Consider the following 109256-nt stretch of genomic DNA (forward strand, 5'->3'; position numbering starts at 1 on the left):
AATGAGAATTCCTGCATATTTAAATTATTGATATGTAAAGTTATTCATAGAGGTTTGATGTGAAATGCTTAATTCTGGAGAAACTTACCAAGTCAGACTGGCTCACAGTGGTGACAGGAATCAGACAACTGAAGCATTTACTCGAAGTTACCTCACAAAGTTATTACACAAAATGGCTAAAAATGTGCTGCCTTATGTCTGAAATATTGTTTTATAATTCTTTGGAGATCAAGTTTTGGCATGAAACCTATTTGTAAAAAGTCATTCATGGCAGAGAGCTACATACAGGCAAATATTTGTGAGATCCCCAAAGAAAACATTTTTTTGGTTTTACCATTATTTTACCCTTATCCACATTAAATCTAAAAACCCAGGTTGGGGCCCAAAAGAAAAAATGAAACTCCCCAAGAGCAAATCATATAATTAAAGCACTCCTGATTTGAAAAATGCGTTCTATCACATTGCAATTTCAATATAAAAATGATTACTTGTTTAGCCCCTTGCTCTGTTTTAAGAGCTTTCATTAATAGAACTTCTCATAAATGCTGTTAAAAGTTTGGAGATAAAGCCAGAGAGGCCAGGTTGAGATGGTTTGGACATGTGTTGAGGAGGAATAGTGGATATATTGGTCAAAGAATGTTAGAGATGGAGCTGCCGGGTAGAACGAGAAGAGGTAGACCTCAGAGAAGGTTTATGGATGTAGTGAAGGTGGATATGGAGATGGTTGGTGTAAAAGTAGAGGAGGCAATGGATAGGGCAAGATGGAGGCAGATGATCTGCTGTGGCGACCCCTAAAGGGAGCAGCCGAAAGAAGAAAAAGATAAATGCTGTTAAAAAAAATAGTCCAGGGTTCCTTGTATACCTTTGACTTGTGTTTAAAGTTTGATCTTCACACAATACAGTGTATAAGGAGTGGCTGATCTATAAAAAGAAGTGTGACTAACTAGCCAGGAATGGACTCCATACAACTTCCTTTTGAAATTCAGTTTCTTGTGAACCCTTAAGAAAAACGATTCACATAAATTTTGCCATGGCACAACTGTGGGTGGCACAAGAATGAGAATGACTATTGCTGGGAACCATTTTAAAGCCATCAAACTATTAAAAATCATCAGACGTTTTAAATGTCTACCCATCACGTCAGTTTGTGTGTGTGTGTGTATCTATTAATATTCTTGATGTTTTTCTTTTTTGGGAAACATTCCAAATAATCAAAGTTCACATTTATTTTTGCTCCCTAACTCATGTTCAGACATATAATTTATGCTTATTAAAATGTATTTGTAACCATGTAAATTTTGCCATGCTCAATATTTGCATATGAAATGGAATATTTGACTGAGTTTATTAGATTATCATTGAACTGATTTGTATTTTTTAGGGGGAATTCTACCATGTTTTTGCTCCATTTGCTCACAGTGGTGGGGATGGGAACCAGACCAGCCTGAAGAATTTAATGTCTGAAAGTTACCACACATTCATTTTGAGAAAATCTGTATTTTTTAAAAATGCATTCATAGTGGAGTAGTATATGTAGGGTGTTGTAGGGCAAAATAGAACCCCTATTTTCCTCATTAACATATGTAAAAACTCAGACCACCTGTTAAGGTTCACTGGTCATTTTAGATAGTAAATAAAATGTCAACAATGACATCAAAACATGGCAACCTCTTGTTTCCTTCAGCACTGCTACAAATTGGTGAAATTTCAAAGAACAGAAATAAAGTTGAACTTTTAAAACTTAATTCAGGCTCATTAGTAAGATCCTAGTTGCAAGATTACTTCCTTAAATGGCACTTGGTTAACAATCAAATGTATCTTATCGTATATAAAACAAGCACTTTATCCTGTAATAATAGTGCCACCAAGAGGCTTATACTGTGCCTCCAATGAAGACATTTCAAACTTATCATAGCAGTAAGAAAAACCTTGAACAGGCAGATAAAAAATACACTGTAATTTTTAATCATTATAACTTCAGTCAAAAGCTAAATAATTACCTAAGCAGAGCATAAAACAGCATTCAGAATACATTATCTCCATTGTAAAAAAGTCAACATTATATAATATGAGCAACAGGTAATTGGTGTCTGAAATGAATTCAATATACCTTGGCCTGCTTTATCTTGCCTCTCGAGTTATCTTTCTCCTTGCTAAATTACACTGCTCAAAAAAATAAAGGGAACACAAACAACACAATATAACTCCAAGTAAATCAAACTTCTGTGAAATCAAACTGTCCACGTAGGAAGCAACACTGATTGACAATCAATTTCATAAGCTGTTGTGCAAATGGAACAGACAACAGGTGGAAATTATTGGCAATTAGCAAGACACACTCAATAAAGGAGTGGTTCTGCAGGTGGGGACCACAGACCACTTCTCAGTACCTTTCTGCTTTCTGGCTGATGTTTTGGCCACTTTTGAATGTTAGTGGTGCTTTCACACTCCTGGTAGCATGAGACAGACTCTACAACCCACACAAGTGGCTCAGGTAGTGCAGCTCATCCAGGATGGCACATCAATGCGAGCTGTGGCAAGAGGGTTTGCTGTGTCTGTCAGCGTAGTGTCCAGAGGCTGGAGGCGCTACCAGGAGACAGGCCAGTACACCAGGAGATGTGGAGGAGACAACCCAGCAGCAGGACCGCTACCTCGGCCTTTGTGCAAGGAGGAACAGGAGGAGCACTCCCAGAGCCCTGCAAAATGACCTCCAGCAGGCCACAAATGTGCATGTGTCTGCACAAATGGTTAGAAACCGTTAGAAACCTCCATGAGGATGGTATGAGGGCCCGACGTCCACAGATGGGGGTTGTGCTCACAGCCCAACACCATGCAGGACGCTTGGCATTTCCCAGAGAACACCAGGATTGGCAGATTCGCCACTGGTGCCCTGTGCTCTTCACAGATGAAAGCAGGTTCACACAGAGCACATGTGACAGACAGGACAGAGTCTGGAGACGCCGTGGAGAGCGATCTGCTGCCTGCAACATCCTTCAGCATGACCGGTTTGGCAGTGTGTCATAAATGGTGTGGGGTGGCATTTCTTTGGAGGGCCGCACAGCCCTCCATGTGCTCGCCAGAGGTAGCCTGACTGCCATTAGGTACTGAGATGAGATCCTCAGACCCCTTGTGAGACCACATGCTGGTGCGGTTGGCCCTGGGTTCCTCCTAATGCAGGACAATGCTAGACCTCATGTGGCTGGAGTGTGTCAGCAGTTCCTGCAAGATGAAGGTATTGAAGCTATGGACTGACCCACCCATTCCCCAGACTTGAGTCCGATTGAGCACATCTGGGACATCATGTCTCGCTCCATCCAACCAACGCCAATGTGCACCACAGACTGTCCAGGAGATGGCGGATGCTTTAGTCCAGGTCTGGGAGGAGATCCCTCAGGAGACCATCCGCCACCTCATCAGGAGCATGCCCAGGCGTTGTAGGGAGGTCATACCTGCACGTGGAGGCCACACACAACACTGAACCTCATTTTGACTTGTATTAAGGACATTACACCAAAGTTGGATCAGCCTGTAGTGCGTTTTTCCACTTTTTGTGTGTGACTCCAAATCCAGGCCTCCATTGGTTAATAAATTTGATTTCCATTGATGATTTTTGTGTGATTTTGTTGTCAGCACATTCAACTTTGTACAGAACAAAGCATTCAATGAGAATATTTCATTCATTCAGATCTAGGATGTGTTATTTGAGTGTTCCCTTTATTCTTCAGAAAAACCTCTGTATTTAGAGCAAATGTGTCAGAAAAGATACCTAAAGGTCAGAGGGGCACAGGCAGATGCCTCTGATGTACACTAAAGCAAACATTTTGACAATTCTGAGACTGTGTGCTAAAGATTGTTTCCTTTTTTTCTTCTTCATTTACAGGATTACAGCCCCTAACAGGAATCACTGCAACAGACTTGACATTAAATGCTCTCTTTCACAGAAACCCCTCTTCTCAATTGTCCAAGGAGTTATATAAATGTAAACACATTTTACAATGGATTTCTATACAGTAGATGAAAGGCAGTCTCACAGATGTAATTATGGAATTATTAATAATAATAAAAGAAAATCATGTATGCCCTTGCTGTGTGAAAATATCACCAGCCATTTAGCTGCACAAAGAATACCTACAATTCCAATGACAGTGGTCCAGTTGTGATGTACCTCTATGGGCCATCAGCCTCCACAGCCATGCTTTTCAATTGTCTGCTCTGCCGCCACTGGCAAAATGAGATGGGAGATTCTACTCCAAAGTCCACTCAGTTTGTCTACATCCATCTGATTAAACATGGCTGTCCTTTCAGTGGAAACAAACTTATCCTTCAGATGCTCATGCACTTTCTCCTCCACTGCATTCAGATTTAGTTTAGAGTCTAGTTCATCCACCGGAAGCAGCACAGTGAACACTAAGAAGACATTCTTGTAAGCGGCGTTCTCGTGGTCACAGTAGCGGTAGAAGATCAAAGTGGACCCAGGAGGAAGTTCCTCAAAGCGGTGGATTACAGCAGCTTGCTTACCACCATCAAAGGCCTCTCTCAGCGCTATATCAATGTCCAGCTTCACTTGATCACTGTTGTGAGCCATTTTGCTGGCCCCGTCAATGTCGACCATAGAGGTGTTGAGGGCAGCAGAAAAGGCTGCTGCTAAACGTTGTGCTAAGCAGCCTAACGTTTTCTCAGCCTTTAGACCAGCAGTCAAGATCATACTTACAGGTTGACTAGGGTCATTCAGTTTAAGGTGTTGTTTTAGATGGATCTCACTTCTTTTCCACAGCTCTGAATGCTGACTTGGAAAAAGAGGCTTTAATGCAGCTAACTGGGAGTCAAAATTTGCACTGGACACCATTTTGTCTTGGTGCTGTGTTGTTTTGGTGGGAAAGGATGCAGCTGGAAGGTGCTGATAACCCAGTAAGCCTAAAGTGAGCGAGGCCAGCAAGAAAAGAGCCCACTGAAGAGACCCGCACACATACCATACATACCCTGTGGAGAAAAAATGATGTTACTATAATATTATCAATCAATTATCAATCTCAGTCTGAAGAAAACTAAATAATTCTGCTGGAATGAAGGAAAGTACCTCTTGAGTAGCTTGCTGATGCTGCTTTTGTGGTGACTGGTTTCTTTAATTCTTCAGGAGATGAAAGATAAAGATGTTAAATAGAAAAGAAAAAATACTACCCCTTCCTTTTGTCCATTTCAAAATTCTCATTCCACCATATATGGGACAGATGGCACAAAAACATTTTGTTTACTGCTAAATAATTTTACAAGTATTTGAGCAAGATGAATAATTTCAATAAAAACAACTGGCAACAAATGAAAATGTAGAGTAATGCACACTTCAGCCAAAAGCAGAGTGAGTGTAAACTTAACCCACAGGTCAGGCTTAACTGTAACAGATGCTAAAAAGTCTGGTTAATTGATGCAAACACAATTAATTCAATATGGTTCTACATTGTTTGAACTAGACAAGCTTTGCAATGTAAATATATGAAATGTATAAATATGATCAGTGAAAAGAAGCTCAATATGGCAAATTTACTTCTGATTGAGAGAGCTTATATCTAAGTGATTCAATTTGAGTTTTACATCTGTTGATGACTCTACGAATAAAAAGTTTAAAATTTTGAATTTACATGGGGCGACTTCCAGAAGCATTTATCATCATCCCACATCGCACAAAACCTTTAGCTTGATGCCACATCTTTTCATACTTGACGCAAGACCAAAGAACACCATAGCTCTGAATGTGTAGACTAGAGTGGTAACTGCCACATTCTGAGAACATGTGCTAACAGATGTCCTTTGTTTCAGCTACCATCTCTCTGAGCTGGCGGGGAAAGAAACCACAGCACTTTTGAATTTCTGGCCATGGACGTGGCTTTGCTGGATATATAATGAAGTCTTGGCAAAATAATGCAACACTGCTGACTGTAAAAATCCCATGTCCGAATCTATCCATTCTTTAAATCTGTAGCACTATCCCCTTATATCAAGGCAAGAGTTAATTTCATATTCACATTTATAGCATTTGACCGATGGCCTTAACCAGAGCGACTTACAGTTTAATAATATTACAGTGATAGATGATTGTGGTGTTAGGGGTCTTATCATTACAGCTTGCTATGTTTTTCCAAGCAGGGAATCAAACCTCACTCTGTCACATGGAGGGCACTACACTATACCAACCACAACATTTCCTACAATGTTTATTTAGCACACAGAACAAAAGAGATGAGACGACTACCTGTATTTCTGTGTTGCAGGGGTTGTTTTTTAGCAGGAAAGATATTTGTCTGGGGAATGCGTTTTGTAGGACCTTCTGAGTAAGGATACCTGTCCCAGTTCTGAAGGCCAGCACTAGAAACATCTAAAATAAAAGAGCAACGATGCTGGTGATACAAATTAAACCAAAATGTTAAAGACACATAAAAAGAAATCACTAAGACTACAAATGACAGGCTACAGAACTTTTGCAAAGCCTAACCTTTGGCTTTTTCCTCCATTTTGTTATGGTACTGTCTTATGCTGCTCCTCGCTCTCAAAAACTCCTGCCTGTTCTCCAGTGGTCTAAGAAGGGTAGAAGCAGGGTTTGTTCTAGAGGGCTCTACAGAGAAAACAGAATGACCATGAAAAAATAAATACTCCATTTAACGGAGCATGGTAAACAGCCTTTGCAATAGGCCCACAGTCCACAAGTAACACTGTAAAAAAATCACAAACCTATATTTTAGAAACTCATGTTAGCAAACCTTTAGACGTAGTCTGAGAACCAGAAGCCGTGTCTGGTCCCCCTATGACTTTGGGCGGCTTTTGGCGATGCTCTTGCATCCTTTGGCTCCGCAAGAACGTCTTCATTTCTTCCGTTTCCAAATTGCCAACACGTACAGTTCTGATGATACTTTTCTCCTCAATGACAGGCTCTACTGGGAAACATACAAATGTTTGAGTAACTGAATCCGTGGCTCTCTAACAGATGTTTCTGACAAAATTAATTCACTTTCACTATAAAACGGTGACATCTTACTCCTCACGGTCGCCTCACAACTTTCCCTTTCATCCTCTGAGTTCATGTCTTGTTCCTGGTCAGGATGTCCAGCTGCATCCATTTCCACTGTCATACTTTCATCCCCATTTTCATGTCCATTTTCTGCACCCTCTCCCACCTGTAGCCTTGAAATCTTACCTGTTGATCCTGTATCTGCAATAAAAAAGAAAATGGTTTAAATAATTAAATATAAATAAATAAATAAATATTAAAATAACAAGGATGAACAAACTCCAATGCATTCCAAGGTATTTAATCACTGCTCCACAGCCTAATGCAGGGGGACTTACTTATACTCTCTCACTGGCACTTGGCATTGGGCATAATGACCCTAATGCTAATGTACATCCGATTCTATAATCAATGCTTTTCTATGAAAAGTACACAAGATGTGTCTGCACAACTGAACACCTGTGTCAGGAATGGGTGCACCTTAAAAGACTTGAATTCATTCTCTAGAAGGGATATCTGGACATACGACTGGTTTAGAAAGTCAGGTGCTAAACCAATAATTCAATCTTTCCACACAGATCTACCTTCATCTTCAGCATCGCTGTCCTTTTCTTCAGATCCTCTGACCGCGTCCTTCTCTACCGCTCGCTTCCGCTTCAGAGCGCTTCTGGCTCTCACATCAGCACCAAACACAACTAACGGAACAAGGAAAACTTTGTGAAATTTATTTTTACATTTATCTCAAACAATATTGTCGAATAACACATGATGGAGTAAAATACTATGAGATTTGGTTTGGTTATATATTCTGAAACCACCCTCATATCTGAAGATCACGGAGCAAAAACGAAACTAACTTCAGTAGCTAGAAATCTGAACAACTTCAGCCAAACCACCACCACCACCGAGCCCATTCGAACTGCTTTTTACGACGGACTGAAACGAGTTCTGTTAATACAGTGAGGTTAAATCTATAAAGTCTGGTTATTTTGTTCCAGTTAACCTAGTTAACTATTTGAAATGACCTGCGAAGTTCAGCAATGAACGCACTAAAGCTGTAAGCTAACTAGCTAGCCAACTTAGCTTAGCTAGCTGAAGTCAAACACAGTTATAAACTTTGTGGAAACAAACCGTTTTTATGCGCCTGTCTGGTGCTTCTCCTTAGTGCTTTCAAATAATCTCCTTTAAAATCGTCAGAATCCATTTGTTAATATCATATCAGAACAAACTGAATGAAACTTAAACTCCTTCCGCCTCCACTAACGGAAAAAGGAAACGAAAGAATGTTGTCCGACGGACACATTTGCGTGAACACCACTGTCCGGAAACAACACGGGACAAAGATATTTAAAGAGCGTTTACGACCGAGAGGTTCTACTTAATGACCATTTGTTCAGTCAGCGATGTTTTGATTTGGAACGGTCGGTTTGGATCAAGGGCGGCACGGTGGCATGGTGGCATGGTGGGTAGCGCTGTCGCCTCACAGCGAGGTGGGCCTGGGTTCGATTCCCCGGCCGGGTGACCAGGGTCCTCTCTGTGTGGAGTTTGCATGTTCTCCCCGTGTCTGCGTGGGTTTCCTCCGGGTTCTCCGGTTTCCTCCCACAGTCCAAAGACATGCAGTCAGGCCAATTGGACATGCTAAATTGCCCCTAGGTGTGAGTGTGTGAGTGGCTGTGTGTGTCTGCCCTGTGATGGACTGGCGACCTGTCCAGGGTGTATCGTGCCTTTCGCCCGAAGACTGCTGGGATAGGCTCCAGCACCCCCCCGCGACCCTGACGGAGAAGCGGCTTGGAAAATGGATGGATGGATGGATGGGGTTTGGATCAAAGAGACTGGAACAACATGGTGTCCGTGCTCCAAATCAGGGATTTCACCTCAAAACGCTTTCAGTGAATAGTCTCCACGGAACAGTCTTTGCAGTTGATTGATAGATAGAGCAGCAACTTACTGTTCAAAATGTGGAGTAACAGTCACAAATCAGATGCAAGTTTATTATGGTGTAAAATTAGGTTTAACAGTCACACTTCTCTCATTCAAAATGAAAATATTCTTGTGTTTCTGAACAATTTCTATCAATAGAACTGGGATTTTATGTGCAGCATTCTCCACTCAAGTGCACATGTATATAATTCATGGGAAAATATTATGGATGTACATTGATATCAAAATCAGTACCAAAAGATTATCAGAAGTGGACAGATGTTTAGATATGATCAATATTTTAAACCTATAATTGAAGCATTACCGTACTCCAGAATAGCACAACCTTTAGACAACACTGGGCTAATGTGCAAACATGGCTGGATTTTAATTACTGTACACTTTTCTAAATATAAATATAAGCATCTTACAGATATTTGGGTGGTTTCTGACTTGTGACCTGTAATCTGCTTTCTTAACTTGACCTTTGTCCAGAATAAACCAGAACTGTGTATGACCACACACTAAAACACAGGCCAATTTTCTAATAAAGTACTTAAACCATATAAATAATATTCTGAAAATGGCTTTCAGATAATAATTCCATTGTTGAACTATTAGTTAATTAGATATCAAATCTTGGAATAAAGCTTAGGGACACCTTAACACACACACACACACACACACACACAGGACAGAAAGAAACCGTGCTTGTAAACATGCTCAATTAGTGAATTAATATGAAACAATATCTTAAGAACAAATTTGTAACTTTATTAATAAATAATTTATTAGAGATTTTTAATAGCTGGGACATACATATTATATTACAAGAGACTACTGTAACCAAGGTTAGTTTTTGCTTCTGGCAGTAATCTCATGTTACATAATTGTAAAAGTCTTGCCACATACTCAATGTAATGCATCCAGGATCCCACCCCATGTTACTAATAAAACAGAAGCCAATCCCACTTCATGTTTCTTTTATAGACAAATATTTAACAGACATGGTAATAAAATGTTCTGCATGCATTTAAGGCACATAATGTTGTACCTACAAAGCTGCATTCGTTAATTTGCCTCACAAATGTGGAATCAACATTATTAAACAAGCATCCAGTGGAATCAGCATTAGATAATCAACTAGCTTTAATTTGGTTTCATAAACCCTAATCAAGGCTAAGTTTACATTATAAAAAGGTTATGTTAAAAATTTGTTTTATTTCAAAAGTACTTATACCAGTTTGTCACTCTACATGTACTTTAAGTGACTGTAGGCTGATTTTCTGTACACAGACCAAGTCTACCGCTGCTATATTAAAATGTTCAATGTGAGTATCAGTTTACATTTTGATTTAACCGCACATAAAGCTTAATTTGTCAAGTGAGGTGCACATAAGTTTGTGATATTGCATATCTTCATGAATAAATTCAAAAGCCGCCCCCCCCTTCTCTCTCTCACGCACACACACAGATTGTATTACCCAGACAAGAACTGCAAAGTATTGAAAGAGAAAGGTAAAAGTAGGTTCCTTGACCGCTTTCACCAAAACTATGGAATTGGTTGCTTAACTGTGTGCAAATCAAGTCACCCTAATCCTCCACAGCCATGCAGTTCAACCTTCTGCTCTGCAGCCACTGGCAGGATGAGATGGGAGATTCTACTCCAAAGCCCACTCAGTTTGTCTACATCCATCTGATTAAACATGGTTGTTCTGTGAGAGGAAACAAACTTCTCTTTTAAATACTCCTGAACCATCTCCTCCACCATCCCCAGGCTAACATTAGGTAGCACTTCCAGCTCTTCCGCCAGCAGTACAGTGAAAGCCAAGAAGATATTCTTATAAGCGGCGTTCTCGTGGTCACAGTAGCGGTAGAAGATCAACGTGGACCCAGGAGGAAGTTCCTCAAAGCGGTGGATAACAGCAGCTTGCTTGCCAGCATCAAAGGCCTCTCTCAGCGCTCTATCAATGTCCAGCTTCACCTGGTCACTGTCTTCAGCCGTTTTGCTGGCTCCATCAATGTCCAGGGCAGAGGCGTTCAAAGATGTGGAAAAGGCTGCAGCCAATCGCTGAGCCAAACAGCCAAGTGTCTTCTCAGCCCCACGTCCAGAGGTCAAGATGAGGCTCACTGGCTCGTTGGGACGGCTCATCTGGAGGTGCCTCAGGAGGTGGATTTTGCTTCTTCTCCATAGTTCTTTGTGCTGGTTGGGGAAGCTGGACTGAACTTTGTCCATTTCATGACGGAACACATCCAACAGGTTAAACTCTTTTTGCACAGGTGGGGCCTCACCTCTCATAAACCATAATACTGTGACAGCAAGCACAGCACCAAATAAGGCATAGATCAGGATGAATTCTGTGTGAGAGAAAAATAATGAGTCTGTTGTACTTCTGAAACGAAGTTCTGTGCAAATGTCAGAGACTACAATTTCATAATTTTGGCATAATTCAAATGTTTAAGATACAAACAAAGTCATTCAGTGTTTTGCTGGGAAATTGTGCTTTGTAGAGAAAGTTTCTAACTCTTACATTTACCGTTCTCTTCACAGTGGTAGTGATAAGAACAAATAGTCAATTTTATTATCCAAAATTACAGTTTTACATGCAACATTGATAATGGTAAAACAGTGGTAAATCTGAAAAAGGGTATTTTTTTCATATAAGTGTATGTACTTGCACCACGAATACACTTCAGCATGAAGGCTTCTCAAAACAATTAAATACCATCGCAGACATCAGGCAACATTGTTTTAGTGTAATTCACACATTAAAAGTTACATCACACAAAGTTAGAGACAGTAAACACTACAATGTCTGGTTCCTACCACTGTGAATAATTCTGACTCTGAGTTTCTCTAGAATGAAGCATTTTGCATTACACTGCTCTGTGTGACTTCGCTTACATTTTAACACTAATTAAACAGACATTCTGACATCTGTGAAATTTTACTTTGAAAAGCAAAAACAGAAAAGCAGAACAGAGCAAAACAGTCCAAGTCATGTCTGTTTTTCAGGATATTCTTTTAGCACAGAAGTACAGCACTGAGGATCATTAACTTTATTAATGCAAAATTAAATACAACATTGATTCTGTGACACATTAGGGAAAAATACTGTGAATCTTTGTCAATATGGGTCAGCAGTGTGCAAAATACCCCCTGGTATTTGGGGAGTCCTATCTTGGCTGGCTACCTGAGCACTGGCTAGCAGCTAACACACTTGCTGTAGCAGTGCTGATGGTAGTTTCAATGGCAACAAAATGGTTTTGTTGGTTCAACAATTTCTCTTTTTTGGAGAGACTCTTTTCTAGAATGAAAAGCAGTCTTCCACACAGTAATTGAGTTCTTACACACCTCCTTCTCTGTCTTCAGTTTGGGAGATGAATAACTATTCACTTTTCCCCCAGTCTGTTGTGAAATCGGAAGTTTTCAGATTTACAAATATGCTACGGCGTGCTGTAAAGCTTTTCAGAGGCATCCCAGGCATAGTTACAAATGCTTAGTTATGAAGGACAAACTGGGGGAACCAATGTGCAACAGCATCACCCTAAGGCAGACCAATGCTGCACTCTACTTGGTTAAGAACACCAAAGACAGAAGCTGACTGACGGTGTGTGAAACAGCTAAACAATGACCTCTCCCTGAATTTGACCGTTTTTCCCTAGTGGACAGCAAAATGACATAAGTTTCTTTTAGGGACACCCTAGAATATCGATTTTGAGACATTTAGGGGATCCAAGAGATTAATCGTATTTCGCACCCTGTCACTCAGCACTACTTACTGTATGTGACAAGGTCAGAGACCATACTTACTGGAGCTTTTAGTGTCTTGAGTCTTTACAGAGCGTTCCTTTTTCTCATGGCAAGGAGAGTCCCCTTCACCACTATGTTCTTCTGCAGACCTTTTATGTTCTTCCTTTTTTAATGAGCATCTCCTTTCTGAGTTTTCATCATTGGTGACATCTAAAACAGCAAAGTTTACCGTTTCTTTTACAGACCAAAACTCAGATTTAAGCGTAATTCCACAAAACATTATCAGCCCTATATAAGCATCCATTATGACTGATAAAGACCTCTGGTCTACTTTATAAATTAAAAAGAGAAGAGAGTAAAAATTGATTGATACTGATTCATGCAAGTATTACCTTTAGACTTTAATGAGACAAGGTCTTCTGGATTTTCTAAAATAAAATAAAAAAAAAAAGTTTAATTCAAATCTTAAGCCATCATAACCAAAAAGGTTATGAAAAATAATGCACTGTACAAAATGATAATCACCTCTTATACTTTCTTCTGGTGGGCTCTTCACCGGTGGGGTTACTTGTGACAAAGTGAGGCCAGATATACAGTGTGCTCCCTCCTCATTCTTGCCTTTGATGTGGTGGACGTAATGATGCAGAGGAAGAATTTTAATTTATTTTTTTCTTTGTTGCTTTCATTTAATCTTTTCCTATGTATATTCACTTCAATATTAATGCAACTCTAACTAAAAAAAACAAAAGGTATACTTACATTTAAAAGGGAAATTAAAATGATTTGTCAAAATGACTATAATTCAATTGTTGCGATTTAAACACAGCCATTCAGGGTGTTTGATGAGAAATCGTACACTGTACAGAAACATATTGCTTGGATTTCTTTATAATGGTGGTGGTAGGAACCAGGGTTTGCAATGTATACTATCCAAATATTGATATTTTATTTACCATCCACAATAACCAGTAAACTAATATATAAAAACTCAGAATACATATAATGTTAACAAGGGCAAAACAGTGGTAAATTAATTTTCCCTACACCACCATAGGCCAAAACCTTCTCAAAACTAGCATAAAACAATGCCCCAGATATCAGGCAGCTTATTTGTAACCATTTCATGTAAAACCTTTCTGTGGTGTACCTTTTAGATGCATTAAACTATTCAGATTTATGCTTCTCATCACCACCACTCTCTAGAATGGAGGATTTCACACCAGACCAATGTGAATGACTTTGTTTATATCTTAACAATAAAATGAAAAGGAATCCAAGTATGTAATCACTATTTGCCATTATATGTTTTCATAAAACCTTTGCAGTTTGTTTTTGGGATGGTATGTGGAATAAAAAAAAAAGGCAAATGGAACTCACTTTTTGAAATTTCACTATTTTCAGGGCTCTCGTTTATCTCAAGTTCCCCTCCTTCTCCATCTAATTGAGGGCCTCCAGCTCCATCTGTCAATTAAAAGACTTTTTTCTTTAGGTTTAGTATTGTTATTGTTTATGTTTTTGGAAGGTAAGCGAGTGCGTGATGGACTTCTATAAAGCCAAATGGAATAGTTGAAATCATTTGATACCAAAATCTGTGCAATCTTCAATGTTAAATTATGTTAGATACCTCCTTTGCCCTCCCTCTGCATGTTTCCCATTCCTTCATCATTGTGTATAGGCTGCTTAGTGTCCTCTCCTGTGTCAAGGGTATGACATCACAAATTAAAAGAGATGTTTATGCAAAAGACATTACATTCATAATGTTGAGTGGAAGACAAAGTCAAGGATTTTTATTCCAAACTCAACTTGAGCTTAAATTTAAATCTTTCTCTATGCAGCATTGTGTTATGGCAGAGATATATGTCCAGTAAGACAATACACTAAACGATAGTCACCTTTTGTAATTTCCTCTTGTAGACTTTCCATTTCTGGGTTTACTTGTGATGAAATGAAGCTTTCCATGGGATGCATAACCTCATCCTGACCTTCTTCATCCTCACCTTTGAAGTAGTAGACAACAGCATTTAAGTGCAGATTCAAAAAAGATGGTACTGTTCATTTTTGATTCATGTACAGTGTGGTACATTACAGTTTTTCATTTTACACATTTTCATCACAAATAGTATCAACATAACAGCTTGAGAGAAAAGTAGAATATATGAATGTTTATATGTATATATTGTAAATGTGGTGGAAAATGTGTTAATCTTAGAGGTTTGACAACGTGTTACTTCCAATGTTTTCCAGTCTAAATACTTAAAGTACTTCTAGCTATAATAAAAGCTGTTTAAATCATTCCTCCATAATGAAATCATTGAGATGTAAACAAAGTCAGTGTGTTTTTAGTGAAATAGAGAATTGTACAGAAACATACTGACTTGGATCTCATTGTTGGTGACAGAAACCAAAGCTTGCAATGTCTACAAAAACATGCAAGCACAGCCAATTTATTTACTATCCAAAACCATCAGTAAACCTACATGCGTCTTCTGAGTTTTATGCAACGTTGATATTCGTAAAATGGCGGGAAATCTGAAAATAAAAATTTATTTGAGGACTGTTTTGCCTTACAAAACCCTGCATTGTCATTTTCCACCATGCATAGATGTTTTAGGCCAAAACTTTGCCACAAAACTAGTGTAGAATTATTTCTCAGGTATGCCATTCCTAACCATTATAAGAAGTAGCTGTGAGTGAGGCAGCTTTTACAATTCTGAACTCTGAAGTTTCTCTAGAACAAAATATATCACACTGTAAATGAATGTTTACATATTAAGAATCTGATAAAGCAGAAATCAATTAAAAATGAAATAGCCCTTTAAATCACAAAACTGCTACTGGTTGTGGGAAGGTGTGGTGGAGTGGAAGAACACTTTTTATAATGGCCTCATTTGGGTGGACTTTGTCACCTTCCACGGTGGATGTAACACTGTCTCCCCCTTGTTGGATAGATGATGACAACAAATTGCTAATGACGGTTGTTGGAAAGGGAGATGCTATTACAGTCTAGAGAAGGTAAATAGCCAAAATCTGTTAATCTCACCATTTATAATACATTAGTCATCGGTTTTCAACAATACATTTTACTGACACAATATACCTTCACTTTCCTTCGGTAGGTTTTTAACAGCTACGTCATCACGTTCAGTCTGCTTAATATCCTCTCCTACGTCACAGGTATGAACTGAAGCCAAAAGAATAAACAGTCACATAAATTAAGCCTATACTGACAAAGTAACTGCATGGTGACAGTGAATACCATTCTACACCATACCGTTCATTTCCTCGACGCTGCCCACCTGTCTTGGAGAGTAGACGATTTGGTGTAAACCTCTAAAGCTAGTTCATTGGAGACATATCTGTACATGAAAACAAATATTTAACAGCATATACACAGGCATGAACGGCAGTATAAAGCAGGGGTTCTCAAACTGGTCCTCAGGGCAACCAAGACAGTCCACATTTTTGCTCAAACCCAACTCCCAACATGAAGCAAGAGAAAAATGTGGACCAGACTGAGAGACACTGGTGATCAGTGTAAAGGGTCATTCCTTGTATACAGTGCCTAGACTTTAGACTGCCAGCCTTTCAGAAAACTAAACATTGTTTTAATAGTCTCTTCATATTTTATCATAAAAGGGACAAGTTCAACTTTTAAAAAGTCAGATCAAACCAAATTTGGCGTGCAAATTACAGCACTTACAAACATCTTTTATGCATGGTTTACCTTCCATTCATCTTATTTCTCACCAAAATATAATCTGCCTTTATTTTTTTTTCATATAAAAGTGCACAATATGGTGGACAACAGTAACAGGCTGAACACACAACAGACTAATAATAATGTGGTTAAAAGTTATTTAAACATTTTTAGATTATTTTCTTAGTAGCTAAACTTCACAAAGAGGTAATAAAAAGCGCGAGAAATAAGTGGAACTAAAGGGCAAAAGCATTCAGTGTGAGGAGCTGCCTTCCAGCATAACACTGAAAATATCCAGACGCATCATGTCAGCAAGGCGATGACACAGAACCTGGTGCAGCTACTGCTACGTGTAGTGTAGCATCAGCATTGAGTTTTGTGAATAAAACGTCCTTCTGAGCCCCGTGTCCACTTATAAAAACACATCAACAAAACCAAATGAGGTCCAGGGCTAAACTAGCCATCTGTACTGACAGGTGACTCTCAGTCAGGCTTTCACACACACACACGGAAGATACTATACTACTACAGCTAGAAAGCCAGCACACAAACCGAATTAAACATAGAATTACTCACCAAAGCCATTTGCTTCGTGATCAGTAACACTTTGTACGATTCGCTTTCGTTTTTCAACCTCAATACCAAAGATTATCCACACGACCGAGAGGATTCACTATTATGATTTACGACGATGTACTTGACGCGTTTCCGTTTAGCAATAACGCGGCGCAAAACTGGACTTTCACTATGAATCAAACTTGATTATAGCTAGTTTGTTATAGTTTACTAGAGTGTGTAACGCTTTCATTTAGTAAGAGAAACCACAAGTGTCGCTATTGCACAGCACTGTTCCCAAATATGTTGGAACTTTCTTATTTGGGCCGCTGTTTCCTCAGTACGTTCACTCAGACGGATAATTCCTTTCGGCTCTGCTTTCGTCACGTCAGTTCAGAGCCCCGCCAGAGCCGGTTTATGAGGAGCCCGGCCTCTTCCTGCTGCTGCTGCTCCTGCTGCTGCTCCTCCTCCTCCTCCTCCCTCCGTCATACTAAGCAGTTTTAACACGTTTTATGCTATTCTGTGTTCAGGAAATGATTGCATTATTTTACATTAGAATGTTTAAGTGTTTATAAATGATGGTTTTACTCAAATGCCCCATATTAACCTGTTCATTTTGGACTCACTCAGGAGCGCCCTCTAGCGTTGAAGAAACCCGGCGGACATTACTGAGAGCCAACTCTCCTCTCTGTAAGTTTTCTGGCCCCACTTCCTCTTAAGAATGGGTGATTATGAAGACAATTTTGTGCAAAAAGTTTTACATAACATTCTCACACACAAATTTTCCAAACCGCACATTCTGAAAAGAACCGATTCACTGGAGAAGACCATCATATTAGAACACGACCTGCAACAAGGATGGCCACAGAGGAAGTCCGCAATAAGAAACCACAAAATCTATCACACCTGCTCCAGCTATTTGACCTCTTCCCCAGTCCCCGATTGGCTAGACAGATGTATTGGAGTTAAGTAAGAGGGCTGGGCAGCTTATGAAACTAAAATCTGCAGGAAAGTCGATCTCCAGGCAGGCTGGTGACCACTGCTTTACTCTAAACTCTATAATAAAAGACAGAAGTGTCAAATTGCACAAACTGATTGAAGAGAGACAACATATTTGCTGTTTGTAACATGTAAATTTATTTTCATGTGACAATTTTTTAGTAGACATGTGCAAGAAACTGATAATCAATGACCAGACATTCAATAAGTGTATAGTGTTATACTGATAGGCAGTGGATCATAAAACTCCTCCTCTGACCAAATGTCAAAATGTAACCTTAACAGAAGATGAAATTAATTTGCTTCAACACCGATGTGCTAAGATTCTGGGGTAAAAACACTAAGCCCATCTTTACTGCAGCTTGTAAATTGTGGAGTTAGTACATTTAGGCACTTGCTAGTGACATGGCTCAGCTAGATCAAACCTATTTCAAGGTACTTGAAACAAGAGTCTTCAGATTTCCAGAACTACCATTGAACACTGCTGGTTGAGGTGGACTAAACCTCAAATGAGCTTTACTGTAGATCTGCAGGAACATCACACTGACGCAGGGATTGCTATAGCTTCATTTAATCATTTAGAAGAGGCTCTCTACATCCCCCATTTCCACAACAACAGTTTTCAGCTGAGAGTAGTACTCTATGGTCACCACCCCATTCTCTCTGCCAAAACCTGGAGAAGGTAAAAAAAAATAATGTTATTAATTGCTGTGGCTTCATGGATAATTAAGTAATATTTAGGGCATATTTCTGTATACAAAATGAAAAATGTTTCAGTGAAGATCTATTTACTGTCGAGCACTATTTTTTCATTCAATTATTCCTTAAACTTAATGTAACTCCAGCTATACCTGACATTTTGTAGCCTCCAAATGGGACCTCCACTGGACTGACATTGTAGTTATTGATAAAGCAGGTTCCTGCTTGAAGATTTTCAGCCACTCTGTGGGCCCGAGCTATATCCCTGCACAGAAATGGGACAATAAGTTAGAATTTATAAAGTGCTACAATGAAAAGCTATTACATTGTTAATGGTAACATCTGATAATAGTGATGTTAGATATTGTACCTGGTGAAGACTCCAGACGCCAGGCCAAAAGTTGTGTTGTTAGCTCTTTGCAGAACCTCCTCCTCTGTGTCAAAGGGCAAAATAGACATCACGGGTCCAAAGATCTCCTCTTTGACACAGGTCATATCATCCCTGCAGTTATCTGTGTGTGATGAAAGAGTATATATATATATATATATATATATATATATATATATATATATATATTACTGAATATTGTGAAACTGTACCTTTGAACTATTTTTTTGATCAGACAGCTACTGGGTAAGGGTTGTGTGACAATTTCTTGAACAGCATGTTCAATAAATTATTCTGCTCAAACACTCAAACACTATTTCCATCCTTAGTCTGACTTAAATATCAAAATCACTAACGTGTTGTAGCAACTAGAAATGCACAGATCATGAATTTTTATAGACAATTTCTTTACAGCCAAATTGATTTTAACCTGAAGCACATTTCCGGTACTTTCTATTAGCCGAAGTTGCAAAACAAAATCATGTGCCCATTCAATGGCTCAAACTGGCATTTTAGATCCTTAAATAAAAATACATGAGCCAAATAGAATACAAGGTAAACAGCATCTGGTGATTTACCACAATAAACCATGCATAAATTATGTTACAACATTTTCGTATAGTTGCAGCAGCACTCAAATACAACACAAGTGCATGTACTTGCTTTACATTATTTACATCATCAAACCGCAACTGCAAACTGTGTTTGAGATTGTGAGGAGCAAAGAAATACAACAGATTTCTAAGACTGAACCTTGGAGGTTTATAAAAAATATCCCTGCAGATTTATTTGAAATCCTGAAAGTTGCTTAAGTAGAATGAAAGCCGTAATGCAAAAACTGTACACACAAAATGCTTTAATATTTTATATTATATTTAATTGCTGATGCTCCTGTGTAATGTTCCATTAAATATCTTTTCTGCTTTTTTCTCCTGTTGCAGTAAAAATGAATACGTTGTGCTGAATGGCTGTTTTGTCTGGAAATGTAAAAAGACTGGTCTCTGATGCACAGTGCTGTAGACCAGCCAAAATGAAGTTTATTAATTGACTGGTTGCTGACTGCTCTTTTGGAGAAACAACTCGGAGAATCAACCAGCCTTGTCTTAAAGCACTATTTCATTCACCATAAGGTTACCATTTTTAAACTACATCAAAGCATTTACTTACCCAGCACACAAGGGGACACATAGTAGCCTCCTTTTAGTTTGGGGTCACTAGGAACATACGGCTCTCCTCCACAAAGAACCTTGGCCCCCTAAAACAAAATGGCATGCAAGGTTTAATTCAATAATGTGAAGGGACAACACCATTTCAAAGGTAATACCATTATAATACAAAGCACTTAAGAGCCACCTGTGGAAAATAAAGAACTGAGGCTGAGTTAATGAGTGTCAAGCATGTATAGCAGTACCTGTTGCTGAGCTTGACTAATAAAGCCCAACACTTTCTCCATGTGGGGTTTGCTGATCAGGGCACCCATCCGTGTCCCCTCCAGCAAAGGATCACCAATAACAATGGCCTTGGTCCTCTTCACCACCTCCTCCACAAATGGCTTCATAATCTCTCTCTGCACAAACACTCGTGTCCCATTGCAACACACCTGCATCAAGCAGAGCATGGTTACCACCATGTCTAGACCTTTATATTATGTGTTGAAAGCAGTTTCAATGCTCCTATTTAAAATGTTTACTTCCTCTTCGGCACTCACAGTAACAAAGTATTCCCAACATAGATAATATGTTTTAAAATAGTACTAAAACATGCAATTAAACTACAAAATATAACCAAACCACACAATATGAATAACAGATGGTATCCACTATAATACAACAATAATATACAGGTAAAATGGCTTCAATGCATACATATCAGCAGAAAATAATACCACTGGAAAAAAATACTACTGAAAATACAGTAGTATGGAAACTTGCTTAGCAACCTAATAATGAACTAATGCAAAACTGATGCTGCTTTAACTATATGCAGATGAATACCAAATCAGACATCATTACAACACATGCTGTGATGTATGAATGATGTTAACTTAAACATTTTAAAGCAAGTAAATCTTGATTGCAAACCTCCCCCTGGGTGAGAAAGTTAGCCATGAGTGCCCCTTTGACTGCATTCTCCAGCTCACAGTCCTTAAAGATGATAAGTGGCGATTTTCCTCCCAGCTCCAGAGTCACCTGCTTCACACTTTTGGCTGACATCTCCATCACCTTACAGGGAGAGTACACATATCAATATTATACAATGGACAACTAGATAGAAAAATGTTCTAAAAGTATTTAATAATTAATTATACCATTATGTGTTGTACAATTGTACAATTCAGTTATTTATGTAAAACATGGAAACAGCAGCACATGACTGAATTTGAATTAATATAAAATGTGCAGCATGTTAAGATGTGCATCAAATTGAATATAACAAACTGAAGTGTTATATTCTTTCCATACATATACATACACACATACATACATACATACATACATAGACACACACACAGGCCCAGAAATATTTTAACATTGACACAATCTTCATGATTTGGGCTCTGCATGCCACCACATTGGATTTGAAATGAAACAACTGAGATGCAATTGAAGTGTAGACTTTCAGGTTTAATTCAAGGAGTTGAACAAAAATATCCTATGAAATGTTTAGGAACTGCAACCATTTTTCTACAAAGTCTCATTTCAATGTGTCAAAAGTAATTGGACAAATGAACTTTACCATAAATAAAATGTTTATTTTTAATACTTTGTTGAGAATCCTTTGCAGGAAATGACTGCCTGAAGTCTGGAACCCATGGATATCACCAAACGCTGTTTCGTCCTTTGTGATGCTTTGTCAGGCCTTTACTGCAGCGGTCTTCAGTTGCTTGTTTGTGGGTCTTTCTGCCTTAAGTTTTGTCTTAAGCAAGTGAAATGCATGCTCGATCAGGTTAAGATCTGGTGATTGACTCAGCCATTGCAGAATATTCCACTTCTTTGCCTTAAAAAAACTCCTGGGTTTTGGGTCATTGTCCATCTGTACTGTGATGCGACGTCCAATCAACTTTGCTGCATTTGGTTGAATCTGAGCAGAAAGTATATCGCTGTACACGTCAGAATTCTTCCGGCTGCTTCTGTCTTCTGTCACATCAATAAACACTAGTGACCCAGTGCCACCAGAAGCCATGCATGCCCATGCCATCACACTGTCACCACGTTTTACAGACGATGTGGTCTGCTTTGGATCATGAGCCGTTCCAAGCCTTCTCCATACTTTCTTCTTCCCATCATTCTGGTACAGGTTGATCTTAGTTTCATCTGTCCAAAGAACGCTGTTCCAGAAGTTCCAGGCTTCTTTAGGTGTTTTTTTGGCAAAATCTAATCTGGCCTTTCTATTTTTGAGGCTGATTAATGGTTTGCACCTTGTGGTGAACCATCTGTATTTGCTCTCATGAAGTCTTCTATTATAGTAGACTTAGATACTGATACACCTACTTCCTGGAGAGTTTTCTTAGCTTGGGTGGATGTTGTGAAGGGTTTTCTTCACCATGGAAAGGATTCTGCAATCATCCACCACTGTTGTCTTCTGTGGATGTCCATGCCTTTTTTAGTTCCTGAGCTCACCAGAGTGCTCTTTTTTTTTTTCTCAGAATGTACCAAACTATTCATTTAGCCACTCCTAACATTCCTGCTATCTCTCTGATGGATTTCTTCTTTTTTTCAGCCTAATGATGGTCTGTTTCACTTCCACTGAGAGCTCCTTTGACCGCATGTTGTGGGTTCACAGCGACAGCTTCCAAATGCAAATGCCACACCTGTAATCAACTTCAGACCTTTTACCTGCTTAATTGATGATGGATTAACAAGGGGAATAGCCAGTGCAGCCCATGAAATAGTTTTTGAGATAATTGTCCAATTACCTTTGGTCCCTTGAAAAAGAAGCAGCTACATATTAAAGAGCTGTAATTCCTAAACCCTTCCTCCAATTTGGATGTGAATACCCTGAAATTAAAACTACTGGTCTGCACTTTAAGCTCATGGTGATTATGCAACTGTATCTTGAATATGTTTTGGTACACAGCTAAAATGCCAAAACTTGTGTCACTGTCCAAATATTTCTGGGCCTAACTGTGTGTGTGTGTGTGTGTGTGTGTGTGTGTATATATATAAAAAATGTTCCACCTTTTCTGGAAGTGAGATTTGTGTGTATATAATATATATATATATATATATATATATATATATATACATACATACACACAAATCTCACTTCCAGAAAAGGTGCAACATTTTGCAAAATGCAATTAAAAATAAGAATATATAATTTGTTAATTTTCTTGAATCTTTATTTAACTGACAAAAATACAAAGAAAAAGAAAAGACTTAATGTTTTGGCAGACCAACTTGATTGTAATTTGTTAATATAAATAATTTGAATTTGACACCTGCTACACACAAAAAAGTTGAGGCAGGGGCAAGTAAAAAAATTAATAGAAAATTTAAGACACACTGTTTTGAAACTCTGAACAATAAGTAGGTGCATTGGGAACAGGTGACTGTATCGTGGCTGGGTATAAAAAGAACACCCCCTAAAACACTGCAAGTAAAGACAGGTTGTGGCTCATCATTCTTGAGCTTCATGAAAGAATTGTCAAATAGTTCAAAACAAACATTTCTCAATGCAAAACTGCAATTAATTAAGACCTTTCATCATAAAATTGTGAAACCAGAGAAATCTCAGTCAGTGTAGGGCAAGCACTGTTGAATGTGCAAGACTTCCGAGCCCTCAGATGAAAATGCACAAGAAATCATCATGCTACCATGTTACATATAGACGTGGGAGTACTTTGGAAAACCAGTGTCACTTAACACAGTCTGCCATCAAGGAGTGCAGCTAAAGCCATACATTAATTCTATCCAGAAATGTCAGATTTTTTGGGCACAAACTCTCCATGCCAAAGACAAAAGGGGACCATCTAGACTTTCATCAGCGAAAGGTGCAATAGCCAACATCTGTCATCATATGGAGGTGCATCAGTGCCCAAAGTACTGATGACATGCATATGTGCGAAAGTACCTTTGATGAAAGTTTTCATTTATGAAATTTCCTAACTTCTCCAGTAATGGGGTTTGTTTCCCAATGTGGCCAGTGTATGACATTTACAACAGATGATCTTTCAAAGAAATTCAAAAATTATAAATTTGTCTGAAAATTATGTTTTCTTTAAAAAGGTTTAAATGTTTAGAAAAAAGGGATTTACTCAAGTATGTTGATGCAGACAAAATGTAATTGCCCAGTGTTTGGATTCTATAGACTTTGGTTTTACATGGTTAACACATGTTCACTTATAATTACTAGTATATCTTCTAATACACCAAAACAGCACTCAAGGACTAAACCTTTGAATTTTGCCCATTTACCTTCTTGCCAGTAGGCACGCTGCCAGTGAAGGACACTTTGGCAACCATAGGATGGTGACACAGCAGCGTTCCAGTCTCAGCTCCTCCCTGCACCACATTAAACAGCCCATCAGGTACTCCAGCCTCCTTATAGATCTCAGCCAAAATGACTGCTGTCAGTGGAGTCATGGGAGAAGGCTTAAACACCATGGCATTACCTAAAACAGAGGAGACATTGAGAGATAAAGGGAGCTAGCCCAAATTCCAGAGCGCAACAAAGACACCATTACTTCTGGCAAGCACTTTGGTGTCTTGCATAACCTAGTGCAGCTGCAGCAGAATTAATGCAATCCAGCCATAAATCACACTGCTCACATACCACAGGCAAATGCTGGGGCTGACTTCCATGCAGCAATCTGGAAAGGGTAGTTCCAGGCTCCAATTCCTACACACACTCCCAACGGTTCCCTGCGAGTGTAGGCAAAAGAGCCTCCAGGCAGCTGGATGTGCTGGCCTGAAGACAAAAAGGAAACCACAATCAACCATGCAGAGACAAATTTTGCATGTATATTCAAAATCCAGGAAATGAATAAGCAAGATGGAGGCAGATTTATAAAAAAAACAAAAGAAAACACATTTTACTAAGTGGGTAAACACTCTAGTACTGCCAATTAGATTGAGCCTACCTGCTAGAGTGGGAGCAATGCCAGCATAGTATTCAATACACTGCCAGGCTACATCAATGTCCACCTCTGCTTCAGTGATGGACTTGCCATTGTTGATCACTTCCAGTCTAGCTATGCCATCTCTGCGCTCCTGTGAATGATTTTTAAAATAAATTTTTAGTAACATCTTCCCATATAAAAGGGAATTCCACTAAATGAAAAAAATATATACACATAATTACATTCATTATAGTACTACTACTACCACCACCAATAACAATAATAATAATAATAATTATAATAGTAAGTTTTATTTATGCCAGTGGCAGCTCACTAAAAAATAGTTAAACAAAAAATTATAAGTATTAATTTAGAATTCTAAGAAAATGACAAAGATCAAATTAAAAGATAAATACCATGAGACATAGTTTTAATTAAATCAGTAAATTAAGCTTGACTGTCTAATAAAAGGTAGAATTGAGCTCCTCAGTTTAGAAGCATAACAACTGAATGAGGCCTCTCTATGGTTTCTATATTACAGAAGGTATTTGTAGAAGGCCACTATATGCAGATCTAAGACCACATGCTGGAACATAAACAGACAGACACTCTGTGATTTAAACAGTTGTTAGGTCATTTAGAGCCTTAAAAACTAGCAGCAGAATTTTAAAATCCATTCTGAACGATACAGGTAGCCAGTGCAGTTCACAGAAGTGAAATGATCTCTTTTTTTGTTTTTGTTGGGATGTGTTCTGCTGCATTTTATGACATAAAATAAATTGTTTACAGTGGTTTGGTGTGAAATTCTCAGTTCTAAAGAGACTTTGTAAGTCAGAATTGTTCACAGTGGGGTGACATATAGAACTAATCGTCTGAAGTGTTCAATGCGTCTAAAATCTCTCACAGAAATTTACAATATGAAATGGTTACAGATACATTGTATAATGGATAATTTGGACAGTAAATAAAATGGTTATATTTATGAGGCCACTAGTTCTTATTAGCATTACTGTAAAAAAAATACTAAAATAAAGGACAAGGTTCCGTACTGCAAACCATTTCACATCAAATCCTCTGAATGACTATGTACACCTCAAGGACAGAATTATGCAGAAATGTTTAAAAACCTGGGGAATTTCACCAAATTCGTGTTACACTAAGGTAAGTCTGTAAATGTTTTCATGTACATTCTTATTAGGGTAAGGTAAGTCTTAATGTTTTTCATGTCGTTTTTGATTTATATAATCTGTGTACTGTTGTTGAACCAATAATTTTAGAGCTAATGAAAACAAAATGCAATATTTTGCAATTATATCTTATTACTGCAACACACTGACAGTCATTGAGTTTTTTCTATTTACTTGTGCCACATAACAGTTGTTTTGCTTCACTTGCTTAAGTAAAGAAATTCAACAGTTAAAAGCATTATTTATTAATTATTATTTTTTTCAAATTACACTTGTGTGAGCATTATGCATGAGAAAGCATGAGAATTATGGTAACATAAGATAAATGAATGAACTTTTTGGCCCATCATAAAGAACTTGACTTGACATACTAAATTATATTATGCTACATAGTATATTAGAGACTATCATTTGTGGATCTGTGTGATGATTATGATACTTAAAAACTTGAGGCTATTTTGTAATAATCAGAATGAGCACCTTTCTAATGAAAACAAAACACTGGTCATCACAAACCAGTTGTCATGTTTCTACACATTACAGATAGTCATTTGAGAATATTCACCTGTAAAATAATTGTGATATCACATGTTTAACATGGCTATATATTACATAACTCCTCCTCTCAGCTAAAAGGGTACCTCTGAAAACACAACAGCTGATTTTTTTGTGTCTGTTTGCCTAATTCTCTTTACATCCAATGAATACTTGAAAATAAAGTGCTAAAACTGGTGCCTTTGACTCCATACATAGCTTGAATATGCATTCAAATATGCTTTTTGACATTGGTGATCCCTGTTTGTCATGAATCCCTTTTAATTCCATTGTGTCTGCCTTTACCCTAATGATACGAGCAGCCTCCAGCATGATCCGAGCTCTCTCCAAACCAGACAATTTACTCCATTTCAGGTACGCAGAGTGTGCACTCTTTATGGCCTCGTCTACCTCCACCTCCCCACAGGGAATCATGTCACACAGCACACGGCCTAGTGAAAGCAAAATTTTATTCATGTACATAATCACTAGACCAGGGGTGAGCAACTCTGTCAAGGCGCTTGATAAATTACCTACTCTAACTAAATCTGACAGTTGAGTGTAGTCAGATGAGTGTAGTCAGATGTGTTTGAGCAGGTAAATCCCTTAACTGTACTGAACACCAACCCTCCAGGTCTAGAGTTGTGCAAGCCTGCACTACACAAAAAGTTTGAATTCTAATGTGTTTATGGAATTGATTCAGCATTTTTGAAGCTATTTGGTTTGCAAGAACACATTCATTGCACATTACCTAGATATCAGTTAATCATTGACAATCTTGATAGACTGATAAAAGACTTACCCGTTGCAGGTTCGTAAACTGGCTCAGCATTCTTTGTGTCTTTGGGCTGCACTCTTGCCCCACCCCAAAAATTCAAGGCCTCTTTGACTACCAGGCTTCCAGTGGAAACGTTGTGAAACTCAGGAAGCGAAAGGATGGGTTGCTGAGCCATGATAAACTGCTTATCTTCATGGATAAAATAAATGCACTTGGTTAAACTGACAGAAAACGAAGCATTCATTATGCTCATTTCACCTGTTGCTTAGTCAATGCATGCCAAAGAAAGCTTTAACCTCTTATTCTCCAGTGTGTGTGTGTGTGTGTGTGTGTGTGTGTGTATATGTGTATATATATGTAGCGTATTATATATATATATATATATATATATATATATATATATATATATATATTTTTTTTTTTTTTTTTTTTTTTTTTTTTATTCAGCAACTGCATGAAATAAATGCAAAATTTAGAAAATAGAAAACGTGATTTATGATCATACACATATTGCATACACAACTTACTGCTGAAAACCAAAAATCTTAGATGCTTACCGTATTATTTTATAAAAATAAATTTTACAGAGCATATCACTGAAGAGACACCATGTGTTTACAGTTTATAGCCCAGATTTGTGGAAAATGGATCAACTTTCAGTAGACAAAAAATTGTGAGTTCAGCTTCTTCTATTATAAGCGTTTCAAATTACATTAGCCACCAACAAATTACATAACTCTCCCCACCCTGACCCGAAGCAAGCAGAATCTACACACGTTTGGTGTCTTGATAGTCTGCTTTTGCAGTTTTGCACTGAAGCTTTGAGGCGTATTTAACAGAAGGTCAAAAAGATACTGGGTGACAACTATTCCATTGCTCTTTAGCTCTGCTAGCCTTGTTGTGTTGTGTCAGTGCATAACTAGAAAATCAAACTTTGGACAAGTGGAAATGCTTGGGGTAAAGGATAAAATGATATAAATAACATTTTTCGATGTAACGTTCTTTAAATCTAGCGTATTCCAAATACACCCAAAGTTTAGCTGTAGCAATAGACTACTTCGCTCTGCAACACTAAGTAAACTACCATAAAAAGAACAAAGGGGAAGTGATATATCCCGCATTTATTAGCAGCTGCAATCGTTCAGCGGTTTAAACTCGTTTTCAATGTTATTTTAAATCATACATTTACCTCCGCGTGAGAGACTTGGTGAGCTGCAGGAAAACGCTTTGCTGGACTTGAACTGCTTCCACCTCCTCGAACTGAGAGTGGAATGGAGGGCGTCAGAGAAACCACCCAGATAACTCGCAGAATTTCGTAATCGTTGAGTTACGTGACCGTAAAGGGCGCTATTTCGCAGTTTCTGTTCGTATGCACGACTTTACGCAGACTACGTAAACTACGTCGACGCGCATTTATTTCTTGTTCTGCTAAGTTCAGCAAGTCTAACGATGAGACATGGGTGTCTTTTCAGGTGACTTTACCATCCCTTCATATTTTCAGCCAAAAAAAAAAAATTAATTAGAGAGGACGTCAGAATATGTGATTACAATAAATCTCTATAAAAATAAAGTCCGATCACATCTTTTCTGGTTACTTACCATCCCTTCACCTTTTCACCAAAAAAAAAAATAAAAAATAAAAAATCCTTCATGGCTGGAGTGGACAGAGGCTAAAAATAATGACTAGGATGGGTAGATGGGTCTTGGAATAGGGGTCACCAACTCAGAATCATCTGCACTCAGAATCTGTGACTGGAGATGTATCTCCACAAAAACATTAAAAGATGAAAAGATAACTTTAAAAAACCTACAATCTTTTCATCTGTTTAAAAAATTACTAAAATTTATGGACAAACACTGATAAGGGGACCATCGTAGTACTCCAATGCATCTCCACTAAAAATTGTGAGAAACTAATTAAAAATAATTATTTACTTTTGTAGTCATTTGGCATAAATCACACAATCTGCATTGTTTTACAAGCCTAAAAGATGGGGGTTTAATCAAGAAACATCAATAGTATTTGCTTTATTTAACAACAAACACGATTAAATTTAAAGTAACTTACAAAAATTAAAAGACATAAATGTTGTTAACCTTGTGTGGGAGCACTGGAATAATGTTGTCCTCATGCCTCATATAAATGACTTTGTTGTCGTTGAAACCATATATTCTGGAGACTCGGGAGAAGAGAGGTGCTGAGCTATCAACTGATTACCATTTGGTGTTGAGTTTGATCAAAAGGCAAGGAAGGCTGTAGGTGAGTCCTGGTAGACCCAAGTAAATAGTGAGGATGTGCTGGTAACGACTTGTAGAGGTCCCTTTTAGGAATTATTTTAACTGGAGTCTGAATGGACCCTTTTCAAAACTTCCATTGTGGAAGGAGCCAAGCGTAACTGTGCCAAGCGTAAGCTTGTTGGTGCCTGTCCGAGGAGCATGAACTCCCTGGTGGACACTGGTGGTGAGGGAGGGTGTCAAGCTGAAGAAGGAGGCCTTTAGGGACTGGATGTCCCAAAGGTCTCCCAACTCCACAGGTAGGTACCAATGGGCAAAGAAGGTGGCACCAGTGACAGTGACTGAAGCATGCAAGGAGTTTGGCAAAGCAATGGAAGACTTTTGGTTGGCTTCAAGAAGGTTCTGAACAACTCTCCGGGAAGGCCTCCTCCATCATCAAAGACCCCACCCACCCCCAGCACGGTCTGTTCAAACCTCTGCCCACAGGCCGGAGGTATAGGAGCATGATGTGCAAGACCTCCAGACTAAAGAACTCCTTCTTCCCCACCGCAATCAGAGTTCTGAATCAGAAATAACTATTCACACTTCGGTCTGCCAGACTTAGGTACAGACGTGTGATGTGTATCCCACTGGTAAAGAATTCTTTCCTCAGGAATAACCTGCACCTACTGTCACTTTAACTGTAGCACATGTTTACAGTTGCACTATTGCACTTTACTACTCATTTCTGCCGCAGATAACCATGTTCCTGGCAAGGCACAGCACTATCCATCCATACCACTGTAATTTATACATTGCGTTATTTCTTGATTAATATATATGGTTGTATATATACTCTTTTGTATTTTTAATCTTATATCTGGCATTCTTAGCGAGGAGCAAAGTAAGCTTTTCATTGTATATAAGGAAACCTGTTTCCTCTGTACAAATGACAATAAACACTTTGAACTTGAACTTGAACTTGAACTTAATGTGTGCATTAATGTTTTATTGTGCGGGCGTTCTGCTTTCTTCATGCTTGCTGGCGCAGATATTGTCTAAGTTTCCTCACACGACGGTTACATATGTAGAAACATTCATGCCCAAGCATGTGCGTGTAACTAATAGACAGCATAAAATGTACACACTCATCGTTACACTTGCTGAACGCAGCAGAACGAGAAATGAAAGGGCATCGGCGTGCTTTACGTAGTTTGCGTAAAGCGCTCGTGCATGTGAACAGAAACTGCGAAATAGCGCCCTCCAGGGTCAACCAATTCCACGGTCACAGAATTCTGTGCAGCACGTGATCTGCGCAACAATCGCCTCCGACTCTAATGGGAATGGGATTCGCCAGACGGTTCTCTGTGACATCAGCGCTGATTTACAGCCGCGCCTTGCCCGGAGTAGAACGTTCCATTTAAAATATGAACCTTTTCGGTTAAAAGACGGTTTCCAGTCGTCTTTGGCGAGTATTGCTTGTTATTTTATATGTATATATAAATGTAATTAAATGTTATAAATGTAAATCACATAAACGTGTTTTTGTTTTCAAAGCTATCGTTAACATTCAAGGACATCTGGGACTGATCATTTTCGAGGTAAGGCTAGGCAAGCTAACTATAACAGTATATTTGGAAATAAGCTAGCTAGCTAGCTATCTAAAGTTAATAGCTGAACTTTTACAGTTTTCAGATTGATAACTAGTTAACATTAGTGTTTTCAGCCAACTCCACCCCTGGCTCAACTTTGAAAAATGATCAATGCTCACGCTAATAGGAGGGGAACGTTGGGAGGGATGTTCGGGTTTAAAGGGTGGATCTGTGAGGGAAACGGCTGGACCGCTGTGTTTTTATGACTAAAGTTAGCTACCAGCAATGGTTTATTTTATTACTATAATGAATTTAATTTACAAACATGAATTATGCACAAAATGACTTACTGGAAAACAATGAACAATGAATGTTTTAAAACTTCTTTATTTCAGCTTGTGGTTTTTGTTCAGGAGCAATGAAATACTAAAAAAATTCATTTCTCTCTTTCATTGCACTTCTCTAGCTTTTTGTAAAATAAACAAACAGTGTTGTGCATTTTTGTAAAATAAACAAAGTGCACAAAATTATTAGCTTTTCGGTTTCAGCAGTTTCAGAGGTTTTTGTTCAGAAACAAAATATACTTTGCCACTATATAAGCTACCTGTATAATCAACTGTGGAATTCTTCAGCACATCTTTAATCTAAGCTGCAGCCCGAAGAGAAACCCCGTTATGTGGAAAACATGTTGTGTGGTTCCTGTCCCCAAGAAAAGGCAACCGATAGGACTAAATGATTATCAACTTGTTGCATTGACATCCCACTTAATGAAGATGCGTCAGAAATGCTAGCTGATCTGAGACCTCTTTTCAGAACAGCTCTTGACCCTCTGCAGTTTGCATATCAGCTAAATACACTATATTGCCAGAAGTATTTGATCGTCTGCCTTCACACACATAAGAACTTGAGTGAAATCCAATTCTTAATCCATACGGTTTAATATGATGTCGGCCCACCCTTTGCATCTGTAACAGTTTCAACTCTTCTGGGAAGGCTTTTAACAAGGTTTAGGAGTGTGTTTATGGGAATTTTTAACTATTCTACCAGCAGCACATTTGTGAGGTCAGACACTGATGTTGGACGAGAAGGCCTGGCTCACAGTCTCTGCTCTAATTCATCCCAAAGGTGTTCTATCAGGTTGAGGTCAGGATTCTGTGCAGGCCAGTCAAGTGAGCAGTCATGTTGGAACAGGAAGGGGCCATCCACAAACTGTTCCCACAAAGTTGGGAGCATGAAATTGTCCAAAATCTCTTGGTCTGCTGAAGCATTAAGAGTTCCTTTCAGTGGAACCAACTCCTGAAAAACAATCCCACAACATAATCCCCCCTCCACCAAACTTTACACTTGGCACAATGCAGTCAGACAAGTATCCTGACAACCACCAAACCCAGACTCATTTAGTAATTGGGTAATTCATATCTCCTGAGAACATATCTCTACTGCTTTAGAGTCCAGTGGCAGTGCTTTACACCACTGCATTTGGCACTTTGCATTTCGCTTGGTAATGTAAGGCTTGGATTCAGCTGCTCAGCCATGGAAACCCATTCCATGAAGCTCTCTATGCTTTGTTCTTCAGCTAATCTGAAGGCCACATGAAGTTTAGAGGTTTGTAGCGATTGACTTTGCAGAAAGTTGGCAACCTTTGTGCACTCTGCACCTCAGCATCCTCTGACCCCGCTCTGTCATTTTACGTGGCCTACCACTTCGTGGCTGTGTTGCTGTCATTCACAATTGCTTCCACTCTGTTAAAATACCACAGACAGTTGACTGTGGAATATTAAGGAAATTTCATGACTGGACTTGTTGCACAGGTGGCATCCTATCATGGTACCACACTGGAATTCACTGAGCTTCTGAGAGCAACCCAGTCTTTCACAGATGTTTGTAGAAGTAGTCTGCATGTCTAAGTGCTTGGTTTTATACACATCTGTGGCCATGGAAGTGATTGAAACACCTGAATTCAATTATTTGGATGAGTGAGTGAATACCTTTGGCAATATAATGTAGCATTGGAGTGGATAATGCCATCATCTACCTGCTGGACAGAACATATTCTCACCTGGACACAGGCAGCACTGTGAGGATCATATTCTTTGATTTCTCAAGTGCATTCAACATCATGCAGCCCATGCTGTTAAGGGAGATACTTTGGCTAATGCAGGTGGATGAATCTGTCCAGGGTGTATCCTGCCTTCCGCCTGAAGACTGCTGGGATAGGCTCCAGCACCCCCCGTGACCCTGACGGAAGAAGCGGCTTAGAAAATGGATGGATGGATGGCAGTAACATAAAAAAATGACACCAATTCAACATACACAGATGCCACCGTTTCTCATATTGATGTTTTTGTTTCAAAAGCCAAACTGAACAAGATGAACAATACAATGGAAATGTGAATGTTTCCTATGAATAAACTTAATCTGTTCATTGCTTGTAATGGAAGTATGTTACATTCAGAATGTGCAGCATCTACTTTGCAAAAGTTCCAACCTTAAGAGAAATTAACATCGCAACATTTTCAATACGTTGTTAGTGGCCTTATAAGAAAGATAATGTAATAAATGCACCCATTAGTTCTCATAAATGAGTTAATGTATTCAGATTCAGATTCAGATTCAGATTCCATTATTGATCCCAGGGGGAAATAGCAGTTGTTACAGTTGCAGCCATTTATGTAAAAATAAACACTTTACTAATAATTTAAAACAATATATAGAATTTACAGTATGTATAATTTTAAACAATATATAGAAGTTACAGTATGTATAATTTAAAACAATATATAGAATTTACAGTATGTATGTGCACCAGATTTAAGTACTCTACACACACAATTGTGAATTGCTGAATGATGGAGCTCCAGCACTGCAGTTAACAGTGAGACCTGTAGTAGAACCCTTTGATGGTCATCCTTACAGACTGGCAAGTTTTATTAGCATTTTTTTCCTAAAGCTTACAACATTGCAGAAGTTTTAGTGTCTAATGGCTTTTAAAGATTATGTCGGCAAATGTGTTTGACATGTTAGTTTGTGGTTTTCTTTCTCTTTTGTATATACACTCACTGGCCACTTTATTAGGCTAGTAAAAGGTTGGACCCCCTTTTGCCTTCAGAACTTATTATTTAACTTAATTCTTCATGGCATACATTCAACAAGGTGTTGGAAACATTCCTCAGAGATTTTGGTCCATATTCACATGATCACATCATGCAGTTGCTACAGATTTGTCGGCTGCACATCTATGATGTGAATCTCCTGTTCCACACATCCCAGAGGTGCTCTATTGGATTGAGATCTGGGGACTGTGGAGGCCATTGGAGTACAGTGAACTCATTGTCATGTTCAAGAAACCAGTTTAAGATGATATGAGCTTTGTGACATGGTGCATTATCCTGCTGGAAGTAGCCATCAGAATGTGGTCATAAAGGGACATGGTCAGCAACAATAATTTAATAATAATTTAAATGATGCTCAATTGGTACTAAGAGGCACAAAGTGTTCCAAGAAAATATTAACACCATTACACCACCACCACCAGCCTGAACCGTTGATACAGCGCAGGATGGATCCATGCTTTCATGTTGTTTACGCCAAATTCTGACCCGACCATCTGAATGTCGCAGCTGAAATCAAGACTCGTCAGACCAAGCAACATTTTTCCAATCTTCTATTGTCCAATTTCGGTGAGCCTGTGCAAATTGTAGTCTCAGTTTCCTGTTCTTACCTGACAGGAGTGGCACCCGGTGTGGTCTTCTGCTGCTGTAACCCATCTTCTTCAAGGTTCGATGTGTTGTGCGTTCAGAGATGGTATTCTGCATTCCTTGGTTGTAACAAGTGGTTATTTGAGTTACTGTTGCCTTTCTGTCATCTCAAACCAGTCTGCCCATTCTCCTCTGACCTCTCGCATTAACAAGGCATTTTCATCGACACAACTGCCGCTCACTGGATATTTCCTCTTTTTCAGACCATTCTCTGTAAACCATAGAGATGGTTGTGCATGAAAATCCCAGTAGATCAGCAGTTTCTGAAATACTCAGACCAGCCCGTCTGGCACCAACAACCACGCCACGTTCAAAGTCACGTAAATCACCTTTCTTCCCCATTCTGATGCTCGGTTTGCACTTCAGCAAGTTGTCTTGACCACCTCTATGTGCCAAAATGCATTGAGTTGTGGCCATGTGATTGGCTGATTAGCTATTTGTGTTAACAAGCAATTGAGCTAGCTGGTGAGTGTATATTGATAATGTACATGGAAGAAATTCTCTGTATACTTAGTGAGACCTCGATATTCAGTGTTTAGTGAATATGACTGCTTATCTAAAAGACAGATACTGCTTTTTACCTCCCTCTTAATTTGGGGCCACACTGTGAGGAATTACTAAAGTGTAAAGGTAAGTAAACAGACTTGTCAGTCAGCTCTGACACTATATTGGGCTTTAAAAGGGCTACAGATCAGGCAAAATCAAGAAGGGAAAGTTTCATTTAACTGTTTGGTCCCAGCCTTTAGTTCCCAGTATGAGCAGCAGCCTGTTTGTTTATTTGCCAAATCAGCAGTACTAAGAATCCAGCATATAACCATCAATTTCATAACTTGTTCAATTATCAATGCTCGGGGATCACAGGACATCTAACAAGAACATAGTTATGCTGTAAGTAGGTCAAGGATATGAACATGCTTGATCAGCATTCACCAATCTTCGTTTTAGTTTATTAATACTGCATGTTCAGACTAAACTTCCTGATTTGTCTTATTGTCTCTTTCCAAAACTTTAAATTCTTTGCTAAAGTATTATTAGAGTATTTACATATGTGTAAATCTGACCAATGTCACAAAAACATATCTGAGCAAGAAAATCTCACCAAAACCAAAATGATCAGTGTGAAGATATCAGATACACAATTTAATTATTAACGGCATTAAATATAATTCAGTGCACAAGGGAGAATCACACTTAAAATGAACACAATTTAATGTCTTTTATTCTATTGTCTCACAATAAATAAAATTAACTGTAAAAAAAGTCCTAAATAAAAATTATATTATTCTTCAATTTAAGGTTCTGACAATAGAAAAGGTTGGTGACACTAAAAGCACCTGTTAGTATTTTGCATTATCTGTTCATGATCACCAAAATCTAAATCTGCGTTATGTACCACAGTAGGATGACCCATAAAAATACAGATGATTACAATTATGCACTAAAATTAAAATAAGGACACTATGCATCTTTTACAAGAATAGTTCAACTTTTGATTAATTAACCCACTTCTGTTAACCCAGTGAACACCACTTCCTCCCTGCTTTGCATGCAGTTTTAAACAGTGTAAATGTGTGATTGATTGATCAGAAAGAACTTTTCCTTTTATTTTGAAAAGAACTACCATTTCTCAATTGGAATTACTTCTTTACAGCATAATGTTTCATTTAACACGTTCCAAAGACATGTTTCCTGAAATAAATACCAACAAACAAATTTACAATTTACTACAAGGAGGACAACCTCAGATGCCCTGCCCACCCAGAAACTGAGTGTCTGATATCTTTTGCACACACAGCTGGCCTCAACCATCACAATTTTGTCACTTGCATTCTGACTGGCTATCAGCACAGCTGTGTATGCATACTTCGCAGAATTCCAGCTTGCAAGGGTAGGCAGTAACTAAATAATCTATGCCAGGCAATTCCATATTCAAACTGAATGTAAAGGAGGGGGGAAAAAAAATACAAATCAATAAATAATGGATTTGATACTGCTGATTTGCCACTGATTTGTCAAGGTTGAACTATTCTTTAAAGATGATTATTCTGAGCTTGAGCAAACTTAATCATACAGAATTTACACATGGTGAGGTTGCTACAGGCAGTGGTAGCTACTGCCTTTAAATACTGTTCTCTCATGTTTTAGGAGTGCTGGTTGCACAATGTGCAGCAGAGGGGGAGCGGTTTCCTCCAGCCAACAAAAGAGAGAATGCTTATTGTCCCAAGAGTTTAAGAGAACTTGGCTGCTTGTGGTGGGGGTCCCAAAAATCCTCCAGCTTGTTTGGTGGCAGCACGAGATGGAGCCAGACCCAGCATTTTCTGGATGTTCTGAGGGAGAATATTTAAAATTAGATTACAAACCAGGGAACATCAATGTACAGTAAGAGAAAAGCTATGAAAAATTCACTTTAATTTTGATCAGCCAACTAATGGAAGAGTTTTTAGGATTTACCTGTCGAATGGACATGGTACACAAGATGTAAAGAAAGATGAAGGAACAGTCAGTGTAATCTTCGCCCAAAAGGTTACGGTGAGAGAGACCTTGGATGTAAGACAAAGGGACAAACGGAAGCTTTGCTACAACTCGTCCATCAAAGCTAAAATGAATAAACAAAAGATAAATGTCAGACACACAGAGCACCTTAGCAAGTCTGGATTATTCAAAATTGTAATTGAACTAAATATCAGTTGACTTACATAGAATTAAACATGCCCATTAACGCTGTAAAACAGAAGCCAATTGCGAACATGGACTTCATTCGTACCTGTGACACACAATCATTTCAGTTATAGGCAATGCTTCTCAAACCAGTCTTGAACAGTTTGAGAACAACTGCTTTAAGCCAATAAATCATGGTACAGAAAGTAGCTTTTGGCAAGTGAAAATGAGAACGACTGATTAAAAGTCTAGTACTGCCAATATTGTTTTACCATTGATAGGTCTCTGTTATTGTTCTTGAGTTTCTCCTCCTGTCTTTCTGTTTGACAACAACAACAACAACAAAAAAGAAAGAACTTTAATATCACTCATCCCCAGTTTCAACACAGCGTTAACAAAGTTAAGTAACATTGTTTTACAAAACGCAACCCCCCAAAAACGCAGCATAACTGGGAACATTACACCTACCGATCTTCTTCTTCTGTTGACGCCCAGCAGATTCTGTGATCGTCTCTTTCTTCTTCTCCACTTTACCAAAACAGATACAGTAGGAACATAATATAAACCACATGTCCTTGTAATTTCTCAAACGCAGTAGCCGGTGAGCTAATTCTGACAAACCAGCTAACGTAACTACGCATAAATATTACACACACACAACAATTCATACTTACACTTTTTGCTTTGTTTTTCTACTTCAGCCTTGAGCCTCTTGTACTTCTCTGTCCGGTACACTAACACCCATGTTATACCTAAACATTTAGGGGAATGAGAACAGACGACGTTAAATTCGACGCAGAGAATCCAGATGACTTAGGCTAAGCTAAGCTACTTAGCCAGTGCATTTATTCACAACCTGGCTATCTCGTGTCAAGCAGCAAATCGCATGACGTTTACTTGCCTTCGGCCAGCAGTGCCGTGCAAACAGATATGAAAACAATAAGTATTGTGTCTGCGAACATAGTACTCATACTGAATAACTTTCTGTCTAAATTTATGTGGTCGAGTCCTCGCTATCCACTCCGGGCAATGAGCAGCGTCAGCACTAAGTGACGTTATAAATAGGCGCCCACTTTGCTATCATGTCGCTTCATTGCCCCTAGTGGACGTGACCAGCGATGGAGGGTGGTTGCCTTGCTTAGAGGTAGCCATTGCGTGCATGTTGTACAGTTTGCACCATTTTCAGGCGATAAGGAATGGACTGTAAGCTGTACACCGACTATCCACGTCGTAAGAAACGCCTAGCGTCGCTCACTGTCCACTGTATGAGGCTCACCCACCGCATAGATCCAGGATACAAGGTGTACAAATACTGGTGTCATGTACAGTTTGCCGGCCAGCTACTGCCCCACTTATTAGAAAGTTTACAGTGGTGGGCGGAATACTTTGGAAAATGTAGTGATTGTGAGTGATTCTGAAAATACTTTCCTAAATGCGTTTACTGACGCACTTCATTACAATATAACATCAGAATACATTTAAAATCCGGTTAGAATCCATGTAAAATCAAGGCACATGGGGAAACCTCTGCTGTTGTAATGCTTATTTAATTTATACTGTTACTGCCTGGCTAGATTTCCTCATGTAATTCTTCTATATATTTAAATGAAATGACAAAATTCTCAATATTATATTGGCTCTTTGCCTGTTTCAGTGCACAGTTGCTTCTATAACCCCACTGCCATCACGTGGCTAAGCAAACAATGTGCCATATCACAATAACAAAATTTTGCTAATTTAACTATAGAGTGGGTACGCTTGAGATTTTCAGCTAATGGCATGTGTGGAACTTGCCACAAAACACCTGTACAAGTCCAGCACAACATTGATGTTTGGCTTATCCCTTATAAACATGTCCCTTAATGAGAAGACTGTTCAGTTCATTCATCCCTCAACAGAGTTTAGTAACATTGTTACTGATCACATTGATTTATCAGTCTACCTAGCCTTCAGCCGAGCTAGTCAGTAATGCTGGGAATACCTGGTTCGTCACATTGATTTATCAGTCTACTCAGGCTTTAGCAGGAAATTTGGTGTTTATAAAGAAGCTGTTTACTGAGTTCTGAATTTACATGCAGTGCACTGATTTTAAAATAGCTAATAAACAAGCATTTGTGGGCTGGAGGTTAGGGAACCAGGCCTGTGATCAGAAGGTTGCCGGTTTGATCCCCTCCTCTGACAGTCCATGACTGAAGTGCCCTTGAGCAAGGCACCTAACTCTCCAGGTACCGTGGATAGGGCTGCCTACCGCTCCAGGCAAGTGTGCTCACTGCCCCTAGAGTGTGTATTCACTAGTGTGCATGCATGTGGGTGTTTCACTGCACGGATGGTTTAAATGTGGAGGTCCAATTCCACAGTTGGCAAAATGGTTCTAAAGAAAAAGTTTCTTTTAAGGATGGTATACATGGCATTTACTCTACACAAGGCAGAGCTTAGACCAAAAAAGGTTTCAAAACTGCTGCTTTAATATATAGCCTACTACATTTCAGGCTACTATACTGTGACACAAAGTATTTACTTATTACATATTTACTACTCCATTTTTCCAGTCATTATTTTAACTACTTGCAATGCAGTGCTATGTATTTCTTTGTTTCTCATTATTTTTACTTATATTGAATTCTTGTTACATATATTTGTATATGCATGTGCAGAGTTGACCAGAACTGATTGCAGACTATTTCAATCTTGTAGATGGCTTCACATGGTTCACTCTTCTCCATAAAGCTCTTTTGTTAGGAGCTTTTTCTTTAACTAGATGTTATGTAACAGATGGGCCAGATATCTGGACAGAGATTAGTCTTATCTTGGAGAAGATCTCATGGAGTTGGCAACAAATCTTACAGGCCAGTTCCATGCGAAACTGGAGTGATTTTGCCTGCTGTTATTTTTGACAAATCCATTAAACCTAGGTATGCCGAAGATATAAACTAATAAAATGCGTAATCTATTGGGTGTCACCTGGTTTGCCTGTAATCATAAAACCACAAAAAAGTATAGTATTACTATACCCAAACTCAAATCTAACCTCCATTTTAGAAAACAAAAGGAAATGTTTTGTTATTTTACTTTAAAAACAAACAAAGAAAAACATGTTAGGATCAGACGAATAGTCCACCAACGTCAACATGCAGAGAGTGGAACACAAAGAGAAAAAAAGCTAGACACGGTGAGAGGCACTGAGGAGGAGGAGGAGGAGGAGGAGGAGGGGCGCGTGCTGTTTCCTTTGCTAAAAGCAGCCTGGCGCGCACAGCAGCAGCAGCATGGCGGGAGACCGTGAGGCCGAGTGCGAGACTCCAGAGCAGCCGCAGGAGCAGCACGGCCCCCGGCAGCCCTTCCTCATCGGGGTCGCCGGCGGCACGGCTAGCGGAAAGGTAGGCACTACAGACTTCATTTCCCCCTAGACCACGGAAGCGTGTTTGAATTAGGATGCTCCTAACCCTTTTTTACTCTCCGTGTGTGGATGAAGAGGACGCCGTGACCGCGTGGCTCCTGTCAGACCTCACTGCTTTTCCCAACGGGTTTCCTTTCCTTACTGTATTGTCCCTGAGTTTTAGTGTCATCTACCAGCTGGCTGACTGGCCAGCTACAAGGCGGTAATCCCGGGAGATCAGTTTTAGCAGTCGTTTTGTGAGTTAGTGCTGTTAGACGTTAGTTTCCGATAACTCCTAAACAATGGGTGACCTCACATATGAAAATGTAGCCTAATCCATCCCGTACATCATGATGTTCGTCAGAGCTGGCCCAGCGGAACTGTCAACGACGTACGGCAGAACTTTTAATAGGAGCTTAACAGGAATGATTTTATCCACGCCCATCCCGTTGTTCAGCTTAGATTTATCACTTCGTTTTATTTGTAAGATGACAAATCGCCAGTTTCTGCTCTGTGTTGTTGCTGGTGTGTGTGAAGCACGAGTAGCTAGCTTTTGTGCTTTGACCCGGTTAGCCAGCTCGCCGACAGATTCCATCAGATTCGCTGCGCTAGATTCAGCCGTCAGTGCCACATCAACACACCGGTAGCATTTTAAAGCAACTATGTCAAGATGCTCTGTTAAATATGGATCTTACGCTTTCAGTCACTCAAAACATTCGGTTAAGTTAGTTGATGGGTACAGCTAACGGCAAGTGTCTTGTAATACATTTCTCTAAGCGCACACGTTCACAAAGAACAGCGACCCCCTTTGTTTGGTTGATAACGCGTTTTCTCTCAGTCCGCCGAGAGTTATGTTTTCGCTGCATTCAAATGATTGGGTGAAGCTCAGTAACTGGTGATACTGAAGTGCTAACGGTAGATGTTTAAGGATGCTGATGGTAAACGGTAATTGGGTCACTACAGTGGATGGATTTGCCACTTCTCTGGCTCACAGATCATGACGTACTTCACGCGTTGTGTGAACCAGCTGTTTGAATCGCCTTGAATAACTACGATGAATGAAATGATATGAATATGATAAATGAAGAAAGTCAGACCGCAGTAAAATCAGATTGTGTGAACATCTGATTACATAAAAGTAGTGTTGATTTTTAGTTTCATGTGTGTATTATTTCCACATTGTCGTAACATGTTTTGTGATGTATGTATATAACCTTTTTATATATTCACATTCAGCACCCTTTTAAAAAATGTATGCACATTACACGTTTGCACGGGGTTATAGAGTTATGGAGGTTTTGTCACTGCTGTTATGTGTTTGAATAGTCATAGCACCAGCTGGCAGGTGGCCGTGCTGCATCTCTGCACTGCGTTCAGACTGCACTGAAGGAAGTGCTGTTTGTACTTGGTAGTGGTTGATATCACTTCTTATTGACCTTGCTTGGATGTTCTTACTCAGAATTCTGAGTTATGCTGGAATGTTGTGTCTTCATTGTACTTATGTAGGGACACAATGTTATTAGAATTTGCAGATGTTAGATTTTGAAGTGGCACTTCTACTCATCACTTTTTCATCATTACATTGTAGCCTAAAAAGGTACCTATCAGTCCTGTACCTGTCAGTCTTGTTTAGTGCCCCTGATTATTAGTGTTGCCAAAAAGTGAACCTTGTTTAATTCAGTCTGCTTATGTATGTTGGATAAAAGAATTCCTGCATCCCCATCATTCATGGCAGTGCGTTGAACCACTGGTGTCCGGCCTAGCCTAGGTGGTATTGGCTTTAGATCTCTAAACTGCAGAGTAGCTTGTTGGATACACAAAAGGGCCTCAGACTGAGGCAGAAGAATGTTTAGTCAGCACTGGCAAGGGACAGTTTTTTTTTGTCTGGCCTGCAAGGTTAAGTCTGTGTCTGCAGTAATGGGTGATGACAGGCCAGGGCAGGGGTTTCCCACCTCACAACAGATCTGTCCTGTTCTGGCATTTTCACTGATGGGCTGTCAGTGGGGACAGTAGGGGCCTATCGTATAAAAGGCCAATTCCCTAACTTATTGACATTTTTAATTAATAAAATGTATTTATTTATTGTTTTTACTATTTTATCAGTAATTAGGAGCTTACAAGCTAAATTATGTTGCTGTACATAGGACCAGTAGAACAACATAGAACAAATATATTGAAATTTAATGTAAATGAAGGTTTTGTTTAACAGTTCTCAGGATTTCTTTAATGAACATAAATGGCAGCTTAGATGAGCCATAGTATCCGAACATGCATAGGCCTTGAGCTTGTGATGATACAAAGGCTTGAGGTGGTCATGTCTGTTTATCTTAAAAGATGCTGGTAGCACATGTTTATACAAAGAGCCAGGAACAGCTTGAGAGTGCTTGCGGATTATGTGTTAAATGGATTGAGACAGGCAGTGCTGCAGCTGGTAAAATCTCTGGGAGACCTGGTGGAACAGGGATGAGTGATGGATTGGCCTAATGAGTTCTATCTCTTGTCTGAATGTCCGTTTTTGTAACATATTAAATGTAAATAAGTTCCATTAGTGTATAAGCTCTCGTGTTTTAGTCCTTTTCTTCAAACCTTGTAGTGTCTTCAAATGAACCATTTTAAATGAAATATGTAGCCAATTTTTTTTGTCTAGAGCACATATAGGTACAGCTGCTGTATACATTTCAGACTGTCCCACTGAATAATGACTAAATTGGTGTTTACCCTAATCTTTCACAGAACTTCCTGTCCTGTGTAAAATGTGGTGTTGCCTCCTGTATTTATGCTCTAAACATATTGAACTTGTTTAGAAAAAAAAATCTAATTTTAGTGATTTGAGCTCAAAACATACTTGTGTAGTTTGACTTTCCTGTTGTAATGCTTACATTTTGTTTTATCATTTGAGTCATTTATGTTTTTCAATTATTGCATTTTATGTTTTATTTTATTCGATTAACTGTTTTTCTTTTATGCACATTTAAAGACACTTAAGCTGCATTCCATGTAGAGTTATATGCAAAGGTTTGGGTCAAATTTCATTTTGTAAAAAGAATTACACACTTCAGCATATTTTAATAAAAGAAATACTGTTAAATTGCTAAAATAACAAACATAAAGTGTGATGTGCCAAAGTTATGGCACATTTGATATTTTGTGCCATTTTATCCCTCCAAATGTCAAATTGTGCACTAAAGTTTGTCACCTGTAGTGAACGTGTCACTTATAATCACATGTAAAAAAAACATGTAATTTTACCTCCTTGGCACTTACATTTTTTTGATTGATTTATTATTAATAAATAATCATTTATTGTTATTGAAGAAACAAAGCATGCAGCCTTTCTGAGCTTTTCCACTTTCATATGTTTTGTAGTAATTGTGACAGACTGCTGCCATGTGGCTGGATTACAATGTGGCTAAACATTGGTGGTCAGAAAGAGTTGCAGATAGCAAATTACTTGAAGATGAAGATCAAATTCTTCTCTACAGCACACTGTGTCCAGATTGTGTGTGTGTGTGGGTGGTTTCTGAAATAGAAAATGCCTTACAGAGCCCAGTTCCCTCAAATTTTCCCTTGACGAGGTCTGTAACAAAACATCTAAATATGTGATTGTACAATGCCTACCCCACATTTAATAAAGCCACAGTATTGTTAAAATGTGTCTGTAACAGCATTCCTAACAGATGAGAATGTAACATCTGGGTGAACTGTACACTTCTGCCAGTAGTAGATATTGCAGACCCAATAGATAGCAAAAACATTTTTGGCAATAATAAAATACCAATTATATATACCATGTGAATTTACCATTCTGCATAATCACTGGTCCGTCTATGAAATAATTTCATATACAAAACAATGTCGTTGGGGATTGAAAGCAGTGCTATATTGTTGCACATTAGTTATTAGTAAATGGTAATTTTTTTTTTTTTTGTAGGAATCAGAAATTAGACCACCCGTTTTATCAGTAATTTGCCTTATAATGCCTTCACAATCAGCAATACACTTCGTCAGCATATTTTGAGTTGAGCAGACTTTGCCCAAATGGTCTAAGCCAGGGTCAGGCTCAGCAAAATCATAAGCAAGGAAATATCTATGGCTGGGTAACATTTCATTTTTTTGATATTGATAGTAATTCCACTACGTTAATTTCAGTTCAGATTCCTGAACTCTAATTCTTGCAGTACCTCCATTAAAAGTACAAACAAAGTGAGTGTGGCTTAAATCAGAAATGAGTGTGAGGTGCTGGAGAGTAATCAGACTGTGAGAGACTGCAGAGTAATCAAAACGTGTTAATAACGGCTTACAGGATGCAATTAAGACAAGCAATCAGCCGTCTAGATTTTGAGGAGTATGTTTGTTGTCTCACAGATGCTAAGACTGACTACTTAGATATTTGGTATTGAATGACATTTTTCAGTACCTTGTAGAATAAGAAATTTATTTGATCGGTACCTAAAGGTATTGGCTTTTCCTGGAAATGTCTATGGCTGATTTATGTTTTCAGCAGGGAAACATATATAAGGGATATATAATACTTGGAATAAAAAAAGGTACTCCTGGAGAAACTGGGAGATAACACATGAGGAAAGCAGAAGTAAGAGAGAGTGATGCCAAGCAGGCCTTCAGCAAAAGAATAAAATGTGCTGTGAATTCTGTGATCTGTCTGTGGTTTAACTCACTGAATAGAAAATTACTCTAGAGAGTCTTCCACATTATAATGAAGGACATGAAAACCTGCCACTATATGTCTCTACAGTATTTCACAACAATATCTGAGATAGACATGTTGTAAGTCTCAAACGTGTAAAAATATTAGAAGAGCCAAAAACATTTTTTTGAGTTTTAAACAGAATTCCACATTGATTTTATTCATGTAGTTTAATGTAGTTTTTTGTTTGTTTAATGATTACTTATTGATATCAAACAAAATAGTAACAAAAACTGTGCAACAAAATTAAACAGCTTTGATCGAGTCATGTGACACTGTGTTAAAGGCCTTTTCATGACTTGCTGTAAAAGGCAGTCTGTTGATCAAAGATGTAAAAGCATTACGCTTCAGAGGCTTATTTACTTTTCAAGCCTCATTGCTCAGTTCTTTATGCTCACATCCAATCTTTTTGGCTGTAGGTAAGTGACTCATTTGTCATTAATGTAAATGAACTTGTGTGAACTTCTGAAACAACCCACATGCACATGTCCTAATCAATAACGTCACATGAATGAAGCATGTGTGTCATGAACAACAAACAAACTAACCAGAGGAAAAAGGCTTCATTGCAAAGACCACCAGTCACTACTAGATCAAGACAAAGGCAATAATACCTTTGCACTGTTTACTGGTTGGATTTGATGCTGCTGTTATCATTAAAAGGTGCTGCATGCGCTGTGAAAACAACACATGGATTCCAATCTGACTGTTCTCAAGAAGATCTCATGGGCATGAATCAGATAGATCTGATTTGAAAAGTAATTTTTGTAGAATTAGTTAATGTGTACCAAAATTGCATCATTGGTGCTCTGTTTTATTCATATGCCACCATTCAGACATATAATACAGCTTATAGTGCTTTATGGTAATGTTGATGTTAATTAAATGTAAACTGAAGTTTTCTTACTTCAGTATTTGCAGAATGCTGATGAAATTGTTCTATACCTTACAGTACAGAATCCAATTTTCAGTCATTAACATCTGGTATTACAGCCATTTAAATTATGATCCCATTTTCCAGAGGTTATCCATAGGTACCATAGGTTAATGCAAAACGCTGTCTGAAAAGTTTGAATGATTTTGTTTGTTTCTGTTTTACTTCAGTCATCAGTCTGTGCAAAGATCATGGAGCTCCTTGGCCAAAATAAGATTGACCATCACCAAAGGCAGGTTGCAATTCTCAGTCAGGACAGCTTCTACAAGGTGCTTACTTCTGAACAAAAGGCCAAAGCTCTCAAAGGACAGTTCAACTTTGATCACCCAGGTAAGGCAGCAGTAATATAATTGTTAAATAGATGTTACACTCTTGTATAATTTTACAGATTCATTTTTAAAAACACCTAAATGATTATACCCCTTCTATCATCTTGTTACCATTTCTGTTGTGTTTGATTCCATTCTATAGAATGCTTGATGTACATTGTATGTCCAAAATATCCAAGCCTATTAATAATTAAATTAAGATTTAAAAATGTACACAATTTTCCATTTACTCCAGTGCTGAGACACGTTTGGTATGCAGATTTTGCTTAGAAAAATTATCTCACTGATTTTGACCATGGCATGTTTGTTGGTCCCAGACGGGCACATTTGAGTATTTCTTTAATTGCTGGTCTTCTAGGGTTTTTACACAAGGATTCTAGGATTCTATTGGTCACTCAGAATGGTGCAATAAATTAAAATGTGACCGGCAGTTCTGCAGATGGAAATGCCTTGTTGAAGAGAGATCAACAGAGAATGGTCAGACTGATTCGAGCTGACAGAAGGGTTATGGTAACTCAGATAACCACTCTGTACTAGAGTCCATATGCCCCTGTAATGCATTGGAAGGGGAGTCTGTGAGTTACCATTGCAGAATAGCTGCCTGCTGCATTTAGCTACACAGTGAAGTTTTGTTTTTTTTTTAAACAGTAAATCATGTTGTGCACTAAATCACAACAACAAATCTGCGCAACCTTAATAAAGGCCAGGAAAGAAAACATTTGGTTGAATATTGATTGCTAGTTTTTGTTAGCAATGTTAACCCCCTAGCTCCAGTTTAAAACTAAAGAAGCAAAATTTGGACACCAAACATGTCTTGGCTGATTGATCTGGGCTATGTGGGAAAATAGTGTAAATTTGATTTCTCACTGAACCATTCCTTTAAGGTGCACACATTGCTGACACAAGTGTTGACACACACAGATAGTATAATTTACATTAAAAAAGCATACTTTTTATGGAGCTCCAAATTACCATTCCCAATGCCAGCGGCTGGCTAGAGGATCATAAAGTCTTGCGGCATTGGACTGTGGAGCTGCCCTTTTTTACTTGAATAGAGTTACTGCAGCAAAGAGTGGGCAAACTGCCTATTAATTAATTGATTTCAGAAGATGTGTGTTGAGCAGGTCTTTGGACATATACAACAAATGACAGGTATCTGCAGTCTTCAGCAGATGCTGAAGTGTGTGTCAGCATGTGGAATTTCCTGACTTAACAGATCTGCCATTACACTCGCCTTGTAACAGTTTGTCACCTTGCCCTGGTGATTACCAACCTGTCAATCTTTGAGGCTAATCCCTTGTTTGTTCTTGTCATTAGATGCATTTGATAACGAGTTGATAGTGAAGACTCTTTGGGACATCATGGATGGAAGTACAGTTCAGATCCCAGTTTATGACTTTGTTACCCATTCAAGGTCAGTTCTTAATGCTTCTTAAAGAACTATGAATTTGATTTGGACAGCAATAGTTCAATAGTGTGTTTTTATGACTGGGCATTGAAGTTAGACATTTTTGGTTTTGGTCTTTTATATGTGCAAATACCTGGTAGAAGAAACCTTTTTGTTGGTTTTTCATTGTTTCTCTATAGGAAGGAGGAAACGGTCACTGTGTACCCAGCTGACGTGGTGCTATTTGAGGGCATCCTCATGTTCTACTCGCAGGAGATCCGGGACCTGTTTCAGATGAAGCTGTTTGTGGATACAGATGCAGATACACGACTCTCACGCAGAGGTGAGTGGGGGGAAAAAGGCTTCATTGTTCACAGTTGAAACCCAGGCACAAAATAAACCAGGAAAAAATCTAGTTGGTTTGTACAGTTTTAATCCCTTAAACCAAAAATAACATCTTTTATGTGAGCCTATGCTTTAGTTCGCATTTCTAACTACATTAGTATCATAGTAGTTGTAGAATAATTCCTAGTGTTATATTTGAACTATATGTCTTAAGATTACTTAACCCAGGGCTCAAGGGATTGCTGTTTCATATTGACTGTGCCATTCTTACCATTGGCAACACTTGTAATTCCTATGTAATTTTATTTCATGGTTGGTCTTTCTTTTTTTTTTTCTTTTCTTTATCAGTCTTGAGAGACATCAGTGAGCGAGGGCGGGACTTAGAGCAGGTGCTAAGCCAGTATATCACGTTTGTGAAGCCTGCCTTTGAAGAGTTCTGCCTGCCAGTGAGTCATACAGTATTCTACACCTTACTTCTCTTTATAGAACCTACCAGCTTTCTCCTCTGGTGGTACATGTATTAATATTTTGGGTGACGCTGCAGTATATGAGTAATACATGATTAAGTTGCATTATTTATTCTTTACTACAAAAGTCAATCATTGCATCCAGGTATGTTTTTTTACAAGTGAGTTTCACTGAATGGCTTCCAAATCATAAATAAAGCTAGTGAAGCATTTTTGGTTGAGACTGGGTTATATAAGCTGAAACTAAAGTGTGTGTGATTAGTGCTGGGTGGTACTGATAAAGTTCAAAATATTTTCCAAATATGACTATAATACTATGATATTTGATGTGATTTAGTGGTGTAGTAACTAATTGTTCATCATGGCTGCACTGGAAAGAAATTACTCAATGCTTGAACTTGATGTAAGTAACCTGGTTGTCTTAAAATTGAGAGTTCATTGAACTTCACATAATAAGGTAACTGAATGTATATTACTGATCCATTGTTCGGTTAGCTATTATAGGTTCAGTGAACTCAACATTTTGGGTAACCAGGTTACTTTAAGATAAAACGTGAAAACATTTTGGGTTTGGTACACTGTGCTAACAGAATGTCTTGCAAACCTGACAGTTTTTTTTTCTTTTTAAGTTGCACCAAAGGGAACCTTTGATGTAAATGCTAACCAGATTTTTTCAGATAATAACCTTTTTTATATGTTTAGATAGAATGATATAATATAATGGATATAATGCTTGCTATCTGTCAGTGTAGCTAAAACTGCTGAACAAGATCATTGTGACACAATGTTGGTATACCTGTACAGACAATGTCAGCCTATCTGTGGTCATGTGTTTTTCACTAACTATTCAGTTTAACTGTCTTTGTGTATATCAGTGAAATAGTATTCCTCCTTCCTGTGCCAGGTGTTGCCCTTGATATTCTCTTACTTCTTTGCTCTGTGTCACGACCACACCTGCTGTTTGAGCAGCCAACTGTTTCTTTTGTTGTATTTCTTTAGAAAATAGTGTTGTTTGTATAACCCTTTTTTTCAGTTAATAGAAAAGTGCAAAATTTTATTGTAATATAAATTAAAATATGACCCCATGTTATGATTTGTCCTAACCTTAATTTTACCCAAGTTTTTTATTTCAGATTTTATTATTGTTTTGTAGTTGTTTAATGTTTGTCAACATTTCTTCACATTTGATTGTGCAACTACTTGTTTTTATAAGCCTTACCAGTCTTTTCACAAATGTATTATTAAATTGTTATTTGTTGGTACTAGTTAAAATGAGTCAGATGTTGGGCACTTTTTCAAGGAGATCGTTTCACAAAGAATGTGTTTGGCATGATGTCAGCAAGGAACAGCTTCAGAAATGCTTATGAACTGGAGCACGCTTGACAGGAAATTTTTCCCAGGAACTCTTATATAATCCTGCTTGTTTTTGTGTTCTCAGACAAAGAAATATGCTGATGTGATCATCCCAAGGGGAGCTGATAATCTAGGTGAGATTAGAGTGTGTGAATGTTTGTAAGTGGATGTCTGTTACTTTATTTCTTTGTCCAAATGTGCGATTAGACAGGGCTTGACCATGAAACTGCAGAAATGTTTTGGTAACATCTATCACCTATTTTGTTTTGGAATGCCATGGGATGTTTTGATGGTGTCTAACAAGGCCATTCTCAAATTCTAATTTGTGTGTATGGGAACTGTGGACCAGTGTAATGTTTTTCATGTACATACCAATACATAAACATTTATGAAATGTTTAAATTACTACTAAATCCAGCTGGATTTCAATTGCAACACTTTTTCTTAAAGGGGTTATAATGCAGTAAAATTAATAACTTTTAGACAATTTAACAAAGTAACCCACCATCACTTTAACATTGTGCTCTTCCAGAGTACCACAGTCATCAAATATCAGTTGGAAATAATTTAAACGTCTGTCTGATGATGTTTTGTTTTTTTTCATGGAATCGTCTGTCAGTACCCATATGGTATCAGGATCACTGAGCGTCCCCATGTTTGAGTATTTTACTTGGTGTAATAATCACTCAACCCATTGAAGATGGTCATCTTGCCTACCCTCTACAAATATGTTCTGTGCAGCTCTGTTTAACTTGGCATGCTTCTTATCTGTTTTCAGTTGCCATAAATCTGATAGTACAGCACATCCAGGACATTCTGAATGGTGGTTTGACCAAACGGCTGAACGGTTGCCTCAATGGCCATAGTGCACCACGAAAGCGGCAGCCATCGGAGTCCAGCAGTAGGCCACACTGATACACACTGAAAGTGGGAATCAGAGAAGGATGACAGTAAAGGAGTGGAGGGAGAAATGGAGGATTGTTTGTACATACTTGCAATTCACAAATACTGTATTTAAAACAGTTAAGAAATTCAAGAAATGCCTTCTTTGATTTTGTATAGTTATTGTTTTATGTCCTTTTGGTTTTTTTTTTCTTTTCATTTTGTTTTTTGTCTGTGCACTTACTTTTGAGGGGAATGCTCTTGGTTCAAAATGATGACCGGTCAAACTTGTTTTTTTCTGTGTTATTCATCTATGAATTCTGTTAACTCTTTGCTCCCCTTTTTGAGAGGATTTGTGAAGTAAAGGAGGAGAATGTCCAGATGGCTTTACAGTTTTGCCAGATGGACCTAGCTGGTAAATTAGTGAAGTAGTGCAAAATTGTAAAGGTGGAAATGCAAAGTGAAGGTCTTGCATCTTTCAACATTACTGATAGACCCCTTGCCTACTTAGGGTTAATCATAAATTGGCATGATATTTCCTCCTAACCATTTAGTCAGCACTTCCGTCTTTGGCCTGTTACCAATTATTTCACCAGAAAGTACAATCTGATCATCGCTCCTAAGGAAAGATAACCATCTTCATGCTACATTTCAGTAAATATCAACCCTCTGTACAAATCAGGGTGGAATTTATATAGTAAAAAATTTAGTAATTCTGTGACAGACACTTGGAAGGGAATTTGGTTATTCTCCAGCTCCAATGTAGCCAGTTCCTCTGACACAGATTAAGTCCAGAACCCATATCCGTGTCCTTTCTGTACTGTATTTGATGTTGCATCCTTTTGTCTTCTAATTTTAAAGGCAGATGAAAAATCATATACTTGAAATCTTTTTTTTTTTCCCTGAACTTTTACCAGTTTTTAAATATTTTATGTCATGAATACTCTATATATTAAGGACTATGGTCATCAGATTGTTTTGCCTGCATGTCTTTAGGAGATCATTGACCTTCCTTATTTTGGGTTAGTGTTTAGCACTACTGGCCATGTTTTTGTTTTAATGTTGTAACCTAGCAACATGAAGCATACACCGTAATGCCACTCCAATCACTATGAAACACAAAATTCACCAAAGAATCCATTTGGCATTCTTTAATATGCATGTTCAGTTTATTAAAGGGTGCAGTAGGCTCACCTTTTCTCTTGCTCAGGATCCCAGTGCTAGCTCCATCTACCATAATATTCTACTTAAGATACTTCAGGGAAGTATCAAGAGAACTGGTGGTGTTTCCCATTTGTTTTCCCTTAAAGGGCTCATTACTGCTTCTTAAAACACACTAAACACTCTTCTCTGAAGGTAGATAATTTTTTTATATCAATCAAAACAAACCTCTTACTTTTTTTTTCTTTTTTTAACAAAAAAAAAAAAAAAACAAGACAACCCTCAGGAAATTAAAAGTATGACTCATGACCTTGAGAAAACAACCAGTATGGCTGATTTTCTTGTCTTTGTTTTTTTGGTCTGGCAGACACATTTCCCTTTACACTGCTGCTATGATACAGGGTATTTCATATATTTACAAGTGTAATATGCATTTGATGTGATTATACACTAAATTCATAATTGTGGTGTTTTGGGAGCCAGAGTCCAATAAAAATGCTCTGCCTAAGGGCCTAATATATAAATGTTACTTTGAGTTTACTAGGTTTTTGGCCTGTTCCCACTAGTTCTAAGTTATGTAAATAATTGCTTTTAGACTGCTCATGTTTTGTGTACAGTATTTAATGTCTATGGATCAGTGTGTTCTGATATTAATCATTACCAACTGCCTCCTCTAACTAGCCTGTCTAAGGCATGTACTGCTTGTACACATCTACAAATACTCATGCAAAACATGCACACCTAAATCAGGTATTCCCATGGTTTGGTTTCTTCAGATGCCAGCTTTTGGGGGGAAAACTGCAATATGCCTTAAATCAACTGCTACTGACCACTTTCATTACCATAGAAACAGGTTAAACACAGTCACTGTAACTGATGCAAAACCACTATGTGACCATCATAATCCTATATGACTACAAATTATGCAGATTACAAGAACACTTGATTTCATTGTAAGGTGTGAAGTTCACTGTGGAGTTTATTATTGTGCAATGCACTCACGGACTCATGGAATTTTGTATTGATTTTCCTAGATTATGTCACATTATATGTATAAAAGTTGATATTCCCAAACTGGAAATTTGACACTTTCTACTGTTAAAAGAAGCTTGCATATATGCAGTGTTATGCCTGGTGGGCCAGGTATTTAAAATGAGTTTATCTTAACTGAGTGATGTCTTTAGGCCATGATCTTTGTATTAAAAGCTGAGAGATTTTTGTGACGATAGATTTATGCAGATCAGATTCCAGGTGTCTGAATGAAAGGTCCACAAATGAGATGATGTTGGGTTGGTGGTCCTGCTGTCAGAAAGCTTGCAAGCAGCACAAGACACTGCGTTCAAACAACAATCTATAGGCTCCTGCTTGCAAAATATCTGAATTAAAAACCCGGATGATGTGTTCGCTCTTCATTGTAAGCGTCTAAATGATTCACAATGTATTGTAAATGTTTAAACAAATTAAGAAAGTTGTATAAAAGGATAAATGAAATGAATTGAAAGATTAAATAAAGTTTTGTACCTTGCATGTGGTTTGCCAATGTTCATATACACTATGTGTCCAGACACCTCTTCGAATTCATGTTCTTCGAGGAGCACCCACTCTCCAGTTGTGCATTCAGTTTGTATAATCAATAGAAAAGTATTGCTAAATGAGATGCTCTAGATCAGCCGCACTAGAGCCTAAGGTCACCATGACCAATGTCAATCGTTGGCTAACGTTAGAGGGGTACAAAGACCACCAGCACTGGGCTGTGGGGCAGTAGAACTGGAGTTATGGAGCACAATCAAATATCTGGGATAAGTTGGAGTAACAACTGTGACCCAGACCCAGTCATCCACTAACCTCACTAACGCTCTTGTATGTGAATGAAATCAAATTGTCACAGCAGTGTTCCAGTACGTGTTTTATATGGCCTTACCAGAAGACTAGAGGCTGTTATTGCATTAAAAGGGAGACAGACTCTATATAAGTACCCTTGATCTTTGAAGAAACGCTGGATGAGCATGGCTTGTTTTCAGGTCATTTTTGATGAGGAGAATCGTCACTCAGTACGATTGTCAAACGCTAGAGGGTGCTCTCGAGAGAGTCCAAAGTGAATTCAGAGTTAATTCTAAGCTTTTGACCAAAATTACAGTTTGTAAATGTCTAAATATTTTTTTGAATAGAAGAATACATTCATTTCCTGAGCCAAGAGTGGCATTCAAATATTTTAACACTACGGAGGCCTGCTGGTGACGTCCTGTATTAATAAAAACAATGTGTGGACATGGCTTTTTAAGGCACGGGAATAAGATGATTAAGTCGTGGCTACAACTTCGTAAAGTGTGGAAACGAGATCCTAATGCATGGCCACGACTTGGGAATGAGACTGTGATCTCATTCCCACACCTTACTAAGTTGTGGCCATGCATTAGGATCTCGTTCCCATGCATTAATAAGGCATGGCCACGCATAATTTTTATTTAAACAAGTCGTCACCAGCGGGGCTCCATATAACGCCACTGTTTTTGGTTTTAACACAAACCAATCAGCACTCAGTATCAGTAACACAAACCAATCAGCACTCAGTATCAGTAACGCAAACCAATTAGCACTAAGTATCAGTAATGTAAACCAATCAGCACTCAGTATTAGTAACACAAACCAATCAGCACACAGTATCAGTAACGCAAACCAATCAGCACCCAGTATCAGTAACACAAACCAATCAGCACCCAGTATCAGTAACGCAAACCAATTAGCACTCAGTATCAGTAATGCAAACCAATCAGCACTCAGTATCAGTAATACAAACCAATAAGCATTTTCTTTTTATTTAATTTTATTCCAACAAAGGCAATATACATTTACGTTTTCATTGCTGGATATGGTTGGGAACTATTTAAACATTTCGTTTTCAGCGGTTTGGCTCCTTTCACCCTCATTCTTTTAAGACCCTCTCGCGGGCGCCTTCTGGCGTTTCGCAGTCGTGTTTCTGATATAAACAGAAAATCTCCAGGCTCCCCTTAAACCGGAGTAATGCAGGGCATATTCACCTTTCGCTTTTTCACCAGAGACCGCCCCGCCAGCACAGCGCCCCAGCACAATCTGGGTTTTTACTGCCCTCACGAGGTCGTCGTTGGTAATTACGAGCTCGTCCCAATCATCATCAAGACGCGTCCTTCAACACGGCAGTGTGCGACACTGTGAGCTCGTACGAGTTGCTAATCGGCGGTTCAGTTTGGAGCCGTGAGGTTTTGTTGCTTTACATCTCCGGGAGTCTTCAAGAATTTATTAGCACAGTTATGTCGACGAGCGACTTCTATTTAAGATATTATGTGGGCCACAAAGGAAAATTCGGACACGAGTTTCTGGAGTTTGAGTTTAGGCCGGACGGTGAGTAATATCCATTTTAGCGCCAGGGAGCTAAGCTAGTGTTACCTAGCCGGCGTGCTAACAGCGACAAATGCCGTCCGAGTGAGCGACCGGCTTCAGGCCTGAAAATCGGCTTTCACACGAACCTACGCGAGGAGAGAAAGGTTTTATCGTTGTAATAATACTAGTAGTATTGTAGGTGAGTACAGTTGTGAGCTAGTTAGCTAAGCTATCTAGGTCTAAGTAGATTTGAGTTCTGTTCGTGTTCGGAGGTTATTTCATATTTTTGCAATATTGCCAACCCTTAATTGCAAGGGGTTAAATATTATGCAGCCCTGTCTGCTTAGTCCTGTAGGAACTGTAGTACTGTAAGGAACACGCTACAGTTAATTTAAATTAAGTTAAGATGTAAATTGTAAGGAACGCGCTACAGTTAAGTTAAATTAAATTAAGATGTAAACTGTAAGGAACGCGCTACAGTTAAGTTAAATTAAGTTAAGATGTAAACTGTAAGGAACGCGCTACAGTTAAGTTAAATTAAATTAAGATGTAAACTGTAAGGAACACGCTACAGTTAAGTTAAATTAAATTAAGATGTAAACTGTAAGGAACGCGGTACAGTTAAGTTAAATTAAGATGTAAACTGTAAGGAACGCGGTACAGTTAAGTTAAATTAAGATGTAAACTGTAAGGAACGCGCTACAGTTAAGTTAAATTAAGATGTAAACTGTAAGGAACGCGCTACAGTTAAGTTAAGTTAAGATGTAAACTGTAAGGAACGCGCTACAGTTAAGTTAAGTTAAGTTAAGATGTAAACTGTAAGGAACGCGCTACAGTTAAGTTAAATTAAGTTAAGATGTAAACTGTAAGGAATGCGCTACAATTAGATGTAAACTGTAAAGAACGTGCTACAGGAATGCGCTACAGTTAGATGTAAACTAACGAACGCGCTACAGTTAGATGTAAACTGTAAAGAACGCGCTACAGTTAGATGTAAACTGTAAAGAACGCGCTACAGTTAGATGTAAACTGTAAAGAACGCGCTACAGTTAGATGTAAACTGTAAAGAACGCGCTACAGTTAGATGTAAACTGTAAGGAACGCGCTACAGTTAAGTTAAATTAAGATGTAAACTGTAAGGAACGCGCTACAGTTAAGTTAAATTAAGTTAAGATGTAAACTGTAAGGAAAGCGCTACAATTAGATGTAAACTGTAAAGAACGTGCTACAGGAATGCGCTACAGTTAGATGTAAACTAAAGAACGCGCTACAGTTAGATGTAAACTGTAAAGAACGCGCTACAGTTAGATGTAAACTGTAAAGAACGCGCTACAGTTAGATGTAAACTGTAAAGAACGCGCTACAGTTAGATGTAAACTGTAAAGAACGCGCTACAGTTAGATGTAAACTGTAAGGAACGCGCTACAGTTAAGTTAAATTAAGATGTAAACTGTAAGGAACGCGCTACAGTTAAGTTAAATTAAGTTAAGATGTAAACTGTAAGGAATGCGCTACAATTAGATGTAAACTGTAAAGAACGTGCTACAGGAATGCGCTACAGTTAGATGTAAACTAACGAACGCGCTACAGTTAGATGTAAACTGTAAAGAACGCGCTACAGTTAGATGTAAACTGTAAGGAACGCGCTACAGTTAGATGTAAACTGTATGGAACGCGCTACAGTTAGATGTAAACTGTATGGAACGCGCTACAGTTAGATGTAAACTGTATGGAACGCGCTACAGTTAGATGTAAACTGTATGGAACGCGCTACAGTTAGATGTAAACTGTATGGAACGCGCTACAATTAGATGTAAACTGTAAGGAACGAGCTACAGTTTGATGTAAACTGTAAAGAACGTGCTACAGGAACGTACTACAGTTAGATGTAAACTGTAAGGAACACGCTACAGTTAGATGTAAACTGTAAGGAACGCGCTACAGTTAGATGTAAACTGTAAGGAACGCGCTACAGTTAGATGTAAACTGTAAGGAACGCGCTACAGTTAGATGTAAACTGTAAAGAACGCGCTACCGTTAGATGTAAACTGTAAAGAACGCGCTACCGTTAGATGTAAACTGTAAAGAATGCGCTACAGTTAGATGTAAACTGTAAAGAGTGTAGAGTATGGTAATTATTGTTGTTGTTTTTTTTTTTGTGTAGGGAAGCTGAGATATGCCAACAACAGCAACTATAAAAATGATGTCATGATCAGAAAGGAGGTAAAACATTTGTTCTTTATATCTTAAACATTGTTTTGTGTAAAGGGCAAGATTTCAGGTTAATGTCTTCTTTTTTTAAGGCGTATGTTCACAAGAGCGTGATGGAGGAGCTGAAAAGGATCATAGATGACAGTGAAATCACCAAGGAAGATGATGCATTGTGGCCCCCTCCCGATAGGGTCGGAAGACAGGTTTGTCAAGCAAATAGAACATTACTTTTTCCTCACACTGCAAGGAAAGCAATCAGTCAAAGACTTTGGAAAAGTAAGTTTCTAGGTCTTTTTAAGTATTCAGTTACTTTGATTCTTTTCATTTCCATTTTCTAGGAACTGGAGATTGTCATCGGTGATGAACACATCTCATTCACAACATCCAAAATTGGATCTTTGATTGATGTCAACCAGTCTAAGTAAGTGTTCTACCAGTGTGACGACTGTGAATGCGAAGCATAAATGAGTGAACTGTGCTTTTGGCAAACTGTTGCAACATATAGCCAAACGTTATTAATGTTCTTATATTTACCGCACATTGTTAGCCCAAGTTAACAAACATAGCACCTGACCTGGCTAGTTTAAAGTTCATATTTATGGTTTAAACCAATTGTTCTTAAGATGGTCCTCAGTGTAATGTAAAGGCGATAGCTTAAGGCTACACTCAACAGAACCAACATGACTTAAAAAAAAAAAAAAAGGTTCGTTGTACCCTACCATAACTGTAGTTAAATGTCCAATGTATGGTTTACTCTTTGCTGTATCCCTTTATCAATGTTTTGGTGCTATGAGTTAAAATCAAGCGAAGTTGGAAAGTCAACTTCATCAACTCCACCAGCAGGAGTCAAGAGTTGGAGTTGCTTTCAGAAATTAGCACCATGTATTCAGTTCTTGCCTATTGCCTAAGTCTTTTAAATCAGAAAACAAGTTAATTAAACATTGATAGAACTTTGAAGGATTTGTCACACAAACATGTCTAAAGGAGTGAAATGTGGTATTTCATTGATATATATATATATATATATATATATATATATATATATATATATATATATATATATATTTATATATTTATTTATTTATTTATTAAACAGATATAAAATAAATTTTTTTTTTTTTTTACATACTTCTGAAAATCCACAAATGTTTCCCTCATGGTAATCAAACTATAAAAGGCATGACTTACTAAATGCAATATAAAAGCAACATAAAAATGTAAAATACCTGGAAATGATTTTTTCATGTGGCCATTTGCTGTACAATGTTTCTGGACTCCCAATGAAGAATGACCTTTCTCACTTGTGAATTTAATGGCCAGGGTTTGTCCTGCTTCTTCATGTAATGAGAAACTTCCAGCTTTGCTTTACAGGTTTTACCTGCTGTTGTGGCCTATCAACATTGCTCATACATTGACTTTCCTATTCCTCAGGGACCCAGAAGGCCTCAGAGTGTTCTACTACCTGGTACAAGACCTCAAGTGTCTTGTCTTCAGTCTCATTGGGCTCCATTTCAAGATCAAGCCTATCTAAGTTCAGCAGTTTTTACAGTGTGACAGTTTTGTTTTTTGGCTTCTTAACATTTGTAAATTTCTGATTTATGTTTTCTTTTTTAAATAAATGATTGATTCACTCAAACGTGGAAGTTTATTTTTATGTAGAAAAGCTTAGCATGCATTTTTTTTAAACAAATATAGTAATAAATCTTTTATAAATTCAAATACAATAATACTATGAAGTCCCTGCCGGTGACATCCTGTATAAATAAAAATAACGTGGCCACAACTTAGTAAAGCGTGGGAATGAGATCCTAATGTGTGGCCATGATTTAGTTCCCATGCTTTACTAAGTCGTAACCATGCATTATTTACATTTATGCAGGATGTCCCCAGCGGGGCTATAATAGAGTAAATTGACTGATTCATCTGAAAACTACACCTACACATACAAGCTTCTTCTGGTGCAGATCCATGGCGACCTGTGCTAGTGGTGTGCTGATCAGCAAGTGTACTCTTAACCATGTCATGTAATAACTGAATAGTGTGAGTGAGCTTTTAGAAGTGGATATATGGTTCAGGTCACCACCACTGTGAACAATTCTCATTTGATAGTTTATTTAGAGCAAGGCATTTTTTCTTTAGATCAAACTTTAAATGATTGTTTGACATTAACCATTATGCAGACATTTTGAAAAATAGGTGAGGTTTGCTGTAAACAAACAGAAGGGGAGGAGTCGCACAGTAAAACTAGCATCAAAGTGTAACAGATAGCTAATGGGCAGCTTCTTTGCATTGCAAGGGAACTAAAACTGATTTGTACTGGTGAACCATCAGTAATGGTGTATTCTTAAGTTCTGCTTGTATCCAAATGCTCTGTAGGTCAAAAGCTGTCAACCTTTAAAAACACAACCAGGCTCTGATGATTATTTCAGCCTTTCCTCAGTTTAATACACTAAAATCATGAAGGCCTCACAATATTGATGACTGCTGCCTTAAACATGCTCAAATAAGAGCAAAGATATTCATTATATAAATTAATTATATGGACAGAATCATCCCCTGTGCTTTGTTGGTGACAGCTCTTTTTAGTCCATTAATACTCAGCTGAAATTAAATATATATACAAATATTTAAACTCTACATGGACAGTATTACATCATTTCACAGCATTTTCCACATTAAAAAGTGGCAACTACACATCACATGTACAGAGAAAAATAAACCCATATGCTGTAAGTAAGGCTACACAGATGACCTGCATTCAGTAAACTAGATATAACAAGCACAGACATATTCTGAACAGCCAATATTCCTTGGACCTGTCCAACTTTATGGAATTTATCAATATCTTCATCAATCAGACTAAAAGGGGAGATGAGTTTCAGGACTTGCACTACTTGCATACTTAGCTGAAGATATTTCAGATAAATATTATATCTAGAAAAATTAGCAGGTTGTGTTCATCCCAATGTTTTGTTAGAAAATACATCCCTGCATTACATTCAGTAATTAGCTTTAAACAATACACACAAACATTATTTTTTTTATTTATATATATGTATGTATGTATGTGTGTGTGTGTTCGAACGTTGTGTGATGAAACTTAATCAATTACGGTGTAAACCCATAACAGTAAACGATATCAAATGCACATGAGACTCATGTTAAGGTTTTAATTATAGTCTTATCTCACACTAATGAGGTCTTCAGATAAAGCCTTAAATGCCCTTCAGTGTCTTAGTGTGGATTTCTTTTCTAAAAGCACTTAACTGGATTTAAGAGGTTTTCCTTCAATAACATGAAAAATGTCTTCAAGGGACTTGTGGACACATCGAAGGAATTCATGGACATTCCTGCCGGGGTAGCTGGACACATTGCATCCAATCCAATCGTCATGGACACCATAGCCCACTCCAAAACCATCAGGCACCACAGGAGCAAAGCCACCCAGACTTACAGCAGGGCTAGTGAGAGTGCTAGTGGACAGGATGTTGTGGTTTATGGCTGCATATGCTGGGTCCTGGTACAGACTTGGGAGCGTCAATCCTTTAGAATTAGCCAGGTAGCGCAAGGCAAAAAGATGTCTGTCAAACCCTTGTCCTGTTAAAAACAAAACGAAATGAGTGACAAAAATAAATACATATTATAAAACATATGTACAGATAAAACAAATAAAACAATGTGTAAAGTGTACATGCATATGCAACATTAACACTGTTCTTAAAGGGCCCAGGGGAAAACCTGTTTTCTTTCAAAAAAGGTTGATTTGCTCTTGTGGCCACACAAAATATATTTTCAAAGCATTTCCTCCAAATAACGTACCAGTGCTAATGTATTTTGCCATCATTCTCCACTTTTGATATTGGGCTGTTGTAATCTTGGGTTGTGCATACATATGTAGTCCCTTCATCAGTCACAAGGCTGATGTGGTATGTCCTGCCCACACAGCTTCACACATTGTGGAAAACTGATGTATTATGTTATGTATTATATGAACACTATTAAAGTTAAAAAACACACTACTTATATTACGCCCCCAAAATAGCCCAATTTAATTGATGTCACGCAAATCTACATAGGTCTACAGCAGTTTTGTGCTCTAGTTTAGTGTAGTGTTTTAGGCCAGACTGCTTTTTAAATGAGATACAGTACATAGCAGCCAATTAAAGATCATTTACACAGAACAGTTTTAAAGGACAGTTAAAAACAGCTTGTTTAATTCCAAGGGATAAAGAGAGAAAATGATCATGTTTTTGCAATCATCTTTTTGGAATAAAAAAACCCACAAATGTTTAAAAAATGGACCTCAGGGGAAAAATGAATATTTCAGCCTATACCTTTAGTGAACTAGGCTGTCATAGAGGAATAAGATTGAGATTTCACTCACCCATGGCTGCCTCTTTGGTGAGCTGGCCATGGTATTTGGAGCAGGCATCCAGCAGGCCCTGAAGCTGCTCCACACTGTGCTGGTCTGGCTGTTGAACAAAGGCTTGAGCACAGCGTTGTGTGTGAATGCTGGCTGGACGGATGGTCTCTGTTCGGCCATGTTTGAAGGCAGCAGTGCTGCAGGACTCATATGTAGCTACAGTCTGCCCATATTGACGTAGGAATCCCATCTGGAAAGCTAGCTGTGCGATGGCATCGGGGCTGAGCTTCTTTTTCTTCAGCTGTTCTTTCCCCCCTTGCTTGAACTCCATGGCATCAATGGTGAGCTTGGAGACAGCGGCATGAAAGTTCTCTTTGGCCTTTGTTATTCCATGTTGCAGTTCAGTGTTTAGCTTGAATTCCAGCCGCCGGACAGCAGAGGCTGAGTCTACAGCAGCAGGCTGAGAGTTAGGCCCAACGAGCGGCTTTTCTGTGGTGTCTTTAAAGACTTCATTCTGAAAACGCAGGACAGCCACACCATCGCCCCAAGAGTGTTCAAAATTGATAGCTGCCTGTCCATCCTTAGTTAGGATGATACTGAAGGACTTATCATACCAGCGGTTACAGCCGTTCCCATGAAGCATGTTGTGGGAGATGTGTATGTGATCACGCATCTCCTCCTCATCCAGACAAACGCAAAACAGAGCATTGTCCACTAACCCTAGAGCCTCTCCGTTCCCTGCCTCCAGAAGCTTTTCTCGAAGTCCTGCCCAAACGTCCCTGTTCTCGCTTGTCAGAACACCCAGAGGAAATGCAGGAGCTGGTGTTGAGTCTGCCAAGATGTACTTGAGGTGCGACAGGATCTCAGCTGGCTTCACCAGATTACCATCCCTACCTACTGCATCAAATACATACAGGTTACCTCTTCTCATGACCAGCAGGTGACGGCCTTTCTCGTCAGTGAGCAGCTCATCTCTCTTGGGTTTGGGAATGCGCGTGGAGTTGAAGAGACGGAAGTACTGAGACATATCAAGGGGATATGCATTCACCATGTAGGCCCCAAACCATGAAATGGAGGAAGGCACCCATCGGATAAATTTCTTGAAGGAATCAGTATTGCTTTTAGCAGGGTTTAGATGGAACACCTCTGGTTCAAGAAGACCAGCACGGAGGGTCTTCATAAATCGTACTGCAGAGCACACCATATTAGTGGCTCGAACAACTTGGTCATTATACTCTGGTTTGGGGTCAGGGTTAAACGACATAAAGGGGTTAAAGTTCAAGACCACAGATTCACGGGCAGACAGGTACATGTCAAACCATGGAGCTGGAAAAAAAGAAAATTTTAGTTTGATAAATATACAGTACACACTCAGTCCTGGCATAAGCTTAAAGGAGAACCCCACTGATTTTTAAAATTTTCTTAATAATTTAATGGTTAAGATGTAAACTAAGTAATACAAACAAACATGACATAACCCTAAACTTATAGCAGGACACTAGGAAGTTTTGCTGTTGGTCTCTACTTTACTCATTCATCCTGTTCATGGAGTCCCACTGCCCAGTTTTAGATATTCTCTACTCTAATATAATAAGCAATGTAATAAATCAATGATAATAAACATAAGTACAAATACAAATAGGAAATAGATAAAATACCTACAGGAATGGAAAATAAAATTGGCAGTAGAAATATTTTAAGTAGCAGCCTGCAGCTACTTACCTGAAATATAGCTGGTGTGCTTGTTGTTTTTATCATGAATCACAAGCTCCTCATGTAACTGCTTCCCAGTGCCATTCTGGAAATCATGTGCCAACTTCTCTGTATTACTGTACAAGCAAAATATGCATATACAGCTTTTAATATCAGTTTATTTAAATCATTCAACATTCAGCTATTCAGATACTTTTCAGAAAATCCATATGAAGTTTTGCTTACCTGTACTGTTCATTATTTAGAAGGGGCCTTTGAGCTGCTAAGTATCTCCGTATTGTGTCTTCCAGTTTTGGCACCGGTAATCTGCCCATATTAAATAAGAAAAAAAGGTTAGCAGCAATGCTTAAAGGGGAATTACACCAGATTAGATGTAAGCAATGTCATCTGGAGTGTTTTGATGTGAAACAGTGTGCTGTTAAAAAACTTACAAGCTACCTTTTTACAGTGGTGGTGATAGAAACAAAGGATTGCAATGCCTACAACCCAAATACAACCATTTTATTTGCTACCCAAAACTACCAATGACCCCACGCATGTCTAAGTTTTTTTTTTTTTTTTTGTAATGCCGATAATAGAAAAACTGTTACATCCAACAAAAAAAGGTTTTCTTTGGGTACTGTTTTGCCTTACAATGTCCTGTATGTACCTCACCATGAATTAATTTTATAAGTGTGTTTTTGGCCAAAACCTTTTCTAAATGTTATGGTAAAATAATGTCTCAGCCATCAAGAAAATGGTTTCTTGTAAAATAACTTTGTGAGGCAGCTTTTAGAGGCTTTTAAAAGGGGAAATCTATAGCTTTTCAAAGTTTATACATATGTTCTGAGTTTTTATGTAACAATGATGGTAAAAGAATGGTCAGTCAAGTAAGTTTTCTTAGGGTACTATTTTGCCTATTACCCTACTACTACTACTACTACTACCAATAATTCTGACTCCAACTTTCTCTAGAACAAAACAATTCACACCATACCACTTTAAATGTTTAGGCTGACTTCTTAATAATGTTGATGGTAAAATAGTGGAAAATCTTAAGATTTTTTTTTCTTTGGGAACTATTTTGCCTCACAATGCCCTGCATGTACTTTCTCTGACATAAATGGATTAAAATAAATGTACAAGGTTTACAAGGTGTTTTAGGCCAAAACTTTACCACAAAATGATTGTAAAACAGTGACACATCAGGCAGTGTGTTCATAAAGGGTTCATGTTATCACTTGCTGTGAGGGAGCTTTTTGAGGTGGACATCTTGTATCACTACCACTGTGAATAATTCTTACTCTTGCTTGTCTAGAATGAATGACTGTCTCTGAACGGCTTTGTTTACATCTTAACCACTTAATTATGCAGGATTTTTTAAAAACTAGTGGAGTTTCCCTTTAATTCCTCAGACATCTGGTTCCTGTCACCATCCTAGTGAACCATTTTACTTAAGGACGTTTAATAGAACTGAGCCTTTCATATCACACTACTGCAAATTTTCTAGAGATTGGTGTCTTAATTTAATTATGCAAAACTTTTGAGAAAAAAAAAACAGCTTACAATGGATAGTTGTGTATGTCTGTTTTGAAAAAAAAATCCTCATGAGAATATCCAACGGGGACATACTTTTATGTAACACCCCGCCACCTCCCAACCCGCAATCATCTTTCCTCGTGCCCTTTCACCTATTTTTTTTTAAAGACACAGCAACCGCATTGGACTGCTAACTTACCCTTTCAGTAAACTATTAGTAAATGAATGACAATGTAGTCCGTTCGGTTACTGTGCAAATATATTTGTGTAAACCAAAAAAAGAACCTGAATTTGCGGAATGTCTTAACTAACCAAGTATCACCGTAGTCTGCGTGCAACGCTCACTCACCTCGGTAAACTCTTTTGGTAGTGCATGGTCGGAACAACACTTCTGTGCAAGTACTCAGAATCCGTCCCGGTGTCACTGCTGTATTTGCGCTGATTTTCAGTTAGCACAAAGCGTGCAGAAGTAGTTCTCAATGCCAAGGGCAGCTTACACACAGTTGAATTTATTTGGTGAGAGAGGAAATATGCCATCGTGTCTATTCAGCGAAATCGTTAATACGGTATTTAAAAGTTTTGTTGGCCGAGAAAGCGAGGCGCCTAGTTGAAGATGAACAGTTTAGTTGCTCATTCGACGCAGCTTCAGCCACTGACACACAAAGTCGACTTTTATGGTGTTAGCGCTGCCAGAGACCGGAAAAATTTCACCACACTGAAGTTTCCTCTCTTCCTTTGCAGTCAAGCGTTTAAATTAAAATAGTTTTTATTTAATTATCAACACCTCTTTGTACCCAATGTCAACCAGTCTCTCTCTTAAACATTCTCTTCCGCGAAGCGCTGCTACTTCTGCATGGTGATACAATAAAAGTCCCACCTTCAGTTAAGCAAAGTGTGCCTGAACGAATTATTCTGCGCTCTTTTATAACATGTCAGTAATCGCAATAATTTGGCTGTACAAACAGTTTGATCTTTGGCTATTTATCTGCTTCATTATGGATAGTGTACTGTAAATAAACAGTAAATATGTATCACAGAAAAACTGAGCTTTGGTTCTGGCGAAGACTATTAAGAGAACCTTGGGCATCAAAGAAATTCTTTATATAGATCCTTGATTTTATTTTTGACATATTGAGAAGAATGAGACTGACCAATTAGTTGGAAAATACAAATATGCTTGAAACAGTTGCAGGTAAAAGAGGAAGAGAATGACCGGCAATGGATACAATCAGAGATATCATGAAATAGCCATTAAGAAGTTTAAAGATCCGAAGAGAGGATACGCTAGAAAAACACTGTTCATCCAGGAGTCAGATTCAATGTGAATAATAATAATAATAATAATAATAACAATAACAAAAAATTAATAATAATGTCCTACTCTTCCACAGTAAAAGTCCCTCTACTACAGTTTATTGTAAAAACAGTTGAGTGGAAAATGCCACAAATTAACAAATCAAATGTATAAAAAGGTTACACACACACACACCCACACACACACACACACACACATACATCCTGTGGCTCCGGTGAGACTGGCTGAATCTCTTCTCGCTCCCTACTCCCTATAATAGGCTCCCTACTCCCTATATTGTCATTATATGCTGTTACCTGCACCTCCTTGTACTTTCATTATTGCACTGCCTTTTCTAACCTCAGGAGAGATCTTATAGAATATTTTTGTATATTTCTAGTTGCATGTGTGCCTGTAGATAGTTTTTTTTTGTTTATGTTCTTCTTTGTGTATTGTATCAACCTTATTATTTACTTATTATATCTATCTAGTTCACTGAAAAGGTTACGAAACTATGGTTTCTCCACCCAGCTAATGCATGAGTGGCTTTGTAATAGACGATTAATGCACTATTTGTGTAGAAGCCGCTATTAAGACCTATGCACTGCATAGGGAGAAGGGAGCCATTTGAGATACAGCCTCTGCTGTTAAAGATTCGCCTTGAAGCGGATTGGTTCAGTCATCTGCTGCTGTGAAGCTGATTGGACGGTCGTTTTCTTTCTGTGATTTTGTGTGTCAGGTTAGCAGAGCCCAGCAGCTGAGAGCATCAATAGAAATCAGCCACATCAGGGCAGCATCAGCACCGACTGTGGAGCCCCTCTGTACACGAAACTGAACACGTTACGACAAAGATTCCTCCCTCCGCTCGGGTAATTTTAGACAAAAGGACGCATCTGGTGAGCGAAATGTGATACACACACAAACAAAACCTTTTAGGCTAGTGAATCTTGCATTCACAATTTCCGTTGACAGAGCTGCTAGCGAGGATAAATGCTAATCCCTTGGACGCCACATTCCATTATAACTAACATTAGATGGTGTTTGCTAATAGCTAATTCGTTCTCTGTGATTTATTACAGTTTAGGTATTTTCAGTTAGCTAATAACTGGTGTTTTAAAAACGCGTCGAGATCAGTAGCTACAATTAGTTAATGTCTGCATTGCGGAATAGCGAGTAATGTAGTTTAAACCCTAGCAGCTACAGTGTGCGAGGGAGCATTAACGTTACCTGTTCAGCTGACGTGTGATGACCTACATTTAGTCATGTCTGATTTTATGTCAAAAGCAGTGATCAGTCATCTTAAATGACTCTCAGTTTAAATGAGTAAACTGTACACTGACAGCACATGCCTACAAGTCACGTTTCTCTCTGTATCTAAAGCACAGCAATGGGGGTTCCTAGTCGACAGGAGTTTTTTCAGGAGCTGCCCTCCGGCTGCCTGCTTCCTACTGCCCAACAGGGTCTGCAGCAAGTTTGGCAGTTATTGCTCATTTGCTTGGTGTGCAGACTGCTATGGAGAATTGGTAAGATGAATGTATGACTTTGTGGCATTACATGCATCTACATTGGAGTAAATTGGGCCATTTAGTAATATACAGGTCACATGGTTTTGTCAAACAATAACAGCAAAGTCACAAATTCAATTTCCAGAAAGTCTCTGAACAGAAATAACTGTCTTATAGTAAAAGTCATTTCACAAGTTTTTTTGTGCTGGACTGTGTTGGATTGCCACTTCTCTCTCTCTCTCTCTCTCTCTCTCTCTCTCTCTCTCTCTCTCTCTCTCATATTGACAGACAGACTGCCCTCCTGCATAAAGCATTTGAGTACAATTGCAGGTGGCTTTTACACACTGTACCTGTTCTTTGAGCTTCACATGGTGTGGGTGGTGTTGCTCAGCCTTCTCTGCTACCTCATCCTCTTCCTATGCCGACACTCCAACAGCCGTGGCCCCTTCCTCTCAATCACTGTACTTATCTACCTATTGCTAGGGTAAGTACAAAACTGCTTATATGTACACTTCCATTTTAGGAAATGTGAAGTGTAAAGCATTATCTTTTATATTTGTTGATGGATGTTTCTAATAAGCATCAACTTTGAACTCAAACGTAACTGCCAGTGATACATTCAGAGACTTTGTCTTTGTCCCCTTTAACTTATGAAAATCTGCTGCCTATAACTAAATTAAAGGGTGGCTGAAGTCTGAAATGTCTTCCTATTAAGTAGTTTGCTTGCTCAGAATGGTAATTTTCAAAACCAACAACAACAACAAAAAAAAGAAGAATTTCCAGCTTTGTCAGATCATATTCTTTAGAAATCTAATTGAAATGTGACAAAAGGCAGAAACACCTGCTTTTTGACTTAGTTAAAAGGTTTTTAAAGGGTTAAAAGTATTACTTCCTTTTCCTGTAAAGTTAATATTTTGGAGATGCATGGGTTTGTTCTGACAGTGATTATACAAACATTGAGGTAACAAACATTGTTACCTCAACAATTAATTGCATTTTAACCATTTTATGAACTGTTTCAGGGAGCTGCATATGATGGACACCAACAGTTGGCATAAAATGAGAGGTCAGTCTATAATGCTGAATAGATATTTCTTAACAATGCTGTGTGTGTTCTGTTCAGAATCAATGGAGCAGCTGTTCACTATTGGAACATTGCTCGCATCACATCTCAAGCCTCAATACAAATGGTGGAAAAACAAAACTTACTTGATGTGTAAGTTGAATAATATATTTGGAGTGAATGCCGAAACTATAGAATCCTAAGTATGATTGTCATATCTACCTAGGCTCGCAGATGGTAGTAGCCATGAAGGCGATCTCTCTTGCCTTTGACTTGGACAAAGGCACTGTGGAGAGTGTACCTTCCCCAGTGGAGTTTATGGGTTATGTTTACTTTGTGGGGACGGTTATATTTGGGCCTTGGATCAGCTTCAACAGCTACAGAGAAGCAGTAGAAAGCCGGAAACTTGTGAGTCACAAAATCTCTCTTAAAGCCTTCTATAACAGCCTTTCTGTAAGTGGCCAGTCTATGTATACATGCAGAAATTAAGCTGAAAAGTCATTACTAGTTCTTAAAGCTCAAAGATTCTTGTTTTTTCTATAGAGTATCTCCTGGTTTATGAAGGTGATCTGCAGCTGGATGAAGAGTCAACTCTGCTTGGTCGTCTCCAACTGTGTTGCTCCCTATCTCTTCCCTTACTTTATCCCAATCATGGGAGACAAACTACTTCGCAAGTGAGTGTAGACAAAATCTGCTCACAGTAGAGAAACAAGAACAGATATTACAAGTGGAATGTGGTTTATTTTCTGACCAAGTGTTTACATTCAAATTAATTTGTGTGCCATGCATGGAGCGGTAAACAAAAAAAGCAAAGAACATTTACTTGGTGCTTAGGCTTATAAACCCACTACTTCAGATCCTCACTCTCTTAGTTGTATAATTGACAGATTAGTTTTATAGTAACAACAGAGTAATTCATAGAAATTAGTCTTTAAGGGCCTCATTTTTCTTGCACTTTACATTTTTACTGTAGGGCTCACTTATGACTTTTGTATGGTTTTTATGCCAAAAGTAGTGAGTACTGCACCTTCAAGATTGATATACACTATGTGGTTTGGGGACACCCCACTTAATTATTGTGTTCAGGTGTTTTAGCCATACCCATTGCTAAGAAAAGTATAAAATCTAGCACATAGCCATGCATTTTCATGCAGTTTCTGGCAGTAGAATGTTGATTGTGAGCCTTCAGTGTAAATGGGCAGATCAAACTGCTGGAGGCTGAGTAGGAGGATATATGTAAATGTGTTTTTCATGACATCACAAAAAGAATTCAAAACAAGCTATTTGTACATCTTAGTTTCCTAAGAGTATTATTATTGTGGGCTGTGTGGACTGGGAGGTGAATGGTACATTTTGAAACAAACAAATTATCAACATATACATACTACACCAAACTCTTTTATACTAAAAAAGCAGAGGGGATTTGGCTTTACACAATATGGGCCCTTTAAGATTAATAACTGAGTAAATACCTCCAAGGATTAAGGGGTTAAAGTGAAGCTTTAATACATTTTGTTGTGCCATTTTTTTAGTACTCTTAACTAGTTTTGTCGTATCTAATAATTTTTACTGTTCTTCTCCTAGTAAGAAGAGGCGAAAATTCAGGTAATTTTTGTGTGCTTTGCTTTGCTTACTGTCACCAACCAGTTTTAGTGCAGTTTTTAAAATGCATGCACATTTAAGCACTGTCAAGTAGTGCAATTTTGTAGTTTAATTATACAAACTTACTTAAAATGATTTAAGTTCAACTGTTTTCAGAAAAATACACAAAATGTAGTATCTTTATATATCTATAATGAATAAATCCAGTATCTTTGACAACATGGATAGATCAAGATATGCGGATAATAAATCAATAAGTAGGAACAGTAATTCTAAAATTTAAAAAATCTTTCGTTTATAGTTTAACATTTTGGCATTTCAATCACAGTCTTACACATCTATTTCTTATTGGCAGCTATTGCCATTTTTTTCTTTGTCATTAATAATTAACATGATTTCTTTTCACTTCCTTGCTTCTCAGAGGCTCTATTGCAAGGTAAAAGTATATTTCTCAATATACTTATTTGTTTCCTTTGTATCCTTTGGATAGAATTGTATAGAATGGTTACCTCTGAAACCCTTTTTTGTCTTAAGTATGTAATAACATCCCTACTTCCTTTTGTCAGGTGGTTGCTGGCCTATGAAAACACAATGTCGTTCCATTTTAGTAACTACTTTGTGAGTTACTTCAGTGAAACCACCACTACACTGGCAGGTGCTGGCTTCACAGAAGAGAAGGATCACCTTAAGTGGTTTGTACATCATATTTACTGCCCAAATAATTACATAGTTTTAGCTGTTTTGAAGCCCTGGTCCTTCTCTCTCTTTCAGTCTGTCCACATCTCCTCTACCTTTTCTGTTACTGTTTCTGCAGGGATCTTGCAGTAGCTAAACCACTAAATGTAGAGTTTCCAAGGTCTATGGTGGAGGTTGTAACTTCTTGGAATCAGCCCATGTCTCGCTGGCTCAATACCTGTAAGGTTTTCTTAGTCCTGACTTTTTGAAAGCACAAGAACAAGAACACCTTGTTTTAGTGGGACTTAGTTGAAATGCTTCTTTTGCTTTCATCTGAAATAAGATGGTCTAACTTCTTGTCTGTAGACTCTAATATGCTGTACCTCTGCATATTTAGATGTGTTCAGGAAGGCTCTGAAACTTGGTACATTTCAGGCTATCCTCCTCACCTATACAGCCAGCACTTTGTTGCATGTGAGTGTGCCTTTCCAGTCTCTTTTTGCCATGTAACTATAACATAAACTACCAGCTATTGGTGTGCGTGTGCGCGCACACACACACACACACACACACACACACACACGCACACACACACACACACACACACACACACACACACACACACACACACACACACACATATATATATAAAATTTCATTCTCAGTGTCCAGTTTTCTTGTGATTTCTTGTGATGCCTTCAGGGATTAAGCTTCCACATTGGAGCAGTGTTGGTAACCCTTGGCTTCATGACATATATTGAGCATGGTGAGTATCTACTGTATAATTAATTAATTAATTTGCAAGCACTTTAATGTCTATGATGGATCATAGATTAATTAAAAACAAAATATTGAGCTTGTTTAAAAGGCATTAATTACATATTTATCTGTTTGGATATATTTTCTGCAGTATATAACAGCTTAACTTGTGGCAGTCGTTTAGTCATGCATGTGTAATAAATTGTTCTATTAATTTCTGTTGTAGTGTTGAGGAAAAGGTTGTCTACCATCTTAAACGCGTGTGTCCTCTCAAAGAGATGCCCACCAGACTGCAAACACCAAAACAAGAAGGTGGTGTAAAGATTTATTTTGTTATTTGTGCACATGTCAGCATGCTGCACATAATGAATGCACAATGTTAAACCAATTTGAGATACAATATCTATGGTCTTGGATTTAAATGTTTGTGCTGCAAACATTTCCTGTGTCTTTCGGAACATGAAACGAACTTCAGTGATTACAGTACTGCTTCTAATGCAATCAAAATGTGATCTCCCACTAAAAGCATTGCCTTCCTTAACGTTTAACTTGTGTTTCAAAAAGTGGAATTTATTCTAAAGACTCATTGCAACTATTTGCCTTGATTCACCGGTACTAGAGTGGCTGTACTTACATATGCAGTCAAAGTTTGAACACCTTCAGTCAAATGATCTTTTATTGATTTAAGGTGAAAATAGATGAAAATTAGATTAATTTTTTAATACATTTTATGTTATTTTTCCAATATGATAAATTCAGCAAATAAACAGTAATTGTGCATCAAAATTTCAGTTTAAAGTTTAAATTTAACAAAATCACAAATGAGTTTTCCTTTACTATATTGCATCTGTAGGTCTCTGTTCATAAACATAAACTGGCCCAAATGAATTAAGCATAAAATGAAAGTGTTTGTATAAATTCAGAAAAAAAACATGCATAACAACTGCATATGTGTGCATATTTCTATATTATGGTGTATTTACACAAAGTTTGGAATAGGCACTCCCAAACTTTTATGCTGTTGCACTGCTGTTGTCAAAACAAACTTAAAAAAAGTGAGCGCTGTACCCTGATTGCTGTTCTTGTTTTGTGTTTCTTTCATTTGCACATTTTTATGCACACATAAGCCAAAAGGAACAACAGATTTCACATAATGTAGTGGAGTAAAAAGTAAGACATTTGACTTTGAAATGTAGTGGAATGAAAGTAAAAAGTCACCAAAAATGGAAATACTTCAGTAAAGTACATGAAAAAACAACTTAAATACAGTAACAAATTACATTTACTTCGTTATTGTCCACCACTGATCTGAGATATGCATTTTGTAATGCTTTTACAGTCTTCTAGTAGCTAAACTATATTTAGCTATTTTGTGTCTTTTATAGTTGAGTAGCCTACCTCAGCTTGGGCTTTCTGTCATGGTGATGGTTCTTGTATATAGTGTCGATAGAGAGAATGAGCTCCAGTTTGGATTTGAATTAAGTCCAAAGTTGAAATCCTTCTGCATGTGAATGTTTGTGGATGTTTGGTTCTAATGTGCATTCAGACAGTTTTATGATTTCATTACCAGAGTCTATCCTATCTTTTCTAGGCATTTTGGGTGTACATTATTAATGGAAGCTTTAGTGTGCTAGCAGTGATCCACCTAACCTACCTGGGCTCAGTCTTCGGCTCCAGCACTGATGATATAGACTCAGATGAGGTAAAAAAAAAAATATTGAGACAAAGGGTGGGGGGCCAAGGGAATGAGAGTTGTATTGCCACATGCTGTTCTAAAAGGGGGGCTTTAAACCAGAATTGCTGCCGTAGAGAGAATATTATACTGTTATTGTAAACTCAATATTGTAATCTCTGCCACAATTATGATGTAATACAATATAATAGCATATAACCAAATGATGTCCATCATGTTGCACAGCATACAGTGGCCAACTATAAACATACACTATATTGCCAAAAGTATTCACTCACCCATCCAAATCATTGAATTCAGGTGTTCCAGTCACTTCCATGGCCCCAGGTGTATAAAACCAAGCACCTAGGGATGCAGACAGCTTCTACAAACATTTATTGTTTTTAGTGTTCCCAAGGCCGAGCAGCTGCATCCAAGCCTTACATCACCAAGTGCAATGCAAAGCGTCAAATGCACTGGTCTTAAGCTCACCGCCAGTGGACTCCAGAGCAGTGAAGACTTGTTCTCTGGAGTGATGAATCACGCTTCTCCATCTGGCAATCCGATGGATGACTCTGGGTTTGACGGTTGCCAGGAGAATGGTACTTGTCTGACTGCACTGTGCCAAGTGTAAAGTTTGGTGTGGGGTTACTTTTCAGGAGTTGGGATTGGCCCGTTAGTTCCAGTGAAAGGAACTCGTAATGCTTCAGAAGACCAAGAGATTTTAGACAATTTCATGGTCCCAACTTTGTGGGAACAGTTTGTGGACGGCCCCTTCCTGTTTCAACATGACTGCACACCAGTGCACAAAGCAAGGTCCATAAAGACATGGATGAGTGAGTTTGGTATGGAAGAACTTGACTGGCCTGCACAGAGTCCTGACCTCAACCTGATAGAACACCTTTGGGATGAATTAGAGCGGAGACTGCGAGCCAGGCCTTCTTGTCCAACGTTAGTGTCTGACCTCACAAATGCGCTTCTGGAAGAATAGTCAAACATTCCCATAAACACACTCCTAACCCTTGTGGAAAGCCTTCCCAGAAGAGCTGTTATAGCTGCAAAGGGTGGGCCAACATATTAAACCCTATGGATTAAGAATGGGATGTCACTCAAGTTCATACGCGTGTGAAGGCAGATGAGCAAATACTTTTGACAATATAGTGTATATATACTACTGAGTGAGTCTCATGGCCAACGGCTGAGACTTGGGAGGTGTGCAAAAGCATTTTCAAATGAATGCTTCTCAGTTATGTTTTTTAATCAGTCCATATAAATAGTCCATATATATATATATATATATATATATATATATACATACATACACACACACACAAAATAAATAAAATAAAGTTCTGTCACTTGTTCCACAGGATGTCCTAGGTGGTCACACTATCCATAAATGGACAGAGTTGAGTTGGATCAGTCACTGGGTGACCTTTGGCCTTTGGGTTGTGTATCGCCTTATAATGTGAACACTGACACTTGAGCAGTCAGAGAAATTGACTTGAGAAGAGGCAAATAATAAACAGGCTCATCATTTGGATCTGCCATGGTGGCAGTCCTAGGTCTACATGACGTCACTGTGAAATGTAAATGCACTGGACCGGAGAAGAAAATCCTTAACCAATCCTGAGAAGACTTTGTCTACACTGCTTATCATCAGAGTTTTTTCAGTTAAAGCCCTGAGGAACATGAGCACGGAATACTCCATAAGTTTCTCTTTCCTTTTTTAAGTACTACAAAAGAGCTCAACACATTGTTAAAGCCAAATCAATCTTACAAGAGTAATCAGCAGTTTGTGAACGGAGAAACCACCTTTAGTCTTTTTTTGTAATAGATAAAACCTACTTTGAAATTTTAATAAGTAAATGTTACATTGCTTCAAAGCTACTTAAATGAAGACAGTGTATTTTTAGTCTAAGGGTAGTGTCTTGTACATTCTCTATTACTAGTATTGTCATTCAAGATTTTTTTACTGCAGCGATGTGTTACAAAATGAGTTTGAAGTATTTTCACACATCGGTTCTGGGTTAGTTAACCTTTTAATAGCCACTGATGATGCTACACTACTATTTAGCTGAAACCAGAATCACCCCTCTTCTCACAGTATTCCCCAGTCATTCTGGATAAACACTAAACAGTCCCAAAGCCTAGAGATGGTTAAATAATCTGAAAGTTAGACTGACTTTGGTATTTAGACATCCAAAAGTTCTCAAAGCCAGTTTCTTTATCATAACAGCCATAGTATAAGCTAAAATTATATAATAAATTCAAAAGTCTTATAGAATACTTTCTTCCTAGTAATACATACGGTGGCGGAGAAGTACAGATTGTTTGTCTAGTAAGACTTTGCTACCCCAACAGGGCGGTCTCAAGCACAAATGACATACATTTAACCACAGTACATAATCTTTAATTCAAACGTGATCAGCGCATGCTGATATTTGCCTCTTTTACTGACCAACCTCCAGAAAATCATGTTTACCATTGAATTTATTATTTTTTATCCTGCTCATGAGCCTCATGAACATTTTCTTGATGTGAAACTGCTCTGATTTTGGACTGTTTACAGGGAGATTAAAAAATCCTATTTGTGTCCAATGCTGAGTGGCGAAAGAATCCAAGGGATTTGATTAGTTATTGAAATGTTATTCACTGTCATGTTATTGCAGATCACTCTACCTTTTATTCTAATATTTTAGTCCAATACCCTGTGGCACATAAAAAGGATAGTATTGAAAGCTATAGAGAGCGAAAGGTAATCAATTCCCTTTATTATTTTTGTTTGTGTTTTTTGTAGGTGTAGTTCAGACATTATTGTTGTGACAATTTAGATTGTCTGGTTAATTCATATTAAAATGTGCCAAGCGGAGTAATGAACTTATTAATATTTCATTAGTCCCCAGCCCAAGTGTTGTTTGTAATTTTTTTCCATCCTGAAATTTTTATTCACAATTCATCCATCCATTATGTCATGAGCATTTTTATCACCTCCTTTTGTTAAAGAATAATTAATAAAAAGTTTGTACTACACGGATAATTATGAATATTTGTTTGAATATTTACTTGAATATTTATTATTATTATTATTTGTGTATGCAGTTGGTTGAAGGGCACACAGGAATCTCTGGAAAAGATTTTGCATATTATTTGCTCTTTGCCACATGTAGTGCTTTTCTCTTACTGTAGATGGCAGCAACCCAAAGGAATTCTGAGTCAGTTTACTGAATCGAATGACTTCAGAAATTCATTTTTTCCCCAATTGATTAGCAAAGTCAACTTTATTCTAGGACTGTCATTGTGTGTGACAGTAAAATGTACTTAAGTGAACAATAACAAATCATACATGGCCTTTTAAAGTGTGCAAAGGGCCCATGGAAAAATGAATTTCTGGCACAGTTTGAAATGATTGATTTTGATGTGTGTAAATATTACATTTCAAAATTTACCGTTATACAAAAACAGCCCATTTTTAATTCATTGGGTTTTGTGATGGCATGGAATGATACAGCGTATAACCACCATTTCGTTACCTGTGGACCAATTTGGGGGGGGGGGGGGGGGGGGGGGGGGTGAAATACAAATGTAGGATGTTGGCTGTTTAATGGAAAAAGATTGTAAAATATGTAAAAGGGTATTGAACAGGCTCTATTTTTTACAGATAGAGAGTAAGCATGAAAATATGCATTATCACCATGCAAATTGCTGATTAGTCAAGGCCGGTTTATCAAGAAGGTCCTCTAATTTTATTTAATTTTCTGTTTAATTCAATGGTTAACATGTCAATAAATTCATTCAGTGGTTTGGTGTTACAGAGTCAGAATTGTTCACAGTGGTGGTGATAGGAACCAGAAGTCTGAGGAGTTTAACACCTCTAAAACTTCCCTCCCAGACAGCATTACATAAAATGGTTATAAATACACTGTCTGACATCTAAGAGCGTGTTTTACAGTAGTTTTGAGAGAAAGTTTTGGTCTAAAATGTATATTATTAACTTTTATTAATATTATTTTAATCCATTATTGATGGAGGGACGCATGAAGAGTGTGCTAAGGCAAAAAAAGTCCCCAAAGAAAATTTCTTTTTTTCAGATCAACCAGTGTTGACAAGTGTTTTTCAGATGATCAATGTAATATTAAAACAAAAAGGCATGTGTAGGTCCACTGGTGGTTTTGGATAGCAAATAAAATGGCTAGATTTGAATTCCGGACCTCAGGATTCCTGGTTCCACCACTGTAAATCTAAGTCTGATGAGTTTCTTAACAAATGAACCAATTCACATCAAACTACTGAATGTCTTGATTAAAAACTCAATCACTATACAATTCGCATTTAATCGTGACAGCCCTAATTTAACTCTGGTCTAATTCATAGTCTGGCGTTCAGTGTTAACGGACACGCACAGCACAGACAACATATAAAGGTAATTTACGATTTTAACTGGTTCAATTGTAATAAAAAATAATAATAAATAAATAAATAATGGAATTATATTAGAAATCTTCTGTCTGTTACACAGATGTAAATACTGCTACATAAACGTTTGGTTGAACCGGTTGAACGACTCGTGACCGCGGCGGGTTTTGCTCGAAAGCAGGAAGCTCATGGCTCCTGCGCGAAAACATGGCGCTGCCCTCCCGCATGGTGCTGTACGGCCGCTTAGCAGGCCGGAGTGCAGGCGCGGTGCTGCTCGCGTCTCATCGAGGGACAAACGGGCTCTCTTGGAGATCCTATATTACCAACAGTACGCAAAACCGTGAGTAAAAATGAGTCTACGAGTCGTCATTTTCAGTAGATTCATTCGGAGCTTAAGGTCATGAGTCCTACGAGCCCCCCCCCTAGCGCTCTCAGTGTAAACGGACCCTCGACCGCTGGATTTCTTTCAGTGTTGATCATTTATTTGCTACGTTCACCGCGACGAGGTCACGAAGCCGCGTTACAATAACAGATTTACAAACGAACGAGACGCCCTATAAGCTAAAGTGCACTCATATTGTGGTTGTTGTCTTTGTTAAGTTGCGTAACTTTGAGCAGTGGAAGCAAATAGTGGGATGACCTTTGTCACAGTGACCTAGTAACCGCGGCTAGTGAACAACCCAAACTGATGCAATCAGAGAAAAACAAACAGTTCTTTTGGTCAAGCTGGACGTATCTAACGACAGTTGAGGCTTTTTTGTCATGACTCATGTCCCTTGTCCCTGAGTTTTTTCATCCCAAATTTGTTTGTTTTTTTCATCAGTGACAGATACAGAAGGGTGCCCTGAGGTTTGTAAAGACTGGTTTCTAGGTCTACGTGGCGCAATACATGCATTTTTATGTCCAGTGTTATTTTCAGAGATCAAGATTGTTGTGTTGTTTTTTTTTTTTTTTTGTTTTTTTTTAATACATTTTATTTGATAGAAATATGGGTCAACCGAGAGGGCGGCACGGTGGCATAGCTCGGTCACCTCACAGCAAGGAGGGCCTAGGTTCGAGCTGGGGTCCTCTCTGTGTGGAGTTTGCATGTTCTCCCCATGTCTGCGTGGGTTTCCTCCTACAGTCCAAAGACATGCAGTCAGGCCAATTGGACATGCTAAATTGCCCCTGGGTTTGAGTGAGTCTGTCTGTCTGCCCTGCGGATCCTGCCTTCCGCCCAATGACCGCTGGCACAGGCTCCAGCACCCCCTGCGACCCTGAGAGAGAAGCGTCTTAGAAAATTGATGGATGGATGGATGGGTCGACCGATATGTATTCTTTCAGGGCTGATATTGTATTTTGAATATTAGCTAATAGTGTGCAGCACTCTTATGAGCAGCTCAGGAGGGGCTCATTCATTGGATTCGGTGCATTAGATTAAGAACCACTGCTGTTAGGATCTTCCTTTTCAGGTTGTGTAATATGAAGCAGACTCTCTCTTTTTTTTTAATCTCTTCATCAGAGCTGCAGTTTAAGCTGGACGAGCGGACGGCCCATAGCAGTCTTGACCTCTTCAAGAAAGACACCGGTGTGATCTACCGCATACTAGGCCTTGATCCCACCCATGTTCAGGACTCCCCTCTCCGCTTCCGAGACTGGGCTGTGGTGCTTGCCGACAGCCACATTGAATCTGGGCGCCATTACTGGGAGGTTACAGTAAAAAAGTCTGACGAGTTCCGCTTGGGAGTAGCTGATGTAGCAACATCACGTGATGAGTGCATTGGCACAAACTCCTCCTCCTGGGTGTTCGCTTACCTGCAGAAGAAATGGTACGCCATGACCACCAATAAGATGGTGCCTGTGACGCTGGTGGGGAAGCCTGATCGAGTCGGCCTACTTCTAGACTTTGAGGCAGGCCGGCTCAGCCTAGTGGATTCCCAGACAGCCAAGGTGGTCCACACGATAAAGACCCAGTTCCGCACACCAGTAAGCCCTGCTTTTGCGCTGTGGGATGGAGAAATACTCACACATTCTGGGTTAGAAATGCCACCAGGGCTTTAATCCTAACACTCACTCATAGCCACCACCTTCCTCTTAAAAGAATGCTCCAGCATTGTTCAACTCAGTCACTGGCAGCCCCATCTGTACAGTACCATAATACTCTACAGATAGTTTTGACAGTTTGTCCGGTACTTAAAAAAGGACTGAAGCTCTCTGATTTTGAAATTCACTTATAATAGAACTCACAAGGCAGTGGCTAAATTCTGTGAGTACAACACAGGATTATAGCATGCAGGTTTGTAAAGCTCCACTCTCATTTCTTCACTGGTAATGTATTTCCATAAATTCTTCTCTCAAAAAAATCTAATCCTGTCTCTGAAGGAATTAATTATACAAACAAATAGCTTAATTTACAGTTACCTTTGACTGAAGAGTTTTTATGTGATACAAAAAAAGTTGTCACATAATTAGCCTACTGATGAAATTCAGCAACTGCCCAATGGGTTCTGTTATAAATATTTTGGAGTACAAGGGCATTTTTTTGCAATTATTGTCCATGATAGTCTCTTATGCTACAGATGTAGCAGATGGACATGTCACAGTTAATGTATCTACTTGACAATATGGGATGAACATCCCAAAGAAGATCAGTATCTCAGGACTCTCTTGCAAGATCATTTTACACTAACTGAAAATAAGCAGCTGAACTGGCCAGCTCTCCTAATCATACCACTGCAGCAACCATAAACTCTATTTTAACAAAAGTGTTGAAAATGCTGGTGAACTGTGGGACTGATAGTGTGTTATGAATGAATGTGCTTACTTGAAACATTAATAAGCTTGATATTTTCAATCATTTGTATCTTGTGTTACCAGCTTGTTGTCCAGACATGCATTTTACTACAGATTTAAGTGGATGTGTTATAAGTATATTCAAATGCCGCTCATGCAGTTTCACAATGTGCATTTATGCTGTCAAGTGTTACGCGTGAACAATATTTTTCAATAAAACAGAGAGACTCTTTGGAAGTGACCATCTTTATTTATATTTCATATGCTCAGTTTTACCATACATTCAGCTCCTTAGCTAAGAGGAGGGTCATTGTCACTGTCTACATCTCCAAACCTGTAAAGTTTTAAGAGAGTTTATCAACGTTCAACTTTCAATTTAAATGACAAACAAATATTCTGTTTTCATGACAGTGACTTTATACTTGTGTACAAACAATATACAGTAAATTGTATCTATGAGTTCTTGTATTACAACACCAACTTGCGTTCTGCTTGAGATTCCCACACCTCACACATTCTGCCTGTAATAAATAATATTGCATCTAGGGCATTTTGTAATGTTAAAAGCATAAATACAAACATGTGCATACATATACATATATTCAGTGCATTATATGCAGATACATATTTACAAATATACAACATGAGCACTGAATGCACAGTGTCTACTGTACAGCATTCATCCCTCTCTTAAGTGTACGTAAGATGATCACATTTCAAATGTATAGAGGCAGCTTTACATCATGCCAACAAATTAAAGCATGGTAGTGGTACTGCTGTGCTAAAAAATGATTTTAAATAATGTTCTTTATTGATTATATAAATTAACAAGCAGTTTTACTAGCATTTACTCCAAATTTACTCCAGATTCCTAGACCCATTTTAACCTACACTAAAAAGCGTTTTCAAAGGTGAGTTATCATTTAGTCCAAAACTAGGCTTAATCCATATCTGGGAAATCAGCCCACAGAGTTTTGGTATAGTTCTGGTTCCTGGTTCTCTCTCACACCTTGAGTCGTGTTGAGAATTGAAGAAGGCAAATAAACAAACAGGACTAGCCTGAGAATACAGTCCTCCTTTACTGACCTTCAGAAATCATGACATAGATGTTTAGGGACTCCTTCCAAACCAGACCAGATTAAGTCTAGTCTAAGATCGCAGCAGGACAGTAATAGTGATGTCCAAAATTACTCTTTTAAAATGTAAACATATAAAATTTGATCATATTACAAACACTTTTTGAATATGCTTACATTGTCTCTCAGTTAGCTTTCTCTGTCTGTTACGTCTTTGTGCTGTGTGTGCTTCTAGTGACTAGAAGTGGTAGCAGACATTTATGAAGCACACACACATTATCTAAACCTATCTAAACCACTTATCTTCTTGGATCATGGGGTGTGCTGGAGCCTATCCCAGTGGCCATTGGGGAGAAACAAATGTAGCAGAGGACAATAAAGTGACAAACGTAATTGAATGCAGAGTAAATGAGAATAGAGCTGAACTGTGAATCAATAAATCATTAACTTGGACGTTTGATTAATTTAAAGTGACAATTCAAAAGAATCAGTTTGGGGAACGGATTCAAACTTCCCTTTGCTATCTACGGCAATATCAACAGCCAGCCATTACATGATCTATGTGTGTGGCAGTGTACCACATGCCTCTCAATGCCATCTATCACACAAACCCCTCCAGAGTCTCCATGTTCCTGAGATCTTCTGCGTCCAGTGCGTGTGCTTGTGAGCTGATCTCCTGAGGCATGAGTGTGTGAGAGTAAATGCGCTGATATTCCTTCAGCACTTCTACCACATTCTCATGACCAAATTGCATTGCATCGTCCAGAGGTGTGTTTCCCCACCTGAACAATAGATAAAATGTATGTTTGATTACAATCAACTTAAGTACTGTGCAAAAGTCAGAGACCATCTTTCATTAATTTAAGCAGAAGTTGGTTGCTATTTCTGCTTCTCATGATCCAAGGAATCAGAGTTACACCTTTGCACTCTTCAGTCTGTAAAAAAAAAACTCATGTCCATTTTGGTGTTCTAGCATAAATGTTCTTCTGTTTGGTCTATGTCCTTTTCTGAGTAACGGTTTATTGACAGCCATTTCTCCTTTCAGACTCATAATGTTGTCTTCTCACAGTGAAAGCATGAACAGAAACACTTGTGGATTTTTTTTTAGATCTAAAGTAAAACTGGAAGGTATTTTTCTCCTCTCACTCAAAGATGAAAGCTTTAACTACAGTTTATCTGATGTCTTGTACAGGTCTTGTATGGTTGCTTTCTCTGCATCTTGTAATCATTGTATGAATGCCAATTTTGAAAACTCAAGTTTAAGTAATTTTTCCATGAATTCTGTATTTAATCTCCTCAAAATGAATAGCCTGTTCTTGATGGCTGTTTACGTGAAATGTGCTTTCTGACTTTTGCACAGAACAGTATGTAAGGAAGAAAACAACAACAGAAAAGTGTCCATTACCTGTCCTTAACATGTGGGTTCACTCGGCATGTCCCTGTTAAAAACTTCACAGCTTCCAAATGGCCTAAAGAGGAAATAAAAGGTCACAAACATTTCAGACGTTTGACAAGATACATAAGAATGATGGCGTGAATGAACGTGTAAGTAAGGGTAGTTCACCTTCTGCAGCGGTCACGTGCAGAGCAGACCGAAAGTCATAATCCCTCAACTCCATATCCACTGCTGACAAAGCAAACCTGAGAATATTAAATGATAATCAGTGACAACAGTAAATTGTCATATCAAAACCATTACTCAAATTTTTCACTGTTTGAAAAGATAAAGCACACTTTACATTTCTGGAGAAATTATCTGAAACAACTTGCAGTAATATCTCTGTTCATGAATGTACGGTTAAGAACATGTAATGCAGCATTCAGAACATTTTTTCAAACTTCTATAAAGTTACCATTTCGAGATACAGTCATATGCATAGGTTTGAATAAATACAGTCAAGTTACATGCTTTGTTGTTTTTCTAAATTAACCTAAGTTAACACATCTTCTATAGGGAACAAACTTAAAAAAATTTCAGGTATTTTTAGTGCACAACAAAGTTTAATGGTGCAGTGTGGAATATTTAGTAGCATCTAACATTAAAGTTGCAGATTGCAACCAACTCAGTACCCCTCCCTCACCCCTCCCTCTACAAGCGTGTAGTAGAGCCTACAATGGCCATCATGTTTTCGCTTTGTTGATGACAAGGATTTGTCCCCCCATTTTTTGTGTCAAATAATAAGCATGGTCCTCCAGTTGTCAAAAATTTAACATAACATAATGGTTAGCCAGCACCAGCAGCAATCACTGATTCTTCTTCTTTTTTTTTTTCGGTCCATTCTGGGCTGTGCATGTATGTTGATAGGAAGTGCTCATTTTATGCTAACAAAAACACAGGTGATTGCAGGTGATTATACACTAATAAAAACATGTTTTAGTAGTTTTGTATACTAAATCTAAATCTTAAACACTGTACTTTTAACATATTACAACAAATACATAAAATGTGCCATAAATTGTACTGACCACATTTTATATTTTATTTTTTCCCAATATGTTAAATACTACAAACAAACAGTAACTGAATTTGAATTGTGTTTGCATTGAATTGTGTTCTCTGTAGAGGATGTGTAGCTTGTTTTTACTTAGATAATCAATAACTCAAATAAGGGTGTCCAATAGATTAAGCCTAAGTTTAGCCTAAAATCGAAGTCGCATAAGGTTTAGTGAAGCAGCAACAAAACAGTATGTGGCAAAGAAAAAGACTTTACCTTCTGAGTGCTGACACATCTCCACTGTATGCAGCAAACATCAGCTCAATTACAGCCTTATTCTATAAAAATGTATACATATAGTCAGATCCTATATTATAAATATTCATATGATGCATTTCAAGTTGTGATTGTCATTTCAAGCAAACTAATACATTAATTAAGCCACACAGTGAGAGCAATATCTCTATATATGTGACAGTTTGCCACTTGTGCGAGTCTCACCCTCTCGTGGCCAGCCTGTCTACGAGGGTCCAGCTTCTTGGCAAAGTGTCTCAGGTTGTCATAGTTATGGAAGTTAAAGACAGAAACCAGCTCCTGAGAAAGAGAGCCCAGCCACAGTGTGTAAATCAGTTACTCAGTATAAATGGCGAGTGCGTGATTATGCGTGTGTAAAAATCTGTGTGTACCTGACAGAAGTGAATGCCTCGCATACTGTTGCCCACGCGGTCAAGAGGCGGAGACCAGCACATCACACCCATGATATTAGGAACCACCAAAAGCACAGCACCGGACACTCCTGACTTAGCCGGCAAGCCCACCTAGAGGAGAGATGGACAGAACACACAAATGTACTGAATGTAATTTCTATTTCTTTTTGTCACTGACTTCCCTTCCAACCTCACAAACATTGTATCTGCATTGTACATAAGAACAGCTGATGGGTTGAAGGAAAATTAAGGGTGCAGTAAGTTAAAAGGAATACTCCAGTGCTTTTCAACCTGATCTCTGTCTGACTCATATGGCGAATTAGCATGAACCAAAGTTTCCCTTTGCTTGGAAAAGAACAGAAAACCTATTGCCTGAAGACATGAAGCCAATGAGCAGGTGCCCATTTTTCTTTTAATAAGTACAGGAAAATGCCTTGGAATTATAGTTTATAGTATTCAACTGTATACCACAGATGCAGCAGGCAGCAAAAAGAAAACAGGTTGAAACCTGCAGGAATATTTCTTTAAATTGTCATAGACTAACCTCAAACACTTGCAAACATGGAGCTGGAGCAGACTGTTGCCCAAGCAGTATATAGTTTAGCTCAACTCAAGTATATAGTTTAGCTCAACCATAGCTAAGCTACATTTAGCTATACACACTTAAAAAAGATGTCTCTTTAAAGTTTTTTTTTAGCAAAAGCAATGGTTCTACAAAGAAACATAAGTTCTAAATAGTACTATTTCTTTCTAAATGGTTCTTCAGATTGATGGACAATGAGTTGTATGGTTCTGTATAGAATCTTCTTGAAAATGATATATAATGATATATAATGATCTATATAACACTAAAAATTGTTCTGCTATTGTTATGACATCAAGCTTGTAACAGTTGAAGGACCCCTTTTGGTGCTATATAGAACCATCTACAACACATTCTCCATCAATCTGAAGACCCATTTTACCTTTCAAAGAACTATATGAAATAAAATAGAACCACTGCCTTTATTAAAGAACCCTTGAAAAAAACATTTTTACCACTCTGCTATCAGGGTATGATAAGTTAGCTTTATTTAAATTATAATGAAAAATAAGTAAATGAAAGTTGGAGAATACACGAAACTGAAAGTAGCCACAAGAGCCTTCATGCAATCTTCTGCTAAGCTTATCCACTCTTATAGTAATGGGGAGAAGAGTAAATGAAGGTAAAATGTCACATTTTAGTGAAAAGTGTAAGTGATATGATCACAAAGCACACAAAGCACATGTCAATGCAAGGTATAAACAGCTTCAGAGTCACTGACCCAGGTCGCTACATTTGGTCTAACATTTTACGTACTCCCTCCATTGAGGTTTGAGGTACCGCTGATAGAAACTTCCCTAGACCCTTCTGACAATTGAAATACCCTTTAAGATGGCAGTATGTATTCTTCCAAGGACAAGGGGGATGTCTGAGAATGTCACTCTTTACGAAAAGTGGAACACAAGGCAAGTATGCATTTGGAAGGACTCAGAGTGTGCTTTTGTCAAAGACTCACATGGAAGGCAAACTGTCCAGAGAAGTCGTACATGCCACAGGAATGCATCAGGCTCAGAGTGTTTCTCACAGCTTCAGCACTCAGTACACGCTCGCCTGTGATTGGACAGATCCCTCCATTAGCCAGAGTGGCAGCCATGACACTTCCTGACTGACATGTCACCTCAATAGAGCACAACTAGAAGGAAGCACACCAGATAGAGAGGTTGGTTAAAAGAAGAAACTGTAATTTTTTTTATTCATTCATATTTATTAATTCTCTTCTTTGATTTCACTATAATTTTATTTCTTATTTTGATTTTTTTTTTTAAACTGTAAAAATCCATTCACCTGAAAGTAGAAATCAAGTGCTGCTATCATGTCTGCTCCACTGGGAAAACACTGTAGAAGAGAGGGGAGATGTTGAGTAAAAGTGGATACCATGGATACCACTATTATCTAGTGCTATAAAAAAGAACAATGCTAACCTTTTTCTCCTTGAGATAATAACCAATTGCGAAGTTCCTATTACCCGTTTCTTTTTCTGATTGAAACCTATGGGATAAAGCACTAAGCATTAATTAACCACTGAAATGCATTTACATTTATAGGGACCCCCCTTCATGTATTTAAAGTCCAAAAAAAGTACAAATTACTCATTTTTCAGCATCAACAATAAAATATTTGACATAATATTACACAGAATCCTCAACAACTTAATACAATATCATTTTTCAGTATTAGTGAGCCCATGCCTTTATTACAGCTTCCATTTTTTAAGAGGTTTACTGTTTTCCAAAGAAATTTGCAGGGATATTTTTCCACACATCCAAAGTTCAGTTTTACAAGTTGGTTGCATCTTCTGCTTCTAAAGAAATCTCACATTCAAGTAATTCAATACATTCAAGTTCTGGGCTCTGGGGTGGTGAGTTCCTTGTCCTGAGAACGGCAGCAGCTTCGTTGTTTGATTTGCAAATGACATTGTTTGGTCTGTTTCCTACCAGGTATTGTATGCCTATTTTCTCTGCATCTTTTAATCATTTTATGAACTCTCTCTGAATCTCTGAGCTTTCTTGTGCAAATGGATTTCCTTACGTCTAAACCCTCAGAAATGTCTCTTAAAAATGAGCAACTTGACTGGAATGAGGACTTGACTGGGAATACAATAAATGAAGGGTTGTCTTGTGCACAGTAATGTACATCCATTGACACAAATCCATCTCACTAAAGAAGCGAGTCAGTATTAGAATTGAAATAATGTATCTTACATGGCATTGCTGAAACCCACATACTCTCCACCTGCCATTCTCTTCACATAATCCATCATCTGTGGGACAGGTTAATACACACAGTAAAACAGTGGATACAAAACTCAAACAGATATACTATAATATTAAACCACACAGAAATAGGAGGGTCATACTTACATAATCAAATTTCTCTGCCTTTTTGGACCCAGGCTGAAAAAAATTGAGAAAGAGATAGGGAGAGAGAAAGAGATGGAGAGAGAAAGTGCTATTGTTTAGTCTCCCACACAGAAAAAAGATGTAAATGTATTTATTGTGTGCAACCATTTCTTAGTTTCTGAACAGGTATAGTTTGTACTGGAACTTGCTTAAATTTGCTTACTACATTGGAGAGTTTTTATGTGAAACAACACAGTAAGTCATTCTGACACAGGGTGGCAGTGTGCACACATATGTGTGAAAGACCTAAAGAGTGAGTGACAGGGGAGATCATACTGACTGGCTAATTTATCAGAAATATTAACCATTTACAGTCCTATGCAATAAATTTTGCACCCATTGACAAATTACATGTTATGTTGGTTTTCACAGTGAAAATAAGTTACACATCTTCTACAGAGAACACACGTCTACACATTTTAATGCACAATTATTGTTCTTAAATGGAACAATACATATAGGAAAGAAATAAACTTTAGAGTGAGACTTATGTAAAAGTTATGGCCCACTTTATAGTGCATGTTTTATTTTTTTCCAATACGTTAAAATCAGCACATAAATGTAAATATATTATGACTGAAACAAACTGTGCATGAACAAATATAAACAATAGTCTCTGATTGTAGACCAACAGTGTGGTGCCCAATATAGTAGTCAGTAAGTGCACACAGTGTTCGAAAATCCCACAAACACTGCTTTGTCAGATACACTCTTACGAGCACACCACACTTTAAAATGCCAATACCATTACCTTACAATGTTGCTGTCACTGCAGTGGTTCTACGGAGGTCCTCTTTCATTGATAAATGAGGTATAACGGGCTGATGAATTGTGCAGTAAACAGATGGGCTACAGCCAGTAACTGTAAATCTACAAAGTGTATCTATATTGTATGTGTTTCATAATGATTATGAGTATGTGAAATGGCATTTATGTTGTTTTGCCAAAGTAAAAAGAAACTAAATCACGCCCAATGAGAAGAAACACCAGCAATACCACCACCACAACGGCAACAGCAACTGTCTTTTCAGGCTCTACAGAGATGTAACTGTTGGAGAATATTGGTAATGCTGACCTTTGTGCTTCATGGCCTGGCTGTTGGCCAAGTCAGACCAGGCCACCTTCTTTTCTCTCTAAAAAGCTCCAAGTATACCACACAGGTGTGTGTGTGTGTGTGTGTGTGTGTTTGCCAGCTGGAACAACAATCTGGTGATTCGGTTTCCCTATCAGCGTCATGCTTGGGTCGTAAAATTCGTAGTTAAGATGCAGCTTTCCATGAAGTGCAGGGAGACACCTTATGCAGCAAAAGGTCAAGGCAGTACACAGTCTGGCTAGGGAATGTGTACATCTTAAAAATACTCCCTGAGTCCAGCATGTGAGCCCAAGTTCTGTTTTCACTTATGTAACAGCACGACTCTTTTCCAAAAGTGCCTTCTTTGATACTTGAGCTTTCTCACTTGCATTACCTTATGATACTAAAACTGACCTAGTCTAATAGTCTCTCTTTCTCTGACTTCCTTTCTGTCTTCTGTCTTCTCTGCAGTAAATAAGCTACAGTCAGTAACTACAAACATACAAAGTGCAGTGTATCTGATCAAATGAAATGAATATGAATACTTCATGCTGTGTTATTTTGTTCTCCCTCCACACACCCTGTAGTTAAAAAAAAAATTCAGGCCCAATCAGAAACACCTCTAATACCACCTTCACAACAGCCACTGCCATTTTAGTATCTACAGACAAGACTGTTGGGGAATATTACTAATACTGATCTTTTTAGGGTCTGGCCATGGCCTGGCCGTCAGATGAGTCAGGGTAGCTTATGACTGCTATCATCTTCAAAGCATATGAGTTATTACAAACAATACGTTGTTACTAATAATTAATATGTAGTGTTATTTTTTCTTGGATGAATTTACTCTTTATCTTTCTCCCTTCTTTATCTTTCTCTGTTATCTGTAACTGACACACCCTCTTATTGGCTGGCACTACACACAATCTCTCTTACTGGCTGGCACTACACACCTCCTAACATTCCTCCCAACAACATTTGTTATACCACCTGTCTACATGGGCCATCACTCTGACCCCCTCTCATACTCCCACCAACTGTTGCAATCAGGGTTGTGAATGAAAGACAGGTTAAAAACTTGCCTACACCTCTGAACCGTGGCCCAATTGGGACTTTGAAGCCAAACAACACACTGTGTTTGATATTCGGTCCCTTTATCACAATTCACTCCTGCAAACAAGGTTGGTTGGTGTAGTGTAGTGGTTAACACCTCTGCCTTCTACGCTGTAGCCTGGGGTTCAATCCCCTGCCTGGGTAAGCACCCCACACTATACCAATAAGAGTCCTTTGGCAAGACTCCTAACACTACCTTTGCCTACCTGTGTAATACAATTAAATTGTAAGTCGCTCTGGATAAGAGCGTCAGCCAAATGCCATAAATGTAAATGTAAAAAAAACAACAGCACAATATAGACACTATAGAGCACAATGTTGGAAACAGAAGTTATGATTTGTGTAAACAGTTTCACAAACAAAAGTACATGCTACACTCTTAAAAAGATGGGTTCTTTAGCAAAAAGAATGTTTCCATTTAGAACCGTGAGCTCTATGCGGAATGCTTAAATGCTTCTTTGCATGCTGAAATGGTTCTTTAAACAGTATTTGTATATGGATTTACGTTCTGGTGTCAAGCCTGTAACAACAGAAGAACCCTTTTTGGTGCTATACATAGAACCCCCTCTCCATGGATCACCACCTTATCGTGGTGGAGGGGTTTGCGTGCTTGAATGATCCTAGGAGCTATGTTGTCTGGAGCAAAAGCTCCTGGTAGGGTCTCCCATTTCAAACTGGTCCTAGGTGACAGGTCAGACAAAGTGTGATCCATAATAACCCCTATGAAAAGACAAGAACAGGATTTGTGTACCCTGCCCGAAACAGGGTTACTGAGGGCCCCAACCTGGAGCCAGGCCTGGGGGAGGGGCTCGCCAGCAAGCGTCTGGTGGCCGGGCATTTACTCATGGTGCCCGGCCGGGCCCAGCCCGAAGGAGTTACATGAGTCCCCCCTCCCATCGACCCACCACGAATGGAAGGGGCAGTAGTAGGGGTTCGGTGCTTTGTGGATCGGGCAGTGTCCGAAGGCGTGGGCCTTGGCGTTCTGATCCTCGGTTGCTGAAACTGGCTTTTGTAACTTGGAACGTTACCTCACTGGCGGGGAAGGAGCCTGAGTTGGTGTGCGAGGTTGAGAGATACCGGCTAGATATAGTCGGGCTCACCTCAACACACAGCTTGGGCTCTGGGTCCAATCTCCTTGAGAGGGGCTGGACTTTATTCTTTTCTGGAGTTGCCCATGGTGAGAGGCGGCGGGCAGGTGTGGGCTTTCTCATAGCCCCTCGACTCGGTGCCTGTATGTTGGGGTTTTCTCCGGTGGACGAGAGGGTAGCTTCCCTACGCCTTCGGGTTGGGGAACGGGTCCTGACTGCTGTCTGTGCTTATGCACCGAACAGCAGTTCAGAGTACCCAGCCTTCTTAGAGTCCTTGGAAAGGGTGCTTGAAAGTGCTCCTCCTGGAGACTCTATTGTCCTACTGGGGGACTTTAACGCTCACGTGGGCAATGACAGTGAGACCTGGAGGGGTGTGATTGGGAGGAATGGCCTCTCTGATCTGACCAGGCAAGCCCAAACGTATAGTGAGGGTTTGCTGGGAATGTGTGGCAGAAGAACCTGTCAGATTGATCTTCAACTCACACCTCCGTCAGAACTTTGACCAGATATCGGGGGAGGTGGGGGACATTGACTCAGAATGGGCCATGTTCCGTTCCTCCATTGTTGAAGCGGCTGACTGTAGCTGTGGCCGTAAGGTAGTTGGTGCCTGTCGGGGCGGTAATCCTCAAACCCGGTGGTGGACACCCCAAGTGAGAGATGCCGTCAAGCTGAAGAAGGAGTCCTACCGGGCATGGTTGGCCTGTGGGACACCAGAGGCAGCTGGCAGGTATCGACAGGCCAAGCGATCTGCGGCTTCAGTCATCGCCAAGGCAAAAACCTGTGTATGGGAGGAGTTTGGTGAGGCCTTGGAAAGTAACTTTAAGTCGGCTCCGAAAAGATTCTGGCAAACCGTCAGGTGACTCAGAAGGGGAAAGCAGTGTGCCACTAGCACTGTATATAGTGGAGATGGTGTGCTGCTGACTTCGACTGAAGACGTCATTGACGTCATTCCCACCGACACGTTCTCCGGTGAGGAGGCAGAGTCTGGGGACATGGGAATAGGCTTGTCCATTACTGAGGTCGAAGTCGCTAAGGTAGTTAAGAAGCTCCTTGGTGGCAAGGCTCCAGGGGTGGATGAGATCCGTCCTGAGTTCCTCAAGGCTCTGGGTGTTGTGGGGCTGTCTTGGCTGACACGCCTTTTCAACATTGCGTGGACATCGGGGGCGGTGCCGCTGGATTGGCAGACTGGGGTGGTGGTGCCTCTTTTTAAAAAAGGGGACCGGAGGGTCTTGAGAGAATCAGTACCTCCAAATCCGAGACCATGGTTCTCAGGCGGAAAAGGGTGGAGAGCCCTCTCTGGGTCGGGGATAGGCTCTTGCCTGAAGTGGAGGACTTCAAGTATCTCGGGGTCTTGTTCACAAGTGATGGTACAAGTGAGCAGGAGATTGACAGGCGGATTGGATTGGAGCCGCTGCTTCTTCACATCGAGAGGAGTCAGTGGTTCGGGCATCTAGTTAGGATGCCTCCTGGATGCCTCCCTCGGGAGGTGTCACAAGCAAGTCCACGTGGGAGGAGACCCCGGGGAAGACCCAGGACATGCTGGCGTGACTATATCGCCCAGCTGGCCTGGGAGCGCCTCGGAATCCCCCTTGGAGAGCTAGTGGAAGTGACTGGGGAAAGGGAGGTCTGGGCCTCATTCCTTAGGATGCTGCCCCCGTGACCCGAACCCCGGAGAAGCGGAAGATAATGGATGGATGGATGGATGGATGGATGGACATAGAACCCTTTTTTAAAAAGATTCTACATAGAACCATCTACAGCACATCTACAGCACATCCATCAGTCTGAATAACCTTTTCATGACACAAAAACCCTTTAATTATGCATAGGGTTCTCTGCATGTTTATGGTTCTACATAAAACATTTTCTTAATAAAGAACTCTTGAACCGTGTCTTTTAAGAATGTAAACCTAAGGGTTCTCAGAAGCATTCCCTTTAATAAAGAACCCTTCATGAACCATCTTTTCAAAAGTGTACTACTGGCAAAAAGTTGGCTGAATACCAAAATCTGAATAGGGAACACTGTACCTACTACATAATGTATTGTGGGAGTGTAAGAGTCCACTGGATGTTCTCCACTCTTTTTAAAACACCACTGCAAAATGACTCCCAAAATGTACTATGAAGTGAATAGGGCACATGAGGGTGACCAATATGACGATATTTTATTGTTATCATGATACATTAGCTTCTCAGAGCATACTGTGAATATCCTTAGTGTTTAAAGAACACTGACCAACTGCATGTTTCATCACAAGGAGAGCATAATTAGTTAATTGTATTTATGTGAAACATTTAACAAAAATCTCTGTATTCATATATGGTATTTTTAAATGTGGCACTACCAGTTTTGCTTTTTTGTTCCAACTTATCAAATCGCAGAAAAACTAAATATTGAAATATATACTGTGTATTGTGAAAGGTTTCATGTTGTTATGTTTTTGCCATATCTCCCGCTTCTAGTTTTGTATATAGCCAGAGAGCAGTGATTAATGTGAGCCATGGACTTGCATAGTACAGTTGTCTTCTCACCTTCAGAAGAGAGCTGATGACGATGGCCCCTGCGTTCACCATGGGGTTATGAGGCTTGTCTGATACGAAAAATACACAAGTGAGTATAGTCCAAGCACATACTTAAAAACTGCAAACAACAGATCTTCAGCTTCCAATTGCATGGTTACATACGCAAGAGTTCATTGGGCATGAATACAGAGCTCCACAGGGGAAATAAAGAGAAATTATATCAGACTGGATTTAAAAACTAGACTACTCTGCTGGGGGCATGCTTGCCTGTCGGTAATGGCCTGATAATCAGTCTTCCTATCTGCCATGGATTTCCAAAGCTCTAATTATGAGGATTATGTATTATATCCTCTTTCCTGTGAATAACTGACAATGACATGAATAAGAAAAAATGTGCCTTAATACTGACATTTTTTTCCAAACTGGATAAAACTGTCTCTAAGCATTTTATACTTCATTACAATACTCTTTATTTGATTGTAACATATACTCTGCAAATGCACTCTATACATCCAAGCTTTTTACATCATAAAAGTTATTATTCAGTAACTCATTGGCCTTTAATGCAAACCAGCTGAGCTTTTCTTAAGTTTTTGAAGGGTATAAATTAAATAAAGTTTAGGCCTGCCTGTAGGTCCTGGCCATTTAAGGGGTTTTAAAAACAGTGTTAAAACATTGTTTCAAAGTCCAGAAGATGCATGCAAACGTTTTATGGGTAGTGTACAGGAGGGAAAGGTCAGTTTCTTACCGTCCTCGTTTAGACTCAATTTGTTAAATTTGAGGCCACTGGGCTCTTTTCCTACATATTTATGTACATGTTCGGTCCCTAATTCATTGATAGCCAGAGCATATTCGAGTGGCTTTACACATGACTGCAAACAGAATGGCACTTGTGTGTCTCCCACAGAGTGCCTAGGGAGAGAGAGAGAGAGAGAGAGAGAAAGAGACAAGCATAGATATACTGTAAGCGTCTCATAGGAAGAAGATGGAGAGTAATGAGGTGCACAAATAACACATTTCATAGACATATAAAATCACCTCTGACCGTCGACTGTACACAAAGACACTCCCCATAGGTCAGGATTGAATTTAGCGAGTTGAGGGATGTAGTCTGAAACCTGTGCATTAACACACAGACACACACACAGCCATGGTAAGCTTGCTAGTTGTATGAGACAGAGATAGAGAAAGAGAGAGAGAGAGAGAGAGAGAGAGTGTGTGTATTGTGAGCTTACCTTGCCCTCTTGCAGGGTTTGTGCGTTGTAGTACAGCTGGTCAATACTGGATGCAAAATTTATGAAGTCAGGGATAATGAACCTCTTCTGGAAGGCTTGAGTAAGCAGGACTATATTGCTGCCCACACATCTACAACAAAAACAAATACATCTAAACTAACAAGTTTGTTTTTATACAATATCAACAAATTCTTTAAAGCATTTATCTTGACAGAAAGTGCCTTCTTGCTAGTGTAAACACCATGTAACAGAGTAACGGCAAAAACGCATTGCTGCAGTAAAAAGTATAAGAACCTATTGGTTTCTAAAACTGCAATTGATCTCTTGTTTGCTAGTAAAATAAGTTTAGTTTGTATAATTCCAATATCAGCACAGCTGCTTTAATATAATAAAGCATTGATTAGCCATACCAGGCTGGATGATAGCTATGAATACTGGACTTCCTCAATGACATCTTGACTTTTTTTGGTTACTATTTATTGTATTTATGTTATTTGTATTTATTATGTGTTTATTGAATTTTATTTGTATTTATTTGTATTGTATTTTATTTATAAGTGATTTTTTCATGAAACATATTAACAGGAAACTTACACAAGAAAAAACAGTAACAGACAGGCAAGTCAGAATTAGTTCAAAATTCTAACAGCAATCTAATTGCCCAATTAAATGTGTTTTTATCTCTAATTTTTTTTCAGGTGTCTAAGACTTACACACAGTAATGTGTATGTGTAGCTACCTGAATGTAATAATAATTAAAGGGAAAATTTTCAACAATTCTGCAGAATTAAAAAACTTCCAAAGTCAGAATTGTCTACAGTGGTGATGATAGGAACCAGACATCTTTAAGCCTAGCCCTAAACTAAACCCTAATTTTAACCCAAGTGACCAAAAATAAATAAATTTGCCTTTTTCCATTATAAAAGGCATGTTAGTGCCTGTCAGTGTAGGTTATCCCTGCTTTTCTGTAGTTGGAACAAGAAAAGTACTAAAACAAACATTCACACACAAACCCACAGATGTCACTGTGCCTCCCTGACAAATACTGGCCAAGCATTTGTTAACCCCTTAAAAGGCCAGTTTTATTATACACTTTTATAACCTAAGAATAGCTCAGCCAGTTGCACTGAAATCCCTGTAGTTACTGAATAATAAGCCTTAGTATGTATTAAGCCAGAGATTTTAAAGGGTTAATGAATGAATGATTTGTCATTGATCAGGGATTAAGCCGAGTCCTAGACTACACAACATTCTGAGTGGAGATTCTATGTTAATAATGTGGAAAAAGCTCTCGAGGTTTGGTTTCATCGCAGTCTGTGAAGCCACCCCATGGCGTTCATGACTGAAAGTGGTGCTCCCTGTTAGATAACACGTATGGTAATATTTTATTACCCTCATGGGCTCAGGGCAGAGAACAAGTACCCTGTTACTGGTTAACATTGCTTAACTATGGCCCTTATCATTCTGTGCTAAAAACACCTACATACATGTATGCCAAACAAGATGACTCAATGTTTGCTAGAATGAGTACACAACAACTCAGATGACGTAGACTAGGTGTATGCATGTGAGTGTGTGGGCAAGCGCTACAACAGCTGCGTGTAATAAAACTTCAGATCCTGTTAATCTCATGTTAATTTTTAGTAACCAGTATAGGATATCTGACTGCTGAGTAACTGTGCCCTACTGTATGGAAAACAAAGCAAACTTACTGCCCTTAAAGAGGAATGTAGGAAGTGAGCATACTGAGGGGGCTGCAGCACTCCCAGATTTTTTAATTGTTTAATTGCCAATGGTTGATTCTACAAATGGACTGCCATTTGTGTCCCAGTGACTTACATTTAAAATTTGCAATTGAAGTAAAAGGTACATAGATGAAGTGTCCTTCAGAACAACCTATGCATGTTAAATGACTCAGACATTTATTAAATCTACAGCACTTTTCCCTCTTTCAGCTTAATATAAGAACACTTCATCTTTGATATGCAATAAATCTACATTTTAATAACAGCATTATAATACTTCATATTACATTAACATGACATTCATTCTGGATTTCTTTTTCATGAGTCATCCATTATATGTTATGAAAATGTACATTTTAAAAAAAAGATTTAAAAATGAATGCAAAATAATTTGGAATAAATGTTAAACGACATGGACGAAATTCTAGTTTTGTGATAATATTGCTACACATTGCGATTGCAATACACCTTATCTGTATCTTAATTCAGGACCGTGATTATTCACTCCTATCACTGTGATTGGTCAGAGAACTCATTTGCATATTTCAGCCTTCTGCATTATCAGTAGATCACAATAACACTTACCAAACAGTATATAATGCAGCCCTAACATGCACCTTTCTAAATAGACACAAAAATACATACTTTCTGAAAAGTTCCTGATCCATCACTGCTGTACCAGCAGACTCGTACACTGCCTGGTGAAGCTGGTGCATGCAGTCCTTGAGTCGAGGGTCTGAGGTCAACAACCCTGTGCTCTTCAGAACCTGAGAAACACACAAACACACATAAAATTATCCTGATAACAGCAATACGTACAACATCTGAGGACACAAGAGATGACTAGATATCTAATAATGATGTGCTAGACTCTAAGAGTCTAGAGTCTAAAATGTCTCATTTTTACAGCTTGCAATTAATTAGTATAATTTATAAAATGACTTGTAATAACATTAATGTGTGAAATTGCACAGGGTTAACATATTGCAATTATTTTATATGTTTATATGGCACTGTATTCTTTTATATCAATAGAAATATTTATTCCAAATTGTTTCCAAACTACTCATTTCAAACATTTGAACTGCTTCCAAACTTGAGAATGCTGATTTCAATCTTTTGAACACAAATTCCAAACTTTGAACTGTGATTCCAAACGTGTGAACACTAAATCTAAAATTTTAACACTGATTCCAAACATCTAAACACTCAAACTTCAAACTTTGAAACAGTTGTCTATATAGAGTTTCTGCCAAATGTTAAGGGTCCTGCCTCTGAGTATTACATGTGTTTCAAGTTAGAACTTCTTCATTAATTAAAATTAAGATGATTCAAAAAAATCATTTGCAAAAAATCATTAATTCATGAGAGCAACAAAAAAGTATCATCAAAGCCAATTCAATCATAGGACAAATCAATCAAGGACGTGGTCCAAAAGTTACTTAGGAATGAATGTGGCGTGTATGGTTGTATGAGTGTGTATGTATTGGAGTGAGATCATGCAGCAGTGGGTCTATTTCTGGGTGGCATGTGCACAGACAGCGCACTTGCCTGTACACCCCTGACTGTAACTCTCACACTCACATACACAGCTATCGTGAACATGTGCAGTATCGTACAAAAGCTTTAGTCACCTGAGAAGATTAGATTAAAAAAAACTTTTAGCATTAATACAATAAGTAGTGATTTTATGTATGTCAGGGTTTTATTTAACCCTTTACAAACCTCTCCTTGTAGCATACCCAGTATTGCCAGTAGTTATCAATATCTGGTTTAGTTAATACTTTATTGAGTAACTAAGTCAAGTCTACTGGTGTTGGAGTTTAATAAATCAATGTGATGGCTGTAGGTTTCCAGGAGAGATCTGGACCCAGACTTTATTCTAGCTTACATGTTATCAACTACTTTTTTTTTTTCAAAATAATAAATTCTTGTTCATTTTAAACAAAATTAAAGTACAGTATGGTCATTTGAGTTTAATATATATCCAATATCCAATGAAATATGTATCTACAAGCAAAAACACACTCATTGCCAAGATAAATTATTTAAATATGGTTTGGCTACATTGTCACAGTGTGTGTGTGTGTGTGTGTGTGTGTGTGTGTGTGTGTGTGTGTGTGTGTGTGTGTGTGCGTGTGCGTGCACATGTTCACTTAGAGAATGTGAGGCAGTTCACAGTAGAACATGTTCCATCACCTATGGCCTCTACATTCAATAAGGTCCAGTGTGACCTATGAATAACTGTTTCATAATGTGACACATCATTTTTAGTTCTACATACGCTGATGAAGCGAGCCACAGAAATCTTCTCCTCTCCTTGAGTAATTGTGTAAAACAGTAGATCTTCCAGCCCCGTCAATGATCCCTTCCTAACAAAACCAGAATTAAAAAAAGCACAACTGATTTTATTGCAAAAGAAGAAAGATGTGACTTCTTCAGAAATAACAAATCAAGGTAAGGAAAACAAGGACTACCCTACATACTGTGGACCCACAGATGAGTTCCTTATGCTAATATCTACTTAACTTATGCTATGCTACAAACTGGTTTTGTACACAGCGGTGTCCCCAGTACTGAATTAAAAACAACAGCAAAATTCAAACATTGAGATGTAATCTGAGTCATTCTGATTGTATTGATGTAAAATGGCTCATTGCAGAGAGACTTTCTTGGTTTAGATTATTTACAGTGGTGGTAATAGCAATCAAGTGTCACAATGTCAACAAGGCAAATATAGTTACTTTACCATCATAGTGATTCCTAAACTATAGTACACGTACCCCCTGGGGTACACAGAATGATTTTGGGTGTACGTAATAAAAAATTGGTTATAATAATCTTTGTTTAATTTTGTTTAATCAGTGGCCACATAATTACACAGGCACCCACACACACAAACAGCAATATATATATATATATATATATATATATATATATATATATATATATATATATTCCTGTCACCACTAATGTCAATAATTTTGACTCTGTAAGTTTCTTTAGAATGGAGCATTTCACATCAAATCACTCTGAATAACTTTGTTTATGTCTTAACTATTCAATTATGCAGATTTAAAATTTAACTTACCTCTGAATATTTGCATACAGCTGGGCTTTAGCACTTTACCTTAAGATTAACTATTACCCCTTATTATATCACAACCATATTACATCATAAGGCTTATTACTCAGCAATTACATAGACCATAATGCAAACTGGGGTATTCTGGAGTTATAGTAGTGCATAACAAAAGTTTAGGTCTATATCCAGGCTATTTATGGAGTTAACAACTGAATAATAAGCCCGCAGTTTAAAGTGAATGAAATATTTCCCAGTTAACATTACTAATTGTAACAGTATATGATATGTAAAAAGTTGTCTAATGTTTACTTCTTACCTTTCCACCTCTGTATTGTTGTCCTGGACCACATGTTGATGGTATGGATGCACAGGTGATACTGCGCTTGTTCGCAGCAGCTGGATAAGTTGCCTTTGAAACAGACGTCCACCGCTGCCTCCAGCTCTCATCCATTTCCCCGCTGGCCTAACTAGCAGCTTTCTCGCACTGGACGTTCCTAAGTGCTTTAGACAGTGCATCATGGGTCAGAGAATACTGGCACATAAAAAAGGAAAGCTTACTAGAGATGCCTGTAGCTATCAGGAATAAAAATTCTTAGTGGCTTGTCCAGTGCTTAGCTCACAGTCTCTTCACTTATGTTTCTTTCTAGCACCTTCCAGTCACCAGACAGTTCTGTACTGTTTACAAATATAACCAGCAGCTCTTGTCATGAGGACACGCTGGAAGTTGAGTTGGGAAATGTGGGGGAGGTGGTTGCAGTTACAGCACGCCTGAGCCAATGAGCAGCCACGCTGAGACTCGATCGGCTCCCAAAGTTGGCAACAGGTGACAGTTTTACTCTCCCTAGGCACGATACCAGCTGAGCTAAGCTAAGGAGAGGCTTCACTGTAAATGGTTGAACCCACACCTGTGCTTAAAAGACTATTCAAACTTACATAGAGTATTTGCAAAGACCACCATTCTTTTATTTAATTCCTAATCAAAATGTCCATATAGTACCAGTTACAAATTTTGTTCATCAGAGAAAAAAAGGAGAAAGCATATATTTAACAGACAGCTACACAAAAGCCTCTAAGATATAATATACCTTTTTGTAGTTTTTAAGGAGTCAACTGCAAGGATATTTTTCCACACTTCCAAGTTCAGTCTTAGAAGTTAGCTGCGTAATTGTACTAATAATTGTAATATTTGTTAAGATTTTATTATACAAATTATTGAGCATGGATGTAATTAATGTAATTAATGAAAATTTACACAAATAATTAACAAATAATAATAAGTGTTTACTTCAGCTAATTTAGACTATGGAACACATGCACACACACACAAACCACACACACACCCACACACACACACACATATATATATATATATATATATATATATATATATATATATATATATATATATGGATATACACTCACTGGCCACTTAGGTACAGTACATACTTATACTTAGTAAAAGGTTGGACCCCCTTTTGGCTTCAGAACTGCCTTAATTCTTCATGGCATACTTTCAGCAAGGTGTTGGAAACATTTCTCCGAGATTTTGGTTGGTTATTTGAGTTATTGTTGCCTTTCTGTCATCTCGAACCAGTCTGCCCATTCTCCTCTGACCTCTCACATCAACAAGGCATTTTCGTCTACACAACTGTCGCTCACTGGATATTTTCTCTTTTTCGGACCATTATCTGTAAACCCTAGAGATGGTTGCATGAAAAGTAGATCAGCAGTTTCTGAAATACTCAGACCAGCCCCTCAAGCACCAACAACCACGCCATGTTCAAAGTCACTCTTCTATCAGGGTTGACTGTCTTGGCTGTAATTCTTTTAACCTAAGTGTATGACTTGTGTAATCAGGGCACACATTTCACAAATTTCAAAAGAGTACAACTCCTGGCCACTTTTCAGCATGATGTCCTTAGTACAGACTAAGGCCACCCAAAGTGTGGCCCCTGGGCAAAAATTTAACCCATGTGAATGTTTGATTTTGCCCAGTAAAAAGTTATCCTAACCTCCTCCCTAACACTCCCTCCCCAATGAGAAAACAAACATATTTTATACTACAAGCAGCTAATTAAATTCTCATTTCCTTTTAAAATTATGTGTTTGAAGCCTTTTAGTAACAAAATGTTATAACATACATTTTAAAAACATGATTTAAACCCAGATACCCTTTTTATTGTTTTGTCCTTTTGGCCCTCAGGCCACCACAAACTCTATACTTTGGCCCCTAAGACAAACCATTCAGAGAATTCAGACATGGAAACATTTCATGGAGGTTCATAAGTTTGAAAACATTTCTTCACACATTCATTAAAGACAAAATTATTTCAAGACAAAAAATATTACTTAAAGAATCATCCATTGAAGCCAAAAGGAGGTCTTCTATGTCACTCCTTTAAAGACCACTTTTTGGCACCTTTATATTTGTCTGCTAGATTATAGAGGTTGCTGGGAGACAGGGATCCATGTCCTCAAAGCTGCACACCAGGTTACCCTTGGAGCCCAAACAAAGTCTTGAAGGAGTCACTGGGGATGACCTTACTGAGATGAAAGGAATTCTCAGCTCAAAGCAACCTGCATACACCGCAGACCTGGATGTGCTTCCACCAAACAGTGTATTGAATTGGCTATATTTCTACTGCTTGACATTTTCCATCAGTTTTTAGCTTGAGCATGTGCACAAAGGGTATCAGGGCCATCCTAAGCACTGGCTGTCATAAGATTGTGAAGGTGATTGAACAACACCCCCCAGTGGACAAAAACATAACTACATTGTTTTAGTCCACTTTGATGTATCATGATCTACAATCACTAGACCTATCAAGCATTTGCAAAGGTGGTGTTTGTGATATTAGCATTTGTTATTCACATCACCATAGCTAATAGGATGCCTGATAACATGAGTTCACCAACATAGCTGGAATAAAATTACAAACTGATCACTATGCATGTGGTCTTGGAGCTTAATTTTACCACTAGGAAGTCTGAATCCCTTTTCCACATTGCAATCCCAGGTCAGAAGTGTTCTATCTTAGTCCTAGTTTGTCCTTTAGGGGGCGCACTGCACCCACTGACATCCAACGGGTGCTGGATTCACAGTAAGCCATTAGAGGTACAGCAAGTCACACAGATAAGCTTCACCTCTCCACAGCCAAAAACCAGTGCAGGACCTATGCCATTCAGAATGACCAACAGCCTTAGTCTCTTTGAGAATCGGAAAAAATGGCACCTTCCTTACTGATTGTAGTACTGTAGTGTCTGGGTACTGAGTACTACCTGCAGTGTGATGACAGGTGAGAGAGAGAGAGAGAGAGAGAGAGAGAGAGAGAGAGAGAGAGAGAGAGAAAGTTAGCTACATTTTCAACAGACTGGGCAAAGGGCATCTAAATCAGACGTCTTCAAACACCAGCAGTTTATTTGTTTGATTAGCTCATTTTCTTCTTTTTTTGTTTGCTTCTTGTCATCTACACATTTTAGACCCATAGTGATGTGTTTTCTTGTCAGGTGGAAGGGTGGACTTTTTCAGATCTACAGCAAGAGTGAAGCTTAATTTTCTTCTGTTTTTGAAAGGTGAAAGCTTCTGGTACTGTTTCTGTTAGTGAGCCTTTTAGTGGTCTACCAGCACTTGCACAATTGTTAGGAGTCCCATTTCTTCTTCCCATCTTTTCATTTTTTTTTACTTTTGTTTGTTTGACTTTGTTTGTTTGGCTTTCCCCCTACCTTATGTAAGTGGATTGGCTTGTATCTAATCTCAGAAATATATCTTAAAAATTATTGCAATTTGAATGGAAATGAAATAAATGAAGTGGTCCTTGACTTACGCACAGTACTGTAACTTCCAATGATTACAAAATCCAGGTCCAAAGACTGGATTTGAAGCTCAATAGGACAATGAATTAAGTGTACCTTGCAAGTAGTAAGTTAGCTAAAGAATGTAAGTTTCTTTGCGCCCTTACATTGCTCCTCTCCTTACCACAGCTGGTAGTTTTTGGGTGGAGGGCATCTTTACACCAAATCCCTGGGTCATATTACACCCTCTTATTATCAGATCAAACATACGTTTCCTCCATGTCATATCCGCCACTGGTGGCCCATACGCACACCTACACACACATGAACACACAGACACACACACATATGTCCTAACCCATGCCCCACTGATGACCATGCGTCTTGAGAAGAAGAATGTTTTTCATTCCTCCTCTATGCCATGAATGCTGGCTTTGTCCGCCTGCGCCATCTTAGACCCCCTTCTCTCCCTCCATCTTCCTCTCCGCTACCTCGCCCTGTGCTCTCTGATCTCTCCCTCGATCAGAACTTTCATTTGTAGGACTTTTACGCTCATAGAAAGAGTCATGAAACTTTAAATTATTGACAAGTTTTATAATCTGATATTGCATTCACATTGAATCGTTGCAGGTGAACGTGAGGGCCTATTGATGTCAGAAGATGCACTAATTGCGCTACAGTAGAGCTACATCTGCTCTGCAGCGGTTACAATATAACAATATAATGGAATGTATAATCAGAAGACAATTGCAAATTAATGGTGTATTGACAACTCAGAGGCTTTAGTGGCTTTTCTGGATTGTTAAGGCTGCTGGAATCTTGTTTAGAAATTGGGTCACTTTCTCATGGCAGTTCACAGGGCTTACTCTCACCCCCTTAAATGTGTGCCAGAGAGCTGCTAAGAATGCAGGGTCCTTGTGAACTGTTTGCTTTGTTTTGTCTAAGTAATCATTATGTGTTTGTGTGTGTGTGTGTGTGTGAGAGAGAGAGAGAGAGAGAGAGAGAGAGAGAGAGAGATAGAGAGAGCACTCTAAAGTCTCTCTATCTAGAGTAATTACTGTAGCTTTATTTGCCCCCCTTTGGATCATTAAGGTCTTTGGATATTTGTGGTGGTATTTCACGTATTTTCTCAAAAAGCCAAATTGGAAATGTCCTGATTTATATTTAGAATTAGAGCCCTTTTGTCAAAGTCTATTCACCCCCAAGCCATTTAGTTGTCTAGTGAGAGCAGGAATAAGGATATCTATGTTTTGCTGTCAGAAGGGTGGGTGGATAAACCTGTTGTTTATTACAGTCTAATCAACTTCAAGAGAAAGTAGTTTCAAGCACTCAGTCCCGTTTCCTCTCTCTACAGACTGTAGCATCAACAAAGAAAAGTGAGTTCATGTGATTAAACATTACTGCACAGCTTGTTATACTGTGTTATGATAGTATTTTCAAGAGCATATATGTATTTTTGTATCAAGTATGCAGAGAAGTCATATCAGAATGTTTGAACACTCTCTTGAACTCTCACTTGAACACTGAGTCAAATTACGTGTTTTGTTGGTATTCTAAGTGAAAATAAATGAACACATTCCCTACAGGGCACAAGTTCTAGTTATTTGCCGAGTTTAAGATACTGGAAAAAAAAAGAAAAGATGAAAAATAAAATGTGTCCTATGTGTCCAGAGCTCCATAGCTCACTCTTATAAATATTATAAAACACTAATAACCCAGTTTTTTGCTCTGCTGTCAGGGTAGCTACTAAATAATACATTTTGGGATCTAAACATTCAAAGAAGCATCAAAAGATCATGTTGATTCGATTACCAATGAAGGTTTTCAGAAGAAACCATAGATGTTTCTACCGAATCTACCTTCTTTACCTTTAAGGTTCTTCACCTTCATACATCTTATTTCTAAAAAAAATGTTCTTTAAAGAACCTTCCATTGGGTTTTCAAACAGGGGGTTATGACCCACTCATGGGTCACAGTATGGCGAGGAGTGGGTCGCGAGAAAGCTGAATCAAAGCATATTTTTCATTTTAATGTGATAGTATGCTATTGTGTTTGTTGAATTAAAGAACTATATATTAAGTAAAAGTAGGTTGATAGCTTAGGAACTTAAAGACTTTCTATGACTTTTATGTCTTCTTTCACTTCATAAAATATTTGGTGGGTCTCAAACACCACCTCTATATGTACATCCTGGAATGATGAACTGGGAATCCAAAGTGCCTCTTCTATGGCATTTTTCCTTTTGCCACCTTTATTTCTAATCATGAAACAAGAGTGGAAGCCAATAGATCAGTCTTCTGTGCCACAATTCTTGGAACTCTTTAAATGTAATTGCACTCTTTGTCTAGTTTCCATGGTCAGGCCTTCATGAATGTACCTTTCTAGAAAGGGTATTAAAATTATATCAATGCACTGGGCATGGTCATGGCTTTTATTAGCAGAGCTCGTGGTCAGTGGGCTGGTGCTGATCTGCCAACCTGTAAATTTCTCCATCGTCCGCTTTGAGCAACCCAGCCACCCTACACACCCCTGGAGCCTCGCCGTGTTCCTGCCACCCCTCCTCTCCTGCCTCCATCCTCTACCTTTCCTCACCCGCCCTCCACCTACACCCGCGGCTCCGCTCCCCCACTGCCCAGCACACTCGCACATTCCTCAGGCCTTCACACAGAGCCGCATTGTGTGTGTAGGACAGAGTACACAGTTAGAACTCACTTCACACACACACACAGTAACACACACATTCAGGTACATCAGTGCAGACACACCACACACACACACATTTAGGTATATCAGTGCAGACTTACACTACATACACACTAAGACAAGTGTGCACACATTTCTATCTATCACTGCACACATTTTATCCATTTATAGACACAGACATTGGTTGATGATTTTACATACACCACAGACACCCAAGTGTATACACACACACACACACACACTGAACACTGCTTGTTCACTTGCTCATCTGCATACACAGGATGTCTCATACGGAGGCTGGAATTCCAATAGTCTTGTTCCTGGATGTTTTTTCCTCTCTTTTCATCCCTGGCTCTCCCTTGCTCCCTTTATTTTGATCTCCTGTTCCCTTGGGCACCGAAGTTCTCTTTTCCCACAGTATGACAACTGATATGTCTGATGTTTTATTGTGATTGGATGAAGAGACAGAACTGTCGGAAGAATGGGACTATTTTGCATGCATTTGTTATATTGATGTGAAATGCTCTACAAATGTCAGCTAGAAGTTTAAGTCATACAAATGCCTTGAGGTCATAAGTAGTGCCTTCACATTGCTACTCTTAAAGATACACCCATAAAGCCAACTTTCTGTCTTTGAAGGCCATAGTACAGTTTTCAAGGTGGACAGAGGGGCAAAAAAGACAGGAAAATACAGAATTTAGGAAGTTATATATAAGTATAAAACATGTCTGAGTGAGAGCGTAGGGATAAGGTACTTTTCCGGTGTCCCAATTTTAGCCGGCAGAACACACTTTGGGCAGCCTTGTCTAAATGGGTCCTTATGTGGGCCCACACTTCAGTTCTTTACTCTCATAACTACATAACTTACATAGTAGCTTCACAATTAATTCTTAGAAAAGGGGTTCTTCAAGTGTTCTTAGTAAAGACAATGGTTATACATATAGAACCAGAGAACCTTTTGAATGGTTCTTTGCATGGTTAAATGGTCCATGATGAAAAACCTATTGCGTATGGTTCTTTAACGAATATTTAAGAGTGGAGTTACAAAATAATTTATAGTAGCAACTGAACAATAAGCCTTAAAATAAAGCACAGAGTGATAACCCTAGGGTCCAAATGGTTAATAGAGTTTACTGAGATTTGGAACAATGTGATGTATAGAAAGTGCAGAGTCTGCCTTGAATGCTGTTATTTGTTTTCAGGGCTGTAACAGTTGTTAACTACAGCTGGTGCCAAAGAAGTAAACATTCTTTCTGTGGAAGCCATTTGGGTTCTATAAGCGTATTTGTGCTAAGACAGAAAGCATCGTGATCTACCTGAGGGTCGACTGACTTGCTTTTATGATTTGTTTTTGCCTAGCTTATGTGCAGATTTATTGTGGAACTACTCTCATTCTTACACTACTTATTTCTGGGAATGTGCAAGCCTCTTATTTAAGCTTTGACAAGAACAAAAAAGAAGCAGCATTTACATGACCCAGTGGCCTAATGGATAAGGCATCAGCCTCCAGAGATGGGGATTGTCCCACCTGGGTTGCTGCTCTGTTGAAAATGTGATTGGTCTTCAACAGTCAAAGTTTCCAAAGAAAGTTGGCAGTTATACTGATGTTCTGCCTGGAGACAGCAAGATTAAGACTTGATGCTCCACTTGGATGCCACAGATCATAGTAAAACTTTCTGAAAGGATCCTAAAAAAGCGACCCTATTCAAAATGGCCCTGAAACAGGAGGGTTCCTTAAATCCGAAAGAGGAATCCTTTTGTTGAACATGGTCTTAGATCTTGATTTCATGCCTTATTCAAAGGTGCAAAGTTTGTTGAGAAAGCTAAAAATCACCATTACACACCAATTATTTGGAATTCTTTAAATGTAACCACCTATCTGTCCATATTGTCACGGTTCATCAGACATTAAAGAAGCAGCGGAATGAAAAGAAGAGGTTGAAATGAAGTTTTTCAGGTTGTAACAGATTGTGTCAAGGAGCAAGGTATTCTTATTTACAATACATGAACAACCTGGACAATGATACACACCTGAAATCATGGCCATTTG

At 38.6% G+C, this 109256-nt stretch overlaps 9 protein-coding genes across 13 annotated transcripts; 3 read left to right on the forward strand and 6 right to left on the reverse strand.

Annotated features, from left to right (window-relative positions):
- Nucleotides 1–3601: 3601 nt before the first annotated feature.
- si:dkeyp-82a1.6 (torsin-1A-interacting protein 1) lies at nt 3602–8441 on the reverse strand. 3 transcript variants are annotated; one of them, XM_037535647.1, is made up of 8 exons: nt 8132–8441; nt 7585–7695; nt 7187–7201; nt 6753–6923; nt 6488–6607; nt 6248–6370; nt 5078–5128; nt 3602–4980 (listed from the first exon to the last, which is right to left on the reverse strand). In XM_037535647.1, the coding sequence occupies exons 1-8, from the start codon at nt 8202–8204 to the stop codon at nt 4178–4180; spliced, it is 1467 nt and encodes a 488-aa protein (XP_037391544.1). In that variant the 5' UTR covers nt 8205–8441; the 3' UTR covers nt 3602–4177. The 3 variants fall into 3 exon arrangements, with proteins under 3 accessions (XP_037391544.1, XP_017576803.1, XP_017576802.1); XM_017721314.2 differs by having other exon boundaries at nt 7028–7201; nt 8132–8437; XM_017721313.2 differs by having other exon boundaries at nt 6753–6926; nt 7028–7201; nt 8132–8436.
- Nucleotides 8442–9688: 1247 nt separating this feature from the next.
- Nucleotides 9689–17302, reverse strand: zgc:112962 (uncharacterized protein LOC548348 homolog). Its single transcript, XM_017721263.2, has 10 exons — nt 16948–17302; nt 15946–16030; nt 15772–15855; nt 14567–14671; nt 14299–14367; nt 14052–14135; nt 13200–13292; nt 13067–13102; nt 12735–12884; nt 9689–11278 (listed from the first exon to the last, which is right to left on the reverse strand). The coding sequence occupies exons 2-10, from the start codon at nt 15950–15952 to the stop codon at nt 10509–10511; spliced, it is 1398 nt and encodes a 465-aa protein (XP_017576752.1). The 5' UTR covers nt 15953–16030; nt 16948–17302; the 3' UTR covers nt 9689–10508.
- A 737-nt stretch (nt 17303–18039) lies between these two features.
- On the reverse strand, nt 18040–28915 carry aldh9a1a.1 (aldehyde dehydrogenase 9 family, member A1a, tandem duplicate 1). Its single transcript, XM_017721265.2, has 12 exons — nt 28762–28915; nt 27597–27761; nt 27101–27246; nt 25095–25224; nt 24788–24922; nt 24430–24626; nt 21094–21234; nt 20424–20612; nt 20180–20267; nt 18995–19136; nt 18777–18889; nt 18040–18598 (listed from the first exon to the last, which is right to left on the reverse strand). Exons 2-12 carry the CDS (start codon nt 27745–27747, stop codon nt 18504–18506), a joined length of 1527 nt encoding a protein of 508 aa, XP_017576754.1. The 5' UTR covers nt 27748–27761; nt 28762–28915; the 3' UTR covers nt 18040–18503.
- Nucleotides 28916–36263: 7348 nt separating this feature from the next.
- Nucleotides 36264–38849, reverse strand: tmco1 (transmembrane and coiled-coil domains 1). The gene is made up of 7 exons (XM_017721325.2): nt 38696–38849; nt 38469–38546; nt 38263–38322; nt 38067–38113; nt 37833–37900; nt 37588–37732; nt 36264–37463 (listed from the first exon to the last, which is right to left on the reverse strand). Exons 1-7 carry the CDS (start codon nt 38763–38765, stop codon nt 37365–37367), a joined length of 567 nt encoding a protein of 188 aa, XP_017576814.1. The 5' UTR covers nt 38766–38849; the 3' UTR covers nt 36264–37364.
- A 2164-nt stretch (nt 38850–41013) lies between these two features.
- uck2a (uridine-cytidine kinase 2a) lies at nt 41014–54257 on the forward strand. The gene is made up of 7 exons (XM_017721308.2): nt 41014–41168; nt 46977–47136; nt 48453–48549; nt 48723–48865; nt 49216–49313; nt 50773–50821; nt 51466–54257. Exons 1-7 carry the CDS (start codon nt 41058–41060, stop codon nt 51600–51602), a joined length of 795 nt encoding a protein of 264 aa, XP_017576797.1. The 5' UTR covers nt 41014–41057; the 3' UTR covers nt 51603–54257.
- A 1630-nt stretch (nt 54258–55887) lies between these two features.
- On the forward strand, nt 55888–59934 carry magoh (mago homolog, exon junction complex subunit). Its single transcript, XM_017721316.2, has 5 exons — nt 55888–56108; nt 58252–58310; nt 58391–58501; nt 58637–58719; nt 59730–59934. The coding sequence occupies exons 1-5, from the start codon at nt 56018–56020 to the stop codon at nt 59827–59829; spliced, it is 444 nt and encodes a 147-aa protein (XP_017576805.1). The 5' UTR covers nt 55888–56017; the 3' UTR covers nt 59830–59934.
- A 459-nt stretch (nt 59935–60393) lies between these two features.
- cpt2 (carnitine palmitoyltransferase 2) lies at nt 60394–66756 on the reverse strand. Its single transcript, XM_017721307.2, has 5 exons — nt 66242–66756; nt 64600–64680; nt 64384–64490; nt 62683–63987; nt 60394–61895 (listed from the first exon to the last, which is right to left on the reverse strand). The coding sequence occupies exons 1-5, from the start codon at nt 66427–66429 to the stop codon at nt 61561–61563; spliced, it is 2016 nt and encodes a 671-aa protein (XP_017576796.1). The 5' UTR covers nt 66430–66756; the 3' UTR covers nt 60394–61560.
- A 1068-nt stretch (nt 66757–67824) lies between these two features.
- Nucleotides 67825–80599, forward strand: porcn (porcupine O-acyltransferase). Of its 3 annotated transcripts, none has more exons than XM_037535787.1 (15): nt 67825–68082; nt 68567–68709; nt 68980–69175; nt 69714–69757; nt 69981–70162; nt 70298–70428; nt 71339–71359; nt 71778–71792; nt 71923–72048; nt 72171–72271; nt 72429–72505; nt 72734–72797; nt 73017–73102; nt 74382–74492; nt 80380–80599. In XM_037535787.1, the coding sequence occupies exons 2-15, from the start codon at nt 68574–68576 to the stop codon at nt 80449–80451; spliced, it is 1362 nt and encodes a 453-aa protein (XP_037391684.1). In that variant the 5' UTR covers nt 67825–68082; nt 68567–68573; the 3' UTR covers nt 80452–80599. The 3 variants fall into 3 exon arrangements, with proteins under 3 accessions (XP_037391684.1, XP_037391685.1, XP_017576791.1); XM_017721302.2 differs by lacking the exon at nt 80380–80599 and adding an exon at nt 75833–77492 and having other exon boundaries at nt 67831–68082; XM_037535788.1 differs by lacking the exon at nt 74382–74492.
- A 1279-nt stretch (nt 80600–81878) lies between these two features.
- Nucleotides 81879–101424, reverse strand: gls2a (glutaminase 2a (liver, mitochondrial)). The gene is made up of 18 exons (XM_017721301.1): nt 101028–101424; nt 99911–99998; nt 98272–98393; nt 95882–96011; nt 95685–95764; nt 95395–95558; nt 94656–94714; nt 88812–88844; nt 88653–88711; nt 87873–87939; nt 87736–87786; nt 87407–87583; nt 85848–85979; nt 85663–85755; nt 85438–85499; nt 84291–84367; nt 84132–84195; nt 81879–83508 (listed from the first exon to the last, which is right to left on the reverse strand). The coding sequence occupies exons 1-18, from the start codon at nt 101228–101230 to the stop codon at nt 83328–83330; spliced, it is 1842 nt and encodes a 613-aa protein (XP_017576790.1). The 5' UTR covers nt 101231–101424; the 3' UTR covers nt 81879–83327.
- Nucleotides 101425–109256: the final 7832 nt, after the last annotated feature.

Source organism: Pygocentrus nattereri, chromosome 28, assembly GCF_015220715.1.
Source record: "Pygocentrus nattereri isolate fPygNat1 chromosome 28, fPygNat1.pri, whole genome shotgun sequence".
Classification (NCBI taxonomy): domain Eukaryota; kingdom Metazoa; phylum Chordata; class Actinopteri; order Characiformes; family Serrasalmidae; genus Pygocentrus; species Pygocentrus nattereri.

Excerpts from the sequence above, each read along its gene's own strand:
- uck2a (XM_017721308.2), top strand. The coding sequence starts at position 41,058 with ATGGCGGGAGACCGTGAGGCCGAGTGCGAGACTCCAGAGCAGCCGCAG. Across the intron at positions 47,137-48,452 it reads GTTCAACTTTGATCACCCAG|ATGCATTTGATAACGAGTTG; the intron begins GTAAGGCAGCAG and ends TCTTGTCATTAG. Across the intron at positions 48,866-49,215 it reads TACACGACTCTCACGCAGAG|TCTTGAGAGACATCAGTGAG; the intron begins GTGAGTGGGGGG and ends TTTCTTTATCAG.
- cpt2 (XM_017721307.2), bottom strand. The coding sequence starts at position 66,429 with ATGGCATATTTCCTCTCTCACCAAATAAATTCAACTGTGTGTAAGCTG. Across the intron at positions 64,491-64,599 it reads CTAAATAATGAACAGTACAG|TAATACAGAGAAGTTGGCAC; the intron begins GTAAGCAAAACT and ends TTGCTTGTACAG. Across the intron at positions 63,988-64,383 it reads GCACACCAGCTATATTTCAG|CTCCATGGTTTGACATGTAC; the intron begins GTAAGTAGCTGC and ends CTTTTTTTCCAG.
- magoh (XM_017721316.2), top strand. The coding sequence starts at position 56,018 with ATGTCGACGAGCGACTTCTATTTAAGATATTATGTGGGCCACAAAGGA. Across the intron at positions 58,502-58,636 it reads CCGATAGGGTCGGAAGACAG|GAACTGGAGATTGTCATCGG; the intron begins GTTTGTCAAGCA and ends TCCATTTTCTAG. Across the intron at positions 58,720-59,729 it reads ATTGATGTCAACCAGTCTAA|GGACCCAGAAGGCCTCAGAG; the intron begins GTAAGTGTTCTA and ends CCTATTCCTCAG.
- porcn (XM_017721302.2), top strand. The coding sequence starts at position 68,574 with ATGGGGGTTCCTAGTCGACAGGAGTTTTTTCAGGAGCTGCCCTCCGGC. Across the intron at positions 72,506-72,733 it reads CAGCCAGCACTTTGTTGCAT|GGATTAAGCTTCCACATTGG; the intron begins GTGAGTGTGCCT and ends TGATGCCTTCAG. Across the intron at positions 74,493-75,832 it reads ATGATATAGACTCAGATGAG|GATGTCCTAGGTGGTCACAC; the intron begins GTAAAAAAAAAA and ends CTTGTTCCACAG.
- aldh9a1a.1 (XM_017721265.2), bottom strand. The coding sequence starts at position 27,747 with ATGGCTCAGCAACCCATCCTTTCGCTTCCTGAGTTTCACAACGTTTCC. Across the intron at positions 25,225-27,100 it reads AGGCTGCTCGTATCATTAGG|GAGCGCAGAGATGGCATAGC; the intron begins GTAAAGGCAGAC and ends AATCATTCACAG. Across the intron at positions 18,890-18,994 it reads GCGTCTGGAGTCTTCACCAG|GGATATAGCTCGGGCCCACA; the intron begins GTACAATATCTA and ends ATTTCTGTGCAG.
- zgc:112962 (XM_017721263.2), bottom strand. Across the intron at positions 13,103-13,199 it reads ACCAGAAGAAAGTATAAGAG|AAAATCCAGAAGACCTTGTC; the intron begins GTGATTATCATT and ends ATTTTATTTTAG. Across the intron at positions 12,885-13,066 it reads TGTCTCATTAAAGTCTAAAG|ATGTCACCAATGATGAAAAC; the intron begins GTAATACTTGCA and ends TTGCTGTTTTAG.
- gls2a (XM_017721301.1), bottom strand. The coding sequence starts at position 101,230 with ATGATGCACTGTCTAAAGCACTTAGGAACGTCCAGTGCGAGAAAGCTG. Across the intron at positions 96,012-98,271 it reads GATCAGGAACTTTTCAGAAA|ATGTGTGGGCAGCAATATAG; the intron begins GTATGTATTTTT and ends TTTTTGTTGTAG. Across the intron at positions 87,940-88,652 it reads GTGGGTTTCAGCAATGCCAT|GTTTCAATCAGAAAAAGAAA; the intron begins GTAAGATACATT and ends TTTATCCCATAG.
- tmco1 (XM_017721325.2), bottom strand. The coding sequence starts at position 38,765 with ATGAGTACTATGTTCGCAGACACAATACTTATTGTTTTCATATCTGTT. Across the intron at positions 38,547-38,695 it reads CACGGCACTGCTGGCCGAAG|GTATAACATGGGTGTTAGTG; the intron begins GCAAGTAAACGT and ends CTAAATGTTTAG. Across the intron at positions 38,323-38,468 it reads AGAAAAACAAAGCAAAAAGT|TGGAGAAGAAGAAAGAGACG; the intron begins GTAAGTATGAAT and ends GTTTTGGTAAAG.
- si:dkeyp-82a1.6 (XM_017721313.2), bottom strand. The coding sequence starts at position 8,204 with ATGGATTCTGACGATTTTAAAGGAGATTATTTGAAAGCACTAAGGAGA. Across the intron at positions 7,202-7,584 it reads CAGCGATGCTGAAGATGAAG|ATACAGGATCAACAGGTAAG; the intron begins GTAGATCTGTGT and ends TTTTTATTGCAG. Across the intron at positions 6,608-6,752 it reads TTCTCAGACTACGTCTAAAG|AGCCCTCTAGAACAAACCCT; the intron begins GTTTGCTAACAT and ends TTTTCTCTGTAG.